The sequence below is a fragment of the Amphiura filiformis genome, chromosome 8, assembly GCF_039555335.1.
Source record: "Amphiura filiformis chromosome 8, Afil_fr2py, whole genome shotgun sequence".
In the NCBI taxonomy this organism is placed as follows: domain Eukaryota; kingdom Metazoa; phylum Echinodermata; class Ophiuroidea; order Amphilepidida; family Amphiuridae; genus Amphiura; species Amphiura filiformis.
The window spans coordinates 17,895,684-18,035,338 of NC_092635.1; the positions used below are offsets into that span (position 1 = coordinate 17,895,684).

Sequence of the window (139,655 nt, forward strand, 5' to 3'; positions counted from 1 at the left end):
GTGTTTGAGGTGCAGTCTTCATGGTCTTACCCTTAACTTTCCATAAACAGCCCATTTGTGGTACTGTTGGAGGTGCAGCCTTCCCTTTAGTTATCCACAAACGGAAAGTATACTTTAATCATTTGGTCTTGTCAATTCAACTGCTATGAACCCAACCACGACTTCTCTCAAATTATTTCCTCGCCTCTCTCTCCCTCCCTAGCTCTCCCTCCCCCCTCTCTCTCTCTCTATGTGCCATATCCAGTGATGTTGGCGACCATAAAATACCAACCTATCCCGTTCTTTGCTAATCTTAACAGCTTGATATTATTCTCACCCGTCCAGGCTGCGATACTTTGAAGATATGTTGTCCACTGCCAAACCTCTGTCTCTTCTTCCATTAATACTCCCCGTATAAAGAAACAAACATTTCAGATCTTCTTTCCTCATAAAGTAGCCCAGAAAATCAAGTTGCAGTTTCCTATCTTCTTCAAGAGCATCCGTTGACTGCCAGCTCTGTTATGCTATCTCATTTGTGGTGTTACTTGTCCAAAGGTATCCTCACCATTCGCCTGTGGAACCACATTTCAGTTGCTTGCAATCGATTTTCCATTGCCTTTGAAACCAGCTTTCGCAACCATATTTCAGAATTGGTAGTACATAGAATATAGCAATCCAAATCCCCCCGAGTCTTGTACTCATGGTGATTTTCAAATGATAAAGAAGGATGCTCAACTGCTCATTCTTGTTTTAGTCTCTTTTGCCATTGCAATCCTTCTATTGATTTAGTAATTTTGCCTCTCAGATAAACCCATCAACCTGTTTCAGATTTCCCCCATTAATGTTGCAAACAAGAAAATCCTTCTGTTTTGTAACTATCAGATACTCAGTTTTCTTGTAGTTGATGTCGAGTTCTTTATGACTCAGAGGTAGCTATAAGGACAGTGTCATCTGCATACCTTAGATTGTTAATATTTCTACCACCAGTCTTCACTCCTGGTAATCCTTGTCGTCTAGGTACAGTTATTTAAGTTATTGCCATTTTATACAGGTCATATTACCTTTCAAAAATGAAGCAAAACTACTCATAACTAAAATAATAACAATAACTCGAAACGTGGAGAGTTTCTTGCCTGTTTTGAGTTTCCTATAGCAGGAAACATTGATACAGTCTTTGGGTTGTGATCATTGCTATGTATTATTTTCTATCTAATCACCCATGGAACATTCAGGAAGAGATCATGATGCACTTCAGTGAAGATGATGTGTGGTGCCGATGGCACACCGTTTTCTGTCATGTATTGGATATAAACATCTACCAAAAAGTAATTTCCCCCTTTAAATAATGGCCATTATTCCTAAACGACTAGCTGTATGCCAAATTCGGGTTATGCAGTCAAAGCAGAATTTACGTCTGCGCATTATGACACCTCATTTGTTGCAATGGTTCCAATATCGATGTCGCAGCGTACATTTTAATGAAAGTAACTCAAGAGTTGAAAGTTGGAGTAAAAGCCTATTGCCTTGTATTCAGTATCCATTGAAAACAATCTTTTAGTTCCCGCAGGATTATTCTTTTGTTTCATTCGTTTGGAGGGAATTAAAACATGTGATAATCAATAACAACTGCATTATTCTCATCATTATTCACGTAATCTCAAATTGAAACATGAAGATTTCAATATTATTTTTTATATTTAGGTCCCAAATGGCCTACAATTGTAAGTTGTCCTTTCAGTGATTGTGAGGTGTTCACAACAGATGTATCCCTTGGTCTTCCACTTCTTGTGACCTTCTTGGTCACAGAATACATTGAACTTGTAATGTTTTAATATGGAGTTAAGAAAACAATGCCCACTGGTGTGAATAATGACATTTATATTCATTATCACATGTTTTGACCTCCTCCAAATTCACGAAACAAGAAGACTAATCCAGTGAGTGCCGCGAAAAAAATTTCCATCCATGGATACCGATTTCAAGGCAAACGACTTTGCTGCAACTTTCAAATCTTGGGTTGCTTTCATTTAAATATACGCTGCGACATCGATATTGGGAATATTGCAAGAAATGAGGTGTCATAATGCGCAGAAATAAAATCTGCTTTGACTGCATGGGGGTAATTACTTGGTAGATGTTTATATGAAAGAGGTAAAGCTTGCTGACGGAGCATTTTCTATGTATGCACCTTTTTTTATAATTCTCAAAACCACAACCTGTGTTTAGCCATTGAACACATTCTTGCCTTCACCTTGTAAACATGCTCTTTCTCATCTTCTTTGACATTACGTATCAAATTCCGGATCCATTTTAATGAAAATACTAAGGCAAGAATGTGTTTACAAAAGTGTTTAAATGCTATATTGTTTTGCAGTGTAGTACATAGCAGAAACACTTATGATAGTGATTTTTGCTGTGTTTTCAAGTTATGATTTACAAATATGCTGTAACCTTTCTTCAAACTCTGTCGTTTGCATATTCGCAGGAAAAACTATGTCAATCCAGTCTGTCATTTTGTCTGCACAAAGCAGACGTTTTATGACCTTTTTTTTATAAGAATCTAATCTATGAACACAAAACACCAAAATGGCAAGGAGAAATGAAAAACATGGACAACCGAAACGGCTGAATCCTTGAAGAAGGTAAAAACTCATAATGTATGATGTTTGTATGTTTGTTTACATAGGTTGGCCGTAAGGGACACATTTGGATAAAAGCCCAAGACCAGTGCGTTATCAAAATTGAAATGTTTTAGTATTCATATGATCAATAATCATAAAATGAAGGATGATGTCAATAGAAGGGTAACCATAGCAACTGTCACAATTAAAGGAGCTGTCATCACATAACTAGGCTGCCAGCTTAACACGTTATTTTGAGGTAAGACAAATGGCGATAATCCAAATGTCTGGAAAGTAAAGTAAAAATAATCAAAAGTGGGATGAAATTGGTTTTTTATCAGTTGATTTAAAGTATGAAATAATAAGACTGCATATTTTGTTCAATATACAGAAAGGTACATGAGCATGATAAAGAAATCGTCCAAAATATATTTGAACGTCTTTATATTCAAAGATGACCGTTATTGCCAAACTTAATCCGCGGACTTGATCATAATCAATCATAAAATGCACTACTCAATTTTGGAAATGCGCTATAAGCGTCGCGCCGTTTGTATATAAACGAAAGCTTGACGATCCCCGGTCTTGATCATAAAAGCTTGCCGCGTAGCGATTAAATTGATCCCCGGACTTGCTCATAAACAAAAGCTTGTCGAGTAGCGATTTGATCCCCGGACTTGATCATAAACAAAAGCTTGCCGAGTAGCGACTTGATCATAAACAAAAGCTTGCCGAGTAGCGATTTGATCCTCGGACTTGATCATAAACAAAAGCTTGCCGAGTAGCGATTTAATCCGCGGCCTTGCTCATAAACAAAACCTGCCGAGTAGCGATTTCACACTCATGGCCGGTTTGGCAATGTTTGTCGTGTAAAAGAGAGATTCACATAATATTTCCCAATGAAAACAAGATACATCAACAGCTTGGAGCTCTCTGCACGGATTCAAAATCAAGAGATACACGTGCCATAGAACAGTGAATAGCACATAAGTGAAGCATTTTGAAAAAAAATATTTCGAACATTTCCACTTTTTCATTACAAACAAATAAACCCTATTATAGTATTAGATTAGTATCTTTTTTGTTTTTGAAAAGCATATCAGTTGTGAACCGGGAGGTAATGCAGGCACTTGGTTTTACAGAAATTGAATAATCAAAGGAATTAGCTAGATGCTAAAATGCATTCATATGATCCGGTGTTTAATTTGCGGTTCAATGTTCAAGCCACTGGAATATTTTTTTCAGCATCCCCAAAAGAAATTTTTAGACTCAAAGTCAAGTTCAAACTAAGATAGCTACGATAGGTGTTCTAGTGGATGTCCGAATGGTTTTACGCAGATACGCTTATGATATTTTAGCATCAGTTTGTTCAACCGGACGAGAGAATCAGGAGGGCAACGTCAGCAGGCCAACGTCACAAGAGCTCTATGCGGGATTGCCACAGGTCCGGTGCTCGAATGCGTTGGCGGCAGTTTATGCGTTCAATTATAGATACAGATAATATCCATCGGTGGAAATATGCTACAACATATATAGAAGTATAAATTTAAATACAGAGGTAAATGACCTTTTCTGTAAATATTTTGTCGCCTTCAAGAAACAAACTGTTATTGAATGCCTACTGTAATGAATTTGGTTTCCGGAATAATTATTATAATCAATATCAGTGTACCTTTCTAGCCAACTTTCACTTACAAGACTGTTTTAGTGATTGTTTAAGTGGCACAACTTACTTGGCAAAAAAAAAATCACATTTTCAATTAATACAAGATTAAAGTGTTGGAATATAAGTCCAAATACACTGTTTTTCTTTTGGTTGCCACACAAAACTTGAGGCCAGTTTTAAAAAAAAAGGGGAGGTGAAGCACAACGATTTATAGTGCGCTAGCTACTACGACCCCATATCATTTCATAAACCATGAACAACTCAGGGACTTTGCTGCTTAGAATCGCAAATCCAAGATACAGTTCCCCGAGTTTTCTACGAGTTACAAATACACTTAGCAGTGAGTTTCTTGTCCAGGGGAATTTCGAGCTTACTCAATTTCTCTACGAGAGCGTACTAAACCACCACCAGGGTTCGAACCCGCAATCTCTCGCACCATAGTCAAACGCCTTATTAATAACGCTAACTTGAACGCTAAGAATCTGTTTTCCATGTATAAAAAGTACTGTACAGGTAGGCAAGAGCTCCCAGCTAACTTCGACTTCTATTGCGATAATTTACGAGTAAGTACAATTTATGCCTTAATATTATTTTCTTAACAAATTACGCAAAACAAATGTTTTGAAAAGACGTTACAGTAAATGACAAGATAAATGATTATGCTAAACCTCATTACACAATAATTGGGCACATCTAAGCCGCCCCAATTTTCATATCTCCACTGTAAGACATTGTCAATGACTCACAAAACACCCCTCTGGCAAGAATAACTTCATTTGATATGCAGTCGTGCATCAATTGTATTTAAAAACTATCCAGTCCAAAATAAATATAATTTTAACTAACCATAACTATTGCAAAAATACAACGATAAATATATATCTGAGAGTATAATTTTACAGTCCTCACATTACGTTGCTTACATGCCTTCTTTTGCAAATAATGAGAGACTTTTTCTCTTCATAGACTCTAATTATTTAAGTCTATGTTCTCTGTAAGTCTCGGTGGTATACTCAACCTATACCGTATTATAATTGAAACATTATACTGTAAAGTGTGCTGGGGCTTGTAGATCAACGTCTAGGCGTTGTGCCTATGCGTAACGCACTATAAATCATTGCGTTTTTCTCAATGTAAGCAGGGAAGGAAAAGAGGTGTTATGACGGCGATACAGAGATGTGTATATACGTGGCAAGATCAGATAGCAGGTCCTATTGCCATTTTTGATAATACAGATTTACAAACACTAGTAATACCTAATTTTGTTACCAATTTTGTCTTAGAGATAGGTAGCAGGTGAAGACTGCCAAATTAAATGTCATGACCTTTGAAGTTCCCAGCAAAAACAAAAACGTTTTTGAAACGTTTTAAATAAGTTATATTTTGGGTTTTGGTTTAGGTAAAAACGTTTTAATAGCATTAAAATGTCGGGTTATATAAAGGTCATGAAATCGTTTTAAAACGTTTTGTATGAAAACACACTACAACAATATTTTAAAATGTTTTCGAAATGTCATTGTAAATTATTTTTGCAAACATTTTTGGCCAAATATTTTGTCAACACTTAAATAACATTATGTTAAAATATTTGCACCCAGCAAACACAGAAATGTTCTTAAAATGTTTTTTACAAAACGTTTTAATAACATTTAAATGTCGGGTTATATAAAGGTCGTGAAAACATTTTAAAAACGTTATTGTAAATATTTTGGGCAAACATTTTTGCAAAATGTTTTTTCAACCCCAAAATAACATTCTGTTTAGAACGATTTGTACCAAGTTTTCAAAAATGTTTTTGGAATGTTATTAAAACGTTTTTATACCCTTTATATAACCCGACATTTAAATGTTTTCTGTAAAACATTTGTGTTTGTTGCGCAGTAAATTACCAACAAATGTTATTTAATGTTATGAAAACGTTTTATACCATTAATGTACCCTTTATATAACCCGACATTTAAACGTTTTCTGACAACCTTTTATTAGGGATAACCATCAAAATTTCATGTTGACCCTATTGCTACAAAAGATTGTTTTCTGAGTAGAACTAATCAACAGAAGTATTTTGGTGGTTAAATGGTCAAAATCGGTCAAAAACGTTTCGAATTATGAATTATCAAAGTTTCCCATTCTGACCGGTCATTGGAACGAAATAAAATGACAAGGTCCAAAAATAGCAGTTGGGAGCAAAATTGGCATAAGCATATATTTACCTTTATATATTTCTTTATTTTAACATATTTGCAAACATGAAACAAGCATATTGTGAAAGTATCAAAGGGTTTCTTATGAAATGGCACTTAACTAGTCACTGGCATAACTTATTTTTTCAAACCAAGGCATTGAAATCATGCATTTAGAGGACATTTGCCAAAAATCATCCAAGATAGCCGATATGGCACAAAATCAAAATTGCACTAAGTAGGTGAACTTTTTTTTCACAACCAAGAATTTCAATGTTATTGGGTTTAATATGACCAATTAGTAGGTGTATGTAAACAAAATCTTAAGTTTTGAAGGTCATTGACTCATTCACAACAATAGAGATTATCCTCATCATGCTCATGTGTATTCAGTATCGAAGTTACGTAATGTTACTATGTCAACGGGATCACGCGCTAGAGTAATGAACCACGATCGAAATGATCACCACATAAAGTATATGGCACTCGAAGGCATACCAAAGTAGCGTGATCCGGTAACCAAGAGAATTACGTAACCACTTCGATGCTGAATTCCTGTAGTATTCCTCATTCAAACCAAAGTAGCACTCAATACATTATGAGTATCTTTGTTCAAACCAATTCAATGCTTGACCTCGGAGTTACCTGCATGACTATCGCGGGCTATTTTGAAACAGTTATGGTTGCACATTCAGGTACTTCTTTTGAAAGTCCTAAACAAGGTATAGCCAGCAGCAAGTTGTAGATGTTATAGGCCTAAATATAAGAAAACGTTTAGGGTTAAGATCAGGTGAACAATACATCGAATGAGCACGAAACTTCACATTTATGTTCAGAAAGGTGTCTTCTTAACATGATTTGAAAGGAATATAAAAATTCCAAAGGGAAGCTGGTGATTTAATTTGTAACTCGAGATCTACTTGTTCAATTTTTTAACCTTTTTACAGAGGGTATGATAGAGGTATTACTGGCAACTCTGCCAAATTACAGCTCAGTAGGCCACGTTTTTCACCTGATCTTACTGATTTGAATATTTTGTGCCATTCTTGAGCAGTGCTAAACTCAGCCACTGGCAATTAAGCGCACTGTGGCGATGGACCAATTTTGACTCGCACTTACAGAAAAACAAAATAAGTTATGTTGCTGTAATTTGCAAGATAGTTACAAAATATAATTGGCAGTAACTTCCCCAAATTTTACAGAAAAATATTGAAAAATAAAAGAATGAGATCAATTTAGAAATGTATGTGCAAGCAGTGCACAGTTGAGCTCCCTGCATGTCTATGGGAGTGTTCTAATCAAGTTGATGGTTCATTGGTCATCCCTACTTTTATAACCTTTTGCGAATGATGTCGAAAACATTTTGTGTTTGCTGGGTTGTCATGCTATGAACTTGAATTTACTTATGTGATCGAGATATAAACTTACAACAGCCTATTTGTAGTGGTGTTTGAGGTGTAGTCTTACCCTTAACTTTCCATAAACTTGAAAGGATACTTCATTTGGCCTTGTCAATTCAACTACTAAAAACCCAGCCACGACTTCTCTTAAATTATTTCCTCCGTTAGATACACGGAAAACTACTCATAACTAAATAACAATGCTTGAACTCAAAACTTTGGATAGTTTCTTGTATGACTATAGCAGGAAACATTGATACAGTTTTTTGTTGTGATAATTGCTATGTATTCTACCCAATCACCCATGGAACATTCAGGAAGAGATCATGATGCACTACAGAGATGATGTGTGGTGCCGATGGCGACTAGATGGTGTCATGTATTTTATGTAGTACAGTAATTCGAAAGAGGCATTTGTGAACAAAATTTGCTGAAGGAGCATTACACGTGTTTTTTAAAAATGATCGGCACCCATCAGTTTTCAGTGATTATGACAAGACTGTCACATCAAAATACAACATAGGAGCTACCTAATTTATACATGAATGTAATTAAAGTTTATTAAATTATAAATTCCGGGTATTTTAAGAGGATCCAATGTTGCTTGTGGAAGAAGCAAGCTAGTCAATAAAAACCAAAAACCAATTTATTTTGATACAGCCTGTATTTTACAAGATATGTTCTGAGTGCGTATCACTTATTCAGTCTGTTTTTGATCTACTCATACTATTAAGCCAGTGATGTTTGTCGTGTTTTCAAGTTATGATTTTTCAAATATTCTGTAACCTTTCTTCAAACTCGGTCAATTTCATGTTAGGCGGAAATAATATGTCAATCCAGTTTGTCATTTTGTTTCCGCAAAAACCACATTTTTATAAGTATCTAACCTAAAGACTGCACAAAATAATAAATTCTCACTCATAGTGTCCGTCTGGCTAAGAGTACGTTCAAATATGTTTGTCATGTAAAAGAGTGTACCACATAGCAACATAGTTCCTCAGACGAAGAAAAGTCACAACAAAAGCTTGGTTTCAAATTCGAGAGATTTACTTGAAGTACTAGATATTGAAGACGGTTAAGGGTAGACGAGGTATTGTTGGTCGAAGCAACCTAAAAATCGATTTTTATTATCTAAATCAATATATTATTGAAAAATAACACCTTGATGTTTTGCAAAAGTTCATTCTAAAAATCGTATACTTTGCAAACGTGCTTAATTTATTGTTGTTAATGAGTTATGTATGTTTTACAAAAGTGGTGTTGTTTCAGCCCTCTTTACAACGTAACTCAAGAACCGCAGCACCTATAAAGGTATATGTGATATTTTAATTCTTCTACACGCTCGCTATGAATTGAGCAATGCAGTTTTTGCCAAAGCTCACTACCATTCGTAAGATGCTGTGAACTACCAAATCACAACAGTTTAAAACTGTTAATAACCTTAATGTCTTATAAAATGAAGCATTTTGCTAAACCTTTCCCATCCTTGTCCACTTTTTAAACATATGAACTAACTGATGAACCCTGGAGGTAAGTCAGGCAATTGGTTATAAATATTATCAAATTAATTAGTTAGGTGCAAGGCCCTGTAATCTTCATTCTTTTTAAAACACCTTATCGCCTTTCATTAAATAAAATTAAAAACGTCTGTCAGAGGAAGCAATGGTATTCAATCTCGAAAACGCACTAAGCTTAAATTCCTTTGATCCGTGTTTATTCTGCGGTTCAATTTTAAGGCACCGGAACATTTGTTTCAGGATCCAAAAAAGAAATTTTCGGATTCAAGTCAAGCTACGATAGGTGTTTTATACTGGATGTCCGAGTGATTTTACGCTTATGGTAGTTTAGCATCAGTTTGTTCAACCGGATGACAACGGCATATGATGCTAACGTCATCATGCTCCATGTCACCGATCCGGTGCCCGAATGCGTTGGTGTCAGTTGATGCGTTTAATTTTAGATATACGGATAATATCGGTGTAAATACGTTACAATATAGAGGTATGAATAAACATGGAGGTAAATGTCCTTTTCTGCTCCTAATCATTTGTCGCCTGAATGAGACTAAACTGCTATAGAATGCCAACTACAATAAGTTTGGTTTCCTGAATAATTAATATGTTTCAAAATTTCTAACCAAACTTTCATTTACCAGACTGTCGCGTTTATAATAACTGATTAAATGATACAATGTTGGCTGCCTCAATCTTTTCTATTTTTGATTTAGACGTGAGTGCTAACATATTCATTATGTGATCGTAAAATGCCTGTAATACGATTTGATTTGCACTCTTTCTAGAAGGGAAATGACGATGCAAATATCAGAAGAATAAAACTACACGCGTATAGCGACTATTTTCAGTCCAGCCCAGGGACAGGGTTAAAACAAGTCTTTATCTTGAGTATTTATTTCAATACAATGAGGTGAGCAAGTACGATACACTTATTGGCAAAATACTCCATAGAAGTACATGTAATTGGTCCATTTACGTCTAGTATTAACCCTGGGCAGGTTGATCTTTAACAGAAAACCAGAACTTGCCAGCAGATTAAATTCATTCAGTTTTTTCAGAGACTACGGCGTCCACTGACCAATAGGCTATTATAACTGTTTCAGCCCATCCTAGCTGCATCCGCATATAATGTTTTTTTATAGGAAGAATAGCTTTCTGTTCAATATAGACATGACAGATAAAACCGATAAAATGAAAAGGAATATATTTCGAGATGCATTGGTGAGCCAATAACATGTTTTAAACTAGCACAACTAGTAATTGTTACAAATAAAGGTAAAAGTACAATAATGCATCAGATTCACACACTTCAGTTTATATGACTTAATGAAGATTTATGTAGATGCCAAATATAAGCCGTCTAATTCTTTGTAGAAGAAAGGCCTACTTTTTCTACTTATTATAATAAATCCAATCAGATATTTACATCAAGGACTCGTCAAACATGCTGTAAATGTCGTAGACTGCCAGAAGCGTCCAATCAAATACTGTTGAAAATCTGACATTTATGCCATAATTTTACATGTATTGTCGAAAGCCTAAAATCTCATTAAAGGCATATGGGAGGAAACTCTAATCCTCTGCTGCGACATACTACGTATTTCTTTAAAGGTTTGTTAAAACACTGAGCATTGGTTTTTGTTTTACATTTGGATCTAAGCGTGATACTCATCGAATCCAGCCAATTCAAATAATTTCAGCATTTTATACCGTCAGCATCCCAAGTTTAGTATCTACCATTATGACCATGGATGGAATGAAGAACATATGTGATGTTATACTCCAGAAGATAGAATAACCTGCTTTGTTGCAATATTTACCTTAAAAGAAGTTTAATAACACTGCCAAGACATTTTGCCTGTCTGCTATATGCGATTGCAATTCTTAGTTTGATAGTTTCAGGTGTCAACTGTGAAACGATATTACTACACAGTAAATCATGGTCGTTAAACTCTAAGAAGAAATAAAAACTTAATGTATTGTTGTTCTAGAGCTTTGTGTCATTTACGAAGATGTTTCGTTTTGACACTCTTTACATCATAACTCAAGAACCATGAAACTTATAAAAATGTAACTGTGATATTTGAATTATTCATTTGAATTGTCCGCTTCAAAATCGTCACAACAATTTGCGCCAGAGATCATTACTATTCACAAGATACCACGATTCGGCCAATTCACAACAGCTAACTATCTAAATGGCCTTTTACATTACTTTAAACTTACAGATGATATTGGTAGCTATATTCCTGATAGTGATCTTCGTACACAGATGCCTAATAAGATTATTATCGGCCTACTCTGGTTAAGGGAAACATATCAAATTGAGTCAATTGTCACTGAAACTCCCTAGAAAACAAAATTACCTCTCTTCAATCGTCAGTCGTAAATTGGAACATATTCTACTAAGCCTTCATTTAATATGTGGAAAAACATTCATGAAAAGATTTTTCAGTGACATGAGTTTGGCATGAGATATAAAAAACACACCTTAGCATGGTTACTCACAGGCAGTAATATGTGAAAGTAGGTTTATTTGCGTTATTTTACATTCACCACCGGGATCTCAAGACATCAAATTGATTTGTTTGGCAATTGAAATTGATGGTTGTGTGATCCACAATATCCTTCTTCAAATGTTTCTTCGTTTGTCCGGTGGTTTAACCGATCACCCTCTGGGACAGTGTGTGTAATATGGGAGAATGATCGAAGGAGGAAGAGGAAATAAAGCTCGAAGAGGAAAAGAACACCTCAAACAAAACACCGAGAAAGATAATTTTGAAATTTAACACAAGTAAGACATCAAAAGTAAGCCCATCATCACTTAGATGATAAAGGTGTTGTTATCAGTGTTTGATCATACGTATTTCACGCACGCACCCTTCACCTTTTGGAATAAATAGGCCAACATTGATCATCATCTAATTTTGTAATTTCTGAATTCTGTTCGTGATTTCCGTGATGTCTCTGATATCATGAATTTAATGGGTTGAATGGCGTGTCATTCTATATAAAATGACAGGGAGATGTCATCAGTAGAATATTCCTTGACATCTTTATCTTCGGTCGTTGTAGTAAAGAAAAAGTTGTGGCATGTGCAGCATGTCAGTCGTATTATTAAAGAACAGCCGAAATTTTGTAACCAAGTTTGTGCATAAAACGAATTATCAGATCTTGAAGACTTTTTAGCTTCCTAATAATATTCATACGGAGAAATAACCCGCACCCTAATCCCCGGGCTTAATCCTAGACCATTATTTGTGTAGGTCTATAGCATATTCAGCAGTTGCGCCAAAAAAAAAAAAAATTTTGATTGAGGTTATCATTCATTTCGCTTGTTTTCGTTCTGTCCACGAAGTGATCAACATTGAGGACTGCAACATTGAGCTTATATATGCGCTATAATGCATGCGTTTCAGCTTACGAATCATTACTTTTAGGGTTTTTTGTTTAGCTTTCCTCTACTTTGTGAAATATTTGTATATTTCTGTGAGGCTATCAAACTTCACGAAAGAGACATACCAAGACATGTTTTCCAATCAGATGTAAACCCGCAAACATGGGAAGCAAGCACTAACAGGTGTATGGCTTTATTACATCATGAGGTGTATTGTCATAATCTTGAATTGGCTGGTTGGTTGTATGTATTGCACCAATCAACCTGTAATGTCAAGTAAAGCTTCGGAAACTTATGTCTAGAGAACTGCAATCCAGGATACATCCCCGGGCAAGGAAGATGATCAGCATCCGTTACAGTCTATCCTCACCACGTTCGCGTATTTCTATTCGCTGACACTATGCGCCAAAATGGCATATAATATCCCCCCATTTTGCAATCATTGCTCAAAGTTTGATCCCAAGTTGAAGAGAATGAGTTTTATAGCCAAGGTCATTCTATAAATGTATAACCGGTTCATGGGGTCAAAGAACTGCGTCCTGGAATGAGTATGGTTGAGATCCTTGTATGACGAAGTCCCTCCCAAGATGCCAGAGTTGTCTATGGAACCATTGAACTTCGTCCCGGCAGATGAGTATGGTTGAGATCCTTGTGTGACGAAGTCCCTCCCAAGATTCCAGCGTTGTCTAAAGAACCATTGAACTGCGTCCTGGAATGAGATCCTAGTGTGACGAAGTCTCTCCCAAGATGCCAGAATCACTGGAATAATTTTTTAACGATTTAATACAAACACATACATATCTATTTGGGTTTCTTTTATAATGATGTTAGGCTATATGAAATTGTGTTCTTCTTTCTAGCGACATCTAAGGGTGAAGAAGAGGACACTCTATGGAAAATACAGATTGTGGAAGAAACTAGCTGAAACTAGTTGAGTTGATGACAGCGTGTTTCAGCAGTTGATTGGGATTTGCATTTTTATCTGGTTCAATACAGGCCCAGAAATGCAGCTTACCTATAACACCGTGCTGCAGCATGACATTTAATGCACAGATGCCTGAGCTGATGCTACAGAGCTGTAGCAAAAGATAATTGCAGAATTATAAACTATTTAGTCTACTTCGCCAATTATCATATTTAGTAAAAGCTTTAACTTGTATAGGTGAAACAGCACCCATGCAACCTAACTTTCTGAAATCAAGATAACTTAAGTACGGTAACAGAAAATATGCCACTTTAATAAACATACTGACCGCAAAAGAATTAAGGTACCCTGTATCATAAGCGTAATCCCGGGGAATGGGGGATATAAGTCCATCCTCCCAATAGTTTGATAAGGGAATATGGTCCATACAATTGTTTGTATAGCCTCGGAGGTATAGAATCGCTGGTCAACATGTTGGGGTTACTGTGATACAATGACCTTGGTGATCTGGATCTCAATATTGGCTTAATTCTCTTCTGGACATGACATGAAAACTGTCATAAACCATTTCTTAAATAATTAAGGCTTGTCCTCTCCTCGCCTCTGACTCAAGTTATTATTCCTAACGCATCTAAAGTGCAGTTAAAAATAATAATCACATAACCCCTCCGGTAGTCCTCCTAACTTAAGAAATCCAAAATAATCAACTCACGAAGACAGAAACAACTGAAGTTGAAATACTGAAGTTATTCCTGGCTTTTTGCGCCTGCGCAACATATCGTCGAATAGACACGTTGACCTCACATTTAAAGTCATCTCATTCGTTGCCTGCTCGGATCCGTCTGCATCCCGAGGTGATGAAGAATATATTCAAAACCTAACTCATTCGTACTTCTCATTCCAAATTGACATCAGACCGATTCAGCAGCAAATATAATACACGTAGTGAAATAACTGGAATAAAGATCAACATTGTGCATCTCCGACATTGTGCTTATCCAAGGAGTCGCAGTATTTCATTTGTTTTAGCAACAAGTTTATGGATTAGCCGGCAAACAGAGCGCTGTTGATGTTATCACATGTACTAATATTCACTGAGAGTTATATTGACGACTAACTACCAAGAAATGTAGTTAATATTAGTACGCCACACTTGGGAGATTCATAGCTGGAATAATATCATCCCTGCAAGTTTATAATATCCTCAGTTCGGGTAACTAACGGTGCCATCTCACCAATTTGAGTAATAACAAACTACTGGTGTTCATCTGCTAATTGCAAAGTATATAAAAGTCTACAATTTAGTATGGGCAGTGTGCCAGTGGAAAGTACCGGCATTTCCAAATAGATGTTATTGGATAGATAGTAGCGACTATTTCTGGCTGAAGTCCACAGAAAGGATTACATTTCAAGTAAGTTAAAATTTGGCGTTGATTTGAGTGGGTGAGAAAGCATGCTTCCCGCTTCGCGCCAATGTGTTTAAAGCATGCTACTTTTACAAATCAAATGTGAATTTGAATTAATCAGGCGTATTAAATTATTACAATTCCTATTAACATTATACTGTGCTGTGTCACTATCAGTATGAGTATTGCCAAATAGCTTTGGAGAATCGTGATGGTCAGCTTATATTTATCAATATTTGGATCGCCTCAGTGTGTTGAACCACAAGTTGCGTAAAATATTTATGGTTTGCCTTTTTAATTAAGTTGAAATAGTTCGTGCTAATTTTACATAGCAATCAAAATCATATTCATTCAAATTATCACAACTGTCGCGAGGTCTTTCTTTATGTTACTTCCACTAAATGTTCATTACTCTTTTAAGATACTACGATTATATAGTACTACTGCAATAACACATTGATTAACCTGAGTTTGGTTGGATGAAGTGATTAAAGAATCAACTCAATCTAAAACAAATTTAGACTTTTCGCAAAATATCAATTTCTATGCCCCAACAATCACTTCAATGATATAAATACATTTATTTTATCACATAATCCTTGCTCAAATAATCCTGGCTGATGCGGAAAGGAAATGTACATATACATTTGATATTTTGATTGCAAATACCTAGCTTTAACAGAGTGATATTTACTATGACAATATGAACTGGGTAATACACAAATACATCGTTATACATAGGCAATGTGATATTATACTGACATTTTGGACCACAACATATTGTATAGCTTTGAGAAACTTTTTTATTTTAACTTAACTGAAATTTACGAGTACTACTTTGCCATGTTCTTATCGAAAAGCATCAAACCTGGAATCAAACTAGGCATGTTATAGTGATCATGTTTAATTTATTGAAATTATATTGAAAATTTAATCAGGCTAAATGAAGCTTGAAAACATGAAATATTAAGCGGTACATTTCCCTCTTTCTTCTCGCTGTTAACTTTCAAAAGCGCGATGTATATCCAGTTTACATCACTTATATAATTTTTCGTCTTTCTTGGAGATAAATTATACCAGTTTTAATCGACGATTTCCTCATTTTAGTACTCAAAGTATATATAGACTACAAAGTATAATTTCGCCACTTACATAATTTGTAATTAATCAAAACTAGATCGCATAATAAATTTTCAATTCAAATAATTATAAATCTACATTGCTATTAAGTGTGCGTCTTCATCATAAATTATTCATATTCGGATTATTGACGATCCTTTAGAGCAGTTGACATAATGTATAGCATGCACCCAACAAAGAAAATTCATTTATTTGTATAATTATATAAATTTATTTATTTATTTATTTATTTATTTATTTATTTATTTATTTATTTATTTATTTATTTATTTATTATTTATTTATTTACTTCATTTATTTATTTACTTCATTTATTTATTTACTTCATTTTATTTCATTTAAGTGCGATACTTTAGTGACTTTAACTAAAACGTGCAAGTACAAGTATTTGTTACAGTTAACATGGTAATATAAATTCATACCTCCCGTTAGGAATTAAACCTTTAAAACTGTGCAAGTAGCCGGTATTTGTGATGTATTTGTTATAGCAACCGGGTGGTAGATTGCGACTAGTTCCTTTCAGTTGATGGTATCACAGTAGAAGATTTATCGGTTAACTGACGTTATCACAAGTATTTCTTGACAGAACTAGTATAAGAACATTAAGGTCCTGCCTGGTGTTAGTAATTCTGTTCTGAATAAACATTGCCAAATTGACATTTAACATGTAACAAGTAACAAAATGTTATAAACGTTAACGACATCGACTTAGAATTGAATATATGAATACAAAAGCCACCCAAGTCCATACTTTGGCCAAATTGAGTTAAGCATGGGAAAGTATTGCTACACTCATAGAAATGACTTGTTCGCCTTGTTGGCGCAATTCAAAAGGAGTAAGTTTGGACAACTCAAAAATAGTGTAAAAGTTGCCAAAACAAAATTCATTTTAGTTATCCGAACTTAAAAAATGCTGAAAAAGCTCAAAAAGTTCCGTCAACTAATCAACTTTGTTGGTATTACTTAAAAAGTTGATGTAAGTCGTTGCGTCAACTTTTTAAGTAATGCCAACTTCTGAATTCAAGTTCAGGGAACTTAGAAAATAAACAAGGTTCAAAGAACCAATTAGTTGAGTTATAATTTGTAACTCAACATGTAAGTTGATGTAACTCGTTCATATTAAGTTACTGGTACTTATTGTTTTGAGTTATTCCAATTTGGTACTTTGTTACTTAATTCACGTAATTGGATCATTTTCTGCACAATTAGCAGTATTCAAATATTTATTTTTGTAATCAGTGCAAAATTTTGTATACTATAGCACACCTCTAGAAAATTATGCTAACCTAGTTTCATTTAGTAAAGTAAGTGCAAATGAGTGCGACCAACATAATGATATCGAGTCAGCGTTACTCAAAATTGTACGCGTTGGCATTACTCGGAAAGTTGACGCAGCGACTTACATCAACTTACTGAGTAATGCCAACGAACAATTTCTATGAGTGTATACATAGGCCTGTCATATGTATGAAAGAACAACTCAAATTCATCCTCTGTGTCTATTGAGCATGTGAAAAATAGCATGTATGAAAGAATCAACCCAAGTCCATGATTTGAGTCTTGTAACACATTGATTGAAATCCAGTATGTATAAAAGTCCACTTGTAACACATTCATTGCTGGAGAGTGACTTTTGAAAAAGAATGGGTTTAATCAAGGAAAGTGTGTGGTTTATATTACATGGCAGAATGCTTATCAACATTATACATAACTGTGTGCTTTAATTTGTATTATCTTACTAGTGGTAATCTCATTCCAACATTATTGTCTTTGTATATGATTCAAAAAACCACCCAAGTCCAGAATTTAAAATGAACCCCACGAAGTCCCTGAAATGCTAATCGCCATACCTAATACAGTTTAACCCACCCATTTGCATGTAAAACTTACCATATTGACAAGGTAAATCTAACTGAAGGAATTAAAATAATACACCGGTTTTTTTCTCAAAATCACTTCCCATGGACTTGGGAAGTGCACAATAAACTTCAGATAGAACTCTCAACTTAATAGTGCATGGTTTCACTCTGGTGAAATTAACATGAAAATGGACAGGTAGTCCAATATTTCAATGAGGTTTTAAAATGAGTTTCTTTACATTCCTTAACTTACTCGAGAACTTAAGCTTACAATTTACGCATTCGAGGCTTAAGTCCGAAGCTGTCGTTTTTTCGGTAGAACAGCGTGTCATTTTTGAAACTCATGTTAAATATTCTGTTGATGATTAAATTTGGATGATAGTTATTTGGATGAGTCAACTGTATCTCTTAGAGCTAAGGTTGCTTATTTTAAACAATCTAAAATTAAGTTGAAGTGCAATTTGAACAACACTTTTGATGCGTTCGCCCGTCGTTATCGACTGTGTTTACTTCCGAACTTCCATTGCCTTACACGGTGTCATGCTTCATCGATTCTGCTAGATGTTGATAGCAATGGACTCTGCTTCGAATGTGAAGCTATCGGTGGGCAAATTTGTGGCTAGACTTCGCAAGTAATCCTTAACTCTTCTAGATATGCAGAGTGATATTATATTGTGATTGAGAAGTAACTTAAAGGAGGATTCCGTGATCCTAGCATCCACTTTTTATGACATTTGTCAGTAGATATCTATGGAAAAAGCGTATTCCCAAAATTTAAGTTGATTCCGATTTTGCGTTTGCGAGTTATGCATGATTATGTGTATTACACTGCTCCATAGACCACTGTTGTAATTTCGTTCTGGTATACCAGAACGAAATTCAAATTTGACGATATTTTTGCTAAACGAATTAATCTGCAAAAAAATTTTGGAAAATAAACATTATGTACCCAGCAAACACAAAAACGTTTTAAAAACGTTTTTAATAAGTTATATTTTGGCTTTTGGTTTACATAAAACGTTTTAATAACATTAAAATGTCGGGTTATATAAAGGTCATGAAAACGTTTTAAAACGTTTTGTATGAAAACACACTACAACAATATTTTTAAAATGTTTTCAAAAATGTTATTGTAAACTATTTTTGCAAACATTTTTGCCAAATATTTTGTCAACCCTTAAATAACATTATGTTAAAATATTTGCACCCAGCAAACACAGAAATGTTCTTAAAATGTTTTTTTCAAAACGTTTTAATAACATTTAAATGTCGGGTTACATAAAGGTCATGAAAACGTTTTTAAAACGTTATTGCAAATATTTTGGGCAAACATTTTTCTCAAAATATTTTTTCAACCCCAAAATAACATTCTGTTTAGAATGTTTTGTATCAATTTTTCAAAAATGTTTTTGGAATGTTATTAAAACGTTTTTATACCCTTTGTATAACCCGACATTTAAACGTTTTCTGTAAAACATTTTTGTTTGAGGAGCAGTAGATTATCAAAAAATGATTTTTAATGTTATGAAAACGTTTTATACCCTTAATATACCCTTTATATAACCCGACATTTAAACCTTTTCTGACAACCTTTTATAACCTTTTGCGAATGATGTTGAAAACGTTTTGTGTTTGCTGGGTAGCCAGAGGTTTCCAGTGATATAAAAATCTCAACTTTTTTTGAAAAAAGTGGGAGGATGAGGCTGTGGATCACGAAATGCCCTTTTAATGTATGCCTATACTGTTTGAATATTGCCCATAATAATAGTACATTAACAAAGAAAAATACAATATTGATACAGTATCAATTTGGTAAAATAAATAAAATCTCTTGGAATGGAGTTTACGTCGATTCTGAAGAACAATCTACTTTGAATATGCGGAGAGGTGTCTGTCAAAGCAACATTAGTAAAAACCAATCAAACCCAAACAAACCAATTATCAAATTATGATTATAATATCTTGGTAATTTAAGAAGTGCAATAATTGGATCACTCGTTCATGCCATTTGAAATAAGTCATAAAGCCTGGCTCTATATCCCCACCCAGGAAGGTACTCGGTGTCACCAACCTTCATTCGGGGCGCCTTAGTGCATTGCCTTGTGCGCAATCCGCCATACTGGAAATGGGAATGTCACGGGCAATCACTATAACTAACCAAGTCTTGGAAATCTCTTTTCAGGATTTAACCATAGTCTTTGAAAAAGTGTTTTAAATAATTTCATTTTTAAGATATAACTTGTTCACCAACAAGTAGCAATACGTTGCTATAACTCGAAAACAATTCACAATCTATCAAAGCAGCCACAATTTTGGAATATTTTTACACCTCTTTTTGTTTCAGTAAGAATTAGCACTTTTTGAAACAACATCATTCGAATAACAAAGAAACCTGTCAAGGTATGATCAAGCATGAGCAGATATCTTTTTGCAATGCACATGCACTATCGTCATTGCTCGTTATGCTATTAGTTTGGTGTTAATGCAAGTAGGCTATAGCGTTTAAGTCAGTGTCTCTTATAAATTATGCACAAAATGTATATTTGCATTTTTAAAAGAATACATAATTCTAAACAATAACCACGTACAATTATGTTTTCAATAGATGCAATATTTTATTCTGCACATTTTGACAGCTCTCTGGATTTGCTACGATATCTGCAGGCAAAAATACAGGAATATGAATGGACAACGGGACATAATATGTGCTAAACTGGTTTATACAAAGAGGAAATATTCTCCAGCAAGCTGAACAAAGAGACATAACGCATGTTCTCCGGTCATTCCTTATTGGGTTTACACCAGGCACAACTTTTATAACAACAGTTATAGTCATCCTTGCTGTTCAACAACCTGATAAACTTTGGATTATTCGGAAATATACATTTTGTTAATTGGACTTCGCTTTCTCATTTGACACCCTGTTCGTGAAGATCGAACAAGAATTGACCAAGATATGCGCCTCCAATCCCTCAAATCCCAAAATCAAAAGTTGCAATTTCAACGATTTTCAATGGGAACGCATCGTTGTAACTTGTATTGCACACAAGCACCACGGGCCAATCAATAAAGCACACAATGTAACAGGCCCAATTTAATCGTTAAAATTGCAACTTTTGTTTTGGGGGTTTGAGAGTTTACAGGCGCATATCTTGGTCAATTCTTGCTCGATTTTTGCGATCAGGGTGTCAAATGAGAAGGCAACGTCCAATTAACAAAATGTGTATAAAATTACCAGGTTGTTGACCAGCAATGCTGACTATAACTAACATCAATTCAATTACACACAAATATTATACTTTCATCATCAGTATGCTATATTGGTCAGTGAAGTGTAGCTTGTATATATATATTGGAAAAAGATAAGCAATAAAATATATACGCTCGTAGTTTGTGACCTTATCAGTGAAACAAACATAGTTGTTGTTCTTCATCTCCTTTTTAGCTCTTTTTGAGGGTTCTTGGTGTTGTCGTTGTTGTTGTTGTTGTTGTCGTTTTTATTAAATACAAAGTATACTCCGACCACAAATTCTTCGTGAGCATGCTAATTAACGCTATATATTGTTCTAGTGTTTCTTTGGTTCTCTGCTTAAACGTTCGTTCGTTTGTTTGTTTTGTGTTTTTCTTTTCTCTGTTTTTTTCTTTCCTCATTGTTAATTTGTTTAGTGTATCTTTCTTCTTTCATTCATTCTTTAATTCTTTCTTTCAATCTTCGCTTATACTTTGCTCAAATCATAACAGAAACCATGATAGAAAATGGCTCTGATAATGAGAATAGTATTATGACGTTTAACATAGTTTCCTTTTCTCTTCTAGTTTTGTTTTCATATAAACCAAAACCGCTATATTAGGTAGCACACTAGCACTTCCTATTGTTCGTGAGTGATCCAATTCAGAATTCATTTGAAGCAGTGTAAAAACTTGGATGTAATACCTTAGGAATCAGGTGAAGCATTCATTATTGGGGTCAAATACACCTTACCTATGCATCGACACGAAATTAACCACTTCCTTTCAGAATTTTAAAATGCCAATAACATTATGCCTTAAGAAAATTATGTTTAAGTACAACTGTAATTAACCCCCCTAAAATAATGACCATTATTCAAAAACGGGTGATTGTATTATAAATCTGTAAAATGCGTTGGAAGCAGAATTTATTTTTGCACATTTTGACACTTTATTTGCAGCAATTGACTAAATATGGACGTCACAGCGTACATTTATTCAATGTAACCCAAGATTTGAAAGTTGCAGTAAATTGTATTGATTTAGTATTCAGTGTAATGGAAGGAAATCTGTGTAATGATATCTGAGTGTTTTTGTATTGTAAAAATTTGTATGTAAGTGCAACTTTCAAATCTGTACCTCACTACATTAAATTGACCGGTGTTTTATTGTTTTCTGAGCTATCGTATCAAATGAGGTGTCAAAATGCGCAGAAATAAATTCTGCTTCCAACGCATTTTACAGATTTGTAATACAATAGCCCCTTTTTGAATAATGGCCATTATTTAAGGGGGGATAGTTACTTTTTTTGAGATGTTTATAATTTCTCTTTACTTTGTAACAATCAACAAAGGGGTGCTGTGTCCTTATAGTTAGTTTTAATGTGTGGTGGAAGAAGGGAAGGAGGAGGAGGGGTCTGACCGCAAGTCCCTCCGAAAGAGAGATGAGCACACTCCGGCCTGTAAAATACAGGCACTTATAGCCATTTACATTAATGAAAATATAGTAATGTCGGAGTAACATAGCAATGGAATTGCTTTCAGGGCCTCTATATAAAGCTACTTTACATTTAGAAGTCAGTTGTAAGCAGTTGAAATTGATATCAAAAACGTACAGTGATTTACATTGTGCTACGCACAGGCACAACACCTAGACGTTGATCCACTAGCCTAAGCACACTTTACATCAAATTTAAGTGAATGTACATATCATTTGAAGCTTTCTACACCCCAGTAATATATCACCTAAATGTTCTGATATAGCTCAATCGATAAGGCGTTCGACTATGGTGCGAGAGGTTGCGGGTTAGAACCCTGCATGGTGATGGTTAGTACGCTCTCGTGGAAAAATTGAGTTACCTTGAAATTCCCCTGGACAAGGAACTTACTGCTAATTGTCTCGTTGTAACACGTACGAAACTCGGGGAGCTGATCCTGGTTGCGATGGTTGCGATTTATTTCAGGATATTGCACGTATTTATCAAACTAGTAGTTCTGTTACTTGGTCACCATCTTTCAACAGCAAACGTACAATAATTACGTGCTTTGTAATCTTTCGATCATTTTTAGTTCACCTGTTTTCTGTTCTTATGGTTGCATGATCCGTGCCATTATGAGTTATACACACGATGAACCCATTAACTTATTACATATATGAATTTCCTTAGTAGAACGTGTATTACATATTGCTTGCATCAATATCCTAATATAATTTCATTTTCCGTCAAAATGTGTCATGAGGTTGCCTTTCGTAGGTATCAATACATACTTGGGCAACATTACTCGAGTATCACGCACTGCACGCTCAAGTGATACAGGTTTTGAATTATCACTTTGTTGAAAAGTGGTTTCAATTTAACACAAAGCTGTTGATAATAATATTACATTTATTAATAATTATAATGTTGTAATAAAACAATATCGGGATAAAATAGCAATTGATTTGATTTCAGTGGCTTTATATCAACCTATTTTACATTAAGAGTCACACACAAACAGCACTGCAGCCGTTTTGAAATTGATGTATTAAGTTGCACGTGTATAGAAGCGATGATTGGTTGTATTACTAATCTTAGTATCAAATTGAAATGTATGGACATATTACTTGAAGGATTTCACCCCGATAATATATAACCTATATTTTCTGACAGTATGATATTTAATACTGTTGTATTTTTTAGAAACAAATTTGACTGCATGGGATCTTCTTAGACACGCAAGCAATATTCTACATATTAGACGCAAAAAATGGGTCGTCTTCCAAACATTTTGCAAAAACAAACAGTCAAAATGCACAATTACCCACCATTTATTGCAATAGACGCCATTTCACATGCGTCCATCTCCCACAAGCTCACACAAAAACATATCCAAAGTCCCGGGAAATCCAAGGAGGGGAACAGTGCCTTATTTGCATTAATCCAAAATGGTCGCTTATGCTAGGGTGAAATTCAAAGTTGGGTCAATTATAGGTTAATAAATGCGTATCACTTGTTGGGATTGAAATTGTACAAAATATTTGCCGCGTACTAAGATGTTGATGCGTCTAATGCACGAACCCCGTAGGGGGAAGTGCATTAGACGCATCGAAATCTCAGTACAAGTGCATTATTTTTGTACAATTTCTCGAGCAACAAGTGATACGCATTTATTACCCTATTTCATACACGAGAAAAAAACCATGATTTTTGCTATTTTAATAACAAAATTCATGAACCTCAGAACCTGCAAGAAAAATGAACGCGTCCGAAAGCACTACGGGTAGTAATTAACGTCTGCTCTGCTTAGTCCTCACTAGATGAAAGATCATATCACATCTTGTTAAAACCATACCAGTGTATTCTTCTCGTCATAAGGATTCAGAAAAAGTAAAGTTTGACCTAATGTACAGTTCTTGAGTTATAGGGGGGAAGGTATAATGACAAAATTTGGATTCCACAGGGGACAATGATCTCAGGTTGCTCCGCTTGCAAAAACATTTAAAAAAAGAATAGTTTACCATATCTCAGGCGGTAACGTGGCAAGAAATTATGAGAATCCATTGATCCCGGTTGACATTGGCCTACACTCTCAGAACATTGGTTAAAAATTTTAACCAACTTGGTTAAAATTTTAACCAACCATGTATTTACAGGTGAACAGCCCAACAGTTGGTTATATTGTTAACCAACCTGGGTTGGTTAACAATATAACCACAGGTTGGTTAAAAACATTGACCAACTACTGGTTAACATTACGGTAACCAACCAGTTGGGCAAAGCATGTTGGGCAAAATATAACCAATAGTTGGTTAAACACTATGAATGGGATGTTCATTTCATTGTTCATATTTTAACCAATTGGAGACATTTGAAGGTAGGAAATTATATTATAAACATTTTATCGGGTATAACACTTAGTTTAAGTGTGTATTGCGAGGCCAGACTGTGAGCAAGACTTACAGATGCTTTATCGACGACAGCTACCGCCACAGCCCGGTAAGCTTAAGCTTAAGCTTACCGGTTGTGGTGGTAGCTGTCGTCGATAAAGCATCGTAAGTCTTGCTCACAGTCTCGGCCTCACACACACTTAAACTAAGTGTTATACCCGATGAAATGATATACTTTATAATATAATTTCCTACCTTCAAATGTTTCCAACAGATCTTGAAGACCCCGATCCGCAGCTATTTGCAGCAAGCCACTCATATCGGCCATCTTGTTTTCTGAAATGCATTTTTGCCCAACACAATGACCAATCACAGTTCGCAAAGGAACACCATGTGACCATGGTTGGGCAAAACCATACTTTGCCCAACTTTATTGGCGGGAAAAGGATGTTTTTTACCAAGGTTTGACCAACCATGTATTAAACTGTATTTTGCCCAACTTCAAGAATCTTAACCATTGTTGGGCATTTTTTAACCAACTGTTTTCTGCCCATTCATTTTTTATCCAATGTTCTGAGAGTGTATTTTGTGATATTACCTATGTAGCAAAACATCCAAAACAATGTCAATTTTCTCGTTTTAATTTATAATTACCATACGAACAATTTGAGACCAGTTTAGATTTGAGACCAGACAAGCAATCAAGTTAGCTCAATCGAGACGTTGCGGGTTCGAACCCTGGCGGTGCCTAGTACCGCTCTCGTGCAAAAATTGAGGTAGTTTGAACGTTGCTAATAAAACCCGTACGAAATTCGGGGAGCTGATCCTGGTTGCGAAGGTTATTTGATGAATGTCTAGGGTGTGCGCTCTTGAAGCAGCAAAGTCCCCGAATTGTTGTTTAATGATTTGTGGAATGATGTGGTCAGCGACAATATGTAAAGTGTGCTGAGGCTTGTGGATCAAGGTCTAGGCGTTATGCCTGTGCGTAGCGCACTATAAATCACTGCGCTTTTTCGCCAGCGCATAGGGCGCTGGTACCTAATTCTGAGATGGGGTTTGTGTACACTAAATATTAGCTAAGATTATAGCCTTCTTCTATTGGTATGAATTATTTTTTTTACTTCTCGTGGTGGAAATGTTTTTGATGTCTGCTAATTCGATTTGCAAGGAAAAGAAAGTATGTTTTGCCGTTTCAACGAACGAAAACGATTGAGTATTGCCAAAGTTATGTTTGAATTAATTATGACTTAAAAAGTTATCATAGGTTAGGCCTACACATATAAACATAAACTTGTTCAGCAATCAGCATATCAAAAAATGACATGGTCAAAGCGGGGAATGATCACGAGGTCATATCAGTGGACTACTGCATGAGCATAGCATGATGTTTGGTTGACCTGTGAGTGCATAATTGATATGTTGATAACAGATCTAATAATGTTGTGGAATCAAAATCTTCATTATATGGACCACATTGAAGTCAAAGTAATTATCTATCCTATCCTGTATCGTTTTATGGATAAAATTGACTCAAAATGTTATTGATGATATTATTGCTATCTTTAACATCAGTTTTGTCTTTTCAACGGGAAAAATCCAATTGAAAATAAAGTTTTTAGGGGCTAGCTATAATATTGAACAATATATCCCATATTTTGACATGCACTTATAGAAAATAAATAAATTATTGTCTTACTTTATAAATGATAAATACTGTAAAATGACACATAACTAAAGTGAGGCCAATTTCTATCTTTTTTATTTGATTCATAAAATTACATTCAACAAAATGATTGAAGACTGAGAAAACACACAATGCAGACTACAGAATGGAGTAGGTAAGATGCCATGTCCATAGCTTTGCAGGAGTTTCGGACTAACAATCAACACATTAAAAAAAATACAGTTTAAAAGTGAAGATTGTAGTGAATGATCAGTCCTTTATTATGTGCTTGCCACTATCTACTTTATAGTAAACTATACATTGCGAAATAATATAAAATTATTTTAAAATAAAATGTGCATGTAAGTTGAGTTAACATAGCGAATTAACTAACAACTGCAGTGTATTTCTTGATTTTTATAATAAGCATGGGTAAAAGCAGTAAAGACAAAAATACAGAACAATTTGGAGTAATGAATTAAAGAGTTGACAGGAGTTATAGGAGTTAATGTGTTTTGCTGTTTCAGTGTGCATGTTCTCACCATTGATGGTTTGGTGAACTGTCATGTAACATGGATGTAAGCGTGATCCTAAAAATGCCTTTCACGGTGACCCAAACTATTTACAAGACCTCTTCTGCATTGACGCTGGCCTTTCCTTTTAAAGGGAATTTTTATTCTTCTTTTTTTTCGATTTAGATCAATTGTAAATGCCTGTGGACCCCAACATTTGCCCTTTGACCCTTTTGTCTATAACCCCAGAACTATGTCGGAGACAGATCAAACTATACTTTTTCTGAATCCTTATGATGAGAGCAATACGGTATTTGACCAACTTTGAAATTTCACCCCCTGCATAAGCGGCCGTTTTGGATTTATGCAAATTAGGCACTGTTTCGCCGCCTGTATTTTTTTGGACTTTTGAAGCGTTGTTTAATCATGCTTTTCTGAAATGAATAGTGATTAAAGGGATTCTGTTGCAATTAGTGGTGGGATAACCCCTTATGTTTGATTTGATTTGACTGGGCTATATTATGTGCTACACGCCAGTTGTTATGTGCGTGTGTGTGTTTAGCCCACTTGTTCTTGCATTTTGTAAAAAAAAAAGCCCAGCGCATAGGTCTACGGTATGGATGGCTTGCTTTTGAGACTTATTTTGAACTTACATAATTACATGACAGTTATCATTATCATTCCGTCACATAATACATGATGGATACGCGTTTTATGCGGCGCTTCCTGATATTATTACACGGAGCTTGGACGTACCTGTTCTTGCAAACCGCCACTCCTATATGAAAGGGTGTGACCCTCCTGAAACAGAGGAAAGATAGAAATTGAATTGAAAGGAATGAATGAGCAGGTGAGAGGGAGCCTCGATGACACAGGGTTTGTGAAGGAAGTCTCAATCGCATATTGCAAATTAGAGATTAAATGATTCTGAAATGTAGCCTTATATTATTATCGTTATTATTAACATATACTAAACGTGTAACCTGGAAAAATGCTGATTTGGCACGTTTGGCATGTTTGGTGGAGGTCATCTGTAATACAGGCGTTGAGGCTATAGTTGAAATGGATGCAACATCATTGTGATAATATTAATAATCAAGTGATCAAACCCTAATGGAAATGAATACTATTGTGTTAGAGGAACGAATAACAATACATCTAAATATACAGTGGGTATTTTAAAGTTTTTGGTGTTACCTCATGGTTACATTAAAGACACCTGTCAGTTGTAATTTCCTATGTTGGCAAATCCCTCTGATTAGCTCGTGAAATACCTTCTCTTGTCAGTCTAGACGGATTCGTTTTCGTTTGTTGGAGGCAAGTGTTTTCTTTTATTTATTAATCAAACGTGATGAAACCGAATGCAATCAATATGCCTACGCAGCCTACGTCAGTAGCTCCAACAGTATTAACGAGGTTGACTTACTGAAAACATTACATGTGTTTTTCCATTTGTCCATTTGTTCAATTTTGTTGCACCAGCTCTCTTGTATAACATTCGCAACAACAGTCGCAGGTGCTGCACATTCTTGACTTCATACCAGCATTTGATGCAAATTTCTCTCATTAGAAACACTTGTTATTAAGAGGATTAAAATTGTGTTCATACCTTTTTCACATTTTGTTGTGAATTGCCTTTGATTCGGCCTATATAAATTATGTAATAGTAGCATTTTGTCAGTCTGCTAACATAATAATCTGTTGTCATTTTTTGTCATTTTGACAAGTACAAAAACATGCATGCTTTTAAACATATCTTTGGACAAGAACAAAATGATAATGAGACAACTTAAAAAGAATAATCAGAAATGATTAGGATGATTACATATAACTGTACTTATGCATGCTTGAACCATATTTTGTACGTGTTCTCAAAAAAATGACTTTAAGTTTGTATATTGCAAATGTGAAAACGAAGAACAATCTTCAGGTTGTTTTTTAAAGATAATACGACTTTGTTGCTCAGGAGAGACAGAAACAGTCATGTTTCACATGCCAAAATGTTTCCTTTAGATCGAATTTGACAAAATGGCACTGTTCCCTGTCACAATTATAGGCTGGCTGTTGTTTAGTGGTTTTAGAGGTTACGGTGAACTAAAATGGGCTGTTTCCTCAATCGTTTCAACCCGGGTTCACCTTATCTAGTCTAGTTATGTCAATAGCAATCCCAATCAATAAAATATATCATTATTATTTTGATATGTCTGTCATATCTTTCTGAGTGCATTACTTTCTGACAGGTAACATCTTGACTTTTGAACAAAGTAAAGTTCATCTGTACTTGCTGGTTGTGGTTGTGTTGTGGATCAGATCTGTTTGGTCACATCTTTACAATATTTTCCTGCCTTTCCTTAAGTTCTTCCTATTAATTTGGTCTATATTTAATATGCTGACCATACTTAGAACGGCAAATGGTGATGAGTTGCCTAACTTAGTACAAAAGCCACGATCCACGGACGGTCAAGACTGATAAACTGATGTGATCTCAAACTAGGACTAGGATTTGTATGGTCAGTAACCTATACTCATGCTACAAGCATACAAAAACTAACATAATGTACCGGTATATAATATCCGGAATAAATATAGGAAACACAATATTTATCATTTTGAAGAAATTATAATGGAATACATTAAAATAGGCATTTAATATTATATTATGTTCATTCAAATCAGGAAATCTACTAAAAACTAAATTCAATCAAAGACGCGAGTTTGTCCTTCAATATATCACAGCCTTACATTACATCAGGTGATACCTTACAAAACGTCTTGTGTGTTAAATGTACTCATCAATAATCTCTTTGTATATGAAAATCAGCCTGATTCTCTTGACAAATTATTCCCGTGTGGTACTGAAATTTCCTCAGGAATTGAAACTGTCCTAACAAATCCTGTAATCGTAGCATTTGGTCTTCCTGTCCAAATTGGACTTGATGATACATTACAGTATTGTTTGAATGTTTCAAATATGAAAATGAAGAACACTCTTCAGGTTGTTTTTTTTAAAGATAATACAACTTTATTGATTATACATGAGGTACAGAAACAGTCATGTTTGACACCCGGTTAGACATGCCAAAATGTTTTCTTTGGACTGAATTTGACCAAATGGCTCTGTGCCCTGTCACAATAATTATAGGAGCTTATAGGCTGGCTATTGTTTAGTGGTTTAGGAGGTTACGGTGAACTAAAATGGCTGTTTCCTCAATCTGTTTAACCCGGGTTCACCTTATCTAGTCTAGTTATGTCACTAGTAATCCCAATCAATAAAACATACCATTATTATTTTGATATGTCTGTCATATCTTTCTGAGTGCATTACTTTCTTCAAGTCTGACAGGTAACATCTTGACTTTAGAACAAAGTAAAGTTCATCTGTACTTGTTGTCAGTGGTTGTGGATCAGATCTGTTTGGTCACATCTTTACAATAATTTCCTGCCTTTCCATTAAGTTCTTCCTATTAATGTTGTCTATATTTAATACGCTGACACTACTTAGAACCCTCAACATACATCATATCTCTTTTGACGATATAATAAGAAAAGAATATTCAAGAATACAAAAGGCCAAGCAGAAAAAAAGAAGGTAATAATATATTGGAATTTGACAAGGCTTTAGAGACTGATTTCCAGCATGGATTCGTGGAATATTGTCTATTCTCTTACCAGGGCCCATTAAGAAAATATGCCCTGAAGTAGTAATAAACAAAGTCCATGATCCACGGATGGACAAGACTGATAAAAATCTATGATGTGATCTCAAACTTGTATGGTCAGTAACCTACAGTCAGCAGACGATACGCAAACTAACATAATGCATACAGTCATAATATCCGGAATAACTATAGGAAACATAATATCATTTTATAATGGAATAGATTAAAATAGGCATTTAATATGATATTAAAGTTGAGATATTGGACATTCTTTCGCTCAAATAAAATTGGTAATATTTTGAAACTCGACAATTGTGGAACGTCTGAAATGTACAATAGGGTTTGGTAGTATCTGCCGATTGGTTTTTGATATCCTCAATTATCTTTCTTACTATCAGGAATGCGTACAGACCACTTTTTATTCAGCATTTTACTCTCCAACATCCAAAGCGTGGTTTGAGATGCACTTTCTGCACACGGTGGTGATTTATACAAGGGAGTTAGTTGTGTCAGTATCAACTTAATCTGGAACTTAATCTACTAGACATACTTTGAGGCCTATTGAATGTGGTGATGTCTTTTTTGATGAATTTAGTGCCTTTCCCTTGGTTCACCTCTTGAGAAAGTGGTTCGGTGTCCCACAAGAACACTTTTACATCGTCAACGTCCAAAATGTGGCTTGTTTTGGATTAAGTCATTACTGATTGATCTGCGGTTGCTGTATAATGGATACGTCTATATTCCTTTGGACATATTTGGACGTTCTCGTTTTGCTACAGAGGATAATCCGATCTCTTTCTTGATGACTTAAAAACCTTAAGGAAGTGGTTTGCCGTCCCTAAAGAGAACTTGTACCTCGCCAGCATCCAAAGTGTGGCACAATATTGTGTAATATTCTGCAAGTCCGCATGGTCGGAGGTAGTTTTGGCAATAAGCTTTTGTTTTATAATTTTCTTCTTCCTTTCCAGACATTTGCCGAGAGGTGTTTTTTATTCTGGATTTAATTTTGCGTATGAATGCTACTTACTATATGTAATAAACAAATCACGTTTTCACTCGATGCAGTCGATGGAATCGAGACCCGTTCCCGCACTTTTGAAAACCTGCACACGCCACTGGTAATCATGGTTATGGTGCGTTTGGTCAAGTTAAAAGCACATTCGTATACAGACTTTAACAATAAAAATTATACAATTGCAATTTCTCTTCTCAGAATAAAATAAAAGAGATCATGGCAACAATGTCATATGCGGTGGAATTAGTAACACCTTGGCTAACAGAAAAACTGTTTCTAAAAATTAACAATGTGTACATACCCAGCAAACACAAAAACGTTTTAACAACGTTTTAAATAAGTTATATTTTGGCTTTTGGTTTAGGTAAAAACGTTTTAATAACATTAAAATGTCGGGTTATATAAAGGTCATGATAACGTTTTAAAACGTTTTGTATGAAAAACACACTACAACAATGTTTTTAAATGTTTTCAAAAAATGTTATTGTAAACTATTTTTGCAAACATTTTTGCCCAATATTGTGTCAATACTTAAATAACATTATGTTAAAATATTTGAACCCAGCAAACACAGAAATGTTCTTAAAATGTTTTTTCAAAACCTTTTAATAACATTTAAATGTCGGGTTATATAAAGGTCATGAAAACGTTTTTAAACGTTATTGAAAATATTTTGGGCAAATATTTTTTCAACCCCAAAATAACATTCTGTTTAGAATGTTTTGTATCAAGAATGTTTTTGGAATGTTATTAAAACGTTTTTTTATATCCTTTATATAACCCGACATTTAAACGCTTTTTGTAAAACATTTTTGTTTGCTGAGCAGTAGATTATTAAAAAATGTTTTTTAAGGTTATGAAAACGTTTTACTCTTAATATACCCTTTATATAACCCGACATTTAAACGTTTTCTGACAACCTTTTATAACCTTTTGCGAATGATGTCGAAAACGTTTTGTGTTTGCTGGGTAGTAACAGAGAGAGACACAAATCATACCTATAAATTCAAAACAATTACAGCGCATTTCGTGAGTCATGTTGTCAAACGATATAACATTCGAATGTTTCGACGGAATTAATTATAGAAAATGTAATACTAGAGGGAACATTATTCCTTGTGGGCGAAATTGGATAGCTCCCAAAAACTCACATAGTTATCTATAGGTTTCAACATTTAAATCCTTGTAATGAATCAGGAAATGCAAATAATCCTGCATTAAAACTAGGGCTATCTACCGTAAGTTCAAATTTCGCGCGTACTGTCAAGTAACACCGGAGATGGAATTCACCTTCAGTCTTCAGACCTTAGGCTGTGCAGCTTAGTTATTATTAGAAGGCCATCTTGTGTTCGTCAGGAACCGTTTAATTATAACCTGGACTCCTGTTTTCCTCAAGTATTTCTGTTTGTACCCTCAATAAAACTTTTCTTCATTACCAATATTGTCAAATGAAAATCTTCTAACTTTGTACTCCGGCTTCGAACATCAATCAAAGTGGATCAAAAGATATTTGAATTATTACTGCGGCTTAATTATTCATATTTAAATAATAAATCACATCTCCAGCTCAAGCTTTGTAGGCGAAAATATAATAGATGAAGTAACTAATAGAGTTTAAATTTAAGGCATCATTGGAGAAGTGAAATCTTGGACTTTCGGTTGATTTTCGGACCAATTGAGAAGAAGACATTGCATTCCATATCGTCTCGCTGACGAGCTGCTAAAACTTAATGACTTAATTGGAAAATATGCAATTTTTACGCCACAATGGGTCAAAAATGACTTGGGTCAATTTCGTTCCAAGCAATATGCATTTACACCAATAATTTTAGGGCCGAAAATATGGGGGGGGGGTAGATTTGAAAGCCAAAAATATGTTTAAAGTGGGGTAGTCCACTTTGGCTTCACATAGTCTTTCTATTTCAAGTCATTTTACATTCTTGTTGACGAAAAAAAGATTTGCCACCGAATAATTAGTTGATGTCGATTATTATCTGTTCCAACGTCGGTGACACCTCATGTATATTTTCCTGGGTAGGTACACTGGAGGGGCACTACATTAGCACTTCGGCCCTGTTATATTGATTTTTTGTAAATGTAAAATAGGAAAATGGTATTGCCTATTTAGGTCTAATGCATCCAAAGGTCCAGGGAAATCAATGAGGTGTCACTGGACCTGGAATAGATAGATATATAGAGTTCGCTAAAATATTTGATGGCAAATATTTATTTCGTCAACTAACATTCGTTGCAAGAAAACTGATTTGAAACAGATAGAACAACAAGTCTTGCTGAAATACGGAATTTGAATCGGTCAACATATCAATGGCAGGAAGATCATATCACTCTATTTCACAGATGAATCTTGTCTAATTAAAAGTATATCCTCATTTATTTATTTTGGGTGGAAAAACAGCGTCCTTTCATGGTTCATTTAATTATAAATTAGATGTAGACGAAATAGTCTTCACTCTTTGTCTATTTTCTCACCTAGCCATAAAACCTGTATTTTCTTTTTAAAGATAAATTAACCAATGAATGACAGGGTTTATTGCAACGTGTCATAACGGCATCAATCATAGGTTAGAACGGAGGAAGCTGTAATTTATTCAATTCTAGCAACGAGCCATCACAACCAGTGTATTTTGACATCAACATTAGGCTGTCTTGTTTATAATGATTTAAGTGCCAGTGTATTTTTGTTGCTATCCTTGATGCAACTGCACTGCAAAAATTGTGTGTATCCATTGAACTCATGCATTCTTGCCTTCACTTTGTAAACATGTTTAGAAACTATAAATATTACGTATCAAATTCCTAAACATCAATATTCAATGGCTAAACATTGTCCATCAGTATTTGAATAAGTTTACTAAGTAAAGATAAGAATGTGTTTAGAAAAGTGTTTAGATGTAAACACTGTTCTTGCGAATAGGTCAACCATAGACACAGCTGAAAGGAAACTATACTTTTGATAGCTTGCTGATAACACAAAGAACGTATTTTAAAATAAAGGAAAATTGTATGAAAACCTATGCTTTGTCCTGCTGTGATAGTGGTTTTATACATTGTTAACTATCTTTTGTTCAATAGTGTATGGGTGCTTGGTACGGTGGGAGCTGCACTGCTACCAAAGATAGTTGACATCATAGGCTACACAAAAATGCGTGAAGGCCATTGAGCAGAAGCACAGCTTTTGGCGGGAGAAGGTCATCGAACTTCACTCAGGGTCAATTTTTCACCTCTTTTGTCACAATCGGAGCACTTTAATATTTTTGACACCCATAGGACCAAAAACCTGACCTTTGACCCTTTTCGGTTATAATTCCAGCTCAACACGTCCTAGACACGTCAAACTATACATTTTTGGAATCCTCATGACTAGAGGAAGTGTGACCTTTTCCCACAAAAAGCTACTCCGGTTCAATCAGGCATTTTTGTGTAGCCCATGATGCCAACTAGTATATGGTCGAATCCAACGAAAAGTGTACATGGCATGTTCAGGGCCATAACTTAAAAGTATTAATCAATTGGCATTCGTTTTTGTATTGTGTTTATTCGCCTTGATCATACGCTTCGCGCCATATATAATAAGACCCCTTCTGTGAAAAACTTAGACACAGAGACCCCAAAACATGCTATTTTTACCCATTTTTTCAAAATATTTCTTACAGTATTTTTAAAAACATCTAAATCAGTTATGAAAAGAAGTCATTGGATTGAATCTAAATTGATTTCCTGAAAGGTGTGTATTCAAAGATTGCTTGTTCAAGTTTTCACATATTTGTACATAATTATGATTTTTTTGTGATAATTTTTGAGTGGTATTTTTTACATTACCTACGAATACAATTTTTCATAGCACTAGAAAAAACTATAAAAAATGGAAATCACTAATAAATGCGCAATTGATACAAGCTTTGATATGTCCAATACTGAAATGCATTGCATTCGGACATCTTTATTATTGTGTTAAGCTGCCAGAAATTCTAAATGGCACAAAGGTAGGTTTGGTAAAAAATATGCATTACCTCCGAATACATGTTAAAAGCTGTGTCATTTCCACAAAGTGAGAGAATAGTAAACAATAGTTAAGCAATAGGTGCAGCGTAATACACTCTTTATTTCTACCAAGTTTCAATAGCCTGCGTTTAAATATTTCTGAGATGTCAACAATAAAAGCAAGTATTCGTAGGTAAATTTCGGTAACCGAATGTTACCTACGAATACAATTTGACATCATGACAGTATTGTGAAACACCGCCATTCATGCCAATGCCCATATTGGTACATTACGAAAGCCTGTATGTTTGCTATCAAACCATATGTCAATGAAAGTTGCGAATTCACATACATGCCCACCATGCAAAACTGAATACGGCTTAATTGATGAAAAATATGTACTGAAATAGACGACGGTCTGCTCATTTGAAAGAAAAATCAGATTCAAAGAAGATTAGAAGGGGATAAATACTTGGATTTGTCAACTGTCATGTGTGCTTCATTTTAAATGTTTACCGACCTTCTGGTTTCTGAGTAATTTGTGTCCAAATTGATATATTCGAAGGTAACTTTTGACGTTTTCGCTAAGGTTACCTACAAATACCATGGAAAAAACGACTGTTCTCATTGTCTCATGATCTAGACAACACAGTGATGGACCCTGGTATAAAGCTAATTGTAGTTACCCTCAAACGAAAGGCCACAAGACGTAACTGACTCCAAGATGGACTTCACAAGTCTGCAATAACGGTTTTAAGCGATTTGTGTGCAATTAAGCAAATTAAAGTCACTTTAGTGCCTTTGTTTCTTACTTCAATCCTCTTTCAACCGCTGTGAACCGACATTATTAATACATGATAGGGTCTAAAGTATCAATAAACACACATAAAGAAAATAATACATTCAAAGTGCTTTATAAAATGAAGTTTTGATTGCGATATCCACCGAAAGTCTAATTCTTACCTACAAATACTGAAATGTTACTTACGAATACAGCATAATACATGACATGTGTAATGAAGTGCCCCTACCAATGGAAATTAATTGTCAAAACTTTAAGCGGTACCCCAGGACACTATTATTACCCATATACGGATTCATTCAACAATTATTTATTATGTAAAATTGCTGATTAACTACTTGTATATCAAAATGAAGTGGTCAAAATCTTGCTGAAAGCATCAACAAATTTTGATCTAAGGTAATAGCATTTATTCATTTGGACGTACCATCTGAAAGAGATCTAAAAACTACCATTTTATTAATGCATTACCATAATAGCAAAATTTAAACCTCTAAACTCAATATAGATATTGTTAAATCGCTCATGTTACCTACGAATACCCGGGTTTCTACCCTTTTTCATTGTATAAAGCGTCAGGTGTATGCGTATAATTCCTATTATTCTTGAAAACATATATCCTACTCGTTCTTATACAATGTGTAAATTGATTCATACTCATTTGATAAATAAAATACAGAAACTGACCTAAACTTCATTTTCAAAAATAAACTAGTATAAATTGACTAAGATCATATTGATCGTGTTATAAAAATAAAACAAATATTTTCTGGTTGAGCTAGCATTTTCCTGACACCCTGTGGTCTACATTACACGAAAAAAGCGTTAATGGGAATATTCCATTTGTTTTAGGTTGATTAGTATTGCGATAGTGAAAGCATCATAGTGGTATTCGTAGGTAACATTGGGTTTTGATATCACATTTACTATCACACGTCCTGGATTTATTTGTCAAGATTAGTAATGGCACTTTTGGTTCCTATTAGGCCAATATGTCATTAATCAATGGACAAAAGGAAAAAATTGTGGAGACATTTTTATTTCGGACTTTTATTTTTGGCCCGTGGACACTTTTGGTTGGATTCGACCATATATGCACCCCCTGGTACCCCCGGTAGGTATCTCCCACCCCACCCCGGCTTACCTTAATAAACTGAATATTGCATTTGGAAAAATTTACACGTGTCTATGTATTACAATTGCGACAAAAATAATGATAAGTTATTTTCTTTTCTTTCTATTTTTACAGATCTATTGATGATTTTATGACGAAATGGAATTAACGAAAGCTACCTTGTTCCGTTGGGCTACGCTCTTCATAATTCTACCTGGATTTGATAGTAACGTCAATGCAGAATCTTGTGAATTTGACTGCGATTACAGATCGGCAACACGTAAACTTCAATGCGAAGGCCGCAGTTTATCTTGCATCCCAAGGCCGTGCTGCTTACAAGGAACACAACACCTGAACTTAGCCGACAATAACATCAACAGGCTTCACAAAATTCTTTTACTAGATTTCCCAACTTAAGAGCACTGGATCTGAAAGATAATAACATCGAACATGTTGCACCTGGTGCATTCCATGGATTGATATCTCTGACTGCACTTGATTTAAGAGGAAACCAATTGAACCGCCTAAAAGCGGGAAGTTTTACGGGCATGCCAAATTTACGACATTTGAATTTAGCGGATAATTCAATATACCATGTGGATCCAGGAGCCTTCGTCGGACTACCTATGTTGATGTATTTAAAGCTGAATGATAATGAATTACACACATTAAAGCCAGGCATGTTTCAGTCTTTACGAAATTTGTTGGAGATTCACCTTGAAAATAATCAAATAGAGTCCATGTTAAATGGTGCCTTTCATGGCTTAAACAGACTAAAAGTGATATTATTGGCGGACAATGAGCTGACGACGTTGCCTGATTTAATTTCAACCATACCTAATTTAAGAACTATTGATCTTGAAGGAAACCCGTTGACGTGTGATTGTCGCGTGGAACACTTACGTCGCTGGTTTGTGCTACTGCGACGTCGGGATTCATCTGCTTCATTCCCCAGATGCGCGGCACCGGCACGATTACGTAATCGTGATATATCTACGTTACACTTGCCGTTAATTTGTACGGAAACTATCGTACCCGATCGCAGTGCCGAAACCGCAGCATCTAAACCAACTAAACCTGTCGCTACACCCGAGCTACCGAAAGAAAAACCTACCGTTGAAAAAGCTGATGGTACTCCTTCAAGTGCTCCCAATCGCGGCGGAATTTTAGGACATGATATACCATCCTTTGGACCTACAAAAGGTGATGGTCCGTCTGGAAAACCAACTATAAGTAATGGGGGCGCAGATCGTGGTGAAATAAACAGCCAGATCCAAGTGCTGGTGGTACCGATAATGGACAACGTCCTGGTCGGCCAACTCGCCCAGGCACAGGTTATGATCAAGACCCATTGCCAAAGGCTACTGCTCGGCCAGGCGTAACGCAATCAAGGCCAGGCAGACCATTTGCACCAGAGACAAACCCAACGGATGAAAATATTGACGTTAGTGTAACAATGGGTGAAGGTACGGAAGAACCAGAAACCACTGTTCCAGGTAATGTTCCGAATCCAGGAGGTCATGTTTTTACATTTGATGGCTTTCCACCAGATCTTCATCCAGACTATGGTTTGACATATGATGGTATATTAACTGAAATAATCCCACCGAACAGAATACCACCTGGAGAGCGACCACCCAGAGGTCATCCATCACTACCTGGTAAAAGTCCAACAGAAAGTGGTCCGACTTCAAATACCCCTACATATACCGAAATAGGAAGTGCTACTGAAGGAAGTCCTACAAATGAACGTCCTGCTAATGGGAATCCAACTAATGAAAACGGTAATAATGAGATTCCAACAACAGATTCAAAGACAAGTGGTCCAAATCATGAAAGTCCAACTGGTGGAAACGGAATTCCAGCTATTGGAGGAGGAAAGCCATTCGATGGGATGCCGCTTGATCCATCCTTTGGTTTAAGACCAACAGAGGGTGGGCCAACAGCTGGAAACGGACAGCCGTCTGGTGGAAATGGAAAACCATTTGATGGAATCCCACTTGATGGCAATCCTACTTATGGAAATGAAATGCCAACAGAGGGAGTTCCAACGTTTGGAAACGGAATACCATTTGATGGAAGTGGAAGACCATTCGATGGAAATCCTTCCTATGGAAATGAAAGGCCGGCTGACGGAGTTCCGACATCTGGAAACGGAAACCCGTTTGGCGGAAATGGAAAACCGTTTGATGGAATTCCAACTGATGGCAATCCTACTTATGGAAACGAAAGGCCAACAGAGGGAGTTCCAACGTTTGGAAACGGTAGACCATTTGGTGGAAGTGGAAGACCATTCCATGGAATTCCTTTCGATGGAAATCCTTCCTATGGAAATGAAAGGCCGGCTGAAGGAGTTCCAACATCTGGTAATGGAAGACCTTTTGATGGTAGTGGAAAGCCATTTGATGGAATCCCAACTGATGGAAATCCTTCATACGGAAATCCTTCATACGGAAATCCTTCATATGGAAATGAAAGGCCAATGGAGGAAGTTCCAACAGTTGAAAATGGTAGACCATTTATCGGAAGTGGATGGCCATTTGATGGAAATCCTTCTTATGGAAATGATCCACCGACTGAAGGAGTTCCAACTTATGGCAATGGAAAACCAACTGATGAGAGCCCTGCATTTGGAAATGGAATTCCGTGGAATCCTTCATACGGTAACGAAAGACCAGTTGAAGAATTTCCACCTCTTGGAAGACCATCTGACGGTAATCCAGCTGTTGAAAATGATCGCCCTATTGACGGATCTCCAAATAACGAGAGGCCTAGCCTAGGGCATGGGCGCCCTTTCGACGGATTTGATCCTACCTTTAATGGTGGAGATGAACATCCAAGAATAGACGGCAATGCTAATGAAAATCCTAATGATAATCCTTCAAATGGTAATCCATACGAACCTGCGAACGGCAATCCATCAAATGGCCCTACACCTGATGGTAGATATCCAGTACTTCCAGACGGAAGGACAGACAATGGAATTCCATCGCATGGAAGACCAGACAATGGTTTTCCACCAAACGGAAGGCCAAACAATGGACTTCCCCAAACGGTAGACCAAATAATGGAATTCCACCAAACGGAAGACCAAATAATGGAATTCCACCATATGACAGACCTGGCAATGGAATTCCACCATATGGAAGACCTGGCAATGGAATTCCACCGAATGGAAGACCTGGCAATGGAATTCCACCTAATTCACATCCAAGTGGTGGTCATCCTGGTCATGAATCTCCTACAGCAGGTATGCCACCTAATGAAAGCCCGCCATCAGGTTCGCCGTTTCCAGATCTTCCTACTTCCGATATTCCTCTCGCTGGACTTCCCCCGGAAGCTTGGGGTCTAAAAGGCAATAAAATGAATTTAGATTGTGGAATTGAAGCACATAAAGCTGCACGATATGGAAGTCGAGTTAAATGGTTAACACCAAGTGGTGGTGTTGTAAACCATAAGGCGCGTGGTCGATTCGTAGTTGCAGCAAATGGATCTTTAGTAGTATCAAGACTCCAAGGTGCAGATACTGGTGCTTATAGATGTATCATACGGAATGACACAACCACGCGAATTTCACTTGTGAGGCTTCAAGTTGCCTGCCCGTGTGGGCTTACTGACAGGTATGCAGAAGAAGGTGGTTTTGGAACTACTATAGAACCGCCCAATATAACACCAGAATTACGATCAAAAACAGCATGTAACATTACACCAGTTGTGGTTGCCGTAGTAACAACATTCCAAGCTACTGTTGCTTTGTGTTCTATTGTATTTTGCCTTTGGTACTCGCGCTGTGGAAATCGTGAACAATGGAAGTCACGTGTGAACGCTTCAGAGCAGCATTCTAATGTAAACACTGTCGATAAAGCGAAAGAAGCTTCTCTTCCAAATACTTGGAGAAGTCATAGTTACGAAGCAGTCTGTAGTAGCTTAGACACAAATTCTTCGCGATCAACCAGTCCAACAGATTCAATATCGTCATCGTGTGATCATATGAATAGTTTAAATGAATATGTTAATTCTAATGTAATGAGACATTATAGTGAAGACTATGTGGATCTAGATCCGCAATCACGCACAACGGACGATACGTATTCAAGTTTAACGAGACAGAGTCAACGAGCGGCGGCTGCGGCTTTAGCTAATAGAAATAAAAATAATAAAAGTTTAAGTAATACATCCGCCAACATGGTAACCCAGGGGTCCGCAACGCCCCCCGCAACGCCCGCCGCAACGTGAGCTGCACAAACCGAGTTCTTGTGTAACGGGTGATTCGTTAAGTGCAATCTCAAATTTATGTTCATACATGAGTTGTCCACGGTGGACTTTCAACCTGTGGTTTTCAAAGGTGCATGTTCTTCCACCGTGTCGTTGTTGTATCAAAGTAGTACTTAGGCCAAAATCACGTACCTATTACAATGTATTAGGTATCAATTAAAGCCGCTCTTTAGAAGTGTATGGTGTCCTGATTGACACCCCATGTGTAATCGCCTCCAAACGTGGACGCCGTTTAGGACTAATATACAAACGTTGGCGCCGTCATGAATTCAGAGGCCATTTTGTTTGTGTGTATGGAATTTAACCTAGCAACTGCGGACATTAAAGCTCAAGTACGATAGAGACGTATTTCGCAAATGCAATTGCGATCGTTTGCAGACCTTGAACCGAGGACGGTCCCCAATTGAGGTGTGGTCCACGGTTTAAATGTGAACTGCGAGTGTGTGTCCTCGTTTGCTGGCAAACACTTACGGAAACAAACATGAAATAAAAAAAACACGATAACGTAACTGTAAAAAGACAAGTTTGTGACATTCTTGTCACAATCGAGCGCTCATGCATGTGCAATACCATCTCCATTTTGTTAAAAAGAATCTGTCTTCGTATATGCCATATTTCAGTGGTCTGTAGCTTTATTGCATTGGAGTTGGAAATGGACGCTGTCACTGGAATGCCCATTAATTGGTACCAAAGTCTCCCCGAAAATGAGGCAGTGTCACACTGAGCCCTCGAAATGTTTATTTTGTTTGACTTTAATGCCCATCTTATGACATGGTTTTCTGGTATAGGTTCTCCTATAAGCGAAAAATATAAAAAAATCGTCGAAAGGATGGAGAAATTAAGATAGATAGTGTCAGATATAAGTTGAGGTTAGAATTTTCTGGCTGAAGAAAATATGAAAATGCTCGTGTTGGAGCAAAGTACACGTACTTGCCTGTACCTTTTTATCCGGAGTTGATGGTATTTCGCCTCTGAAAATTTAGCCTGATGTTGTAGAAGTTTATAATGCATTACCAGATTCCTTTTGCTGCCGCCCCAGAGGTACACTGCTGTCCGGCTACTTCATAATTGGTACTCTGTGTGTGAGTACACACGTCGGAATCACATGAAGAGTACACACACTGGTACTGGATTGGTACTGAACTGGTACTCTAGAGTAGCCACATAGTATCTGGGCAGCAGTGTACCTCTTGGGTGGCAGCAACAGGAATCTGTGTGTGGGACGAATATAATTATGTTGTAGACCTTAGAAAGCATGATGTGTGAAATAATGATTGCTTTCAATAGTGATTTATTGAACTAATTTTCAACATAAACTTATAAAATGCGTAAAAATAGTGATTTTAGACCTTCTTTTAAATTTTTACAGAATATTTTGGTAGCTGAAGTTTTAAAATGAGGGACGAGTATATTGGGGTTAAATTGAAGTTGAATATGTCTTGGAAAATAGTTTCAATCAACAAATATGACACAAGTAATCAAAACTAATTGGGTGTAACCCAGTAGCCTGATAAGGAAAGCCTAGAAAACCCCTGTCTCTCAACAACTTGCCCTATTATCTTACCACGTTTATATCGTCCCCAAAGTACAGAATGCCTTGCCCTGCCTTATCACATGTATCCCAGATTTCGCTTTCTTTCGGTTTCTTTTGCTGAAACATATATGTATAAAGTATGCAATGAGAGAAAAAAATTCTCTCTGGTCGACCAGATTAATCTAACATACCTTGGAGCAACCAACGCTGTGGTCAGTACCACTGACCTTCAGCTGGGTTGTGAGCAACGTTGGTTGCTCCAAGGTATGTTGGATTAATCTGGTTGACTAGATTGAAATTATACTCTCATTGTGGAATCATTCCCAGATGATTGAGAGTATTCACAATTAAATATAAAGTATGCAATCACACGGGTAAATGTAAAGTAATTATATTTAGTTGAACAAACCAGAATCATCACATTTCCCACCCAATAAACTAATAACCGTAACTTGGATGAATTAGGAGAATCGGGTTTTTTTCCTGATCTTCCGGAGGATCGAAGATCCTGTTCAGCAGTGTTCAGGAAAAGTTAGTGTTTATCTACACTGTAAAAACAGTAGCGCAACACTCAATAAACACTTCAACACTATAATGGCTAAGATTTGCACAGTGAAGGTATATAGGGGTGTTAATTTACAAACACAAAAACACGTAAAATATGAAGATGTTTATGTTTTTAACACAAGATAGTGTTAAAAGCCTGCTTTTTAACAATATCTTGTGTTAATAATAACATAAACATCTTCATGCTTTTGCAGTATACAAACTAGCCCAAACCCATCGAAGGACTTGCATAATTGCGCTCAAAATTTGATGCAGATTTGGTGTAAGGTGGTGTAAGTAAGCTCATGAAGGCGCTCCCAAATTAATCACGAAGTTTAAACAAAAATAGTAGGCATAACGTCAAACTGATTCATGTGATGCCGACGAGGTAATTCGTCCCGTTGACGTATGTGGTTGATCACATTCAGGTTTCTTCCCCAAGTGTGTATTCGTTAAAATTCATTTTTTTTTTTTTTTTTTATTTTATAAATTTCAACTTTTAACAATAATGTTTAAGGTAACATATTAAAGCGTATATACAATTTTAGTTCCCGGGGTTTGTAAATTTGACATGTAAGAACATTACTAGTATTTAAAAGATAGCCTATTCGCTAAATTCAAATACATACACGTGTTCCAATTCAATGGATTGAAAAGTAAAAAAATATAAATATGTGTGTTTAAATATTTATTAGTGTATTTTCTTTGAGTATGTGCGAGCTGAATTGATTAAAATGTAATTTACCCAAAAAGTCTGCCACTTTCAGATAAGCTCAGTTCAGACATATATATCTTATTTTTATAGGTGGTTTCAAATCCTGTCTGAAATTTCACTTTATCACACTTAGTAACGGTATGTTTGTGTTTCTAATTTTTGCTGTGGTCACTGCGATACGGAGATGTTAATGTTATGATAACTTTTTGATGTTATAAAGTATTTCTTGGATTTGACCAGTATCAGTATAATGTATAGACTTATTAGCTGAAAAGACTGATTCATTGTGGACTGATGTGATCATTTTGTGTATTGGTCGAGAATTGAGCTCATTTTATTCTATTACATGCATGACATGTATAAGCAATTGATTTGGCCATAACATGATAAATGTACAGAATGTGTAAAATACAATATAAATTGGAAAGCGTCTGTAATAATGATGTAAATAAACCTAGATGTATATTTCTTTATAAAGGTGCCTTCTTTCCAAAATGATTTCATTCCAATAATGAAAAACAACTTTATGATGTTTGTAAAACTGTACATAAAATGTAAAAATAAAGAAGTCTTGTTTGACGAATAAATGTCTTTTTGTCTCGTTTCTTAGTGTGTTATGTTATAGAACAGGACATATCTACGTGAGGACTGGCAAATTACGACAATAATGCGTTAAGAAAATAACATCGTCCATAAAGTTACGTTTCCACATTACAAGTACAGTATGTTCAATTCTCAATACAATTAATTAATTTGCACCATTTGATCTGACAGACATCTCGAGGATCTTGTCTCCCAACTTTATCTTGGCAATGTACAGGTGTAGACATATTCTATTTTATTCTCTACATCACTCATAAAATGATCAAAATAAAGAACCATATCGTTATAAACACGGCGGAGTGCCGAATACACAGAATTACGGTTCTGAGTCAACGGCGTTTGAAATCTTGGTACCATTCCATTCTAGAAATTGAGAACACTCGTGAGCACTCATTTGAAATGTATATTATAGAAGTGAACGTTTGCAATACTTGTATGTTCTGAAACAATCGAGTCCCTCGAAACAGGTATTTACAGATATTCAGCATTATGCTAAATCCAAAAGGTGTCCACCGCTGCGCAAAATGTTTAATGCGGGGACGAATCCGCATTCAACTACGTATAAACTATAGCACTCATCCTTGATTTGGGGCTTTTACGAGCGTATATAATACTGGTTGTTCTAGGCCATGGATTCTAAACTTGATGTTTAGTGAAAGCTCCAGTTGAAATCAAGGATTTTAGAGTAGATAAACAATATTGGCCTACATTTTGTGTATTTCTGTGATTTCCAACTTTTCCCGTGTGGGGATTATTTGTACTTATTTTGTATCAATGGATAGAAAATACCTATAGCTACCCATTGGTATCAAATATAACAGTATATGACATGCAAAATTCAGAGTTTCCAGTTAGACTATACAATAGATCAACCTGGTTTGTCGCACTTAGGCGAGATTCGTCCAAATCACAATTTCATACCTACGTCGGGAAGTAAGATTTATCATTAATATTTGGTGGAAATGAAAGATCGCCTGCAACATGTGCAACATAATCACAAGCATACCATAACTCAATTTGCTCAAAATGCTCGATTCGTCACTCTGCTGAATTTATAACGATATGAGTGACCAATCTTTTTAGAATGAGAATTTCACTATGAAAAGGGTGACAAATTTTACTTCGATTATAATTGATTCCATAATACATTGGAGTGTTGGGAAAAGGTTAAAGGTCATTGGACAACGACCATTGTCCGAAATAGGTAACAGAATTTTCTTCCGTGATCTTTTCCTGACTGCATAGTGAGAGACATTGAGCCCGTCAATTGATAATAATACCTGCACAAAAATAAATGTTACCCCAAACAGTGTTGGGTGAGTCACAAAAAGTGCAATAGAGAAAAGAATCCAATTTTATTTAAGAACCGAGTTGAACCTTTTAGGTTTTAAAACATTTCATAAATGATATATCCATTAGTGACCTTGTGTGAAAAAATCAAGGAATTAGCAGTTATCGTTTTCTATTTATGACACATTTTATAGCGATACCAATTTTAATGTTTGTCCAAGAGACAAATTTGAATGTCAACCGACTCTGTGTAAGGTAGATTTAGAACAACTGCCATTTTCTTAACCTCATTGGCATTGAAATAAAATGGAGCACCCAAAGTGTTATTGCCCTTGGTCTTGTTTAAGGAGAAGAAACATTATGTGTTGTTATTTTCATTTAACCTTTACTTTAAAGATGTTTATTCTCTATCAAAAGCATACAAATTTGTAGGAGGGTTTTTCAAATGTCGAAATGAAATGCGCGCAAATTGAAGTGGAGTGAATTACAAAATATCTAGTAAGTTGGACCATCGAGATAAAAAAAATCTCGATGGTTGGACATATTGGGATTAAAAAACTGGAGTTGGAGTCGAGTGAGGTATGGAGGACTTAAAGTAATGTTAGAAAGTTTTGTTTAAACCGAAAAAAAAGAAATTAAAATTCAAAGCAGATGTCTTTATCGTGCATTGTGTGCTCTAATGAACAGCAAAAGGACTCATAAAAATTAAACGGTAGATGAGATTCACTTCATTTTTTCACAGAAGGTGACTTTTGAGTGTAGCATTTATAACTTTCAATAATGGGAAAGTTTAATTTGGTTCTTACATAAATACCGATTCTTTGCTCTATTGCACTTTTATTGACTCACCTTGTATTATAGAGTATTTCCACTTTCCATTTAGAGTGAACTTTCTAAGGACTGACATGGTCACTCATATTGCCATTAAAAAGTGATTTTAGATTTAGAGCTTTAGCTCACAAATGGATATGCAGCAGTTACATATCTTTCGCTTCAACAAAATTTCGCTTCAACAAAAATGTATACGGTCACTCAACTTTCCTCTACATATATGTTTCATAAAATGACATAAGTTATATCGGACCCAGGATCTGTGATCGGACATGATTATGATATGAGCATGAGTTTGCTTAACTGAAAAGTTACTCTTTTCAGAGTCTTGATTAGCAGCGACGAAGCTTGCGACACCTTCACGGCGTCTTCGTTCAGCGTAGTGATGTTTACAACCCTCCGGTCAACATGTCAGCAGATCATTGTCATGATTGTAGATGGCGAGCAGGTCGGATCCGGCGTCCCTGTTGAGCGGAGGATTGTAAACATCACTACGCTGAATGAAGACGCCGTGATGGTGTCGCAAGCTACGTCGCTGCTATAACCAAGACTCTGAAAGAGGTAACTTTTTAAGCAAATGTCAAAAATGAGTCCAATATCAGTATATCCACACTGCTGCTATGTGTATATTGAATATCATTCAGCATGGTAAATATGAAACAAATCAACGGTATTAATTGAAGATAATTTTGCCACCAATAAATTTCCTTCTCAGTATCAGTGTCTCCAGCAGAATATTTTACACTTCGCCCCTGGATATAATTTTTGAACCTTCTTCTGATTATAGAGTTGAGTGGCTGGCGATGAGCGATTGCCTTTTACGGGTTCTAGGCAATTAAGTTTGGCATATCCAAGACGTAAGAATTAACAATCCATCTCATTGGCTATACATAAGTCGCCAGTTTTCAGTGTATTTAACTCTCTTCACGCGGGTGTCGACTGCAGACGACATGTTTCAAAAATGTCAGAAATGTAAATTTTCGTGACCATATTTGGAATCAGCATGAAAAATGCATTAAAACGAGTACAAACAAGCCTAGTATTGATCCAATAGTTCTTAAGATAGCTCTTGATATTTTGAGAAAATATTTCAAAACTTGAACTTTTTAGCACGCAGAGCATTAAATAACCTCGACTAAATGACTTGAAATGCACTTTTCCATTCACTTCCATCATGACGTAATGTTGTTTTGTAGGTAAACAAACCTGAATAAACACACCCATTAATTAAGTTATTTATACCCATATGATTTCATTTAGAATAATATTATCAAAAATAACTTTTCTAAATTTAACACTCGAAGTTTTTTTACACTTTTATATTTACATTGAAAAAGTTCTTCAACTTTTCATGTCTTCTTCAAAAAAGGTTGTCTAAAATGCTGACTATTTCCGTTGTCAGCGCCTTGAGTGTGACTACGGTTCAACGGAAGGAAGGTTCCCTTATTTATGGGTCTGATTTAGGTTAGACAAATCTTGGCTACCTTTTTACTTCGTCCGATTTCTGCTCATTTTGTTTTACTTTCATTTCTTGTGAGGATAGGAGCGAAGACAAGATATCGTAAAATAATAACCGAGTTGACATCGTCATGAAACTGAAATATAGTTATAAGAGTCATTTTAAAGACGAGATGATATTCTTAACGTTGCATAGAATTTCTAACCTGCCAGTTTAACTTCATTTATGAAATAAATAACAATATAGGCAGCGTTCGAAATAAGCACTAACGCAGTGCAATTTGCATGTTAAATGCGTGGTGCAAAATTGCGATACCACATTGTACTGACTTTATGTGCTGATTGTCTGAGACTGCACTTCGAGTCGCTCTGCGTTAGATAACTATTGCACCACAACTTTCCAAATGGGGTGCAAAAGTGCACCCCAAAGTAACAAAAATAATTCGGAGACTGAATGTAGGGCCAGACAAGTCAACCAGAATTTGAATTTGCCCCTGTTCTATTCATTTAGGGGCGCGTCATTAGATTTACAACTTCTCTCACTATTGAGACGATTCCGAACGAAAACAATTCACCTCACTGATGAGTAAAACAAATTCCCAGACTCTGTATAAAGGTATACATTACCATTGAAAGAAAAAAATTCGCCGGCGAAAAAAAATCCGCCTGACCGAAACACCCATGCCCCTCCCCTGAGAATCAAATGATGCGTCCCTTAGGATGCATGGATGACGCTCTACAGGGTGTCCGTGAAAGAACTGTACCGTCGGAAACGTAATTGGGTATTTAAAACGCCACAACTAAACAATACTAAATTTTGACAATCGACCATACCCTTCTTAAAATATAAGAATTTTACGAAACTCCCTCATTTTTAAGCCTTTCCACGGATTCAAATATCAATTGATAATCTATACGTTATACATTAAAATGTATAAAGTAACAATAATGCCCCTTCGCTGCAGTCCTACACTCTCTCGTATTTTTAGTTGAATGCGGATTCGTCCCCGCATACAACTCTTTGCGCAGCGGTGTACACTTTTTGGATTTAGCATAAAGCTGAATAGCTGTAAATACCTGTTTTTAGGGATATATCGATTGTTTCAGAACATGCAAGTATTGCAAACAATTGGTGCACGTTCACTTCAATAATATACATTTCAAATGAGTGCTCACGAATATTCTAAATTTTTAGAATAACTTCCCAGCAAACACAAAACGTTTTCGACATCATTCGCAAAAGGTTATAAAAGGTTGTCAGAAAACGTTTAAATGTCGGGTTATATAAAGGGTATATTAAGAGTATAAAACGTTTTCATAACCTTAAAAAACATTTTTTTTTATCTACTGCTCAGGAAACAAAAATGTTTTACAGAAAACGTTTAAATGTCGGGTTATATAAAGGGTATAAAAACGTTTTAATAACATTCCAAAAACATTCTTGATAACTTGATACAAAACATTCTAAACAGAATGTTATTTTGGAGTTGAAAAAATATTTTGCGAAAAATGTTTGCCCAAAATATTTTCAATAACGTTTTAAAAACGTTTTCATGACCTTTACATAACCCGACATTTAAATGTTATTAAAAGGTTTTGAAAACAACATTTTAAGAACATTTCTGCGTTTGCTGGTTTCAAATATTTTAACATAGTGTTATTTAAGTATTGACACAATATTTGGCAAAAATGTTTGCAAAAACAGTTTACAAAAACATTTTTTGAAAACATTTAAAAATATTGTTGTAGTGTGTTTTCATACAAAACGTTTTAAAACGTTATTATGACCTTTATATAACCCGACATTTTAATGTTATTAAAACGTTTTTACCTAAACCAAAAGCCAAAATATAACTTAATTAAAACGTTTTTGTGTTTGCTGGGTTAGTCTATATACCAAGTTTAGAATCCATGGCCTTAGCAACCAGTAATTTTACATAAAAGCCCCAAATCAAGGATGAGTGCTATAGTTTATACGGATTCGTCCCCGTATACAACTCTTACTAGCGCAGCGGTGGACACTTTTTGGATTTAGCATAAAGCTGAATAGCTGTAAATACCTGTTTTTGAGGGATATATCGATTGTTTCAGAACATGCAAGTATTGCAAACGTTCACTTCTATAATATACATTTCAAATGAGTGCTCACGAATGACCAAAATGAATGGAATGGTACCAAGATTTTCAAACGCCGCGGCGCGCCGTTTACTCAGAACCGCGATTTTGCGTATTCGGCACTCTGCCGTGTTCATAACAATGTATGCATTTATTATCCTTTGCAATTGTTTCATGCATGTGTAAGAAAATTTGTATGTTAGTAGCGAACGCTGTTGGCATTGTCCTGGTATTGCAATTGAAAATCGAAAGAAAAAATCACATCAAACAACCGTGTGCGTTTCAGGCATTAGTATATTTAAGATGGTGGTGACTGAAAGTTTTTATGTAGGGCATCAGACGTATCCACCATATGGATATAATGATCATCAGGATGCAACAGAATTACACTATTCCACCCGTAATATCATGTCACGTCAGATAACCAAGTTTAATGATGTCATATGTTGTATCCTATGTTCAGGGAATGAGGGTATCGTGTAGCCGTAGGTATCATGAGTTGCTGTGACGTGTCCTCAGGCCCAAAAGATGAACCATTGCCTTGTTAATTCTCATTGAGTCAGGTCCTGTGCAATTATGAGCCCTTTGGTTATAATTTGGGAAGGGGCACGAATTTGTTGGCTAGGCTAGTTGAAAACACAATCCTAGATTGTGCCATGGAGACAGCTGGAAAAAAGACCCACAGAAGATAGACAAGATTTCAAAGGAAACTTTTGAAACGATGAAAAAGAGAAATGAAGAACACGATTGGAATCCAACATATCGAGTACACAGAATTAAGCAAAACCATATGAGGAAGCGAATTACAAATGCAATTCGAGCACACAACACAAAAATGATCCAGAAAACTCTTGAAGATAACAAAAGCTACAAGAATGCAAAGCAAGGACTTGTCACTGGAAAATATCAAATTATAGCCTTGAACATGTTGAAGGGGAAGATGGACGCATAATCTCAGAGAGAGAGAGAGAACTAGTCATCAAGCGGGTAGAAGAGTTCTATCAAGATCTCTACTCCAGCAAAGTCCAATTAACTCCACCTATTAAAGACGTTTGGAAAGGAGACATCAAAGACTTGAAGAATTACAGACCAACCAGCTTACTATCAAACACTTGCAAACTTTTCACCAAAGTTCTCGCAAATCGGATCACCAATATCCTTGACTTCAACCAACCCAGGCAACAGGCAGGTCCCATCACCTTCACGCCATCAACCAAATTGTTGAAAAGATGGTTGAATTAGACAGCCGCCGTGCCTTGGATTCATTGACTACGAAAAAGCGTTTGATAGCATTGAGATCCAGGCAGTCATCACAGCCCTTAAACAGAAAGGCGTTCATCCTGGATACATCCAGATAATAAATACTATCTACAGCAAAGGGCACTTTGACAATCCGCCTTCACAAGGACAGTTATAAGATGTCTATCCAAAGAGGGGAGCGACGAGGAGATGCCATTTTTTCCAAAGCTGTTTAATGGGGCACTTAAAGAAATTATACGTCACCTGGACTGGGAAAGTATTTGGTATCAGCATACACGGAGATAAGTCACCTTCGCTTCGCAGACGACATAGTCATAATAACCGACAATGCTAACCGACAATGTCATGTTCAACAAGTTCGCCACTACTTCGTCAGCCTCCTCTGTGATAATAGCATCCTTTCAGTCCAGGAAAGTCCGTACCACTCTCAATTTCTGGTGTAAGTGGTGGCGAGACTGGAATTGCAAGTATTTATTAGTATACTTGTATGGGCTTCCTGCAGATAGACAACTTTGTGTTGCCATCTGGTTTTCTGGTGATTTGAGTGTCTAGAAACGGAATGCTGCCATCTACCCCCTCCGCATACGTAAACGTGATGCTGCCAGTAGGATCAATTTGGTTGAGATGGTCAGTCAAGTTGATAGTTTCACCTTTCTTAACCATTTCAAGGACATCGACCACGTAACGCTTCCAAAGCTTTGGCCTGCAGTCAGCTGGTGCAATGGCCTGGACTTTCAACAAATCCATGAACTAGTCGACGGCAATCGGGCTGAGAGGACTGCCCATGACTGCGCCTTTTTTCTGCCGGGAGATGATGCCTTTGGAGGTGAAATACGTGATGGTTAAAATAAATTCAACCAATTCCATGGCAACCTTCAAAAGTGGCGAAGTCGTCACACCCAATTAAGACTGCTGACATCTAGAAACACCAGTTACAGTCATTGCAGAGTGAACATGGTTCCTGATAGCATGGAGAGGAACTGAAATAATTCGAGTGAGTACTTCATTTCTTTTGGATCTGTCACCAGAACGTTTTTAATTAATTGACTTTTTAACGATCCCGATGAATCTCATCAATAACAGATAGATTTCTATCATGTTGGCCCCATGTCATTTGGGAACACATGCAATGAAGGTGGCCAAAAAGGGCACAACTGACATGCGCGACGCACAAATTTGCTCAATGTTGACATCCAAAATTACCAACATTTGTACAACTTTGTGCAACCTTAAAAATATTTGGCATCTTTGCGCAACTTTCGGCAACTTTTGCGCAAAGTTTATGCAACGTTACCCAACTTTACACAGAGTTTATGTAATGTTATGACATTTTGTGCAACTTTAATCATTTTTTTCCATGTGTGGTGAATATTAGGCATTCATTTTCCCAAGTTTTATGCCATCGATCAGAAGGATATATATTTGTTTTTTCTTTCATCATGCAGTGGATGAGGACTACCTCATAATTGAATTCGTTTTCCTATCAGATTATCTTTCTTGCTCCTCTTTATTCCTCCAAAATATTAATTAAAACATATGCTCTCTTTTGTAACCCTCTCACTGCAAATATACAGCTATGGGAGCGCAGAGATCGATCTTTACATTACCTGCAGAAGTGAAGATTTCCACTCGATAAATCATGATAGAAAGGCAAACTGCATCTCCAGTTGGGTAAATTGAGCGAATCCTTAGATCCGCTGCTACGGTTTCCAGCAAGCCTAGATAATGGATCAACCAAGTCCCCTGAGACAGGTTAGATTCACTGAGCTACCGGGTTCACTGCCTATCTGCCGCAACCTGCGTTCCGTTTTTAACTACAAACATTTCCCAATTTTCGTTCTGATTGAGGCTTCAAAATACACATTGGTTTATCGGTATTTTAGTATGACGTGAAGAAGCAATAATGTGGATTATTTATACGCTTCACATTGCTCTAGCATAATTTTGCCTCAATATTTTACAAAAATGAAATATGTTTTTTGTGATTATATAGGCCTATAGATATCGTTGTATATTATATCGCAATGAAAATACAAATACAATACAAAAGTAATTGATTAATTTTATGTTTTTAGGGAAACATTAATTTAATATATAACAATTATTATTTTCTCAGTTCCGATGGAAGTGATTGAACAGCATTTTCAGTTTAATTTCAAAGTTATTTTCAAAGAGTTTAAAATGTTTACCGCAACAGAAATAGTACAGTGGATTAGCTGAAAGTCGCTTTCCAGGATTGGTTCCGTTTTCTAGATTTGGTGATTTTTCTTCTTCTTTTCTTTTCTTTTCTTTCTTGTTTTCTTCTTTTTTCTAGTTTCCCGAAAAAGCTAATACCGCACTAAGTTCAGTTTGAAAATAGATGGTTTTGACTCCTCCAAAAAAGGATCATGTGATGATTGAAGATATATCTTTAGTTATTATACTAATGATCCCACACTATGCTTACAATGCAGTCGTAACAAATTACATCGTGAAAGAAGATGAAATTTACTATTTGAAATTAGAAGAAACAAAAAACCACAATCCCAACCAAGGTTAGTGAAATTCTACCTGTTGATAGTTGATATGAAACGAAGCGATTCTGTCCACTCCCGATGAAGGAAATGAGACTTATGAGTCAATATGGATGTATCTTATAAAAGTATGGATGTGGTGGGTCACGCAGGATTTGCTTGTACATGTAGGTAACTACCAGTGACCAGGTAATTCAATTGCTCTACATTAATATCTAAATGCAATGCTTGCGAGTTAAAGGAACGTCTTGATTCTTCAACTTTCTACCCATTTTCTATACCTTTTGCATGTTTTGAGACCATTCATTCGGTTAGATTGCCATATTTTGCATACCCTCTGTTTGCATACTACTTCGATTGCAATTAAAAACAATAAAGCTGACAGAGGACACCCTTGTTTAAAACCATTCTCTAATTGGAAAAATAAACACATTCCATATCGTGTTTGCCCATTTTATAATACCACAGCCTAAATTGTGTTCTTCTAAAGCACTGGAAACAAAAGTGTATTTTTCAGGGTAAAGATTTTTCCTAAACTAACTTTTTGTTCGGAGACCGTCAATCTTGTTTCCTCTCTATCATGGCTATGAAGACTTCTTACCATTGGAAAATGGCATTCAATTAATTTTATAAGCAGAGACCATAATTACTAGGGGCTACATGTAGTGTGCCCGCTTCGACCATATAATTCACAATTAACTTAGACCAGAACAGTTGGAAGAAAATAAATTTAAAAAAAAAACAAATAAAAGCCAAATTGATCCAACATGAAACTCTACAAGTATATTAATTCGGTCAAGTGGAAATTTATTTTCAGCATTATATTCTTTACTTTATTTAACATGTTTAACTTTTAATTTTAATGTGGAGCGCCATCCGAAACGCTTTAGTTGGCTAAAACATGACCAGGTTTTTTAAAATCTGGTGGCGTATTTCTGTTCATGAAAGCAGACTAAAGTTTGATTCAGAGGCGGGTTCAGAGGTCTCTTGAAATGTGTGCCAGGTATTGCTACTGAAGTTTTGTTACTGGCAAAGGGGTATCTAGAATTTCTATTTTATTTTAAACCATAAATTAAATCCATTCCATTGTACTGAATTCTTCTATGCAGGCTCTGCAAAACGCCCATGCCAAGGTTTACGGTGCAGTGACAGCTACAACTTTGTTATCAATTTAGTTCAATTAATTACCGGTATTCGGTATTTAATTTGGTAAATGGTATGTAATCTTTCCAAGCAGAGACATGACTATATAAATTGTATTCACTAACGCGGAAGTTGAACATTAACCATGTTAGCAACCAGTGTTGGTATTACATTAATGTTCCATTAATTGAATGGGCTTATTGAATTAATTTAATTAAATCAAATTGATATGGTTATTGTGGCTGTTGTTGTGTAGCTTTGTGTTACATGGCTTAAGGAATCAGATTTGCACAGTATTTTTGTGGGAGCTGAGAGTACACCAGGCATATCGAATTGCATCCGGAATACGAGGAATGTCTTTCTGATATCAAATCATTTAGATTTGTTGAAATTCGCGATATAATACACATTTTATGACAAAGTATTAAATTAAAATATTAAAGATATACATTTTTCCTCAAAACACCTAAATGTTTTGGTGTTTTTTGGGGGGAAAATTCATATCTTCAATACGAAAGGTTAAAATTTTCAATTGATCGTCCGATCGTCGGCTTTTCATCCCAGCTACATACACTTTAAGTAAATATCATTAGATTTATAAAGTTTGCTTCGAAGATTGTTAAATATCAAAAATAAAACGTGTATTGTATTGCGAATTTTAAAAAAAATCAAAATTATTTTACCTTCACTGGGAAACTGATGTTACTACCCGCGAGTTACCAACATGTGTAGGAGTATATCATGTATCGGGCTTCGCACTCGTGTCGCGCATTCGGTCCACTTTGCCCCGGGTTCCCCTACATAGAATCGAATCGATTTCCACACAACACTTTTTCAAGAAAACATTGGTTTTTTATTCATATCTCCGTTATTACTTGATTAAATTCATTCAGCAATTCTAGTCTAATTTGAGTTTTGTAGACAAAATGGAACATTATTGATTTCGAGCACTATACATCATGGAGTGTAGAAGCTAAACACTTGTTGTATAGCTGGTCCAGGCGTTCTTTAGACGTCTTAAAAGCATCTGGTAGGCTAGTTGTATATTTTCTATAAACACCGTATTTATTTTCTATGCACTAATCCTTTGCTTCCATTTGTCAACTATCTCATCCCATACTGGATTCAATCCTTCCCGCACACGGTCCATCCACGCCCTAAATTTAGGATGATTTTCAAAAATGTCTTTCTCGCACAAGGTTGCCTGAAATACCTGAAAACAAAAACAAACAAACAATTATCCTTATTGAGGATACTGCTGCTTAATGAAAACTCACTCGCCTTTTGGAGCTAGCACTTTTAGGGACCGTTCATAAACATTTGTTGGGGGCCCCCTGATGCAAAAAAATCTCATCGCGAAAAATTTTCGCCCCCCCTTTTTCAGATCTCAAAATTTCAGCCTCCCTCCCCCCCTTTTGACATGAAAATTATGGGTCAACCCCATAGAAAAGCAAACAAACTCAATTTTCCCAGGCCCCCCCTTAAGAGGGTCAAAACTTTGCATTAGCCCCCCCCCCTAATACGTATTTGTGAACGGTCCCTTATTAGTATAAATAACTGCATGGAAGACATGTATATAAGTTTATATTTTACTTTGTCCTGAGTTGGTCGCTTCCGTGTGTTGCTATGTTCTTTGATGTCATTCATCCATCATAATACTTGTCGGTCTCTTTCTTTATAACAAATACTCCATCTCCATTTCTGCTTCACATTGACTGCTGTCGAAATCCAGATATCCTTTAAAGAGGGTCTCCGGCAATCATAGCATTATGCCTTATATGTTAGAAAAATAATTATCAAGCATGAATCACATGGTTTTATTTGAAACAAACTCATATTGACCATAAAAACGAATAAAAACAGTAGGCTCTCAACACGCAATATTCAAAATTCCCGCGCCGAAATTGTCCAAGTTTAATGACGTAATGGTTACTTGTGCTCCATTGTCGTCAGCCTTTGTTATATTACTGAGACGTCATTGCACTTGACAATTTCGGCGCCCGGGAATTTTGAATATCGCGTGCTGAGAGACTGATGTTTTTATTCGTTTTATGGTCACTATGAGTTTGTTTTAAATAAATCCATGGGGTAATTATTTTTCTTATATATAAGGCATAATGTTGTGATTGCCGGAGACTTCTTTTAACCTATGCTAAAACAATAAACCCTTTTTTACATTTCAGTTTTCTTCAATTAATATCAACAGTTATACCTCATTAGCAATGAATAAATCAGCAATGGATATCTCATCTCCACACAGAAATTGTTGATCCTTTAGAAACTGGTGCTCTAACGTGATCAGCGAGTCATCAAGATCTCTGTATTTTCCTACCGCTTCTTCAGGAGTTATCGCAGGCATACCAAAAATTGGCTTCAGTTTCTATAACAAACAAGCAAACACAAATTCAGCTTTAGCTTCATCAAAAAAAAAAAAGTACATATCCTGCATGACAGTTACCTGTCCATATGCTGTTGTGATGTGCCCTGAGTAATTTGATTTAATTTAATTATTTAACTTTGTTTACAAGCTGAAAGTATTTCATGAGATGGGAAACCCCTTGTATTTTGGAATTCCCCAAATTATTGTAAACAAAGTCAGATCTATGTTTGGAACTTGGAAAGCCCCAGTTCATTATTGCACCATCAGGAAAACCCCCCAGGAAGTGATGTAATGTGAATGTGTATAATTAATCTTGGGAAATCCCAAGATTGCAGCAATGTTGTGAAAATGTGATTGAAGTAATGGTTTATTAATAGATGATGGGAATTTTGCATGAGTACTGATATAAAAAGCTGGAGGCTTTTGTTGGGACTTCACAGAATGCGATGGGAGATTGAAAACTCCACATGTGTGTGATGGTCTTCGTGCTTCAAAAAGAAGTACATTTTAACCAGTTTATATAGCCAATAATTGAGCTAATTTTAATACAGCAACGAAGAAGACAGCGAGCACACAAAAGTGCTCTTCCTCATCAAAGGATTAAAAGTTCTTCTGTCAAATTGCTGGAGTTTGCTGGGTTTGTGAAGGCCACGCATCTGTCAAGAAACAGTGGAGCTGTGTTAAAGAAACCGGTTCCCTGGAAAAAGAGTGATTGGTGAAAGAAACACCATTTTTGGAGAAAGCAGCGCAAGGAGATATATTTGAGGAGAAAGCAGCGCAAGGAGATATATTTGTGGAGATAACAGCGCAAAGGAGATTGGAGAAAGCATCATCATTTTCGTATGAGGATTTTATACGCAAGGATTTATAAGCGCAAGTGTACACTGGACTTCGCAGGACAAGCGAATAAGGATATATTACATCAGTCGTCCAGAACATTGCAAGAACTCTAGGATCACCAACAAGAAGACAGCTGGTTAAGTAGTCATAGAGTAAAACTGTCATTGTGTGATTTTATTGTATATGCGATATTGTTATTATATGTACCAATCATACTCTGTTTTCAATTAAAGACTTAGATTTTGTTAGCTTAAATAAACAGTGTATTTGTGTTGTGCATTCGTGTGAGTTCGGGTAAAAGGTGATTTTGGCCTTGAGTCAAGTACGACTCGTAACACTGTCTATATAGTTAAGTTTCAAGGTGGCAAAATCCCGGGGGGGTACTCAGTACAAATGACCATACGGGGACGTGCCGCAAATATGGGTAGCATTTTCAGCCTCTTGGTATATCAATGACCCCTTTTTCAAAGCCTATTTTGGTATATGAATGGGTCCTTTTTTCAAAATTTTCTAAATTTTTTCGGAAAATAGCCCAAATTTTCCGTAATCTAGCCAAAATTTTCAAAATTTTCCCAAAATTTTGGAAAAATTTGTAAAAACCAAGACAATTTGGGTTAAATTCGGCCGAAAATTTTGACTTTTGGTATATCAATGGGTCCAAATTTCTTGAAAAATTGGTATATTTATGGGTCCACTTTCAAATTCTCAGCGGCACGTCCCTACCAAAACCAAACTTGAGAACCCCCCCCCCCCCGGGGGCAAAATTGTAAAATCGTCAGCTGACCTGCTCAGTACCAAAATTCCATAATCAGTTGTATGCGCGCGAAGCGCTTTTAAAATATTTCAATTTCAATGCTGAAATTTGGTCAAAATTAGGATAATTATGGCCTATAATAGGCCTAAACATGATAAACAGGCCAAACGGAAGACGAGAATAACAAATTTGGTCAATTTTATCCCGGTATTTCGGCTCAGAAGAGGAGATCACACATTAATTGAAACGCATCGCAGGAATGCGTTTTAATGCGGATCTGTGTAGAGTCCTGTTGTCACGGTCGGATCATACGGTATAGGAATACGACAAATCGACAAGCGCAATAAGCTTAATTCTTACACTTTAAAAAGTTTTGATTTAATATTAAAAATATAAATATTTCTGTGATTGTAAATATAAATGTATTTGTTCATGATAGTTGGGAACTGGAAAAGATAAATTCTTACAATATTATAGAAAACTCCAGAGACGCATTTTCTTATGTTATGGTGACGCCACTCCAGCACTTCATCAACTTTGGCTCTTTGCTGAGGATCTGACGGGTACCAATGGTCTGATGTTTGGTATTTGCCGGCTAGATATTTCACAATCGCAGCACTATATAGGATTCAAGTGTACAAAATAATGTCATTAAAATAGAATTTGTATATTGATATTGTATACCGTAAAACCCCGTCTACAAGCATATAGAAGCGACTGTGATAAAAGCGAAAAAGGAACACCCTGTTTTACGGGTGGATGGACTTTTCAAGTAGGGTCGGTCGGTTGGGGTTTATTATTATTATTGTTATTATTGTTTCCAAAAAAACCAGTTAAAATCAACCAATTGTTGCTTAATTTTTAACATAATTTTATCAAAAAGTAAAAAAAATGTCAGAAAACGCAAAATCTGGGTCGGTCGGGTTTTTTGTGTGTGTGTGTGTGGCCTTATATATTTAAACGGCGAATAGCTGGTGGGAGAGTGAGAGAGGGGAGGGTGGGACGGGAGAGAGAGAAGAGAAGTGACGGGGAGCGAGTCTGTTTATGCAGTTTCACTTTATTAAAAAGAGGCAGACACAAGAATGAATTTACCTTTCCCAAATTACAAAACCATCCTCGTCCATGACTGGCACCGTGTGGCGTGGATTCAACGCCAAGTATTCTGGGGTGTTTTGCTCTCCTATAAAACAAACAAAGGAATTGCAGTTAGCTTTTTGTGCTCCAAGCCATCGACAAGAATGTTTGGACTCCCGGCTCTCCAGCAAACACAAAATACACAAACTCCAAAATGTTTAAATGTCGGGTTATAAAGGTATATACTATATATTCAGCTTCATAAAACTTTCTAACATAATATTATAAATGTTGCCAAAATATTTTGCAAAATGTTTGCTAAAATAAATTTTATATAACATTTTATCAACACTAGTGACACTTCCTTGGTCCAAACAATCATGTCGGCAATAGAATTTAAAAAATACTACTTTTCACATTATGTTCAGCGATAAAACAAAATGACAAGGCTGAAACAGTATGGTTTGTTTGCTTACTTACCTTTCAGAATATCCACTTGTTTCTCATTGTATTCAATTTGATTTAATTTCACAAACATCACCGTAGACCTTGATGGGGGAGACCCGATAAAACAGTAGATATCTAGTCCCATATCGAGTCTTGTACTGTCCGTTGAAGTTTGAGTGGATAAGAAGCGAGATCCTTCATGGACTCCTGACTCTTGGTTCTCAGCGCTGAATGGTAGCACCGTTGCAAGCTGTTGCTGGGTCAAGCATTATTAACAGTGTCTTTAAAAATGTTAAAAAGCATACTTTTTGTTGACTTTTCATATTTTCAGGGTACAAGGGCAAGAGCTTTCTATAACCCACAACATGTAACGTGTTTTAGCGAAATGGGTCGTTTGTCGCAAAAACTCGATTTAGCAAAATTGCTAAATCAAAGGTCAAATTGTTTTGTATTTTTGTTGTATTCAGCAACTAGAAAATTAAATGATCATCCTGAAATCGGAAATTCAGATTTTTATTTGAAACAGAATTGAAAGCATATACGTCGGTAAATTAGGAAATACTTAATAATATTAAATTAAAAAGTGTTTGTTCGACAAAGGTCTTATTTTGCTTGAATCGCGTCCAATGACTCACCAAGGCTACGCTTCATTCATACATGCGACCCTGGTTTGTGACCTGCGGTATTGAAACGCGGCGTTTTAACCATGCCAGGGACATCGGCTTTGTTTTGACTCAATTGAATAAAAATTAATGTGTATTTGTGATGCGATCAAGCAAAATCAGTCGGAACTCGGAAATATTGATTTTGAGATATAGCCAAACATAGGAAAACTTTTCTTTTGTTTCCTCCTGTTTTGGAAACTCTTTAACTGCTTATATCTTTGGAACTGGTTGTTCAAATTTAATGGGGTTTTCTGCCAAATTCAGCCTTGTAAATCCTTTTTACTATCCTATAAGAAACTGAAAATTTAATATTTCTGAGTTCCGACTGATTTTGCTTGATCGCATCACATATACATATACATCAGTGATACCCGCAAGTTCGAAAAATATATAGGCTCTATAGTGCGATCCATTTGTTGCTACTCGTATTTTCCGGAGTAGACAATTTCTTTCCCTTCTCCCCCAAATGTTGCTCTCATCACGCTCATATTATTGAACAGCCCGCAGGAATCGAAGCTATTGTCGCGAGATAGCCGAGCGACTGATGACCTTAGTCGGGGTGTATATTGATACAAGTTCAACAATGAAAGTACAATGGTTCAACGTACAAAATTGAGCTATCTTTAGTTTATAGCAAAATAATGTACTATATCGCAAATGCGCTATCTTCTGTAGATATAGCAAATGTGTTATCTTCAGCAGATATCACAATGTGATATCTTCAGTAGATAGCAAATGTGCTGTCTTCAATAGATATAGTTAATGTGCTATCTTCAGCAGATACCAAATGTGTCATCTTCAGTAGATAGCAAATGTACTGTCTTCAGTAGATATTAATGTGAATGTGCTATCTTCAGCATAACAAATGTGCTATCTTCAGTAGATAGCAAAATGGGCTGTCTTCAGTAAATAGCACAAGTGTGAGAAAGAAATGTGTTTTACAACGTTTTTGTTATATAAATAAACAAATGTGCAATCTTCAGTATAAAGGCATGCTTGTAATGACGTGTGGGTTGTGAGGTGGGTGGGGTGTGTTTGGTATACAGCAGCAACGCGGCGTCTCATGCTCCTAATGAGGCGTCGAATGTTACCTTGCTCAACCCCGTTCCACTCGTTGATAACGATGCGACGCAATCCCACCAGAGTTGTATCTGCCTTTATCTTCTTGTTGAATCGTCTCTTGTGCCCGGGCTCTTGTGCTGATCCCAAAGGTTCTCCAAGGGGTTAAGATCAGGGCTTCTGGAGGGCCACTCAAGTGCCTCAATTCCTTCTGCTTCCAGGAATGCATCTGTAATCATGACCTGTTTTGAGTCCCTTTTCCAAATCCATCTCTCAAAACGTAAATGTCTTAGTACCCACTCACCTTTGTCTTTGATCATTCATCTGCACAATAAGCAAAGGATTATCCAACATGCATCAATTAAAATGCTTTAAATTAAAATTGAAAAGGCGGGAATAATGAAACCGTCTTGGATCAGTGAATCAGCTCTAAAACCATTGAATGGCCTTCTTTGCAATTTTCATTTTTCGACCTCGTGTTACTTAAACATCCATATCTTTTCTCAGTAGTGTCGTAGGGTAGTGATTGAGGTCATGCGATTATTTAGCAAACGTACAAAATTGGTCGCTAGATTTTAATAGTGGGTAAATTTCCTAACCATAAAGAAACTTTTTTTGCGTAGTTTATTTCCACAGAGAAAATTTCATTCAGACCTTCCTTCAATTGCATCTGATAGAGATGTAGTTTTCAACGGATTTACCACACTCGCCTTGCTATAGCATTTCTGACAATTCTGATTGAATGAAGGAAACACTTGTGGTTTTGACAAAAACCAATCACAGAATCATATTTTCCACTAGATCTCACACAGCTCGTATGATGCAATATGCTCTCAATCGTGTAGTATAACACAGACTGCGTACTAGGCTATAAACTCGCTGTGCTGGAAATATCTGTGTGCTCGGGTGTATCGATGTGGAAACTGTTTTTCGTTTTTGTAGTCAAACCTTTTCATATTTTGGATTTCGTCCATTTTCAAGTAACCTCCACCTATACCACAACCCTTCCCCCATTGGCCCCCTATGAAAAAATCATGACTGACAGCACACGAAAAGCGCACCTAATGAGACCGAGACAAAGAAAACTTCAATGCAATCACCAGACCCAGGTACCCTATATATTCATTTTTCTTCAATGAAACTTATAACATGTATAATATATAGTATTAAGAAAAAGCGATAATTATAGGCTTTTAATACAAGTAGCTTCTATATGAATCAAAATAAGAAATCATCTTAATAATTATTTAAACAAATTCTGATGAGACTTTACGTTGATTTGTGTCAAAATACCAGTATTGGTTACCATGGTTACAGGTCGGTAGTCCGAGGGGTCATTAGTCCGAAAACTCAATAACCGAAACCCTCAATCTTTACCATATTACCCTAAACTTCACCCTAACCCTAACCCATAACATAAGTCCTCCGATTGCCTAAACACAACCCTAAACATAACCCTGACTTTGATCCTTATTCTGGTTTACCATATCTTGCATTTGTGGGAAAAGTAGCCTCTGACATGTAGTTTTCTGAGGTGTTCATATGCCAACAAAGTAGGTTATAATAATATAAGAGGTAGACAAAACAACAATACGGTATTATATCCCACGATGCAAGTATGATTTGCAGGTTTCATTTTCTGTAATATATTGACAGAGCAACACACTGACCCATACATGCACCTTAAAGTCGTCATCCAATTAATATGTTTAATCAAAATTACGTAATATCTTTCTGCTGTATCTTTTTTGTTTACTATCGTGTTTATTTCCCTGTTGGTAGTTATAATCACAGATCCTGGAAAGAATTTATTTCCAGGATCTGAGTTATATTAATTGCAACTTTGCCTTTCACTTATATAGGCCCTACACTAATCTAGCTTTTAATTGTTTAATATTCCTTTTCTATATACTTGTTTAGTTATTTTGTAAAGAAGCAAAGACAAACCAAACAATCCTTTTCAGGGCTATACCTTTGATCCCCAAAAGAGACATGACTTATGTTGTAAATAAAAAGAAAGTATACGAAACATAACAAAACAGAAGGGTATAAATAACAAGAAAAATAACTGCGAGTATATAACAAAAGAAGTCCCATCCCATATCCCATTTTGCCCTCAAATTTAATAATGACACCAATAGCCCTTAAGCATTAAGCCCACCGGTAAAGCCCATTCCCTAAATTTTCCTTTTTCTACTCAACATTCAATATTTTTATTTACAGTGTATTTATTATGTGTGGATCAGAGAGACCGCCTATATTTGGTAGAGAAGTTAAACAAAATAATTATATGTTGTGCAGAAAATATCTGATAACTCCTTTAATATTGTCAATCTTGTACTGCTGTCGATGGGTACTCTATTATGGCAATTACCCCATTAGAACTACGTACCGGATATATTTAGCTTAACACAATTACAGCTTATCTGTACATAATTGTCATCATGACGTGCTTTTATGTTGTTGAGTATAGAAAAAAGGCCTCTGTATACCTATTCTGTGATCAGATGTTATTGTGAACATGGTGAATGTAGACGGGAAACAACGTGTTCTACTTTACCAGGGCTTGATCATACTTAAAGCTATCTAAGGCACAAGAGGCAATCTGGGGATGTCATTGATCAGAACTTGAAAAGATGTGAGTAGAAAATAACAAAATAACACTTTTGTTTGGTTGGTTGTTTGTTTGTATGTTTGTTGTGGATTTTTTTATATAAAATTGTTGGGGCGGGTTATGTGTGTTGAGGTTTGTATGTTTTATTTATGTTATTAATTATAGGAACGGAACAACTTCTTTTCTGGACGATACCGAATTTCTAAATGTAAAATGACAATTGGCAATTGGAAAACAATAGAAACCTTATTAAAAATCGATTTTCACGTTATTAGCATAATTGAAATGCATTTTTTAATATATAATAATTCATATCGAGTTGACATAAATGATACGTTCTATGGCGCTACGCTCGTACTTAGCAAAACTTGGCAAAACACTCTATTTTCACAATAACGCCATACACTTGGCATGGGTAGATTTAGAGGCTTGGAAAAAATGATTCAACTATCAAATTCCAGAGAGAGGCAAACTTGTAGAAATTGCTTCACCTGTTGCACAGCAGCAAGTTGAAAAGACAGTAAACAGCCACTTTCAAGTGAAAGTAGGCTACATGCATGCAGTGCCTAATGGCAATGCTGTTTAATGATTGCACTCGGGATGTGTTTTTTTTGTATTTAAAGACAATCTTGAACTTAGTCATTTTTAATAATACCAATACTCAGTAGATAAGGCTCTTAGTATCCGATCCAAAAAGTTCATTTACCTGTGTACGTTTCAACAGCACATGTTGTCTTTATCAACACTTGATGGGTGGTAATTGCTATTGGCAACCGACGCGTTCCAGCGTTGATCTTGGAGTCGCCAGTTGGTTTTCCTTCAAGGAATTTTTTAGATCCCTGTTTCAGATTCGAAACTCATCAAATATAGGCTATGTAAGATAATTGGTACTATCCTTCGTCTCTATTCATGGTGGTGCCCTCCACTAATTGCTTATTTCTATAGCCTCCTTCATCAAGTGAGTATTTTGCCCCGTGCCGCAGACCTCAGCTTTTCCTATAGAATGATTCTTGTTGACGACATGGTCAGTGATGGCCGAATTGTGCATGCGTATGAAACAAAAGCTTGTTTTTCGTTGTGTTCTACTAATTTAAATTAGTAAAATAAACTGCTTGAGCGCATTCTACCAATTTTTACGATGTCTTACGATATATGTAACTAAGCGGACGTATGCAAGACTCGTAAATGAAGGAATAATAGTTGTTGAGTGGGTCCTACCAATTGGATTTGGAAGTTCTACGACAATGCAACATTTAGTACAGCATCGATAATTCGTAAACCCTGTCATCGCAGCATTTACGAACTCGTTGTACCATTTGGTTTTACAAAGCTCTGGTGGTTTTACGATGTTTTAAACATTCCCGCTGTTTCGATCATGTGTTCTGCACTCGACCACGCTTGCAGACGACTGACCGAGTAGCGGTTGTGCAACGACAAACTTGAAGGTGAAAAACTATGCTAACAGGTAATATTTCAAGGTATTTCTTTCAAAATGAGCACTAGATATTGTATTGATGGTGTAAGCTTCTTTTCTGTATGATCAGAAATGCTGTGCCACATGTAGGCCCTACATTGTGGTCGTAAAGACTAAAAGTCACGATGCTGTGTCACATCGCATGTAAGCTTAAAGCTACATGTATAAGCTTACATGCGATGTGACGCAGTTATGACTTTTAGTCTCTACGACCACAATGTACATGTGCACAGCATTTCTGATCATACAGAAAAGAAGCTTACACCATCAATACAATATCTAGTGCTCATTTTGAGAGAAATAACTTGAAATATTACCTGTATGCATAGGCCTACTTTTCCACCTTCACAACCATCGTACATCACATTTGTACAACTGATTCGTTCCGCCAGTCAAACGAGTTCTAATCTTTGTTGAGCCTGTCCAACTAACCAATATTAGTTAGTTGAGCCTGTCCAACTAACCAATATTAGTAGGATGAGACATCGTTTTTACGATCCTATAGGTTAGTACGGCAGGTTTGAAATTCGTAAAACCCATGCCGTACTAATCATTTCGTTGGTAAGGCACGTTAGTTAAGCATGCCTAACCAATATATAGCATCGCTTGTCATGCCGTACAAATCATTGATTAGTAGAACGAGACATCGTTTTTACTAACTTTTACTTAGTAGAACTTACGACATTATGTTTTAGTTGTATTCCTTTCTGCCTGCTCTGGTGGTTAGGCCCTACTGCTTTGCTCACTTTCTCTGCCTCACTTCTGTGCTCTATATATGCGGAGACCCAAACCCCGTTTCACAATGATGTACTCTCTAAATGTAACATAATGAATTTCCACTCTTTCAGTTAATTGAACGAAGGACAACCCGTTTTTGAGTGGTTAACACTCTAAAATGAAAGAAAGTACATTTTAAGGCAATATATTATTCTTGTTCGTGCATGGGTATCTTGTATAATGCATCCGTGGTGTTATTAGGATCGCGTTTGTCTGAGAGTGCTGTGCGGTTTCTTCGCAGTAGACATGTTGCAACTCTTCGTGACTCTGAAATTCTTTCTGTAACACCCTTAACATACGGAAGCACAACCATGCCCCTACTTCTGGTTTTATCATCAGTCTTTTCATTCAATTTCTTGGGCTTGTGGTCTTTGACCTTTTTAAAAGTCCAATCAGGATACCCGTATTTTCCAAAGGCTTCGTTGACTTTCTTCTCTTCTTCCCCTTTGTCCTTCCTTCTCTTCCGTCTTTCCTGTTGTAAGCCTACAATGTGCGTACATATCACACCAAGTTTTTGGTATTAATAGTTGAGGTAGTGGTCTGTATGTGTTGGCTTGCGGTAGACCAGTAACTTTGCAGTGCCGTGTTCCTTTTTCACTATCAACGTGTCCAGGAATAGAAGGCTACCTTTGGATTCTTGTTCAATTTAAAAGTACCACTTTATTATGTTTATGGAACTCGATTTGTCAACTTGGTTGATGTGTCAGTAAGCTTCTGCATATGGACGCTTTTTTTTCAAACTGTCATCTACATAACGCAGCCATAGCTTCGGTCTGCAATCTAGGGGTACCGTAGCAATTGCCTGCTGAGCATCCGCGATATGTTAGCTGCAATCGGAGATACCAGGTTGCCCATCGCAGTACCAAAAAGCTGGTGGTAAATCTTATCTCTAAAGGTAAATATGTGGTAGGCCTAGTTAATAAACACAAGAAGTTCTACCACATCCTCACTGGTTAACTTAAACACGTTAACTTAAAACACGTATAACGTGGTCCATCATTCGTGTAATTATTTCGTATTTTGAGAATGTATCAACTTTTCTGAAATAGGAGAAAAAGAGGGCGCAATGAGAGGCCTCTTTTTGGGGGACACCCTGTAGTTGACACTCTTGTCAAATGAAAAATTTTGTGCATTTACAACGCAGTCTGCACATTAATTTTGTAATTGTACGTGCAAAATCTTCAAAACTTGCTAAATACGCGACCTCGCTTCGATACAGGAGAGTGATTTTGAATAGATCCGCGGGCGTATGATCATGAGGCAATCAATGAAATATTTGTTGGAAAAAAAATAGCAGAGCAAATAATATATTTCACCTCAAGTAGATAGGCCTATCTATTTATCTCCTTGACAAAATTTCAACATTAGGCTACTTTTGAATAAGTTTAGAAGGTTCTACCGGACTTGGATGCATGTGAATCTTGTCGCTAAAATGAATAAAATAAACTTTGGTTATCTCATAATTTTTCAAAACGAGTCTGCTTTGACAAATTTGTTTAGGCTAAAGGCTGAAATAGTTAGAAATCAAACCATAGCTGCCAAACATGCCATCAATCAATATACCCCATATGTGATATAATCTCATTCCCAGGTAAAAGTTCCATACTGTCACAAACAATCATAGTAAAGGGCGTCCCTTTAAATCTTAAAGAGAGATTGTGTCGTCTAGAATGTCGGCTAAAAATACACGCAGGTAAAACCCCGCATATATCGCATGCATTGCGTATTATGAATTCACGGAAACACAGGCGGATACGCTGTAACTGGAAAGATAGTCTTATACCTTTGCTTGTTATAGAATAGGCTACATCGATAGGGATTGAATCCTGAATAAAATGGTAAGTTTATGGTATGCTACGGAATTAAACATACACTTTTATGATTGTGTTTTCACAGGCCTGTGCAACAGCTTTGGCATTTTCATTGCTCCTATATCATGATTATTACAAGTCTAACGGCATCATAGTTTGGCGAATTTATGTTTCTCAGCAGATAATATTAAACATGCTTATTTGCTAAACGATTTGTTGATAATTGAAAATAAGCAGTTTTATGAAGAAAATAAAAATACATAGGCCTACTGCAGGCCTACTAGGTAAACATGAATAGGTTCTTACTCTGTTTTAATATAACATCCACTTTCGATAGTCAGTAATGGTAAATCATGATCATGCAATGCTCTTGGTCATGTTGACACTTGACAGCCTGAAGATATTATTCGGTCACTGCGTATAGGTCGCTGAATGATGCAAATATAGGCCCTATTGAAAAGCATATTCTGATATTATATATTCTAAATGTATCTGTTATTTTAATTAAAACAGTCGGAATCTGTAATGTTATCTGTCCGAGTATTGTATAATAATGAAGAGATTAATTCATCATAAAAAGTGGTCTAATGAAATTAAAATTAGCCATTAACTGAAATGCTTGGGGTGTTGAGGAAACGATACCGGTGGCATTTCAAATTTACTAAAACATTTAGTGCCAAATTAATGATGGATTATGAATTAATTCGTTTTAAGTCGTGAAAATATATGTAATGATGAAAATTAATTATGAATTGTTTTCTCAACATCCAAAGATATTGAATGATAACTATTTCATTTACAATAACCAATTTTTATATTTGTCAAATTGGACCACTTTTCTTGACGAATTGATGTAATGTAATCAGTGTAACATGCAATTTTAACCAGCTGAGAGTACTAGGGGAGAGCGGGGAGTGTTCGCCCTATTTTTTTCTGACCAGCCTAGCGATGTCAATTTTAAGGTTAGGGATGATCTGATTAGCCCATGTGAAAGATATGTCTTAGCTATATACGACCACAATCCCAGACCTATAGGCCTTACAATAGCAACAGGATAGAGCAAACAAAAAGTTTTGCAAAGTGGCGAACTTGCCCCATATTGGGGCAGGTTCGCCCATATGGTGGGGTAAGTTCACCCTAATCACAAAAAAGGTTTAAACATTGCATAACAATAACATATTCAATGCAAACATTTAGCAAGAGTATACAGGGCATTCATTCTCTTCTGGGGAGTCACTAGATTTGTTGCAGGGGTCGGGTCAGGGTAAAATGTATAGGGGTCCAAAGTGAGCTTAAACGTATCATGTTTACAACTTCGGGGAGAAATGGATTAGGACATAAACTGTGGTATGAGTAATACCGATATCACATAACTTTAAAAGAACATGTTTTTCATAGTTTTACCTTGTTTAATGGTTTAATTATCAATATTTTGCATAATACGCTGATGGGGCAGGTTCGCCCTCCAGTTTGGGGTAAGTCCGCCCGGGGAAGATATAGGGCGAACATGCCCCATCCTCAAAAGGGCGAACGAGCCCCTTGTGCACATTTTTGTATTTTCTTCAGGGTATGCAAAACACAAATCGAATAAGGAGATTATAACTGCATTAAATCTTTGACAAATCCCATATGTTCCCAATACAGATTTCCATTAAAACCATCTGTATTTATGTATCAATGATAATACAACATTATGAATGCAAGAAAAAATTACGTTTTGGTGTAATTTTTTTGTTTTGGCTGCAGTTCGATGAACACGTCCCTATATGTCGCGTAGCTAATATCTAATGAGAAGTTATGGCACCTAATTTTGCCATCACCAAATTCCCTGATAGCCGTAGTACTGAGAAACAAGGGGTGGGCGAACCTGCCCCTAGGGCGAACACTCCCCGCTCTCCCCTATTTACTCATTAAGAAGGCTATAAATTATTTTACTCTTGTTTTATAATTTGAATAGAATAACTTGGTCAGCAAAATCGGTAGCAAGAGGAAGAAGAAGAAGGATACAGACATGACCCGTCAATGGGAGAATCTACGCCGAGAATATGAACAGTAAGTCATATTATTAAGGGCTCGGATAGCATCGTTTGCACAGTATTTTATTCTGGTTTCTGGGACATGAGAGCACATAAGATATATCGAATTACATTCTGAATAGGAATGTCCTTCTGATATCAAATAATTTTGATTTTTTTGAAATTCGCGATACAATACAAATTTTATGGCAAATTATTAAATTTGATATTTTTCTATTGCTGATCCGTCCTCGAAGTAAACTTAATTAATCTAATGATATGTACTTAAAGTGTATATGTAGCTGGGAGGAAAACCCGACGATCATTTACAAATTTAGATCTTTCCTATTGAAGGTATACATTTTGGGAATAAGCTTTTTTCGTAGAAATACTATATACTGAAAATTAATTGTCATAAAAGATGCTATGATCACGAAATACTCCTTTAAGTACATATCATTAGATTTATAAAGTTTACTTCGAGGACTGTTAAATATCAAAAATATCAATTTTTAATCATTTGCCATAAAATTTGTATTATATCGCGATTCGCGAATTTCAAAAAATTACTTATTTGATATCATGGACAATGACATCTCTCATATTGAGAATGCAATTCGATATGTCTGATGTGCTCTTAATGTTCCAAAAGAAATCTGTGCAAACGTTACTATCCGAGCCCTTTAAAGCAAACAATAAAATATAACATCTAGAACTTACTTTAAATATTTTAGGATGATCGTATATCGTTATAACATAACCAAGGGAGGATTTTGATTAACAAGGACATGACCCATGTCATGATTAATGCGTTAGACTATACAGTAGTATGTCATCTACATTTACATTTTAATTGTTAAATGTGCATCTTTTGATATCACTTTAATTGGGAAGCCGAGGTAACCAAACGCGTCGCCCTGAACAGGTTAAGGTTGAAGATTAGTTTACACAAAGATATGTACAGCATTTTGTATAGGGTATGTGTTCAATACTGTTACATGCCGCATGAGTAGAGGAAGTAATAAGTTTCACACAAACAAACAACTTCCTAAATCAGTGTGATTTCCCTATAACATAAGTAACCTGTACAAGTCACCCTTATCATGTTTGCTAATACCGTAACTTCTAATATAATCAGTTGTTTTGGCCAATGTCATATACCGTAACCGTAATGTAAAGGCCGACTCATGGCTGATAACTTGATGATTACAAAATGTAGTAGGCCTAATGGATTGAATTAAGCTACCTGGACTACGTTTTAACTTTGTAAAATGCCAAAACATTTAGAAAATCAATTTAAACAGTTCTATGTTCAGGTTAATTCCGTAAAACAATTTCATAAAACGCAACAGCTATTTTGTAAAACGACGATTAGCATAATTGCATATTAGCTCTCATGTTATAGAGGTTATCCGTGTTCTATAAGCTGCATATCCTATCAACGACTGCTATAACTTGTTTAGGATTTTCAAAAGAAGTACCTTCATGACTGTTTCAAAATAGCCCGCCAAAGTTATGCAAGTAACTCCGAGGTCGTGGAAAATAGATGATCATATCTCCAGCTTACCAGGAGCAACTGGTGGGAAGTAGTAAGGACAGTGCTACAAAATATAGCACAGAAGCATCTGCACCAGCACCAGCACACTGCACCATTAAAACCCAGCAGACGTCAAGTGGCCTTTCTGCAAGAACGGGATACACCGCTCAGAATGAAAACACCCCACAGTCGTCAAGTGGACCAACTGCAAACAGGGGAGATAATATTGCAAGCATCAAGACTACCGTAGCCGATAGTCGGGAAACACCCCAGCCTGTGTCAGGAAGACAACACGCAAGAAGGGGAAACCAAGCATCAAGAGATGTTAAGCACAGTGTCACCGTTTCTGCACCCATAAACATGTACCAAAAAGGAAATTGCAAAAAATAGTGCTAAAAAGTATATAGACAATGATACAAATGGAAAGCAGCATGAAGATTGCAATCCAAGTAAACCCCACCCAAATTTTTCATCACTGTTATCACACCAACGCAAGATAATCATGAATAAACGGGGAGAGTTCCAAGAGACAATTGATGAGTTGAAGCCTAAGATTATCGGCGTCACCGGTCCGAGTCCGGTGCGACAGCTCAGTTCTAGATGGCGAAGTTAACCTTGACAACCACACACTTTTCAGAAATGACGAAGTATCCGCCAGTGGAGGAGGAGTACTTATGTATGTGCACGACTCAATGCAAGCTACGGCCTGTCAACCATTAAATGACTCCAAGTTCGACGAGAGCTCAGTGTGGGGTTGGGGGAGACAGTCTTCTTGTTGGAGTTTGCTACCGCAGTCCAAATAGTAGTGAAGATAAGAACGAGCTGAAAGAAGATTGAAGAGATAAAGTACAGTCACATCCTCCTATTTGGAGACTTTAACTTTCCCGAAATAAACTGGAAGAATGGAAAAGTCACCGGGACAAGTCAGGGCTGCCGACACCCACCTATATAGCCAGCATCTTCTTTGACACGGTAAACGACATGTACTTGGTTCAGCGTGTGGAAATTACCAACCGGATACAGAGAGGGGCAAAAGCCATCAACACTAGATCTCATCTTCACAAATGAAGAATTTATGGTGGAAAACCTGGAAGATATGGCACCCCTAGGTAAAAGCGACCATGTGGGTTTGTCATGGACTTATGTATGTAATGCTGAAATCTCTACCAGAGACGAGCTACCAGGAGACAAGTTAAATTACAACAAAAGAGACTACGAGAGTATAAAACATGATCTGAAAAGCATCAAATGGGAAGAGAAGATGAAAGATCTCGACAGCGAAGAAGCATGGCAACTGTTTAAGAGTGTGTACAACCATACCACAGAAAAAGACAAAAAAGAGATACAAACCGCCATGGTTGAACTCCAAGGGGGAAAAGTCTGTGAAGAAAAAGTATAATGTGTATAAAAGATACAGAAAATCAAAGCAGTATAAAGACTATGAAGAATAATCAGAACAATGCTACAAGAAAGATTGTGAGGGAAGCGCAAGCGAAGTATGAGCAAAAACTTATGAAGGAGTTTAAATCCAAGCCAAAAGCCAAAAGCAGAAGGCAGAACCAGAAAGTGAAATTTGGAGTAGCACAAGTGGAGAAAGAGGATGGGAACCTAACAGAAAATGATGAAGAAGCAGCGGGAGTATTTTCTTCTAGTCAGTATTCACACAAGTTAGATTCTGTGATTGGAGAGGAAGTAGAAGATGTAGTGTTTACACCAGAGGATGTAAAGAAAGAACTGGACAAAATAAAGCCTGACCAGATGGTGTTCATCCAAAAGTGTTGAAGGAATGTAGCGAAGAAGTTTCATTGCCATTGTACCTATTCTTCAGAAAATCACTGGATTCAGGAAGTTTACCCAAAGAATGGAAGACTGCCAGAGTGATTCCCATTTTCAAGAAAGGTTCCAAAAAGAGTGCAGGAAATTGCCGGCCATTGAGCCTCACGTGTATACCATGTAAGATAATGGAAACCATAGAAGAAGATGACGGAACAAGTTGAAAAACATGGTGCACTATTATTAAGACAGCACGGCTTTATGAAAGGAAAATCATGCCTACAAATTTACTTGTGACATCATATTCTTGGACTATGCAAAAGCTTTTGACTCGGTGCCACATAAGAGATTAATCAACAAGTTAAATGCGTATGGCTTCACTGGAAAAGTTCTGAGTTGGATCCAGGATTTCTTAATGGGAAGAACACAAACAGTCACCGTAAGAAATGCTACTTTAAACCAGGCAGATGTGCTTAGCGGAGTTCCTCAAGGATCAGTGTTGGGACCGCTGCTGTTCATTTTGTACATCAACGACTTGCCACAACATGTGAACTCCAGTATACAAATGTTTGCTGATGACACCAAGATTTTCACCACTGTTGAAACTCCAGAGAGTGCAGATAAACTCCAAAGTGACATAGATAAGCTCCAGAAATGGTCCTCAAAGACAAGTGGCTCCTTAGATGCAACGCAGGGAAGTGCAAAAAAAGTTGACTATACGTAATGGATGGTGTTATGCTTGAAACCATACAGGAAGAGAAAGACCTGTGTGTTTATCTGACTAGTGACTGCAAGTCGAGCGTTCAATGTACTAAAGCAGCCCAGAAGGCCATGAATTCTGCGGGTTATCAAACGCACACTCAAATTCATTAGAGACAGCTTCACCATGCTTTACAAAGCTTACATCAGACCACACCTGGAATACTGTGTTCAAGCTTGGAGTCACGAATTAAAGAAAGATATCACCACTCTGGAAAAAGTTCAAAGAAGAGCTACTAATTTGGTCCCAGATGAGAGATGACCTACCAGGAAAGACTTCAAAAGCTGAAGCTTTATACTTTGGAGCAAAGAAGACTATATAAGGGGCGACTTAATCGAAACATTCAAGATCTTAAATCAATTTGAGAGAGTGGACCAAGACAGGTTCTTCAAGCTAGTAACTACAGACACAAGAGGACATAGTCAGAAGCTGTTCAAACCAAGGCTACACTCAGGAGCAGACACGATTTTTACTCACAGAGAGTTGTTAACCATTGGAACTCCTTGCCATCCTACGTCGTAAATGCTATGACAACAAACTCCTTCAAATCACAACTAGACAGACATTGGAAAGATATGGGGTACTTAAAGGCGTAAGCCTACTCTCTCCCATCAAACTGTAGTGTAAGTGTAAGTGTAAGTGAATGAGTTTGAATGAGGACTACTACGGGAACCAGCGCCTTTTGTTAGAAGTCACACATGAGTCACGTGGATAACCTGTATAATATTACAAGAAGTTCAGTTAACAATATTTGCTGTGATGAATGTGTAGGCCTAGGCCTGCAAGAAAACATTGAAGCAACTGCTCCAGATCTTAGTTAATCTTATAGAGCGAGGTTTTCCAGCGTAGCAAAATGACCTTGAAGATATTGACATTGATATTCATCCACAGAGGAAATGTGATCTTCTCCGGGGATCTTCTCTGATCCAGAGATATCACAGTACTCTCGTACGTAAAATCACCAACATTACCTCTTAACTTCTATATAATAATTTTGTGTTCTATTTTTCATGTGTTATTATTATGTTGTTGTGCCGGTTACAGCTCCCTATCCATTTGACTTGATTACTTTAAAATGAGCAGCACATCTTTTTCATTTGATATGATCGCACATCTCGTTATTAATCATGACTCGACACACAAGCCATCAATCATTAACAGAAATAATGTTCTATCTTCAATTAACAATGATTAATGAAACCGTATACGCAGCCTTCATTTCTGTCAAATTCACTCATAGTTGAATCGCTACTCGCTATATCGCCTGTCTAGCTGTGTGAGCAAATTGTCAATGAAATCGTTATTTTCCTGCGTCGACCATCTTCACATAATCGTGCGAAGAACAGGTTGTCCACGCTCCAATAAAACAACGAATTTTGACCCCTCCTTCACTCCCTCACTTGCCCCTGGCTTTTAAAATGGAAATTGGTATTTAAATGAGGCGCCAAAATTAAGGTTGACGGTAAATAATTCTACGTCGACGGTAAAGTGTGCTTTTGTGTGCTGGCGAAGACTCAATCACAAACGTACCCGTGGGCTGTATAAGAACAAAAGGTACCTTTCGCTCAAGTGGGCGCTTTCACATGACATTCTTTTGATCACTTATTGACAGTAGCATGCCTGGTAAAGCGTTAATACGCTGGCAGGTCAGATACCGATTTAATGGCGGAACCCTTTTGTCCTGAACAAAAGGTACCTCTCGATGAATAGCCCGGGTGAATAGCTTGTCGGCAAATCAAATCGGCACAAAGGAACAATGCGTTACGTAATCTATTGCTTCTCCACGTTATATCAATCCTGCTTGATTCCAACTGCGTGATCATTTTGATTTGCAACTTTTTAAAATGCACCAAATAGAGCTAGTAATAATGTTAATTTTCTTGGAAATTTGTATAAATAATGGGTCTACCTTTAGATTCTCGGCCAAATTGAGTAGGTTTCCCCTGATATGAGAGTTATTAAACTTAATTTTAACTGATGTTTTGTCCTCATGTCCTTACGCCATATCTAATAGTTAACCATTCTATTAAACATGCTTCAATAAGATCATTGTTAATATTTTTACGTTTCTTCAATAATCTGTTCACACAGGATTAAGTTTCAAGAAAAATCTCGCTTTGACATCTTGCATGCCGCCCACAAGCAAGGAGCTACCACGAGTCGCAAGGTAAATCTTACTTTGATCATAAAGTAAAAGAACAATTCAATGAAGTCAGTTTTCGCTGTCGAACTGAACCATTATATACCAGAATATCGAATCATATTATTTTTAAAAGGCCCTATCTTCTGTTTCACGAAACTTGATGACTTATATCAGGGATATCCCTGCTTATGTACCATAAATAATAATTGTTATTTTTACATTTTTGAAGAATTGATTTCTAATAATAATTGAATGAGTTTATGGTCACATGACCAAAATTATAATATAGCCAGTTTGTGTTATTATGTAATCGTTTTTGCTGCTCAATTTCAGTTATCTGTGACTTCCTTTACCGGTATTGACCAGCGCTCGGTGAGTTTGTCTACTTCAACGCTAAATTCGTATAAGACGATGCATGTTATTCCGATTCCAGTAGAGTTTTTTAAAACTTCTCTCTGCCTTAAAATACAAACAAGAAATAACTGTAAAACAAAACATAACAAATTACGATGAAAATGATGCCATTTTCATTCAAAACAATATTGATTGAGGTCATTATATGATTACAGCTTTATGGATATTGTTTTAAATTATTTCTTGTAGGACGAATTTCAGGTGCAACTTACAAATCTGATGAGGAAATTTATGATTTTAGCCAAAGATGATCCTTTGGTACTAAAAACTGTGCTTCAAATAATACAAGAGGAGGAACGGTAAGTCTAATCAAACACATACTGCGTATAGCCTATACACATGCAGAGCTTAGTCCCCCAGTTACCCCACCCCACCCCACACTAAACCAGAATACATGAATACGGACATGAATACGGACAGATCATGTTTCATCATGGAAATTCTCTTATTTCCATGGTTTCATGTTTCTAAATCTACTACCATCAGTCACTTCTGGCTCTCAGTGTTTTTTTTTATTGCCATTCAAGATTGGGCCAACTTACCAAGTGCAATTAAATCAATTTTTGATAAACCAAGTTTCAAAAAATCTGAGAAAACACATTTTCTTAACCAAATTAGATAATTATTTTATGATACAGATCCCCTGTAACAGCAGATTTTTCTGAAGGGTAACCCTGTATATAAATATGGTTTTGATAAATAATAAATAAATATATAAATAGACCTTTGTCATGTTTGTTGACACGAATTACAAGTTTATTGTAACCAACATAGCTTCTGTCATGTGCTTCTATATTTCATCATTCATGAAACTTTTTGCATCGTTTTAAGGTGTGACAGAGATTACGTGGCATATGTAGCAAAGATGGAAGACTTTGAAATAGTTGGTAGACCTAAACAATGGAAGGTCAAAACATGGGAAGGATTTAAACACACCATTAACAATAGGTAAGTTCATGTGAATATAAAATTACAAGTTATACAACTTTTAACAGATACATTATTTCATTATCGTCGTCGTTTTTGTCATCGGTCGCCGTCCTATGCAGTTTGCTTGATAAGTAATTCAAGGCATTCCAGAAAATGGAAAAACGACATTATTTTGCTTTGTTGCATTCCCGGTGGTATGCAATGAACAGATTATTGTAACGGATTATCTGAACAGATCAAATTCTAATTGAATTGCTTTTTTTACAATGCGTTACGAGAAAAATAACAAATGGAATGGGATATGCAATGGAGAAAGTGCACTTTCTAGCTTTTACTTCTCGTTTATTTCAGAATTGCCCAAATCCCGAAAGATGCACCTGAAAATTGGCTTGCTCTTCATTTGGAAAGGTTACGACAGGCTGTTATTAGTGATCTTCTCGAGATCAAGGTAGGCCTATTGTCATTTTATATGCGTGTCCATATTTTGTTTCCTTGATTGCTAATTCAAATACTTTCAAATAAGGGGAATGTGCTAGTCTCCTTATGACGTAGGCTATAGACAAATCCAACGAGCCAAGTCATAGTCATGGTCAGGATTTGGTCGGCCATGACCAGTGATGACGGGTCCCCGCATGCACCAAACTGGTGTAGTGACTGCCCAATTGGGTGGATTAAAGCCGCTTAAAATTCGATATTAGATTCTTTTGTGTTGTACACTGTCATTATTCTTTTGTCTACGTGTAACACAGGTGATAGAATGCAGTTTTAAATACCCTCCAAGGCCGCATCATTTCACATTTTAGGTGAGATGGAGCCGTCCCGGTCCCCGCACTCCGCGCATCCGCGGGTATTCATGCTCGTCGAAAATTTCGCGAAATAAGGGGTGTTTTCAGATGAAGAAACGCGATTCGCGAAACACACAAAAAAGGGGTGTTTTTTTAAACCACATGTTCGCGAAATTGAAAAAAAAGGGTATTTTCATCGAGCAGCCTACGCGTTTCTTCCAGAAAAGGGTATATTAGAAATATCGTTCGCGTTTTAGCGAAAATAGAGGTATTGTCGAAGGGTAAATAATAATCGCTAAAAAAAGGGGTGTTTTTCCCCTAAAAACTTCGCGAAACGAGCTGCAAAAGGGGGTGTTTTTAAAGTTCACCGACAAGCATGAATACCCGCGGATGCACGGAGTGCGGGGACCGGGGGAGCCGTCGGGGACCCAACTTTGGCAGCCATTAAGGTGTAGGAATGCGTGGAATTGGATTCGTCTATATGCCTACTCACAAGCTGCTCACAAGCAGCTAGCAGGGCAACAAATTCCTTGCATAGTTAGAAATGAGTTACGCATTTTAAAAGCATTTTTAAATGCTTTTAAAATGCGTAACCATATCATTATGATTGTGGATCAATAGAAGTATAATTCAGTTTTTGTATAAAACCTGATCCAATGTCTAATCCTAATGAAATAAAAATAATGCCTCTTTCTGTCATTTTCTCCCGTCACATCACATATTGGAACACACATTATTCCAATATCTGTTCTTATATACATTGGTATAATATTATCAAGGATTCTCGAGTACTAATATACTATAGGATAAGCCACTCGTTTGCGCAAATGAAGTCAGTCATTCAGCCTATGCGCCTTCATGCATGTGATGGCATAGCTGTGTAGGAGTGTATCACCTGTGGAAGAGATGATGCATGTTTACGTCATCGTTTCAAAAAAAATTAAATGGCGAAAAACGGCGAACATTTGGTCGAATCTTTCCATTACTATCATATCGTGAAAAACCAAATAGCTGAGGAGTTAGCTCAATATGCTAGGAAAATATTCTCTTCGATGACCCCATGACGAGACTGGCTAAATAAGCTGCATTTTTGCTGGAAAGGGTCCGAATAATTGGCAGTCGATGTGCGCCATCTTGGAAAAATTTAGGGTACCAAACTACCAAAACTGTCAATCAATTACTACGGTACCAAACTTGGTACCAAACTCCCTAACAACCGTCACTCAAACTGCCGATATGTCAATCAAACTGCCGTAAAGTGACTTCACTTTTTGTACAGGGATTGAATACGAGTGTCACGGCCCTGATATTATCCCGGATATTATACAGTAAATCAAATTCCTTGGTCGTCTTTGGCAAAGACATACAAATAATATTTATAATCTTACACGTTTGCTGCTGTACATCACATTATGGAATGTGTCATCTATCATTCTGTTGACAATCAACCTCCAGCAAATAGTTTGTCAAGTGAAATTAAAGAAACTAAACTGGTATAACTGAATTCAAAAATAGCATGTTAAGGTATCTAAAATGTAATTACTGCCTCTCATGTTTTTGTTGACTAGACCTGTATTGTTCAGTATACCATTTATCAAACAAACACTGCTTAATTATTTATTTGCTTAAAATTGTATTATTATAAGATGGGTAATTGTTTTTTTTTTTAAATGTTTTTGTGTTTATTTGTTTTTGTTTTTTTGATTATTTAATGTACTAGGGGCTGCTTGTTCTCAAGCCTCGGCTTTGTACCTGCCTTCATCATGCGGTTCATCAGTAGTAATGTACAATAATTTTATATCATTTGCTGTTCTGCAACTTCTGCTTACATGAGTTTGATGGATTGATATTGTCTTTGTCATACAGCATTTTTAGGGAAGGTGTTTGATGAAGTTTTAGAAAATGTTGAAAAGAAGTCCCGGAAAGAAGCGCAATGTTGTTTGTGAGACATTTTACTTTTTATATAATTATAAAGAATTTTACCGTTTTTATATTTCCAGCAAGTCTGTGTTCCCCTATGTCCTGATGACTGGGATGTATACAAAGACTGTGTGGTGTGCTATCATGAAAGTATTACCAAACACGTAAGCAGTTAACCATTTTTAAATTTTACCTTAAAAGGAACACATTTCTAAAACAGAAATAACGTTGGTAAGTTAATTTAAGACACCATACATGCTATACATTCAGATACATATGCAATAGTTTATAATGCGCTGATATTCAATATCAGAACAGAAGTAAATGGAAGCTACATGACAGTGAGCATATTCAATTCCCGGATTCAATTCAAAACAATGGGAAACCCAGCATAACGTTCATGGGGAAAAACTTGACGAAAATGGTCAAAATGGTCTAAAAAGTACAAAAATGTTTCAAGCTTTTCAATATCATGGCGATCAAGGGGCTACATGGGCTACGCCACTGATCTGATGTCTGGACGTGGAGTTCCACAATGCACATGATTTTCAACAGTCACCGAATGCTATTGTTTGCTTATCATTATCATCATTATACAGTGAACAAGCAGAATACTCATACTAGTATTCTAACTATTTTTTACCAGTTGGAGGACATTGTTTCAGGTGGTTTGGAGAAAGCCGAAATGACACAAATTCTTGTGTGGGTAAACGAATACACGGGATCGGCATTGCTGAAAAACACAACTCTGGCGATCAGTGATAGTGAATATTTGGGCGCACCACTGTCGTATCAGACACTGACAACATTAAGACAAAGGTAATGCAAACGATTTATGTTCAATATTATTTTTGTCCATTGTATGTTTTCATTATTTGTGAACATTTTGAGTGTGTGTGATATGTGAACCAGCAATTTGAAAATATGTTATGAATATCCATTTCAGATACAGCTGTGACAAGTATGCAAGTTTTTTAATACCTGGAAATATCTCAGAAACTATCATAGTGTCTCTTCAATCTTAGTGACTTTTTCCTGCAAACTGTATTATTATAGCAATATGTTAACTAGAAATGAAACATATACTGTGCCAATAAAGTATCCTTAGGCCTACACTTGGAAAAATGATCACAATTTCCAAACTGAACAATATTGGGGTAAATTTGTTTTTTAATAGATGCACTATCTAATCCTGCACATTATGACACCACATTGAATCCAATGTGACTTCAAGAAATAAAGTCACAAGCATTTGATTAGACGAAGGTCCAGTTTTAAAAGTGACAAACTAGCCTATTCAAAACTCCACAGGCTAGACATCTGGTTTGAGAGTGGTGAATGGCTAATTTATGTGTTTGGCTTTAATGTAAAACAAAAGGAACAAAAGAAAATTGGAACAAAAGAACTGACAAATAAAATGAAAGTTATGAAAAGTACAGAGAAGTAAAAACTGAAATAAAAACTGCTTTAAATAATGCTTCATTGAAGAAACTGTGTTGTCTCTTTGTTTCACTTGTTGGAATCATTTTGCATCTTGTATAGGCCAGTTTGTCACTTTTAAAACTGGACCTTCATCTATTCAATTGCTTGTAACTTTACTTCTTGAGCTCACATTGGATTCAATGTGGTGTCATAATGTGCCGGATTAGATAGTGCATCCTTAAAAAAAACAAATTTACCCCAATATTGTTCAGTTTTGAAATTGTGATTACTTTTCCAAGTGTAAGGATACTTTATTGGCGCAGTATAGTTTCTGAATATTCGTTATATTTAAACAATGCACTCATATGATTCATTTAGTTCATATTTTGGTGATATATCTTATTTTATCAAAATCTAGTTATGTTAAAACAGATGTGCATGCATGGCAGAGTAACTTATCATGCTAATCTGACTTTGGTTTCTGTTTTTCATAACACAGTGCAGAAATCAATGTGATTGGTTTGTAAAGATTTGTTGACTTTAAATACCATGCTTACCTTCCAAAAATCCATGTCTTGTCAATTGACAGGTACTTAGATGAAATTGGTTCAAATCTTGGCGATTGGTTACCAAAGACTTTGAAGAAAGATGTCACGGTAGGTGCAGATGAAACAGTAATAAAAACAATTAATTCACTCTCTAGTGATGGTTAAAGAAAGACAGTATAGAAGACTAGCGAACCCTGGGTGTATCCAGTAGCGGTAATTCAAACGAATTTCACAATCAAACTTTTCATTATAAAACAACCAAAAAAAAAAAATCCTAACTGGAAGAAAAATTAAATTTAACAAAACATACATTTATTACCAATATATATGAAGTTAACTTTAAATAAAAAGAGATTTCCGCACAACAGAGGCTTATTTGAAGGTAAATTGTTGGGTTATTATTAAAGGGTGCCAATAATTTTCATCCAATGCGTCAAAGTAGTAAATGCAATATGGCACTTTGGTCCATTTATTGTGACATGATAGCAACTTTTAAGTTGCTATGAAAAACATGTCACAATAAATGGACCAAAGTGACAAGAAAAAAATAATTAAAATTATTTTTTATCTTTTTGTTCAGGATTGGTCTTCTGACAGTGAGCCACAACGACATGATGAAGGTTATTACTACACAGATTACCCAGTACTTACTTTTAGGATGATTAACGAAAATGTAAGCTGAAAAAATATCCATCAATTATATGAAACAATATTTTATACTTTCATTTCTATAATGCATGCACTTTAAAAAGATTAAATCTTACTAATACTAATGCATGCACTGGCATAAACAATACATACAAAATATGTAAGTTATACATAAATTATCATGTTTCTAAAACAATGTATCATTGATAAAGCAGGAAATGGGTGGTGAAAGAAAGGGAAGTTTAAAAAAATTGAATTGACAAGTTTAAGACTGTACAAGTGTCATCTTGTTCTTTCAATGAGTGTATTTATTACAATTCACCTTCCTCATCATTGTTTCAGTTGTGATTATTTTTACTCTTTCTGTTCCGACACAAACTGAACTTATTAAATCTTTTATATAGCATGCTATTCATTTGAACCCACACATAAAATTAAGATTTTTTTAAATGTTTGATTGTAATATCACTAACATTGTATTCATCATTTTGTGACCAACAATGTAAAAAACAGGCTATTATTTATTGTAAGAGTGAGGAGCTAAAGTATCCATGTTTTTGTATGGTTTTCTTGAATTATGCAATGAAATGTTTTTTTATCTCTTACATCTAACATTGACCAAAAACGTTTTGAGTTAAATATCAAAACAAGTGTACCAGATTCCTCTTTGGGAAAATCTATTCATATGCTGTTCATAATATAATGTGTATTAGAAATGTAGGTAAATGAACTTCTGGGGTGCCCTGTAGATTCGACATTTACCTAAAGCAATACATAATCTATAAGCTCATGTAGGTTTCACCTCTAAAATTTACCTGCAAGCTCTTCACCCAATCTGCTTTAATTTTGAATGTATTTACTTTGGTTCTTTCTTTGCATGTTCTTTCTTTGCATGTTCTTCCCCTCTTTCTTTTTTCTTTATTATTTGTTAAGTTTGTGTAATTGTATGTTGTAACTTAGGGCCGTGTAAGGGGGTGCTCGCTTCAGGCCTTTTGAGCATCTCCTCATTCAAATTTTGTGTCTTTTATATATATATTGTATGTTGATTTGAATGAAAATAAAATGATGATGTACAGTGTGGGCCAAAAACAACTTTACCCAATTTCAGAGGGTGGTTGCTCGAATTATAGAAGAGCTATTCATAATAATGTTACATATTCTAAATGTATATCTTTCTAAGAGTATGTGATGAAGAAATAAAAGCAAAAGAAGCTAAATTAACAAAATGGTGCTAGTTTTACGTCCGAGGGTCAAAATCACTTTGTCCACACGTAATTCAATGGGATTTGTCCGATTGTTACGAGTAAGGCATACATATGCGTTTATAGGCATACATGAAATTAGTAAACACGTTTGGCTTGTCTTTGAAAAGTGATGATTGTTTTATATGCATGCAAGAAATACAATTAATTTTAATCCCCATTTATTTGTCATATACTCGAACTTCACTAATGTCATTGACCAACAATTAGCATAACAATTACTCAATTACAAAGGTTTCATCTGGCGCAAGTTTTGAATTTTAAATTTTGAGACTGCATTTTGAGACTGCGTGGCTTATTTCTAAATAGGTTTGCAAGGTATCAAGATAAGGCAATTCACAACACAAGAGAGGACTTTTATGGCAGAGGTATACTTAAAAACAGAAAGCTCTTTGGAGGTGCAGCGTCAATTTCGGATTCGTTTTCCGAACGTAAGAGTCCCGCCAAAACCTACCATAACTCTACACATGAACAACTTTCACAACCTCGGAAGTGTGGTGAATAGATGCAAAGCACAGAGCGGACGTCCAAGAACTGACCGTTCAACTGCAAATAGTGCAGCGGTTCAAAGGGAACTTGCAGCTAACCCCAGAGTCAGTTGTCGACGCAACAATTTACCGGCCGAACATACCACGAACGCAAAAAAGTGCAAACTTTCTTGTAGATAAAATTAAACAAAAAATGACAAAAAATGAGGTCTGAGGTTACAATTGTAAAGAGAATTGTTTTTATATCTTTGCAGCATGAAAGCTGCATATCATGACGAAATATCGTAGCTTGAAATTTAAATTGTGTATGTTTGATTTATTTGGTTGTGTTATATAAAATTGCTGAACAAATTTGTGCGTATACTGAGTGGTTCTCATTCTCTATCGAACTCGGTATTGCAAGTGATGCGACGCGACAGCTAGTAGGCCTTCGCGTGGACAAAGTTAATTTTGACCCTTTGATTTAAAACTAGCGTCATGTTTTTAATTTAATACATTTTTGGATAGTTTTTCACCAAATACTCTTAAGAAGATGTTCTTTACGAATATGTAAAAATAATTTGAAGCAGACTTTTTAATTTTGAGATATGAACCTTTTTAATTGGGTAAAGTTGTTTTTGGCCCACCCTGTATGTATGTATAGTCACTGATTTGTCGCTTTTGATTTACTAGATTGAGCAGGCATCTCATGTCCGTGATGATATCAAGAATAACATTGTGAATACAAGTCTGAAGGAGCTACAAGCAAACTTGCAGGAGTATACCAGTAAGTTGGGCAAGGAATTGACTCAACAAAATATACAAAGAATATACAAAAAACCCAACAACATCAACTTCAACATTGATATTACTATTACTGTGATTACTATTTGATTAAAGCTTTTATCCTGTTCTTGCATCATGTATAGAAACTATAAGCTTATAAACAAAGAAACAAAGAAACAATATTTAAATCAATTCAACAAAGACATGTACCTGTTTGCCAAGTTATTATTACTTCCCAAATCCTGTTTCACTTCCCTGTTTATAAATACTAATGCCACAATATATTGTAAATTAGTTCCTTATTTGTGGTGGGTGGTGTAACAGATATTACAAATCATGAAACTGTAACAAATATATAAACATGTAATGGTCAACTTTTTTTCAGGTACTGTGACGGAATACATCAACAAATGGGGTAACAAACACAAACCTAACAATCAGAGTTCCAAAAAGAAATCCACCGTAGAACAACCCAAATGTCCTGCTTTCTACATTCAACACACGGTAAATGGCATTTAATTTCTTCTTTTGTACTGTAAATAATGTGCTTAACTAAAATACGGTCACCAAAATGTTTATTCTCCTTTTTATAGAAATTATAAATATATAGCCATTCTTAAATTAATAATTTTCTTTTCTATGATTTCAGATTGCAATTCTGAACAACTTTTGTCTGGTAGACAGAAACCTTAACCAGTTGAAAGTAAGTTAGGAAATATAATTATACATGTACAGCCTGTCTCAAAAAAAATTGTGCAAGTGAAAAGCGCCCTCTTTGGCAATTAGAAAATACCGTTGTGACATGATGCTTACATCATCGTCAAGGGCGTAGTCTCAGCTCTTAAATGCCGTTTGTTCTGTTCAATTTGCTTGTTTTAATCTCGAGATATGATTAGTTAACGACGAAAGGGTAAAATCACAATTGTGCCACTTTTACTAGGGAAGAGGGCTTTCAGTGATAGCATTAAGTTTATCAAGAGTTACGTTCCTTCATGAAATCAAAAGAATGCATCAATTACACAACAATGATTCTCTTTTCTCACTTAAAGTTAAAACAGATTAAAAGATTAATAAATATTTCACATTCTGCTGTAAAATTAAAAATCATGGTAAATACTGTTCTCTCTACTGTCACTCAGGACATGTTAAAAGACAAACAAATATTGCACACTTATAGGTTAATGAACACGTATTACTTGTTGGGAGAGAAATTAGACAAAATAATGCACGCTCGCTGATATTGATGCGTCTAATGCACAAGCCCCGAGGGAGTGCATTAGACGCATCAATAACAGCTATCATTGATTTACATGTACAGCTCCCTAGTAAAAGTGGCACAATTGTGATTTTACCCTTTCGTTGTTAAATAAACATATCTCGAGATTGAAACAAGCAAATTGAACAGAACAAACGGTATTTGAGAGCCAAGACTGCGCCCTTGACGCTGATGTAAGCATCATATCACAATGGTATTTGCTAATTGCCAAAGAGGGCGCTTTTCGCTTGCACAATTTTTTTTGAGACAGGCTGTATATGTTATATTGTAATTTTCAACATTGTTTTGTAGATATTGAGTATTGAGTAAAGAATGTTTTGTGTAAAATAACTTTAAAATTGATGTGATTTTATTTTACAACATATTAATAGTATCCTAATTATTATCATCATTCATTCGTTCATTTGCTTCCTTATTTCAATCTGTTGCAGGATAAATTTGGTTTGTCTGATGTTGATCATGAAAAACAACTGGCTAATCTCAAGAGCTTTATTGATGAACAATCTCGAGAATGGTATGGATAAGAAATGTTTAACCATAATCTGTGTTACTTTTAAGTATACAGGTTAGGTCTTAATTAATATCAATTAGCTATCGTGTTTTTATGTTTTATTGTCTCTACATATGGACAGGTACTGAACACAAATGAACAGGAATTATTTTATAGGCCTGATTCCATATTTTTTCAACAAATCTAACTTAACCCTAATAAACCTCAATGCACCATACAAGAAAACAAACCCTATTCTACACTGTAAAACTTTGACCGTAATTTTTAATACCTGACAACTAAGTTGCCAGCATTCTGCTGTAAAAATGATGATTTTCACCGTATAATTTACAGAACATAATATCCCGAGGGGTTCACTCCCATTGTGGCCTGTACACCATCCACGATAATCAACTTTTGAAAAGCACCCTAAACAAGGATTTAACCCTTGGCTAAAACGACACCCTATAAACAGGGATTTCATTCCTAACATCAAATTTCCTGCCCCTAAATTTCATTTCCGCGTATTTAGCAATTGCAATTTTGCTACCCTTCTTTCCAATTTTTCATGTTTTTGACACCCTATACGCGCGTATCGTGCCTACCCACGAAAAACGACCCTTTTTACGCGTTTTCATTATTGCGGATGGTGTACAGGCCACAATGGGAGTAGCCCCCCCCCCGGGCATAATATACATTCAAATTTGTGAAAGTAAACAATTTCTAACTTGGTAGGGTATTCCAAAGTTAAAAACAACTCTATGTTGCTGATTGAAAATTAACAACTAATTAAGCCATAATGCTTTTCTTACTTGGGAAGTTAAAAACAACTATTATATTGTTAATTGACAAGTAACTAATTAATTATTTGATTTATTTTTAGCTTACATCTCTTTCTGATAACTTTACAAGCTCAAATGAAACAACACCATGACAGAATTCTGACAAAACAGTGGTAAGTTAGTAAGACTTACATAAAAGTGTTTTTTTTTAAATTAGCATGATTAGTATGGATGATTTGGCATAATTAGTATGATTTGGCAGTTCATGATGGTTGTAGAGCATGTCTAAGCTAAAATCGGACCTCTTCCCATATCCCTGTCCCATCATATCCGGATGGCATCCCTTGAATTTAGTAGCCTCTGAGCATTATTGGGCTTAGCCTGGCTTCGGCCGAATGTTATAAATAATGAGTTGGATGCTGTGAAACGTTTTTGTCAAATTTGCATGTATTCAATGATGATGCATATGTAAATGAGGTCATTAATATACAGGAATGTTACCATGCAATGAATATAAATGAATTTATTCGAATATTTTGTCAACATGTTGTGGGTAATTTTCACACATTGGGTAAATTCTTACTGAATTTGATATGTTTAGGTTAGATAATAGTGCAGAGGAAGATGCAATTGGTGCAATATGCCAACTTATACACGATCACACATCTGGAATGAGGGTGCATTATTTCACAACATGGATACGGCAAATTGAGAAATACATTACACAGGAATACATCAAAGCAATGATGGAGAAGTAAGTGCAATATGTGTGGTATTTTGTTACCAGAATTAGGATTATAGGTTAATAAATGCGTACCACTTGTTGGGAGTGAAATTGCATAAATAATGTATGCTACTGAGATATTAATGCATTTAGTGAATTGAAAGAATTGTTTCTAACAGAATTTCAAACCATATCAATAAATTTTCCCTATCAGATCCCTATCAATCAGCTTATAAACACTACCATGGAACAGAAACTGCTCTTCTTCGAGTTAATAATGACATTCTCACATCACTTGACAATGGCCAAATCACAGCTTTGATTCTTCTCGATTTAAGTGCTGCATTTGACACTGTTGACCACAATATTCTTCTTTCCCGTCTTCACTATTATCTTGGCATTCAAGATCTTGCCCTGGACTGGTGTAAATCATACCTTACAAATAGGCCGCAATATGTTCGCATTGGCAATGCTACTTCTCATTCTACCATTCTTGATTATTCTGTGCCTCAAGGCTCTGTACTTGGACCTCAGTGGTTTACCATTTACACCTACCCTGTACGGAATATCATTCTTCGCCATCAATTGAATTATCATGTTTATGCGGACGACACGCAACTTTATTTATCATTTGAATCTTCTCAACATAGTGCTAATTCTGCAATTGCTTCTCTTGAAATTTGTATCAGTGAAATCCGTAATTGGATGAAATCAAACTTCTTGAAATTAAATGATGATAAAACAGAATTTCTTCTGTTTGGATCCCACCAACAGCTCTCTAAAATCAACATTGAAAATGTTTGCATCGGTGACTCTGCAATTGCCTTATCTTCCAAAGCACGCAATTTAGGTGCATTTTTGACACTCACATGACCATGCAACCTCATATCTCTAATGTCATTCGTTGTTCAGCGCTTCAACTACGTAACATCAGCCGGATCCGCAAATACCTAAGTCGCGATGCTACTGAACAAATTATTCACTCATTCATCTCTTCTCGTTTGGATAACAACAATGCACTTCTTTATGGATTACCAGCAAACCAACTCTATCGCCTTCAGAAAATTCAAAACACTGCCGCTCGAATTCTTACTTTCACCAGAAAATATTGCCATATCACGCCAATCCTAAAGGAACTGCATTGGCTTCCTGTCACACAAAGAATTGTTTTTAAACTTATGTTGATTGTATATAAATGTATTAATGATATTGCTCCGTTATATTTATCTGAACTCCTTTTACATTATGTTCCCACCCGTACGCTTCGATCTGGAAACATGCAACTTCTTCAAGAAAGAAAATCCAACCGCACATGGGGTGACAGATCATTTGCAATCGCAGCTCCACGTCTATGGAATGAACTGCCTATTTATATCAGAACTGCTAAAAATGTAACTGTGTTTAAAAAGTTGTTAAAACTCATCTTATGTCAGAGACATTCTGTAATTCTTAAGTTATGTTTCTTAATTTAGTTCCAGTTTTCTTTGTCTTGTTAGTTTTTGTTTGTTTGTTTTGTTTTAGTGCCTTGAGCGCTCTTAATTGAGTGGATATGTGCCTTGTCGCTATTATTATTATTATTATTATTATGAGCCCTGTAGGGGGAGTGTATTAGATGCATCAACATCTCATACAAGTGCATAATTTTGTACAATTTCTCGAGCAACAAGTGATACCCATTTATTACCTATACACACAAGAAACTGTTTTCATGATTTGTGCTATTTTTATAACAAAATTATCACTCAAAATGTTGGAAAATTAAAGCGAATATAAGTGCTTCAACCCACAGAAATGAACTCGTCCAAAAGCACTGGCGTAGTACACGCCCTTGCATTATACATAATCAGTGCATGGTTTGCATTTTTCTAACATTTGCTCTGATTGGTTCTTCCTATCTGAGAGTGTAAGAAACATCCTCAAGTACAGGCATTACAATCGACCATTATATGTGCAGTACAGCACACATCCGCTTGCAGTTCCGCATGCGAAACTGCACATCCCCACCTGCATCTCTGTACATGCGGTTCTACACATAAACAGGTCTCAAAAAATAGTTCCAAACCATCTTTTAGAATTGCTCACTGCACAGAAATATTTTGGTATTTGTGATACATGCATAATTGCAGATTCAGAAGTTAACTACCTTCCCCCAACATACTGAACAATAATATGAGCAATGTTATGTGATGAGACTTACATCCAACTTTTTTTCAATTCCGTCCATAGTGTTTATTAATCTGTTCATGTTTAAATATGTAGGTTTATCATTTCATTTCCAGACGAATGGTTTGTAAATCTGACACAGATAGAAAAGCAGTAGCGTGTAAAATTTACCAAGACGTAGACAAACTGAGAGACACCTTCACATCACTATCAGGTGTTACAACAGACCAGGTAGGTAATACACACTGGGGTCAGGATAGGACTATTAAAAAGATCAGAGCAGTGGTATAGCCAGGATGTCTCCAAAGGGAAAGGCAAGGATTGAGGCAACTTTCAGAGGCAACATATACAAAAATGGGCAAAAAAGGTCCAAAATATCATAAGGTCTAAAATATCATGGTAGCCATGCAACATCCCACAAGGAGCAAGCTAGGAGGAACAATGCCCCCCCATCTGCCACATATGGCTCTCGCAATCTCTTGATTCTTGATCATCCATCTTGCTGTGAATGGAATGGTGCAGTGCAGTCCAAATGCAACTTATATACAAAAACGGTGAGGAACAAAAGCTGATAAAGAACAAAAAAAACTAAAAACTTGATGCAGGAGTTACCACCCATTGATGGAAGCAACTTTCCTCTCAGGATAGTATACTATCATTTGAACCATTGTCAACTTTCCTTTTTCTAAACTTGTTCTTATTTTCAGAAAAGCACAGAATGGGAAGTTGTTACAAAATTAGCAGAGATCATTGAGGTTGAAAAGACTACAGTTAATCTTCAAATAACTGTAAGTTTCTACATTTGATGTACAAGAGTTGTCAAGATTTAAATTTGGACTTAAATGAAGTAGAATCTCTTAATATCAGCTTCTAATTAACTTGGACTCAAGATTGGCCAACTTGAAAAGTTTATGTTTGTTTTTGTTTTTAGTGTTTGGTGAATTTATATGGAGATGTGCAACGTAAACACCTGTCACGTATACTTAGAATAAGAGGAGACTTTGGCAACACTGGTAGAAAGAAGGTAAGTCATACAAATAATGAGATATCTGTCAATCTCTACTATTATAGCATTAGCTACAAACATCACTTAATACAGTGTAATTGGCAGCTTTTACCGGAGCTATGGCCCAGCTCTACAACAGCATATATTTCTTACTGACTGGTGCAATAGCTTGCAATATAAACCACCTTCAATACAGCTTCGGTTGTGAGGCGTTTGCAAGTTAGTGCAATTTGGCATCAAGAGCATTTTCAATGTTTTGTAACTTGGACACATGGGATTTGTTTATGTTATTAAAGATTTTCTTCTAATTGATTTGTTTCAGATGGTAGCAGATGCCTTGAGAAAGCCTGAGATCAATGCCAATGAGGAGAAAGTCATTATCAAGCAGACAATTTTCTCAGCAGTACAAGTGAAATAACCATGATGCCATCTGCAGAAAGTGGAAGACTCATGTGTCCTGCAGATACACAAAACAGGTTTTTATGAGTCAACATCTATTTCATCTCACATCTCACTCATGCTCACTGCACGGCTGGACCTTAGCATATCGAGGCGCTAGCCAGTCGACCTTAACATTTTAAGGCACTAGCCAGTCGGGTTGTAACTCTATAAAGTGACAAGACCAACTTTGTTCTGGAAATAATTTCTATATTCTCAATAGCGCTCTCAAAACCAAAACATTGATCCAATCGGCATTCTCAAATATATTCATTTATCAACTTGCACACATGTTAAATAGTACATGGATTTATGTATTTGGGGTGTTATTTTGCTACTTAGTGAAACCAATCTTTTTTGGCATCCTTGAACCTCAAATGATAAAAATATGATTGGTTCCATTTTATATGCCCTATGGTTTCCGCAAGGGTTCAAAGGTCATAGTGGGACCATAACTTAAAAATGGTCCCATCATGACGTTGTGATGTAACTCAAATTGTTCCTCTCATTGCTAGAAATAATTTAAAAAAGTCAATTGTCATATGGTACTTAGTTCAGGGGTCTAATAGGTCAAAATGTCAAAAATTTCTTTTTACACTGAATGTCAAACTTTAAAAATGGTCCAATTTCATCGAAATTGGCCTGTTGCTCTGCTAAACATTATCAATTTCTAACAGATACCTAATTATACAAGTTTGGTGCAATTTTTAATATCTTGTCCCCTTTTGAATCAGCATTGAATAAATATATTTTTCACACTGTTTATCAACAGAGCATCTGGTTAAAAACAAATTCTTTAAATAACTGAAAATGAATCTTTAAAATAATTGAATTTAAAAGAATGACATTTTCACTATTGTCCTAACAGCAACCTTCCTTTATAAATAAGGAAATTTGTGTTAAATCCCAACTTTGGTTACATGTGGGCAAAATGAAAAAAGAAACAAAAGTGATACAAAGATCACATGATATTCCAAGTTTCCTTGTCTGCATGCTTACTGATCATCTTTCTTCCTTGTTATTCTTGACCCAGGTATCAAACTTTGGGAAAAAATGAAACACTCACTGATCATCATTCTTCCTTGTTGTTCTTGACCCAGGTATCAAACTTTGGGAAAAAATGAAACAAAAATCACATGATTTTACAAGTGTCCTTGTCTGCTCACTGATCATCTTACTTCCTTGATGTAGATATCAAAAGTTTTGGATAATCATTTTTGGACAATATCTTAAAGTTTTAACCGACTTTCAGCACAAACTTTATGATAGACCAATGTGCACTTACAAGATTATGATCACTTCAGCCATTTTGCGACATATATTGAGCCATTATCAATAAATATTTGCTAATTCTTGGAGCAATTAGACAAACAATAATCATGTCTTGTTAAAATTCTAACAATTATCTGTCCCAAGAAAATGCCAAAAATGATTTTCAACAAAATCAGGGTGTAGCCCTTTATAGAAATTGATATAATACAATGAATTATTATTATATTTATGATAACTTAATCTCAAGTCACTACCATGAATCTTGCATATACAATCTTGCTGTCATTGCCCTAATTTGTAAAATGTAACATTGTCTGAAATGATATGTATTTTGTGTATGTATTAGATGTTGATAATATACTCGATTGATTTTTAAATTTTAATAGCTGTATTTTCAAAGACTGTTTTCTGTCTGTGTGCATCTTATAACATCACCTATTTAGTTATGAAGGGATCAATGTTCCCACTCAACCAAACATCACAGAAATGATATTGTTGTAATCATGGCATATGGCCTAATAAAATCCAAGTATGAGTAATGTCACCCTCAGTTGACAGATAAAACAATACAAAAAGCATTATTGCTCCTCACACTTAGCAAATCGCTTGAAGCTCTTAATGTGTTAAATAGGGGTGATTTATAGTAAACTATTATTCGTCTCTCTGCCGAATTCATAACGATATGAAACAAGTCTTTGAAAATAGACAAATACCATGTGAAAAAAAGATTCAATTGCTATGAGAAAATTCTTGTGGTTATTTTGTGAAAATAAAACAGTAAACTTTTGTACACAAAGTATGCTGCGCAAACTATAGTAGACAAAATTACATTCACACAAAATGTTATTTTTAACATGCTTCCAATTACACAATGTGAAATGGAATTTATTTATTTACAAATATAATTACCACTCCATTCTTAATTCATAGTTGGAATAAGGTTAAGAAAAACTTCAAATGTTCAAATTTTGAAATAGAATTTACATAATATAAAGTCTATTTTATAACTGGATCAGAACTCAAGTTTCAGAGATACTTCTTGAATAACAATAATATTATGGCATATGAAACCATGTGTCAGATATTTAAAAGAGGGTGGACCAGATTGGATCAAATAGCCAATCAAATACACATTTTACTCATTTTAACTTCACTGGTGTATTATCACAAACTTGGTCCATTTTTTCCTGGAAACTTGGTGAATACATGAAATAATATGATCACTTTGAATACCAAGAATATTGTCACTGAGAAATGCATGCTGCTTACCTCAATTTACCCAAGAAAAGCAATGTACCAAGTTGCTTGTGATTACCACAGTGAAGAGATGTCAGAAACTGAAGTAATTTTCATTGGATATCTAAGGATGGCTTCAAACCCAAAACCAGGTCAATAGGCAATTCTCAGGGTGTCGGCGGGCGGGTTTCAAACCATTCTTATCAAATTAAAAGTTATATTTGTCCAAATCTGTCAGATTGATCAATGTGTCATTAATAATAAGTGTACTGTGTTTTAAATACATAGAAAACAGTATCCTGTATATTACATTACAGATAATATGTTGTGTAATTTATGTCATGAATATACCTTTGATTGTGCAAGATGCTCAAAACATGAAGAGCAAAAGTTTCTTTGTGAGTACATGGCAAATGGGCTGGCTATTCCAGTTGAAATCCACCCACATGTTAGATTTTGGAAATATTTACCAGAGCAATGAATCCATTTGAATTTCATACACACTCCATGAAAGATTCATCCTGAATCTTTGAAAGAGGGAGTATGTGTTTCAAATAGAGTTGGCTAATATGCTTATTCTATTTGAAATTCATACTCCCCCTGTGGAAGATGTTTCCAAAATCTTTCACAGGGGGGGGGGGGTATGGATATTAAATGGATTAGCCCACTGTAAACCAGGTGATGACATTAAAGTTGATCTACTAGCAATGAGTGATCGCACACTGACCACTGGGCTATTCCAGTTGAAATCCATACACCCCCTATGGAAGACAAGACCTTAATCTTCCACACAGGGAGTATGAATTTCAAATGGTGTTACCTGAATGTGTGACTCCATCCGAAATCTACACCACCTGTGTGGGAGACTAAGGTCATGTCTTCAATAGGGGGTGTATGGATTTCAACTGGAATAGTCTATTTTACCGATTTTCTCTCCGTGACACAAAGGTGCAATCCACAGGCTTGTGCAAAATGCAATCATCCAAATCAGTAAAAACCACACAATATCATCAATGTATCCATTCTGTTTCACATCATGTAATCATGTGTATCTGAATTTTTTTTAAAAGTAATTCTTGCTTTCCACAAATCATCATGGCAACATTTAAGGGCTTTCCCACTGTCAAATCATACTTTCCTTAAATACGGATTATGATATTCACAAATGATGCCACCATGGTTGTCTTCTATCAGATATCACAATTTTTAGTCAAACATGATTCACATGAGTACCACCAACAAATCTAAATTAGTGTCACCATTTTAAATCTATGTGCACCACTGCAATGGACTATTCCAGTTGAAATCCATACAACCCATGGAAGACATGGCCTTAATCTCCCACACAGGGACTGTGAATTTCAAATGGTGTTACCTGAATGGGTGACTCCATCTGCACCCCAGGTGTTGAAGATTAATGGTCATGTCTTCTTCCACAGGGGGTGTATGGATATCAACTAGAATAGTCCAATGTGTGGTTTACACTCTTGTTTCACATCATCTAATCATGTGTATCTGAATAAAAAATTCTTGCTTTCCATATATCATCATGGCAACATTTAAGGGCTTTCCCACTGTCAACTCATACTTTCCTTTAATAAGGATTATGATATTCACAGATGATGCCACCATGGTTGCCTTCTATCAGATATAACAATTTTTAGTCAAACATGATTCATATGTGAGAACCACCAACAAATCTAAATTAGTGTCACCATTTTAAATCTATGTGCACCACTGCAATGGACTATTCCAGTTGAAATCCATACAACCCATGGAAGACATGGCCTTAATCTCCCAAACAGGGACTGTGAATTTCAAATGGTGTTACCTGAATGGGTGACTCCATCTGCACCCCAGGTGTTGAAGATTATGGTCATGTCTTCTTCCACAGGGGGTGTATGGATATCAACTAGAATAGTCCAATGTGTGGTTTACACTCTTGTTTCACATCATCTAATCATGTGTATCTGAATAAAAAATTCTTGCTTTCCATATATCATCATGGCAACATTTAAGGGCTTTCCCACTGTCAACACATACTTTCCTTTAATAAGGATTATGATATTCACAGATGATGCCACCATGGTTGCCTTCTATCAGATATAACAATTTTTAGTCAAACATGATTCATATGTGAGAACCACCAACAAATCTAAATTAGTGTCACCATTTTAAATCTATGTGCACCACTGCAATGGGCTATTCCAGTTAAAATCCATACAACCCCTATGGAAGACATGACCTTAATCTCCCACACAGGGGGTGTTACCTCAAATGGTGTTACCTGAATGGGTGGCTCCATCTACACCATGTGTTTGAGATTATGGTCATGTCTTCTTTCACAGGGGGTGTATGGATATCAAATGGAATAGCCCAATGTGTGGTTTACAAAACCTGTATGATAGCTAAGTTATAAATAAGTTATATTTAACATCATTTGTCAATCACACAGTTTGGATTAAATCTTTTACTGGAATTTACTTTTACAACTTGCTATGTTGTATCTAATACCATCAAGACTTTATCACGCAAATGACCTGTAGGGCTGGTCACCTGATACTTGAAGATGACTAGGGTAGGCATGTTCATAAAATTTTGAAATTTAATAAATTCATCTAAAATTGCTTTCATTAAAAAGAGAATCATTTAATGTAAAAAATGAGGGGTCAATCATGTATGTAGGCCTATAATTGGCAATGTTATGAGGAAAAGTATGCTCGCCTGAATGTCCCAAAATGGGCCAAATTGTGTGTCCCAGCATTATCAATGGCTTCCTATGTCATAACATGTGTGTATGTACTTTATGGCTAAATTTTTGAGCACGAAGGGCCATTTTACAAAACTTTCGCAAATGTTTCTTGAAATGTGGCTTTCGCTACTTGATAGTATCAATTATTATTCAAATGCAGATTTTTTAAAAATCATGCTACATTGGAGTTTTGAGGGTCAAAATCCAAATTTTCTTCATTTTCCTATTGGATTACACAGTTAAGACAGGATCTTGGTGCACAAGTAAGCTTAATGAAGCCCGCCCTCACATGTTCAAAATGTGATCATGTCTAGGGCCATCAAGAAGATCCCTCGTCAGTTTAGAGTACCACATGACCAGTCCAACAGGTCCTTGCCTGATGATGGTATCAGAAGCAACTTGTAAAAGCAAGCTCCAGTAAAAGATTTAATTCAAAACTTGATGACTGGATGACGGAATATCCACTATTTTATAATTTGTCAATGATCAATCACTCTTAGCTAGTAACTAAACTGTAGTTTAGTGCAATAAATGTCTACTTGTATCACATTTGTGCCAGTATCAACAGTAATTATCCAATACAAACTTATATACATAGTACAATGTAAAATAAATATGTATGCTTATGTTATAAGTGTTTTGAGTTATGTCTGAATTATTATTACTAGTCCATAATAATAATACCACTAGCCCGTATTTTGGTAGATTACTCCTGCAAAGAAGAGAACAAGTATTTACAGCATAAGTGTCACAGAATTTGTAGATCTATAAACTTTGTAAGCCATCACATGATACACCTGTTTTCTCTCAAGTTTACTGTGCCACAATTGGCTATCCTTGCACACAAGTTACTGCACTATGCCATAATTGGCTATCCTAGCACACCCAGTATTCAAGTTACCGAACTACTGGCAAAGTACAAAACACCTGTTAACTTGAGATAACACAAGTATTCAAGTGAAATTGGTTCTATATCATATGCATACCATTACAGTCCATCATAGCATCATTTAATGGATTTCCCACTATTTATTCACATCCATTCCTTCTGTAGCATTTAGTCAGGAACATGAATTTAACAGATGATGCCACCATGGTTTGCTTAAAGTGTGAAGTAGACCACTGCTGATACAATGCCATGCAAAGTGAAAATGCTTTAAGTTGAGGTCACAATTGTATAGCCTGCATTAGCAACAGTGGTTTAAACGTCACAATATGGCTCATATTCCTTGGACTTTTTTCTATAACTGTTCTTAACATAACACCAAGAGCCACTAAGTAATTTCCATGCACATAATTATGAACTAGTACATGTATATATAGTTTCACAGTAGTGCAACAGTTAATCAGACATGGCCTCCATGGAAATCTACATTGTACTGTACAGTTGATAGAATCTACTGATTTTTAATAGTAGTTATGCTTTCATAGGAGGATAGGTGACTTATTCAAACTTCACACATATTTGGCACTTTGCTATATACACCAATGTCATTTCAGTAGACAAGTTTTTAAAGATTGATGCAGTATTAACATCAAGAGTCTTAGAGTTAGCAGGTCTATCTAGTGAATTTGTACACTTCACCAAATATTAAGCACTTCAATCAAAACACTAGTTCTTTATAGCACATTTTAACACAAGTGGATATTCTTAGTTTCATAAATGAGAGCATTGAGTAATCCCATATTTAGACAACTTAGTACACACATTTTCCTTGATATTTTGGACGATTTGATAAATGCAAATCATGTTTGCATTCATGAAAGGGATGTATAAAAAAAAAATGAAACAAAGTATTGCTTGAGCACCTATTTGATCAATTGCAGAGGACTCAATCATGAAAGGATGCTTGTACACAAACAACACAAGGTATTACAAAGTAATAACATCACAAACTATGAGAGATAAATGTCATACATTTGTTTTTAACTTCTGCATTATTACACAGTGGCATTTTGCTCTAGCCCTCTTATAATGCTGCTTTGTGGAATACAATGGACAGGTAATGTTGACACTCAGGAGTAGATTATTGTTTGTAAATTTTCATCATCAATATTGCCTCCTTTATTGGTTCAATCTTAGTTTTCCTTGAATGTTGGCTAGCTTGCAGCTTGAGTTGAATACATTTCAGTTTCAACACCATTAACCAGAACATGAACTGTGTGTTTTTACTGAAGCTGTAAAGTACCAAAATTGTATCTTCAGCAAGACACCGTAAAGATTTGCCTAATGGCGCACATGAGCTACTTTGCCTTACGGTACATTTCAAGTACAAACTGAGAGCTCCCTCCTCTGAAAATACCAACAAGAATGAAGGGTCTTTACCCATATTTGCTGGTGGGATTTGTACAGGAAGGGTTCTTTTAGATTGTGTCCAAAATTCTGATTATGTCAAGGGAGCCTATGCGGCGTTAGACAAATCTTTACGATATGTTACTTTGAGATTCCAATATTGAAATCCTTAACACCATTGTAAGATCAGGTGTCCTTTGCACTGCTAATTGTAAATTTTGGAATAAAATGAGACAAAAATCAAATCAAATTGACTGCAAAATATAACGGTCCAGTGAAAAAGTTTTCAAATAAAACCAAAAACCTGATTTGTGACCAAACACAGGTAGATGAGGCTCATGTCAGCAACTTAACTTTTCATTTATAAGAACAAGCAATCCACAGCTTCACAATGTCATAATAGGTCAACCTATTAGCAATGCTGATATCTTATAGAATTAGATCTGTAATTGCACATTTTATATGGATCCAAATTGTGTGCTACATTCTCAAAAAAAACCAATCTGTATAAGTTAAAACATATGAAATTAAATAGATTGATCTTTGGTTAATTTTTTATTTCTTCTGTGGTCGAGGTATGCACTGGTGATCTGCGATACACGCCGACGACCATCATTGCCAAGACTGTTGATCAGCCAATCAGCGTGATTGTTAATCCCCTGTGTGTTTACGCTTGTGTACGCGATAAGCACAGCTCCGACCACAGAAGAAATAAAAAATTAACTTTTTTTAAAAATGATATTGATAATACCTGAATTTTATTTGATCCAGACAAGAGCCTTATTTACTTGCACTGGGTCCCATTTGACTAACAAATCTACCACCATAATAGGACACACAAGTTTTTCTCAAAAGATAAATTTTCCTGTATTAAAACTACATATTGTATAATAAAATAGTGCTTTATTTTCTTATATTACATTATTATTTAAAGATTTATTATATCGGTGAAACATAAACCAATGGATCAATATATACAAATAACAAGGCCATGGTATAAAACAAAGAAACTGAGAGGTGTGGCCACTTATACCATTTCAAGAACACACAAACAGGTTGACATCATTGGGTAAAACAACAGGTTGACATCACTGGGTAAAACAGGTTGAAATCAGTGGGTAAAACAACAGGTTGACATCACTGGGTAAATCAGTCTGTGAAACAAAAGCAGTGCATTGGGCTATTCCAGTTGAAATCCATACACCCTGTATGGAAGACATGACCTTAATCTCCCACACAGGGGGTGTAATTTCAAATGGAGTCAGCCATTCAGGTAACTCCATTTGAAATTCCTACTCCCTGTGTGGGAGTTTAAGGTCATGCCTTCCACAGGGAGTGTGTGGATTTCACCTGGAATAGCCAATCACCTTGATATATTACTTGATGGTTATTAACTGCATTGCTTGTTCTAAACACTGCTTCCACCAAAAGTATAATGTATTAAATATTACCAGATACGCCTGAATTAATAAAAGGATTGTTCAACATTTTAGGGGTCGCTCTGACTTAATATTTAAACCATAATTACTTGGGTACTTGGTACAAATAATGAGACCAGCATACAGGGCAACTTTTTGAAGCAATTACAATTTTCAACCATTTGTTAACCAAAGCAAGCACCAAACTTAATACTGAGCCCCCATAATCCTAATCATTGTCGCACTAATATAACAATAGAGTGATGTAGCCACATCGACAAGCACTTTTGGCACAATATGCAATTTAGTAATTGAAATTGAATCAAAACAAGACAAAATGTAGTATATTTTTATATAATGAGCTACAGAAGCAATAACTGTAGTCATTAGTAAACAAGTAATTACATTAAATTTGTTGTGGGTTACCTGTATCAGTTCAATTGTACATGTTCCATTTCTGACAACATAGTTAACAATCATCATAGCATCATTTAAGGGATTTCCCACTGGTACTCATGAGTTCACTTTTTAAACAAGTGTAGAACATGAGATAAAAGATGATGCCACCATGTTCAGCATTTCTAGTATCACATTATTTTTGCATAATTTTGCCAGAACAGTCCTTGAGTGTATCAATATGTGAATGAGGTCCTGATTGAATATTCAGGAAAGTTTTATTTATTTTTATGTGCTTATCGCACACAACATCCAGAACTGTCAGCATTAACTATTCAAAACACAAAGCTACTCCTTAAAAGTTAAACACTTGCTTTGGAAAAAATATAGTATGAATGCTATCATTTAAGTTAGGAGTATATGAATGACCCTAGTTGTTCTGCATTATGCGAGATAAGCAAGCATATAGTCAAACATCTTGTGGCACAAACCACCAAAAGGCATTGACATCACTACCAAACTCGAAGCGAACCAACACATAAAGTTTGCCCAGCTTATAATAGGCCTTTGCTGCTGCGCACATCAATAGAGTCCCAACTCATGCTCGCGTAAATTAACATAACCATGTGCCAGTCAAGCATTACACAATGCACAACTAGTGTAAGCACTGCGCCCAAATGCGTACACGCCAATCTATATCAATACAGAGTATTAACTTACTATTTTTTTTGCCTTATATAAGCCAAACAAACTTTAGCATGTTACAGCTATTGTACATACCACATTCTTGCAATCAATGAACACTTATAAATCAAACTTCATCTATGTTGGTTATGAGTATTTGGATGGCTGATACTTTAATGTTAACCAAATTAAATTTGTGTACTTGAAGAATTTATGTTTGCGGTACCGGTATCACAAGTGGAGAACAACAATAGAAAGAGGACAAAATCAGATACACACAAAGCAGTCAAATATTTAATCCCATTAAAATTGGGCTATTCTAGTTGAAATCCATACACCCTATGGAGGACATTACCTTAATCTTCCACAAATAGAGCGTGATTTTAAATGAGACTACATGAATGGGTGACTCCACGTGTACACCTCTTGACCGGTAGATTAAGGTCATGTCTTCCATAGGCGGTGTACCATGTACTGATTTCAACTGGACTAGCCCATAGTATCCCATAGTCTAATTTAACATTCAAACATGAAAGATGAAGAACTTGTGTAATACTTTTAAAATGGCAGTGGTTTGTGCTAAGATAAAATAAAACAGGCACCAAGATAGTTTCTTCAAACGTTTATTATTCCAATGACTTATTCACCCAGACACTATTTGATGCAAGTCTAAAAAACTTTTGTGCTGAAGGGGCATCTTTCAGAAAGGTTTTTTTTAAATCTCCTACACAGGGGGTGTAGATTTCAAATTGAGTCACCCATTCAGGTAGCCCATTGAAATTCATACTCCCTGTGTGGGAGATTATGGTCAGTGTATGGATTTTCAACTGGAAAAGTCCAATACGAGATTGCCATGCTGTTGTACACTTGTGTTAATTAGCCAACTCCAATGCACTTGTTAATAAAGACCTGTTAACTGACAAGTGAAAGTGTGCTCAGATATCAGATTCAATTCACAATTTAAGACTTTGGCTATGAAAGAAATCCTCTCAGTAAAATCCCACAAGGTGATTTAACAAATCCACCAAATCAAACAAATATTGCCATTCCCTGATTAAATATAAAGTTTACAGGAAACCAATTTCAAAAATGTAAAATGAAAAAATCATTAAAAGTCATTTTAATTGCTGATTTCCAAACATAAAAAGAGGAAATGCTAGAAAATAAAATCCATAATGTAATGTTATGTTCAACTAAAACTATAAATTTCAAAAATGGTTTCCATACATACAGGTGTCGGGCAGAATAAAGACAATAATACTAGAAAAACGGTGATAATGAGATACCTACTACAGAATACTTGCCCTTTTTGCTGATACAATACAGGTATGCTACATACATACACACAGAGACATAAATATTATATATCCATGGCGATTGTATCACTACAGCAACCATCATCTCCATAGAAACCTTACAGCGGCATACTGGAGGCAGAATTGTAACTCTTGACTCTGGAGAAATACAGTGGTGCAAAATGGTCCACATCAAACTCGGTGATATTGGAGTTTCCAGTTGTCCTGAAATGCAAAGAAATAAGTCAAAAGTTGGCCAAAACTGAGTACCAAAATCTGAATTTGAAATGTTTCTTGGTAATGAGAAGCAGATTGGTTGGAGAAGGGGGTAATATTTTGCTGCATATATTGCTTTTACACAATGATTTGTATGCTTACAAATGGGTAAATCCTCTCAACGTGTTACTTACAATTGCACTGGGAAAGTTCTTGCAATTTTTTACTGTAGTTCCGAATAACTTGGAGACAATGGACCACCGGCAGTGGTTTCCCCAAAGTCTCTGATAACTAAACAAGGCATACCTGTATCAAGTATGGCAATAGTGCTTGAATTCTGTTATCGGTGACTTCACAGCTACTGATAACTAAACATGGCTTACCTGTATCGAGTATGGCAAGAATAGTGCTTGAATTCCAGCTTGAGATTGATGCGATTAATTCCACTACAAATGCCAAGCTCCTATGAAGGATTAAAAAAATGACATCCAATATAATAAGAGCTTCACATAAATTAGCAAAGAAGAACATAAACAGTTTGAAGTTCCTTGACCCTATCGACAGCCTCATCCCCCCCCCCCATTTACCTCACTGTTGATGATTATGAGATTTTCATATCAAATAGTTCTTCATACACTCCTAGATAGTGAGAACCGATCAGAGCAAACGTTGGTAAATTACTAGCCATGCATAAATATTGTATAATTGCATGGGCTCATCTTTCTTGCGGGTGGATGCATTTATATTTGCTATCATTTTCCAACATTTTTAGTGACAAGTTTGTTATAAAATAGCAAAAATCACAGGATTTTTTCTTGTATATGAAATAGCTTAAAGTCAATAAATGCGCATTGCTTGTTACTTGAAAAATTTTACAAAAAAATGATACACTTGTATCAATGTACTTGTACCGATGAGATGTTGATGCATCTATTGCACTCCCCGAGCCCCGAATAAACATCTCAGTATGCGTGCATTATTCAGACATGCCAACTTTGAAATCCAGATTCCCGTACTCAGAAGAACAAAAATCCGTATTTTGCACCCTAAAACCGTATTTTTTAAATATGTACCTTTTGCATACCTGCCAACCCCAGAAACCCCAAAAGTGGATCACATAATTGCAAGGGAGCACTTGTGCGAGGGAGCACTATAGCAAGTGCGACCGAGCACGTCACGGCCGGGGTCCAGGGGCCCGCCTTACGAATCAAATTTGGCAATACCAAAGAAGTAATAAATCAATACAGAAAGATGCTTCCTTTACGAGTATCACTCATTGAAAGTGCTACTTTGCTATACCTTACATAAAAAGCGGCCATATTAAAGTTGTCATATTTCCTTCATTACATGACTGATCAAGCTGATTTTCGGATGTGTGATGCGCAGTTGAAAATTAATTATTAAAAGATTTGGTGACCTCAGTCGACCTTTGACCTTGTATGTGACCTTTGACCTCACCAAATTGGATAAAGTATGTAGACCAAACAAATTGATATATTTCTGGAAACATTGGGGTTTGTTACTTCTAATGTTGTTAGAAGTATGCTTTGTTAAAACTTTTTTTGTTTAAAAAAGTTCAGAAAATCATTGATCATCATCATCATCATCATTATAGTATCAGTTGGTAGGCCTAACATCGGGTTTTGTTCATGTTTTCCAAAAAAAATTAAACAATTTAATGCCAATGTCAATTAGAAGACAGTACTGGGTATAGCAGTTGTCTATGCATGGTTAAAAAGAAAAATATTTAAAATATTAAAAATGTGCCACTGCATGCACCATTTTGAGAAAACAAAGTTGGAAAGCATCTTGTAGGCTTATTCTTTTGCAGACCTAAATACCTCCAGAAGACGTAGCAGTTAGATGCAAATGCATAATAAAAAATATTAATGTGCATGAAAAATCCCCAAGTCAGGAGAAAATTATTTCGGAAACCATCAATTTTGTAGGCCTATAATATTACTTTAATGTGCATGCATCGTGCAAAAGTCGGAAGTAAAAGGAGGTCGGAAACCTTCTTGTATGCTTATTCTTTTTGTACTAATTGAGCTAAATAGTTAACTAAATACCTTCAGAAGACATACCATGTGGTGTAGCAGTTAGATGAAGATGCTCAATAAAAAATATTAATGTGCATGAAAAATCCGCAAGTCAAATTATTTCGGAAACCATCTTGTAGGCCTATAAATTTCTTTAATGTGCATGCATCGTGCGAAAGTCGGAAGTAAAAGGAGGTCGGAAACCTTCTTGTAGGCTTATTCTTTTGCACCAACAGAGCTAAATAGTTAACTAAATACCTCCAGAAGACATAGCATTAGGTGGTTAATAAAAAATATTAATGTGCATGAAAAATCTGCAAGTCAGAAGAAAATTATTTTGGAAACCATGTTGTAGGCCTATTAAATATTTCTTTAATGTGCATGCATGGTGCGAAAGTCGGAAGTAAAAGGAGGTTGGAAACCTTGTATGCTTTTTCTTTTGCACCAAAAGAGCTAAGTAGTTAACTAAATACCTTCAGAAGACATAGCATTAGGTGGTTAATAAAAATATTAATGTGCATGAAAAATCTGCAAGTCGGAAGAAAATTATTTCGGAAAGCATCTTACTCTTAGTAGGCCTATTAAATAATAATTTTTTTATGTGCATGCATCATCGAAAGTCGAGAGAAAAACGATGTAAGCAACCACTTTACCAGACCAAGAAAGTGGTCAAATGATACCAGTAATTCAGTCGGTAGTCTAATCTTGCAACTGTTTATCTTTTTAAAACACAACATTTTATTATTTTGGTCAAAATTCTGGAATTCCGCATGCATCATCGAAAGTCGAGAGAAAAACGATGTAGTCAACCACTTTAACAGACCAAGAAAGTGGTCAAATGATACCAGTAATTCAGTCGGTAGTCTAACCTTGCAGCGGTTTATCTTTTTAAAACACAACATTTTATTATTTTGGTGAAAATTCTGGAATTCCGTATTTTTTTTGGGTTGACCGTACTACCATATTTTTCACGTTTTACCGTACAAAATACGGTGAAACCGTACTAGTTGGCATGTCTGATTATTGTACAATTTCACTCCCAACAAGTGATATGCATTTATTAACCTATCAACATTTTTCTCATTGCGACATTTCTCATGTCTTTCAACAAAAGCAAGCCACAATCAGAAATTTTGACGACTATGAACAAAAGGAACCATCATGTTTGAATTGCAAATAAGGCACTGACACATTTTGCAACAGTTCTCTTGTTTTGGCAAATTATGGTGTCATGTGGTATTAGTAGTATTAAATTGGAAAAAGAAAGGTGCTCATGAAACCACACCCAGCGAATGTCTTTTGGAATTTGCAAGAGAGCATTAAATAACTCTGCTGGAGCCTTCAAGAAGAGCTATTCAGAGCATTTACAATAGAATGTAAGGAGAGAATAGTCAACTAAGGAGAGCTAAAAATCACTCTACTATATCAAATTTAAGAAGAGCAGTAGAGAGTGATTGCTCTCACTCTCCTCAAAGGGCAGATCCTGCACACAACTCAAGTTTTCATTGACTGAATGAGCAGAATGATATTCAAATTAATATAGTATTATGTCCTTTAATAACCTGCTAAGGGCCTTATACAAAGCGCCGGGCATGGACAAGGCAAAGAAACAACAACTTGGTGCTGCAACAAATTATGTTGCCATCCCATCATTTGCTTCAAGAAGAAGAAAAGTTTAAGACTAAAGACTGATGTATTATTTTATAATCCTCAGTCTACTTACAACATGAAAGGTCTGTTCAGATTCTGGCAGGGCCATACTGATTCGATGTTTGCGTCTGGTGTACCTGTGAAGGATGGGATCATACTCCTTCATGTTCTCTTTGTGAAGAACGGCCGTAACCTTTGATAAAAAGAAAGACATGTTTCCCATCATATTACATTATTACAGTGTTTTGCAGGAGCATCAAACTGGGGTTAGGATGATAAAAAAAGAGAATGCTGTGTGTATGTGGGGGATGGGTATTTCTGTCGGGGATGAGAGAGGGGTATGTCTGTCGGTATATGTTTGTGGGATTATGAACTACAATAGCATTGTAAAGGGTTCTAATAACATAATAACAAATGAAACTTATTGAACACACGTTTAAAAGAGAGTTGGTTAACATTTCTAAAGTCATATTTGGACTGGCTAAATTAGACACTGTATTACTCACCAGGTCTGATACCAGACGATACCGGCCAACCATGATTCCAGGTAGTGGGGAGGTTTTATATTTTAGCTTTGCAAGTACATTTTGAGGCTCGTCTGGAGAATTGTATATCAGCATGGTGCCATCAGAAAATACACGGATGTATCTAAAGGGAAAAAACCCAAGATATTTGTAAATTATTTTATTTTTGATAGACAAATCCAGAGAATAAAACTCATGTTTCTTAGCTTTCGATAGCAGGGTATGCCATCGAAAGCTAAGAAATGTGAGTTTTATTCTCTGATTTGTCTATCAAAATAAAATAATTATTACTGAACAATCCTACAGATGAAACTTTTCAGTATTTGTAAATTATGCGCAAAAACAAGTTTGTGTAGGGATAGATGAATATCGTTATGAACACGGCAGAGTGCTGAATATGAAAAAATGCTGTTCTGAGTAAACGTAGTTTGAAAATCTTGGTACAATTCCATTGGTCCTTCTAAAAATTTAGAACATTCATGAGCACTCATTTGAAATGTATATTATATTATGAATGTACTTTGTACACAAATTATTTGCAATACTTGCATGTTCTGAAACAATCAATATATCCCTCAAAATGCATTTTAACACCTATTCGGCTTTATGCTATATCCAAAATGTCTCTGCATATGCCGTGCGTGAAGTATGCGCAAGTCTTAGGATATCACGCGAGTCATGTTACGCAGACGCGAGCGTATTATGACGATGCAGGCAATACGGGAATTATTTCCTGTCTGTATATTAATGAGAAGTACGCAGGTAATACAGATTTTTATCCAAGTGGTGTTTGACCAATGAGAATTCTTATCAACTAAAGGATAAGACCCTATATGTTAACCTTTCATTGTTCATCTATACCGTATTTCCTCGAATAGTCACCCCCCCCTCAAATAAATGTCCCCACCACTTTTTTCAACCAAGAATTAAAAAAATACCGATATTTCCATGCTATCTTGTGTAGTAAGCTTACCAAGTTGCTCACATGGTCGATAATAGCAGCAATAAATGGCGAAAATCTGCATCGAAACCCGAAGTCAGTGTTTGTCATTTTAGCGTGACTTTTAAGCTTACCTAACGGGAATTGTCGTGCTAAAATGACCTCTAATAAACGCCCCCGTTTGGAAAATGCAACGCCCCCGGGGGCGTTAATTCGAGGAAATATATTAGTTTACCTGTAGTATTCCACCAGATGCCATGGTCTGTAGAGGTTATCCATGCTGGGTTCTCCTTGCCGATAGTATGACGTCTTGCTGATGTAGACTCCATTGAACTGTAGATGTGGGCGATGTAAGTACATATGGCGCCAGCTCAGGTACTCCTTGGTGAGAATACAAGACTTGCCATAGATTCTGATGATGGAAATAAGAAATGTATAGGATAATAAAATAAACTTCTTCACTGTCAGTAATTGTTCTGACAATAGAGATGTCACTCAGGAAATAAACTGGTTACAACTTTTTACAAATTTTGGGAGACAAGAATTTTTTTATTATTTCTGTTGAATTGATCTGTTGAATTCAAGCCCAAAAATATAGCGCATGCCGGTGACTGGAAATAAGACTAGCAACATTGTTAAAATGCATTTGACCTCTATGTCCCCACTGGATAGCACCATGAAGGGTCAATATAAAGTTGTGTTGTAGAGCGATCTACATATCGCCTATACACTGTGTGCACTTGCATAATCCTGTAGAGTGAATGCTACATGCACCAAAAACATGAAGAGTGCGTGTATGTGTGGGGGTGGGGTGGGTTTGTGAGTGTGTATGTGTGCAAGTGCTCTGCAACGCCTTGCAATTATGAATAACTTGGTTCTTACTTGAGGCAAGATTCTCGCCATAGCTCTGGGTCTCTAGCACACACGTAGAAACCTCGGCACACCATAGAAAGTTGCTCCAAGGATCTCAGATCTAAATCGCTAGAAACCACCCATCGAAATAGGATGAGAAGCAACTCAACTGGTAGGGCTGAAATATGGGTTTCCTGTGGAGAACAAAAATGTTGTTGTAGCAAAATTATATTATTCATCTTCATCACAACATATGAAGAGCTTTGTTGCAAAACCCCTTACATCCACTTTTGACTTTTTGAGAAAAACAGCTTTTTTTAATTGTGCAAGTATTACTTGTTCGATTTGATTCAATTTGGGATTGGATAAAGTGTTGATGAATAGAAACTAAAAGAATAGGTTTGGGACAATTTTCAAGGCTTCCTATTTATTTTATTATTTCTTTTATATCGCACCTTTTGTGGATGTAAGGGTTTTGCAACAAAATAAATTTACCCCTTTTCTAGAAACCACCTTTGCAATCAAATTTGAGCCCATTTGTTTGCACTACATTATGTAACTTGACTAATGCTTGAAAATCAAAAAGAAAAATTAAAATATCTCATTTACTTTTTTAATTATGAATTTTTAATTAAATTCGGAAAATGGCATTTTTGGGTATTTCGAAGCTACACCTTTTGTTAATTAAAATGATTTTTTCAAACATAGTGACCCAAAAACAGTTCCTTTTGGTTTTAATAGGTAAAGAACATTCCAGGCTACCATTATACATCAAAAATTTAAAACAAAACAATTCTATATTCATTTTAAGTTCAGATTTCGGAAATTCCCTAAGATTTCCCAAGCGGAAATATCACGATAACTCCGGAAGGGAAGGTAGTATGAAGGTCAAACAACCACCAAAATGTGTATTTTTACCCACACTATAATATTATGCCAATAACTCAATTTGGCCAAAAGTGGATGTAAGGGGTTTTGAAACAAAGCTCTTCAATTATAATAGGCATATATATAATGCATTTGTATACAAGGCTGATATTTATTTATACATTTCATTTCCATCTCATCTCATCTCATCTCATCTCATCTCATCTCATCTCATCTCATCTTATCGTGGGGTGACCAATCAATGCACTGGCACTGTTCTCCCGTTATGGAATAAGAATAGACCTTACTTGAATAATGTCTATGAAGATGAACAGCATGACCATCTTGGTTCACTAGATATGAGGCCTTATAGCCATAAAATGAGAGGAAAGTTGCAAAATTTCATTTCTGAATTCAGCCAAAATTTAGACCAAATTAAAGACTAGTTTATGTCTGACATCAGGGCAACGGGCGTTGTGATTGGTTGCTGACTGCACAGTATGTCATTTTTGGTCTGGTTGACAAGACGTCATACGCAAACTAGTCTTTTTAATTCGGTCTTCAATTATACTTGAGCCAATGAGCCTACCTTTTGAGGATATAGAGGTTCACTATGGTGTTTGATGGTATCAGTGGTTAGAGTACTCAATTGTGCAGTCAGATCCTCCAACTCTTCATCTTCATCATCATCTCCATTCACTGATGGCTCACTGCTACTTGCTGTCAGTTTGAAAGAGACAAAATATGTTTAACACCACAAATAGTAGTCTGTACAGTCGGGTCCCTATCAAGCTCAGAGCCCCTGGTTCCACCCATGGCATCAGAATGAACAAGGCTGTTTTAGAACCAATATCCCCACTAAAGTATATGATCAAAAAATTTAAAACTAAAAAAAAAGTACGTGAGAGTAATCATCAAAAAGCCTAGGGTTAACATTTTTACCACAGACATACACAAGGCAAACAGAGCCCATTTCATTGTCTCTGTTCCTTCGACAGCGACAGTAATCAGCATTTTCTCTGTAAAAAAAGTATGTTTTCTTTCCTTCCCATGCTGAGCTTTTAGTGGGCTACGACCTATAATATATGAATCAAACTTGGATTCAAATGCAAAATATTGAATTTGAAGATATCATGTGAAAATTAGAGGTAAATCAAGGACATAAATAAATCACTACCAACAGGGTCATCATAAAGTAATCATAAAGAACTTCAAAATAGGCTTAAGCAGATGAATATTTAACCAAATCTGCATGGAATTGTCTACAATTAATAGATATATTCTAAAAGTTTGATTTAAATCACCAATTTATTTGGGAAAAATCGTTTGATTAAATCGGCAATTTAAATTAATATTGACAACCCTGATTTTGAAGAAAGATATAAAATGGCATTATTCAATTCAAATAACAGGGAATGCAATCATCTAACAACAAAATTGGATCTACTTATTGTACTATGACATTCTCTCTCAGTGCAAGTTTGTTGAATGCCACCACTCAACATTGTCTCAATTTAACACTAGCTTGGTTGGCTTGGGCATCGTCATGGTAACTAGTCATTACTTGTCATTAACTAGTCATTGTAGATCATATTTTAGAAGCCAATCAGTTATCTGACAGTTCATCTGTGGTGCTGGTTTAAATTTTGGCTACCAAGCTTTCCTGTCCAACTTGATTTTGTTTTATATACTGTTCCAGTCAGTCTTCCGTTTTCATTGAACATTTCATCCATGCATATTGCAAGTGGTATGGGAACCACACTTTTAGATCAAAAGCATAATAATTTGGTCAAATGTTTGTTTTGTTGTATTTCCCACATGACCTACCCAAAGTTAACAACTGGGAATTGATAAAACCATTTTTACTGTACAAATGAATATTGGCCCAACTTGGGGTTTTCACTTGTCATATTTGTGAAGTGTAATGCTAAAATGCAAATTCATGATTAAATTGACAATTCTAAACAAATTAGAACATGAATTTTTGTAATATTAACAGTTATATTATATGTATACCATAGGAAGGCAATGCAAAATTTAACAATTTTGTTGGCTTTTTACTTACCAGTGTTACTGGATGAGAAGTCAGAGATTCTGGATTCAATATCAGGTACTAGCTGTATGGCATGTCTATAGTACTGAATGGCTGAAACATATCAAAATGAATACAACACAATCACCAGTTAACTTTAGGGTTTCTCATTTTATGAAGTTATCAGAAGGGCACTATTAAAGGCTCTTGCCAATGGGTACGCGAGTTCCTACCCATTGAACGTTTTAATTACTTTTGCTTCTATTGAACAGCTAGCAATGCATACTAATTCAATGTGTCCCTGAAGCAAAAGTAATTATAACATACCCTGGAACAACTTTATCCTGCTTTGAAAAAAAAAACAGTTTTTATTTTTTTTAGTAGCAGCATTTCTCCGGTTTCCATTAGGCACCAATGCATTTTGTGACTAAAGAATGTTTTCAACCTTGACAAGTTTCTAGACATGAAAATGAAGGTTTGGTGCTCCAGAGGTAAACTTTTCTTGGTGCCTTCAATATATTGACAGAACAGAAATACACCAAGTCATCCACATGCTGAGGAATGTTAATACATTGACAAGTTGCTAACTCCTACATTGTATGACACTGCAAATTCCTGTGGTACATTTAATTAACATATCAATTGAGAAATGTAATAAAATACAAGCTCATATTTTAGATCCTGTAAACTCAGACACAGCTAGAATGAAACCATAGAATGATCAGATGAATGATTGCCCCTCATGAATATGCGAGAATTCTCATTGCATACAAAGCACAGGGACTTTGCCTATTGGTGTGCTATCTGTACCTTATTAATCTACAATGTACGATACTCACCTTCATACATCTGGCCTTTTCGTTCAGAAATAACTCCTTCCATGAATAGACATTTGGCCTACAAGAAATATAAACAAAGGTTACATTTAGTTTCATACTTGTTAAACTATGAGGCAATGGAACCCATTAATTCATGCAACAAAATCCGACTCTGATCTTCCATTTTGCCGATATATGTGATCAACTTATCAAAAAAATCTAGCCAGGTCACACATGTGACTCTGCTATATTATTTTATGAGATGTTGATGCCTGACCTGTCTCAATCAACCAATGCATGAATCACTTCTACTACTTCCATTGGCAAATGATGCAAAGCATTGATGACCAAGGATTTATATCAGCTCAAGATCATTGTGCTTCACAGAAAGTCCCTGACCACTTTTGCCCAAGACATCCTTATAAATAAACAATTTAGCATAATTTAGGGACAGTTCTATACAGGTTAAAATCCCTAGTCAGCCTATATGTTAACCATTGCAGCTACTGCCACAGGACTAGTAGACATGGTTCAGATTCGTTTAAAAATTTTGCGTAGCAGTTTTTGGCCAATTCATCATAATCAGGATACTTCCATACTAAAGCACTATAAAAAGTGCTATACAAATGCAAAATTGGGTAGCAGTTACTTCAAAATATGGAGCAAACTGCTATGCGATACAGCCAAATTCGAACCCTGCTAGTAGATGATGTTTGTAACACATCATTAAAAAAAACTTTGGTTAAAAAATTTATTGGTATCTAAGGTATTTTTTTTACTTCATAAGGTACACATTTCAATGTTTGAGACAAAAGACAGTTCATAATGAGTGCATGGTGCAAATAATGCCATCCATCTATTACAGACTACGGCTTAATTGTCTTACCAGGGCCCTGACACTCAGTTCAGAAGTATGTTACTGCGTGGAAGCGGCCATTGACCCTGTAATCGCGTATCCAGGAACTACCGGCCGCGTAGGCGCACTTGTATGCGCCCTACACGCGTTATTGATCGCGTTGGACATCGCGTTGGACTTGTGCTGGCGACGCGTTCATTAGCACCCCAATAGCACCCCATGGCAGCGCCCATACGTGTGTCAATTTGTGGATCTTTTTTTCAGGCTCTGTAGCGTGCAAATTTGGCTGGTGCGATTTTACAGTCTACCGTGTGGTCTTACCTTCTCCTCTTGGTTAGCATTGACATCTTCCTTCAACCCAGTGGACTTCTCTCTCGCTGGTGAATTCCTTATCCTTCCTGCTGCAGACAGCACCCGTGGTTTATTGGCCACAGAAGCGGAACTGGTCAGCTCATTCTTCCATTGCTGGCGGAAGTTGGAGAGCCTTTCCTCTAACGTGTTCTCATCATTCTGATTTTGCTCATCATCTACACTCTCTTGTTCAGCACCAAGTGGCAGAATAAACTCTTCATTTTCCTGAAATTGATGAACAACAAACATGTTTCTCATATAAATGTAGCTACTGACTGCCTGGTTCCTAGAAGTAGTCCCCCAAAGTTTGGTAAGAGTATTTCAATTTTTTCGCTACAATATTATAGTGAAGGACAGTTTGGGACAGTTTCTGGCCCATGGCAGTCACCTTTTGAAGTGACAGGTATGTGCTTATTGGCATCCATCAGGAAGCATAGTATATATAGGTCATTTTTCTTTCAAAATTTTTGACATACTGACCTTGGATGACCCTGAAAGACCTCCCAAAATTTGACTCTAAATGTTGACTGTACCCACCAAGTTTCATGCACATACAACAATTTTTAGTAATTTAACCCCAGATGACCCCTGGGTGACTCTGGATAACCCAAAATGACCGTCCAAATATTTGGCTCTAAATGATGACTGTACCCACCAAGTTTCATGCCCATGTGACAGTTTTTAGTAATTTGACCTCAGATGACCCATGGGTGACCTCGGATGACCCTGAAATGACCTTCCAAAAATTTGACTCTAAATGTTGACTTTACTCACCAAGTTTCATGCTCAGACGAGGTTTTGTAATTTGACCTCAGAAAATTCAGCAACTCAAGGCAAGTAGTTATTGATTTATTGATCAAATAGTGGTTTTCCTTATTTTTGACTGTAACTCCACAACTGTTGTCTGTGCTGAAATAAAATTTTCAGTGCAGTAGTTGTAGTCCTTGCCCCTATAATATACATATCTTACTTGTCATCAATGCGCTATAATTTTTGAGAAAAATGCAAAAATAGGCACAAAATTGTGCAGGGGTGTAGTACCCCCTTAAGGCCCTTCACATTAAATTCTCAGTTTACTGTTAACCGACCGCGTCCAAAATTGAAAATTGCAGAATATTTAATTATTTTATTTTTATTTTGGATTTTCTCTTTTAAAATAACTTTTAATGACTTTTACTTGCTACTTTCTAACATGAATCATATCAACAATAATGATGAATAAACAAACAGCATAACTGCACCTGATACTATGTGTAAAAGTAAGCATATTAATAAAATAATTAAATGCCGACTCCTGTCAAAACTAATACTAAATAAAGAAAATAATAGAAAATTAATAATTAATAATTAAAAGTCACCTCGTCCTATTTTTAAAATCTTGAACAGTAAACTCGGAATCAATTGTGAAGGGCCTAATGAATAATTAAAGTCATTATTTTCACTTAAATTTTTGTTTGAATTCCTGAATTCCAATAAACAACCGCCTCATCCACCCCAACTAATTAGAGTTAATTAGCTGCTGTAATGTACGGTAATTAATTGGTGTGCATGATTTATTTTTTGTTTGTGGTACCAGTACTTTTTTAGACAATAAATGTTCTCATATAATTATAAGCCCAAATGTGCATCCCTGCTATGCTTATAACATCTTTTATGAGCGAAACATTCAACACAAGTCACCGAAAATGTGACAAATCCACCTTTTTGGGGGTACCAACTTAAAAATTGTGACCATTTAATAATATTGACCTGGATCAGGGCAGGCTACTCAAGCCAGTAGTACTATGAGTATATGCCTGGTCGAGCACCCTCACAGACCCGAACGTAGTGAGGGTGCTTGGTATATCCGCCATGTTTCAAATCCATGGATGGCCAGCATAATGTCCCGCAAATTTAAGCTTTATGAGAAGCCTATTTTGGTTGCAAAATGAGAACACAGAGTGGCTTATCTTTAACCCACATTTTCAATCTCTCATGCCAGAGGTTAAAATAAAACGATCCCTAACTAATTATCAAAAGATCGTAAATTTAATTTCTTGAAACGTGCCGGCGAAACGATTTGTTTACAAGTAACAATCCTTGTTCCGACACCGATACCGTTCATTCGGCAAACCACGTGATCACTCAGGTGAACTAGGATTGGACGATAGATTACGTTAAATTTTATCCAGGTTACCGGGCCATGCATAATGGCGATACTCGCGTCTTGGTAATATTTTTCAACCACATTGCAAAATGATCGGAAATACACCAAAACACCATTAAGGCGACTCGATCGGTAAGCATCATTGAAACTAAGCAATATTTAGTATTTCTTCTTTTGATTTTTTCGATAAAATTTTAGTTTACAGTTTTGATTAGTTTGATGAGAGTGGATTTCAAAACCAGTCCACTAGTAGTGTAACGAAAATGGATTTTCGCTCATTCTCTAAAAATTGGTTATTTGAGCTTGTGTGAGGCTTATGGTCTTATTTTTGTATTGTTACACGTACCTATCTCTGTTGGACTAGTTATCATGATTTTTATAACCAAATTTGATCAATTTTGACGAGTCCTCGATTTCGATGTTCTGGTCATGCATTTTTATAAGCTTACTGAATGAAGAGTATTGTATTACTCACCAGTCACTGATTTTGTCGCCAGATTTTTATGATCCAAATTCTTATATTGTGCAAATTAATCAAAGTTTATAGCAAAGCACAGGTGGAAATACTACCTAAATTACTTTTATTGAAATCTGAAATGAATTTCAGCTCAAATTAATTGATTTAAAATGATGTGTTTCATGCATATTTTCGATCTGGGAAAGTTTTGATTTGTTTACTAGTTGCCAGTTCTTTGTCGATTTGGGCTTAATTCTCTGAATCTAGTAAAGATTCTGTCAAATTTGCGGCCCTGGCAACTCGCTTTTAATTCTGGAGATCGACCCGTCTGGGGATGTCTATGGTCGGATTCTCGCTTGTCTGGGTTTGCGCCCGCGTTCGTTTTTCATGTTTTTCAGTCAATCAGAAATCTTTTTCGGTGAGTGAGTTCTCGTGAGCAGAATGTGCTGTTTATTGCTCACGAGAAAAGGCGATAAATTGCTCGCGAGCAAGGAAAGTGATTTTTCTGCTCACTCAACTCTCTTTGTGCGTGTTTTCGCGATAAATTGCTCACTATAAAAGCGGCTGCTCGCCAAAATTGCTCACTTTTTGGTTTGACGCTGCCAGGGGCAGTCACGCCCCTGGTCAGATCTGTCACAGCAGATTTGAAATGAGACTCATCGGGCATTGGAAGTGATTGCCACTCACTGCCGTAGCCTCGCTTTCCTTGACATTGGTTCAGTAAACTTCAGCTTCGATGTGGAAGACATTTAATGCAATTTATGGGAACTTTCAGCCAAAAATGATGGTCAAAATGTAGCAGACGACATGCAGCCATGTCAGCAGAGTAAAGTGGGTTGTCATCATCGAGCCTTTTTCAAGGCTAGCCTAGCCTTCTCCACTTCGTAGTTTAATAATTTTTGGTTCCCATGAATGCTTAATTGTTTCCCTCGAAGATAGGCCTATAGAACTGCACCATTTTCAGCATCTTTACAGTCACAAATCGTCATAAATCGGTAAGCTTAGGTGGCCTAGGCTGCTGCCTTGCGAAGGCTAAGCTTAGCCTTGCATTATGATGTGCATGCATGCCATGCAGATGGTGGCTCTGAATTTAGGTGTTATGGATTAAAGGCACACTCGCTGCGTTTTATGAATTAAAAAGGAACTTCCTGTTTATTCTATCAATCGTGCAGTTCTATACTTCAGAATCAAGGAAAGTACGTGGAAAATCTGCCAGTGACTTCAAAATTAATTAAATGGGCTGAAGCCTATTATTTTCTGGTTTTATTTATTGATTTTTATATCACAAAGAAATTTGACTTCTGATTGGCCTAAATTGCTCAATTGCCAAACTGATAGACAAGCTGGCATCAGTCAAAGCTCCCGCCATGAGTAGTATTTTTAAGAACCAGTGAAATTTGCTCAATAACAATAGTTCACCATTTTAGATGGCATTTCGTACAGTTTGTCTTTTTGTCCAGTCGTTCCAAGTTCCGGATTCTCAGTATTCACCCCGCGGCCCAGCCGCGTTACAGTAGACGTTGTAATTCACAGTTCGACATTTCTGCTGGAGGATAATGTGAATCCATAAGATGTGGCGATCAATTTCACGATTAAAATCTTTCCTAAGTTTGGGCAATTGGGGCGATTTCCATTTCTTGCTATCATTTAAAGGCTGAAAGCATCAATACTAAAGATAGGCTATCAGTCGCTTGTGCAGATATATGTTAACATTGGATTCCATTTCTTGTTTATTGTTCACTGTGTGTATGGAAAAGCCTGTTCTGTCTTATCTTGTATTGGTTGTATTTCCGACGCATATGAGTACACCTGGATCACGGATGATGCAATTGAATTACCTAGCCTTTTTAGCAAGCTATTCACACTGCATAGAATACTTAATTCCCGTTTAAAATACCATCAGTACATACCATGATAATTTCGTTTCCTTTTTACAAGTGAGGAAACGCTCAAGCCAACCAATCACGGTCAGAAAATCGCACTAAAGAACTGAAAAACACGAGGGACTTCTTCACGGCTGCCATTTTTTCCCGAGTTGTAAAATGTAACTTGTAAACATTGATGGGTCAAAGGTCGTGCAGGTCTCGCGCAGCCAGATGGCAGTGCTTATGACAAGCCATTACGGTCATAACGTCCAGGTAGCTATGCGCAGCTTATTTTTAAAAAGTTACGTGTAGCCGTCAGATCACAATTTGTAAGTGAAAGATTATCTGAAGTATATCAACACTAAAATGGTATAGGTGCTAAGTATATTTGAACAAAATGATGATTGCTCTATATTTACTTTGTCCATATTTACACAAGCTACCGTACAGAGGCATTTGACCCCTGCAATATCTTTACACAACGCTTGGGGATTTGCCATTGGTCTAATACCATTTCGTCTAATATCCATTTCGTCTACATCCGCCACATCAATCAATCAATATTTTATTAACATTCACCAAACAAACTGGTATAGTTAATATTTACAAATACAAATATTTACAATTGAAATTGTAATATTAAAGTTACAAGTACAAATATTTACAATTATAAAAGAAATATAAATTAGTCTTAATAATAATAGACAATATTAATAGTGGCGCTCAAGTCCACGTTGCATTAAGCCCAACTTATGGGGACTTTGTTATTATCTATAATTATCTATAAGTCCATGTTCGTTCGTAAATCAAAAGCTGATTTGACGAATTTGGTTATTGGAGTAATACTGTCAAAATCACTTGCACTCATTATAAGTTTGAAAATGTCAGTGTCTACCATACCATCTATATCATACATTTCATGAATTGTATATAATAAATCTTGGCGAGGGATGGTATAGAAAGGACATATCATTACAAAATGAAATTCATCCTCCACCTTATTTAAATTACAAAGTGTACAAATTCTATTCTCTGGATTAATTTTTGGAGAAGTGACGCCCTTTTCGATCATGAGATTATGAGCGCTTATTCTTAATTTACAGAATGCAGCCCTGGAAGATCTTTTAGCGATAATAACATAATTTTCTGTGCTGAAAGAATTTTTGAATGTACAATATGTTCTGAGTTTAGGACTAAAATTATTAATATGATTAACCCAAAGATTGTTATAGACGATTTGAAGTTTAGATACAATAATTTCATTAAAATTGGAAGCGGTGATCGTATTTGGTTTATCCCAAATATCAATCCTATTGTAACGAAAATGGATTTTCGCTCATTCTCTAAAAATTGGTTATTTTAGCTCGTATGAGGCTTATGGCCTTATTTTTGTATTGTTACACGTACCTATCTCTCTTGGACTAGTTATCATGATTTTTATAACCAAATTTGATCAATTTTGATTCGTCCTCGATTTCGATGTTCTGGTCATGCATTTTTATAAGCTTACTGAATGAAGAGTATTGTATTACTCACCAGTCACTGATTTTGGTCGCCAGATTTTCATGACCCAAATTCTTTTATTGTGCAAATTAATAAAAGTTTATTGTAAAGCACAGGTGGAAATACTATCAAAATTACTTTTATTGAAATCTGAATTGAATTTCAGCTCAAATTAATTGATTTAAAATGATTTGTTTCGTGCATATTTTCGATCTGGGAAAGTTTTGATTTGTTTACTAGTTGCCAGTTCTTTGTCGATTTTTGGGCGTAATTCTCTGAATCTAGTAAAGATTCTGTCAAATTTGCGGCCCTGGCAACTCGCTTTTTATTCTGGAGATCGACCCCGTCTGGGGATGTCTACGGTCGGATTCTCGCTTGTCTGGGTTTGCGCCGTGTTTGTTTTTCATGTTTTTCAGTCAATCAGAAACCTTTTCGGTGAGCGAGTTCTCGTGAGCAGAATGTGCGGTTTTATTGCTCACGAGAAAAGACGATAAATTGCTCGCGAGCAAGGAAAGTGATTTTTCTGCTCACTCAACTCTCGTTTTGTGCGTGTTTTCGCGATAAATTGCTCACTATAAAAGCGGCTGCTCGCCAAAATTGCTCACTTTTTGGTTTGACGCTGCCAGGGGCAGTCACGCCCCTGGTCAGCTCTGTCACAGCAGATTTGAAATGAGACTCATCGTGCATTGGAAGTGATTGCCACTCACTGCCGTAGCCTCGCTTTCCTTGACATTGGTTCACTAAATTTCAGCTTCGATGTGGAAGACATTTAACGCAATTTATGGGAACTTTCAGCCAAAAATGATGGTCAAAATGTAGCAGACGACATGCAGCCATGTCAGCAGTGTATTAAGTGGGTTGTCATCATCGAGCCTTTTTCAAGGCTAGCCTAGCTTTCTCCGCTTCGTAGTTTAATAATTTTTGGTTCCCATGAATGCTTAATTGTCTCCCTCGAAGATAGGCCTATAGAACTGCACCATTTTTAGCATCTTTACAGTCACAAATCGTCATAAATCGGTAAGCTTAGTGGCCTAGGCTGCTGCCTTGCGACTTTTAGCGCCTGTAGGTGGCCTGGAAAGTTTAAGCTTACTTAGGCTCTTGGGCCTTCTGCTTCTCTTGGACATCTTGGTTCATCGTGACTGTTAAACAATGGTTTAATCATCTTAATTTAATTACGATAGAATATAAAAGGGGAAGTTCCTAGTCTTCAAGAAAGGCTAAGCTTAGCCTTGCATTATGATGTGCATGCATGCCATGCAGATGGTGGCTCTCAATTTAGGTGTTATGGATTAAAGGCACACTCGTCGTTTTATAAATTAAAAAGGAACTTCCTGTTTATTCTATCAATTGTGCAGTTCTATACTTCAGAATCAAGGAAAGTACGTGGAAAATCTGCCAGTGACTTCAAAAGTAATTAAATAGGCTGAACTTGCCTATTATTTTCTGATTTAATTATTGATTTTTATATCACAAAGAAATTTGACTTCTGATTGGCCTAAATTGCTCAATTGCCAAACTGATAGACAAGCTGGCATCAGTCGAAAGCTCCCGCCATGAGTAATATTTTTAAGAACCAGTGAAATTAGCAATAACAGTAGCTAGTTCACCATTTTAGATGGCGTTTATTACAGTTTGTCTTTTTTGTCCAGTCGTTCCAGGTTCCGGATTCCTCAGTATTCACCACCATGGCCCAGCCGCTTACAAAATTTTTGGTGGCAGCTTGTGTGGATGAACTTTGCTTCTTAGGAGAGTTGACCTTCTTCATCGATGATAGACCTACCGAGTACTGAGAGCGTCCGGAACAGCCTGGACATGAATTTGACATTCCATGGTAAGCTTACCTGTGCTGTGGCTTCGCATCTCTATTTACATGTTTAGCCTATGGTGTTGTAATGTATACTGATTCTACGCCGCTTCAGTTTCTACGCTACCCATACCATGTCTTCGCTACCAATGCTAGCCTATGGTGATGTTTGTGATGTCAGAACTGAGTCTGAAATGCTTCAAAGCCTTTTGAGCATGTGAGTGCCTGTATTCCTTGATGTAATTATATGGCCTACAAATGCAGCTTCAGAATTGAGTAGTACCAAATGACCAGTCTATCATCTTTAATATGCAATGATGTAATTGCAAGTATTTAGGCCTACAACTGCATAAATGTTCTTCATGTTAACTTTTATCAAAGTTTTATACTTTTAGTGTTGCCAGATGGCCTACAGTCACAGCCTCATCTTACATTATCTGGTGGTATAGCAATCCTAAGGCTGGTAGACAACCCAACTCCGAAATTAGATAGAAATACTGTGGATGTAGGTGAGGCAGGCGCTGTAGCAGGGGCTGCAGGCGCAGTAACGTGTGATCCAAGCGCTGTAGCAGGGGCTGCAGGCGCAGCAGCAGGGGCTCCAGGCGCTGTAGCAAGGGCTACAGGCGCAGTAGCAGGGGCTGCAGGAATATGGATACAGTAGTATTGAACTGGTAGTAGTCACAAGGCCATGTAGTAACTAACCACCCGCCGTTCCCAGAGAAGGTGCTCGATTAAGGAGTGAGGAAGAGGGAGATATAGCGCCATGCCTGGAAGATGTATTTATTTAGACATGTGAAATTGTTGGAAAGGACCGGTCCGCCTTTACTTCACTGTAGCCAGGACGAGCAGGGTAAGCTCAGCAGCTAGTGGAGGTTTTTGTTGATATTTTTGATACCTCACTGTAGCCAGGACGAGCAAGGTAAGCTCAGCAGCCAGTGGAGGTTTTTGATCGCAATGGTTGCGTAAACGCGTGCGTAAACGCATTGCTTGATCTGGTACTACGCCTTGAGACGACTACTACAAAATGGGTGGAACCTTAGGATGATTACCAGGTGACAGAGAGTGTGGAACTGCTATCATTATACTTTATTTACATAAACCGAGAGAGGTAAGATTTGGCTGTATCAGCTGTGCTGTACTAATTGTACAGTGCTGCTGACTGGAAATTAAGAATTGAGTGGCTACCAAGTACCAACCAACAGCTGTTTTCACCAATTTTATTAGATTTGGCATCTTTATTGATTTCTTCAAATAGATCTCACCTGGGGTGATGTTGAAGCATACATATACCAATCTTTCATCTGTATGCCTTCCTGGTGGTGCTGATCACAACATCAGAAAGTTCTACAATGATACAATGTTGACATTGATTTTTGTGGTACTGATCACACTGCAAAATTCCTTACCAATATTTCTTCCACCTACCTTTCAGAGAGAGAGATGGTTTGGCTGCAATCAACCGTGATGGGCAACTTGATTTGATGGAGAAGAAAAGTCTAACATGTCTTCAACTTTACAAAATAACTGCAAAAATGTCATGTTTTATGATATTTTATTGTTCAACCAACTTTATTAATTCTGATGATTTGGTACTACACATTGTACATGTACAATACATGTATGATGCTATCAACTTGACTGTGTTGATGTGAATTACAGAATGTACCATTGCTTTGCTTGTGTAAACCACCATCTTTACTAGTAGTTGTATCTTTTCAGCAAAGGGTCATCAGTCAGCATGTGGTGACGGTGGTTCTTCAGTCTTCGATGGTTCTTAACTTCTTATCTTCAACCTGGAGATGGCACGCACCTGGGACAACATGTTGCAATGAGAAATTTGACACTGGTATTATTAATTATCTACCTTGGGCTCTATGTGGGATGTCATGCGAGTGATGGTCTGAACCTGTTCTGATGAGAGCCCTGTGCTAGCTACATGGTGTGATGGGATGACTGTGCTACCGAGTGTGTATGGTGATTGGTGAAACTTGGATGGTTCTTCCAACCATCCAACAAAATACCAGTGTTAAATCTTTTCAAAGCAATATTTCCCAACTTGAGTCTTGACAGGGTGACTCTCACTGTGATCTGGAACCTGATTCAGCATGATGACAGGCTACCTGTGTGATGTTGTACCAATACAAGCTGATGAACATCTGTGAGACTGATAACCTGCAGAAGAAGACTATGAAGATTCAATTAGTTCAGCATGTAAAATTTGTAAATTCACACATCAAAAATCTAGCAAATAGTTTTGAACACAAATTGTAATTGATAAATAATTTATCTTTGAATTTTAAAAATTGGATTTTTGGAAAATGAAATTTATATGAATTTTGGTTATTTTGAAAAGCTCAGAAAGTGAAATACTATTATTTCTGATATCAAAATTGTGTGATGAATGGAAACATGTAAAGATTTTAGTTTATTCTGGATATAATTGGAAATTCAAAAATTGATTGAAATTTTAAAAACTTGAAATTTTGGAAGATATAAAAATAACCTTTGTTTACATTGTGATGATTTTGAAATAGATTTCAGAATATCGTTTTGAATTTGATATGTTTTGAAAACTTGTGATTATATTTCTGGAATAACTTTTTTATACTTAACTTAAGTTAAATTTGAAATAAATTTGCAAAATTTAAATAAATGATAAAAATAATAATAATAAAATTTTCTTGAGAAATCAAAACAAAATTAAACCAAATTGTAGAGTAAGATTTTATACTATGTATTGTGTTCTCAATGTTGACAGAGATTGTCTTGCAAGGTCTTCCTAGTACGGTGTTATGTCTTCTTTAAAATGTTTCATAAAGCAAGCGCTGGAGACCTCAGTGGTGGAAATGTTCACGTGTCACAAGACGAATAATTTTTGGCAATGATGAGTGCACTAAAATGACTTAGGTATGGAATTGGTCGATCTAACCAGTCTAAATCCTGTGCATTTTTTTAATGAAATTTTGGCTTTTATTCAAATTTTTGCAAATTTGATTCTCTTTTGAATGTTTGGAATTTTAATAATAGTTCACAATTTAGATTGTTCACTTAATTCAGAAATTAAATTAAATTTCGAGGACGAAATTCTTTTCAGAGGTGGGGGTAGTGTAACGAAAATGGATTTTCGCTCATTCTCTCAAAATTGGTTATTTTAGCTCGTATGAGGCTTATGGCCTTATTTTTGTATTGTTACACGTACCTATCTCTCTTGGACTAGTTATCATGATTTTTATAACCAAATTTGATCAATTTTGATTCGTCCTCGATTTCGATGTTCTGGTCATGCATTTTTATAAGCTTACTGAATGAAGAGTATTGTATTACTCACCAGTCACTGATTTTGGTCGCCAGATTTTCATGACCCAAATTCTTTTATTGTGCAAATTAATAAAAGTTTATTGTAAAGCACAGGTGGAAATACTATCAAAATTACTTTTATTGAAATCTGAATTGAATTTCAGCTCAAATTAATTGATTTAAAATGATTTGTTTCGTGCATATTTTCGATCTGGGAAAGTTTTGATTTGTTTACTAGTTGCCAGTTCTTTGTCGATTTTTGGGCGTAATTCTCTGAATCTAGTAAAGATTCTGTCAAATTTGCGGCCCTGGCAACTCGCTTTTTATTCTGGAGATCGACCCCGTCTGGGGATGTCTACGGTCGGATTCTCGCTTGTCTGGGTTTGCGCCGTGTTTGTTTTTCATGTTTTTCAGTCAATCAGAAACCTTTTCGGTGAGCGAGTTCTCGTGAGCAGAATGTGCGGTTTTATTGCTCACGAGAAAAGACGATAAATTGCTCGCGAGCAAGGAAAGTGATTTTTCTGCTCACTCAACTCTCGTTTTGTGCGTGTTTTCGCGATAAATTGCTCACTATAAAAGCGGCTGCTCGCCAAAATTGCTCACTTTTGGTTTGACGCTGCCAGGGGCAGTCACGCCCTGGTCAGCTCTGTCACAGCAGATTTGAAATGAGACTCATCGTGCATTGGAAGTGATTGCCACTCACTGCCGTAGCCTCGCTTTCCTTGACATTGGTTCACTAAATTTCAGCTTCGATGTGGAAGACATTTAACGCAATTTATGGGAACTTTCAGCCAAAAATGATGGTCAAAATGTAGCAGACGACATGCAGCCATGTCAGCAGTGTATTAAGTGGGTTGTCATCATCGAGCCTTTTTCAAGGCTAGCCTAGCTTTCTCCGCTTCGTAGTTTAATAATTTTTGGTTCCCATGAATGCTTAATTGTCTCCCTCGAAGATAGGCCTATAGAACTGCACCATTTTCAGCATCTTTACAGTCACAAATCGTCATAAATCGGTAAGCTTAGTGGCCTAGGCTGCTGCCTTGCGACTTTTAGCGCCTGTAGGTGGCCTGGAAAGTTTAAGCTTATAATAGGCTCTTGGGCCTTCTGCTTCTCTTGGACATCTTGGTTCATCGTGACTGTAGTAAACAATGGTTTAATCATCTTAATTTAATTACGATAGAATATAAAAGGGGAAGTTCCTAGTCTTCAAGAAAGGCTAAGCTTAGCCTTGCATTATGATGTGCATGCATGCCATGCAGATGGTGGCTCTCAATTTAGGTGTTATGGATTAAAGGCACACTCGTCGTTTTATAAATTAAAAAGGAACTTCCTGTTTATTCTATCAATTGTGCAGTTCTATACTTCAGAATCAAGGAAAGTACGTGGAAAATCTGCCAGTGACTTCAAAAGTAATTAAATAGGCTGAACTTGCCTATTATTTTCTGATTTAATTATTGATTTTTATATCACAAAGAAATTTGACTTCTGATTGGCCTAAATTGCTCAATTGCCAAACTGATAGACAAGCTGGCATCAGTCGAAAGCTCCCGCCATGAGTAATATTTTTAAGAACCAGTGAAATTAGCAATAACAGTAGCTAGTTCACCATTTTAGATGGCGTTTCGTACAGTTTGTCTTTTTGTCCAGTCGTTCCAGGTTCCGGATTCCTCAGTATTCACCACCGCGGCCCAGCCGCGTTACACTATTGATAAGGCTAAATATATTTTTTATACCTGTCGAGTGTCGACCATGTGAAATTATTAGTACACACTAACTTTCTGTTATCTACAAGTGCTTGAATTACAAGAGAATCATTACCATTCATACATTTTTCGTTAAGCTTCCACCAGTATTTTACAGATAAAGAAAGCATAGTTGTGAGCAGTGGAAAACTACCTAATTCGCCTCTTACTGCATTGTTAGTGGATTTTTATGAACTCCGAGTATAATTTTGCAAACCTTAATGTGAATAGATTCACTTGGAAGTTTATCACATGTTGTAAGAAAGTTTGAGTCGTTCAGTTTGTTTAACAAATATGGTGCCCAAACCTCACATCCATAGCTAAGGATTGGTTGGATGAGGGTCTGAAATAATATCATGCTACATTTGTAGGAGTCACTTATAAAATTATCCCTAATTTTATAATATGCTTTCATTGCTTTGTCTTTAAGTCTAATCATTGCTTTTGTAAATGAACCAGATGGTACAAAAATGATACCCAAATAGCAATATTCATTAGTTATGTTGATGTTACAATTACCATAATTAAATTTACAACCTTTCAAAACATGACCACCTTTATTGAATATCATGACATTTGATTTGTCAATGTTATTGTTAACTAACAGTTTCCACTTTCTGCAATAATTGTGCAATTTATCAAGGGCATGTTGAAGGCCATTTGCACTTTCAGATAAAATGATTAGATCATCAGCATACATGAGACAGCTGAGAGATGAGTTGTTAAGATTCACTGGAGCGCAATTAGCATCAAATATTTTTGGAAGATCGCTAAGAAAAATATTGAAGAAAATTGGGCTATTAAAGGACACAGCCTTGTTTCACGCCGACTGTGGTGTTAAACCATGGAGGTATATAAATAAATGGAGAATGATCTAGCCAAGCATCTTTTGTACTACGTTGGTTATGACCAATTATTGTTGAATAGGCAATTTCAGGGGATATTGATTATTATATATGCTAAGCTGATTACATTGTTAAGTCTGTTTCACTGGTCATTTATTTCAATGGGGTGCTAAATGCAGTTACTTATAATGTTTATTGGAAAGTGCTCATGTTTCAGAAAATTTAATATCAAAATGTCACACACCGACACCGCCTGGCTAATAATTATTTGGTGCAGAAGGGACACTAAAATGAATACACGGGATCGATCACGTGAATTGCTATGCACGATTTTGATATCAGACGAAAATCTTCTGATACCGGGTTAGAAAATGATGAATATCTCCCGTCATGATTTTTTTCTCAAGAAACCAGATTTGGTCTCATAAACTTGGAAATACGTGTTGAACAGATATGATAGTCGCTTGAATGCGCTTTGAAAATTGGCCGTGCGCTTTGAACTCAAAATTTGACCATTTTATATTGCGTTGGTCCTGTTATGGACTACAGCGTGCAGCGTGTAGTACAGCTGCACTCACTGTAGGCAGTATAAAAGTCGATGACCATTGACCTCAATGGGGTATACAAGCTTAATCACGCACAACCAAGATCGATTACCCGGCTATTGTGAGTAGCCTTAGTTATGTCCCTCGACTAATTATTAGTTTAAAAGAGCTTTAAAGGTTTGAACCAAATGGCTAATCGTGGCTGTGGATTTAACCTACCATGGCGATTCCTGCCATGAAGATATAGGGTCGAAGACACTGTGTGTCATTTTCGCCAAAAAATTGCATTGAAATCAGTCTTTTTGAATAAAATAAATACCCTATCTGTAGGCCTATATCTGTGGTCATATTGTGACCCCCTACATTTTGGTCATGATTCTTGACAAATTAAATTAGGTTGTGCCCCCCTCTTTTTCTTTCCCAAAAGTTCTGCCCCCCCCTCCCCCGGTATCGGCCTATTTGGACCCCCCTCCAGAGAAAATGATGGCCCCTAATAATATTAATAATCATTTAGGCCTAAATACTGATAATTATTTATTATAAAATGAGAAGTTTAATGATGATGAAAAGATTTTAGCTGAATTCCGAAGTACTTCCGGTAAATTTTACTCGCTCTTAACTCAATTGGCCCAAATTGGCCCAACATAATTTTTTTTCACAATCGGAAGGTAAAAACGTTTTGCTTTCATTTGCACTATATTTGAACTCCCTCAGACCCCTTAAAAGCTTAATATATGAACATGAAAACTAAGTATATTTGTCAAGTTACGGCACAACTAGTGTTGAAAACAGTTTCATAACTTGAGAACAGAACATCCAAATTTCATCGGGTTTTCGCACAATCATACATTGAAACTATAAGCTATCAAAACTGGCGACTTTGAACAGCTAATTGACTAGCTGACGTCATTATACAGTCTCTTTTACAAGCCTTCCGGTACGGGTCAATGTAGGGTCAATTCCTATGAGGAAATTTTGGGAGTAACGATCAATGAACCATGGTAGAGTCTCATAACCATCGTGGAGATCAATAGCTTGGCTGAAGTGGCTAGTCATTCAAGTTTGGTGACTCATTGAATAGAGGTAATCGGATAATCTCCACTTAAGAGATTAGAATTCTGGCGATCATTCTCCATTTATTTATATACCTCCATGGTTAAACGCATCAGTAAGTTTGTTGTCACATTTTACAGCGAAAGAAACAGATGTATACATGTTCTTAATTATTTGAAAAAAGTTGCCGCCAATACCCGTTTGGCTTAATTTATATAAAAGAGCATTTCGCCAGATGGTATCAAAGGCGGCAGAAAAATCAATAAAACATACATATAAATAAGATTTACCAGCACGATGAATATATTTATTAATAAGTGTTTTGAGAACTAAAATGTGGTCACTGGTTCGAGAGCCCTTTCTAAAACCAATTTGATTATGTGGAATTACAAGCCGACGACAAAGTCGGCTTGTTCTGTTTTACGCTAATTCTTTACAAGCCGACGACAAAGTCGGCTTGTTCTGTCTTACGCCAATTCTTTCTTTCTTTCTGGCAACCAGCCTCTTCTTCTACAAACAAAATGTGCTGAAGCTCTTATTAATGCATGTTAGTCAGTACTGACATGGGTATTCAGGGTGTTCACAGCTTGACCATTGCTTGACCTTTGACCCTGTATGCAATACAAACTCAATTTGAACAAGAAGATATGTCAAGTCATGGTGCTGCATATGATAGACCTTAGTGAGACAAAACAAAAAGTCAATGGTGACCTCTTTATACAATGCTTACTTTGGGGTCAAAAGGTCAAAATGTGTAAAATTTGAAACAACAAGGTATGGCAAATCTGAGTGCTGCATATGATAGACCTTAGTGAGACAAAACAAAAAGTCAATGGTGACCTCTTTGTACTTGGGGTCAAAAGGTCAAAATGTGTAAAATTTCAAACAGCGAGGTATGGCAAATCTGAGTGCTGCATATGATAGACCTTAGTGAGACAAAACAAAAAGTCAATGGTGACAGTCAAAGTTTAGGGGTCGAAGGTCAAATTTTGAAATTGGTCAAAATTGACCCATTAACGTTATATTTACTGCCGGCGGCTTGTACTCAGAATCTATTGACTCTAGTTCTTTCTTTCTTTCTGGCAATCTGCCTCTTCTTCTACAAACAAAATGCGCCGAAGCTCTAATTAATACATGTTGGTCACTAGTGGCATGGGTATTCAGGGTGTTCACAGCTTGATCATTGCTTGACCTTTGACCCCGTATGCAATACAAACTAAATTTGAACAACAAGATATGTCAAGTTATAGTGCTGCATATGATAGACCTTAGTGAGACAAAACAAAAAGTCAATGGTGACCTCCTTGTACAATGTTTACTTTGGGGTCAAAAGGTCAAAATGTGTAAAATTTCAAACAACGAGGTATAGCAAATCTGAGTGCTGTATATGATAGACCTTAGTGAGACAAAATAAAAAGTCAATGGTGACATCTTTGTACAATGTTTACTTTGGGGTCAAAAGGTCAAAATGTGTATAATTTGAAACAACGAGGTATGGCAAATCTGAGTGCTGCATATGATAGACCTTAGTGAGACAAAACAAAAAGTCAATGGTGACCTCTTTGTACAATGCTTACTTTAGGGTCAAAATGTGTAAAATTTGAAACAACGAGGTATGGCAAGTCTGAGTGCTGCATATGACAGACCTTAGTGAGACAAAACAAAAAGTCAATGGTGACCTCTTTGTACTTGGGGTCAAAAGGTCAAAATATGTAAAATTTCAAACAGCGAGGTATGGCAAATCTGAATGCTGCATATGATAGACCTTAGTGAGACAAAATAAAAAGTCAATGGTGACATCTTTGTACAATGTTTACTTTGGGGTCAAAAGGTCAAAATGTGTATAATTTGAAACAACGAGGTATGGCAAATCTGAGTGCTGCATATGATAGACCTTAGTGAGACAAAACAAAAAGTCAATGGTGACCTCTTTGTACAATGCTTACTTTGGGGTCAAAAGGTCAAAATGTGTAAAAGTTGAAACAACGAGGTATGGCAAATCTGAGTGCTGCATAGACCTTAGTGAGACAAAACAAAAAGTCAATGGTGACCTCTTTGTACTTGGGGTCAAAAGGTCAAAATGTGTAAAATTTTCAAACAGCGAGGTATGGCAAATCTGAATGCTGCATATGATAGACCTTAGTGAGACAAAACAAAAAGTCAATGGTGACGGTCAAAGTTTAGGGGTCAAATTTTGAAATTGATCAAAATTGACCCATTAATGTTATATTTACTGCCGGCGGCTTGTACTCAGAATCTATTGACTCTAGTTATAGTTTCCTTATCACAAAAGACATTTAAACGGTTATATAACACTAAACAAAATAATTTACATAAATTACTCGATACAGCGATTCCTCTGTAATTTTTGGCTGATTTTTGTCGCCTTTTTGTGAAGCACTGTTACTGTGCTAAGTCTCCAGGAAGAGGGAAAAATTCCCTGTCTAACATTGAATTAAAAACACAGGTTAAAGATGGTGCAAGAACTGATATACCCTCTTTTAACATTTCGTTATAAATACCGTCAACTCCAACTGCCTTTCCTTTTTTTAGAGTTGAGATTGCTTCTTTGACTTCGTTGATGGTAATAATAGCATTAATGTTATTTACATCATTAGTAATAATAGAATCAATATTATTTACATCATTTTCATTAAAATTTGATACAAAATTATAATACTAATCACAGAGTGTCCGTCTGTCCGCGCGCTATCGCGTTTCGCGCAGTTTGCGTTCTCGCGGTGCACTATCGCGTGCTCGCGGTGCGCTATCGCGGAGTACCAACGGCATTGTGCGCGGAGTAAAGTGCGCGCATCGGAAAGCATTACAGTGTGACTAACAGGTGCATCTCATCGGACTAATAGGCCAATTTTCAACATATATTTCAACACGGAACACATGCATATAAGCCCATTTCACCGGGCTATTTCAGCAGAACATGACTATTTCCGGGGTCCGCCAGAATGGTTAACATAAAAATAATCAGTTATGATAAGGCCTATGCGTTCACGTTTCTCCCGATTGATTTCATTACCGTACTTTAGTAGCGGCCTATATTCACGTGCAGATACTACCAAAGTAAGCATCACAGCTACAAAACAGAGTTGATTAAGTTGTGTCAAGTTGGGCCTTGATCATTGAGAGACACATTTCATAGTAGGGTCAGTCCATATCAAAACAGATTGAGTGTACACCCACCCTCTTGGATTTTGCTCTCCTTTGGCTCAGGGGTACCTTTCATGGATCCCTAGGTGAGGTAACAAGAAAAAAATTCAAATTCCATTTCGTATGCGAATGGCGGGCAATCAAAGTTTGGCGACCTCGACCAAAATTGGGAATTTAAGGGGTCCAAATGACAAAGTGCTCTCTTTTAGGGGAACTTTCTTCTTAATTGAATCAGTTGTGATCCTCTTTTTGAACGTGGTCACTCACTGGCTGTGTCTGAAATACCTAATGCCAAAAAGATAGATTTCGTTGGGATTTCAGAGGGGTCAAAATCAGCACTTTGTACTGTTCAATCAAATTATCTTGATTTTGAAGGACCCATGATAATGTCACAGTGCACTTATAGGTCCTAATTATGTTCAGAATGGATTAACCATATGCCAATGTCTATGAGCAATTCAAAAAAAGAGAAATTTCTTGACCCCCTACAGAATTTTAGGCCCCCCTAAAGTGGTTCAGCCACAAATGGCGCTTAAAATCGGCAAATTTTGACCCCTAATAACTTTAGGTGTACACCAGATATGAATTTCTAATCTTTTGCATCTGAAAGAATGTAGTTTAATGTTACTAGGAACATAAGCTTTGTTTTGTATTTTTTGTCTTTTAGTATTAAGTTGACGCTTTCAAAAATAGTCATTTTTGCCTAACATACCATGCATACAGGATACGGTACAAAATGCCAATTTTAGTATAATATTTTTTATATTTTTGATCACTTTATAGCCATTTGTATTATTTATCCTGATATTTCAAGTTGCTTTTGAGTCAAGTAATAAGAAAAAACTACTTTCTAATCCTCTGTATGGATTTTTAAGGGGGTCAAAAATGCACTTCCTGGCAACGATGCACATGCAAAGTACAGGTTATGGGGTTCAAATGTTCAGAATGCTCCCAATTATGTCAAGTAATATATCAAATTACTCGAGGATTCCAAAAATGTATAGTTTGTTATGTGTCAGACCTTTCAGGAGGGCGCTATGACGAAAAATGTTCATAGGTCAACGACCTTTTTGAATTCTGACCATAGTTAACAACGTCTGATTTTGGTAATTTTGGTGTCTAATTATATATGTTTTCTTGCATGAGAAATACAACTAAGCAAATTAATAAACTATACAAGGAACCGATGACCCTCTTTTGCAACATAGCTGCCAAAAGCATCCATATTGTATAAGGAGATCATTGGTTCCTTGTACAGTTTTTTAAGTTGCGTAGTTGTATTTCTCATGCAAGAAAACATAATTAGACACCAAAATCACCAAAATCGGACGTTGTTAACTATGTAATAACAGGATAAATAAGACAATTTGCTATAAGTGATCAAAAATAGAAAAAAGGGTATGTTGAAATTGACATTTTGTACCCATAACCTGTACATTATTAGTCAAAAATTGGGATTTTTGGGACCATCAACTTAGTATAAAAACACAAAAAATACAAAACAAATCTTATGTTCCTAGCAACATTAGACTACATTCTTTCAGATGCAAAAGACTAGAAATTCATATCTGGTGTACACCTAAAGTTATTAGGTGTCAAAATTTGCAGATTTTAAGCGCCATTTGTGGCTGAACCACTTTAGGGGGCCCTAAAATTCTGTAGGGGGTCAAGAAATTTCTCTTTTTTTGAATTGCTCATAGACATTGGCACATGGTTAATCCATTCTGAACATAATTAGGACCTATAAGTGCACTGTGACATTATCATGGGTCCTTCAAAATCAAAGATAATTTGATTGAACAGTACGAAGTGCTGATTTTGACCCCCCCCCCTGAAATCCCAACGAAATTCCGAAATCAATCTTTTTTTTTTTTTTTTATTTCAGACACAGCCAGTGAGTGACCACATTCAAAAAGAGGGTCACAACTGATTTAATTAACAAGAAAATGCCTCTCAAAGAGAGCGCTTTGTCATTTGGACACCTTAAATTCCCAATTTTGGTCAAGGTCGCCAAACTTAGATGGCCCGCCATTCGAAACGAATTTGAATTTGAATTTTTTCTTGTGACCTCACCTAGGGGTCCATGAAAGGTACCCCTGAGCCAAAGGAGAGCAAAATCCAAGAGGGTGGGTGTACACTCAATCTGTTTTCATATGGACTGACCCAGTAGTTTAAAAGGTCAGGGCAGCGCAGGTATATGGGTGACGGGTGTTGGGTAATTAAAAATAGGCCGCTATCAGGAGAACCGCCCGACCCGAAAACCGCGAAATCTAGTTACAACATAATGAGCTGTGACATCATCACCCAATTTACATATCGCCGTCCACAGCCGATACAATTGCAGCACCATTCTTCATTTTTTTTGATATATTTATAAACAATAAGAAAAAATATAATTCCTGGGAAAAGGCATAAAATTTGATACATTGTAGTACGTGGGTCAGGGAGGTAAATAAGGATAATTTACTGGGTGGTCAATTTAATTTATTTTTGCCCTCAAATATTGGCAAATAATTTACTGGGTGGGCAGCGATAATTAATGGCATCCAGGCGTTTGAATTTTCGGAAACGTAGACCTGTTTTTGGGTACAAAGTGTAAAAAGTGGACATTACCCTCCCCTAAATGCATCTTCTGCCAATTTTTAGCATTGTCGTGTAGCAACTTTCAAGAAAAATTATACCATGTTATATTTCACTTTGGGTATTTAGACTTATACTATTATACTAATTATCACTCACCATTACTCATACGTAGGAAAAAAACCCAGTAAAGTTAGATGGTAAGTATTATATGGTGCCCAATTTTTTGTGGGCAAAATAATTTACTGGGTGGGCATTTTTGGGCAGTGGGCAAGTTGAATTTACTAGGTGGGCAAAATAATTTACTGGGTGGGCAACTGCCCACCCAGTTAACATGTTATTTACCTCCCTGTCAGGGGCGGATCCAGGAATTTTTAATAGAGGGGGCGCCGCTCTGCAAAAATACACAGAGTCAGGCGCCGATCTGCAAAAAATAGAGGGTGTACTGTGACCCCCTCTAAATCCGCCCTGCGTTTGTTTATACACGTACTCGTCACAATTACACATATTTACCTGTAAACCAGTAGTAGACGAAATAGCATTTTTTAGACGAATTGGCAAATAGAAGAAATGGTATATTAGACTATATATGTTATTAGACCATACGAATTGGACCTAATGGTTATTAGACCAAACGGTTATTAGACCAAATGCTTATCAGTCAAAAAATATTAGACCAAATGGTTATGGTTAGTAGACATACTAGTTATTAGACCAAACTATTAGACTTAGTGGCAATGAGCCTTTCTGTATGGTATAAATAGATCAATTGAATAAAGGCTAAACGGGAATTAGACGAAATGGTATTAAACCAAAATGGCAATAGACCCAACGCTTTACATCAGTAGTAGTTGTTGTTTGACCTTCAGATCCCCTGCACTGCTTTATACAGTGTACCATAAGACAAGGGTTAAACTTGCAAACACTCATGATATGATAATAGACATGATAGATAGATATGACTAGCACTACTTTCGGGCTCTGTTGCTATTAGTATACGCGCTCGATTGAACGTCTCGCGCTACGCGCTCGGTTCCTCGCGCTACGCGCTCGCTAAGTCCGTGAGGGCCACAGACTGCGGCTAAGATATGACTTGTGTATCATTTTAGTCAGGCATTCGCAACATGTTCCCTTGGGCCATGCTGTGATTCCGTACCCGCTCGTTAGCTAATTCCGTAAATTATTAAATTACAATATAATTATATTGTGAAAGAGGATAGCTAGCACTAATATCACGCGCAGGTAAAGACCCACCCATGTGATTAAATTTACGTATTGCGCGCAAATACCTGTACGTTATGACCCTAATGGCTTGCCATAAGTGCTCGGTCGAATGTCAGTGCCGCGCAAGTAAAAAATTAAAATAGGGTAAGATGGAGTAAGTGGGACAGTGGGGTAGGTGGGACACTTACTCTAGCCTCTTCATTGCAGCACTAAATCCACCAATACGATACCGAATGGTGACTTACCCCATTGCAAATATGTATGTTAGGCCAAATAAAAAAATAAACATGTTTCACGTCCCCTCCCGCTTCCTTTTTTGAGGTTTCCTCAAATATATTTTATTTTTGAAATTCAGTTATAACTTTTCAAAAAATATGTCTAGGAAGTTGGGATGCTTTCAATGGCCTTGTTAAGATACAAGAAACATTTTAGGAAGGTTTTGTGATCATTAGAGGGGGTGTAACTCTCAGAACAACAAATAAAAAAGGGCCTCCTCCTTTTTCCAGGCATTATTGTATA

General features: G+C 36.2%; 4 protein-coding genes across 5 annotated transcripts; 2 read left to right on the forward strand and 2 right to left on the reverse strand.

Moving 5' to 3' along the window:
- The first annotated feature begins 38,103 nt into the window (after positions 1–38,103).
- Positions 38,104–39,334, forward strand: LOC140158730 (uncharacterized). Its single transcript, XM_072181925.1, is given in 2 exon segments — positions 38,104–38,343; positions 38,346–39,334. Coding segments are annotated over 2 exon segments (1,221 nt in total). The 5' UTR covers positions 38,104–38,111.
- Positions 39,335–57,057: 17,723 nt separating this feature from the next.
- On the reverse strand, positions 57,058–61,995 carry LOC140158233 (glutathione S-transferase theta-3-like). Its single transcript, XM_072181349.1, has 5 exons — positions 61,764–61,995; positions 61,302–61,389; positions 60,677–60,827; positions 58,448–58,615; positions 57,058–57,448 (listed from the first exon to the last, which is right to left on the reverse strand). Exons 1-5 carry the CDS (start codon positions 61,873–61,875, stop codon positions 57,308–57,310), a joined length of 660 nt encoding a protein of 219 aa, XP_072037450.1. The 5' UTR covers positions 61,876–61,995; the 3' UTR covers positions 57,058–57,307.
- A 4,038-nt stretch (positions 61,996–66,033) lies between these two features.
- Positions 66,034–97,987, forward strand: LOC140158731 (exocyst complex component 3-like). Of its 2 annotated transcripts, none has more exons than XM_072181927.1 (21): positions 66,034–66,092; positions 72,088–72,182; positions 78,307–78,382; positions 78,692–78,730; positions 78,962–79,071; positions 79,604–79,720; positions 80,054–80,150; positions 82,488–82,571; positions 83,054–83,226; positions 84,419–84,485; positions 84,958–85,050; positions 87,448–87,541; positions 87,926–88,044; positions 88,190–88,243; positions 89,248–89,330; positions 90,190–90,261; positions 90,690–90,842; positions 93,092–93,206; positions 93,683–93,763; positions 93,907–93,999; positions 94,304–97,987. In XM_072181927.1, the coding sequence occupies exons 2-21, from the start codon at positions 72,142–72,144 to the stop codon at positions 94,397–94,399; spliced, it is 1,857 nt and encodes a 618-aa protein (XP_072038028.1). In that variant the 5' UTR covers positions 66,034–66,092; positions 72,088–72,141; the 3' UTR covers positions 94,400–97,987. The 2 variants fall into 2 exon arrangements, with proteins under 2 accessions (XP_072038028.1, XP_072038027.1); XM_072181926.1 differs by lacking the exon at positions 66,034–66,092 and adding an exon at positions 70,020–70,157.
- A 5,533-nt stretch (positions 97,988–103,520) lies between these two features.
- LOC140158733 (F-box only protein 9-like) lies at positions 103,521–121,544 on the reverse strand. The gene is made up of 11 exons (XM_072181928.1): positions 121,424–121,544; positions 116,881–117,135; positions 115,725–115,782; positions 114,919–114,999; positions 113,443–113,573; positions 112,017–112,180; positions 111,370–111,546; positions 110,177–110,318; positions 109,744–109,863; positions 106,365–106,444; positions 103,521–105,990 (listed from the first exon to the last, which is right to left on the reverse strand). The coding sequence occupies exons 1-11, from the start codon at positions 121,424–121,426 to the stop codon at positions 105,885–105,887; spliced, it is 1,317 nt and encodes a 438-aa protein (XP_072038029.1). The 5' UTR covers positions 121,427–121,544; the 3' UTR covers positions 103,521–105,884.
- Between the last annotated feature and the right edge of the window lie 18,111 nt (positions 121,545–139,655).

Excerpts from the sequence above, each read along its gene's own strand:
- LOC140158731 (XM_072181926.1), top strand. Across the intron at positions 80,151-82,487 it reads GTGATCTTCTCGAGATCAAG|CAAGTCTGTGTTCCCCTATG; the intron begins GTAGGCCTATTG and ends TTATATTTCCAG. Across the intron at positions 89,331-90,189 it reads GATGAACAATCTCGAGAATG|CTTACATCTCTTTCTGATAA; the intron begins GTATGGATAAGA and ends ATTTATTTTTAG.
- LOC140158733 (XM_072181928.1), bottom strand. Across the intron at positions 106,445-109,743 it reads CTGAACAGACCTTTCATGTT|GAGCTTGGCATTTGTAGTGG; the intron begins GTAAGTAGACTG and ends AATCCTTCATAG. Across the intron at positions 105,991-106,364 it reads TCTTGCCATACTCGATACAG|GACAACTGGAAACTCCAATA; the intron begins GTAAGCCATGTT and ends TTTGCATTTCAG.
- LOC140158233 (XM_072181349.1), bottom strand. The coding sequence starts at position 61,875 with ATGGGACTAGATATCTACTGTTTTATCGGGTCTCCCCCATCAAGGTCT. Across the intron at positions 58,616-60,676 it reads CTGGAGTTTTCTATAATATT|AAACTGAAGCCAATTTTTGG; the intron begins GTAAGAATTTAT and ends TGTTTGTTATAG. Across the intron at positions 57,449-58,447 it reads ATTTATTCATTGCTAATGAG|GTATTTCAGGCAACCTTGTG; the intron begins GTATAACTGTTG and ends TTTTGTTTTCAG.